At 34.1% G+C, this 125343-nt stretch overlaps 8 protein-coding genes and 2 long non-coding RNA genes across 14 annotated transcripts in view; 3 read left to right on the top strand and 7 right to left on the bottom strand.

The window, feature by feature from the left end:
* Nucleotides 1–6716: 6716 nt before the first annotated feature.
* On the bottom strand, nt 6717–9869 carry LOC126717374 (uncharacterized). Its single transcript, XR_007652540.1, has 2 exons — nt 9489–9869; nt 6717–6926 (listed from the first exon to the last, which is right to left on the bottom strand). It is a non-coding gene; the product is annotated as an uncharacterized LOC126717374 (long non-coding RNA).
* A 5945-nt stretch (nt 9870–15814) lies between these two features.
* Nucleotides 15815–27692, top strand: LOC126717372 (peptide-N(4)-(N-acetyl-beta-glucosaminyl)asparagine amidase). Its single transcript, XM_050419048.1, has 17 exons — nt 15815–16088; nt 16174–16227; nt 16317–16505; nt 16615–16713; nt 18043–18129; nt 19659–19741; nt 22650–22763; nt 23661–23715; nt 23797–23883; nt 24487–24542; nt 24650–24709; nt 24824–24914; nt 25069–25821; nt 25937–25997; nt 26592–26694; nt 27052–27186; nt 27264–27692. Exons 1-17 carry the CDS (start codon nt 16011–16013, stop codon nt 27346–27348), a joined length of 2190 nt encoding a protein of 729 aa, XP_050275005.1. The 5' UTR covers nt 15815–16010; the 3' UTR covers nt 27349–27692.
* Nucleotides 27427–30467, bottom strand: LOC126717373 (uncharacterized). The gene is made up of 2 exons (XR_007652539.1): nt 28066–30467; nt 27427–27991 (listed from the first exon to the last, which is right to left on the bottom strand). It is a non-coding gene; the product is annotated as an uncharacterized LOC126717373 (long non-coding RNA).
* Nucleotides 30468–31067: 600 nt separating this feature from the next.
* LOC126717371 (probable ribose-5-phosphate isomerase 3, chloroplastic) lies at nt 31068–33108 on the bottom strand. Its single transcript, XM_050419047.1, has 2 exons — nt 32606–33108; nt 31068–31823 (listed from the first exon to the last, which is right to left on the bottom strand). Exons 1-2 carry the CDS (start codon nt 32961–32963, stop codon nt 31321–31323), a joined length of 861 nt encoding a protein of 286 aa, XP_050275004.1. The 5' UTR covers nt 32964–33108; the 3' UTR covers nt 31068–31320.
* Nucleotides 33109–35051: 1943 nt separating this feature from the next.
* Nucleotides 35052–46254, top strand: LOC126717370 (PITH domain-containing protein At3g04780). Its single transcript, XM_050419046.1, has 8 exons — nt 35052–35215; nt 35909–35995; nt 36417–36540; nt 44344–44392; nt 44477–44534; nt 44677–44723; nt 44831–44908; nt 45865–46254. Exons 1-8 carry the CDS (start codon nt 35177–35179, stop codon nt 45917–45919), a joined length of 537 nt encoding a protein of 178 aa, XP_050275003.1. The 5' UTR covers nt 35052–35176; the 3' UTR covers nt 45920–46254.
* Nucleotides 46255–52165: 5911 nt separating this feature from the next.
* On the bottom strand, nt 52166–56006 carry LOC126717369 (uncharacterized). Its single transcript, XM_050419045.1, has 6 exons — nt 55835–56006; nt 55511–55663; nt 54556–54639; nt 54336–54461; nt 54019–54099; nt 52166–52594 (listed from the first exon to the last, which is right to left on the bottom strand). Exons 1-6 carry the CDS (start codon nt 55926–55928, stop codon nt 52518–52520), a joined length of 615 nt encoding a protein of 204 aa, XP_050275002.1. The 5' UTR covers nt 55929–56006; the 3' UTR covers nt 52166–52517.
* Nucleotides 56007–72247: 16241 nt separating this feature from the next.
* LOC126720051 (protein IQ-DOMAIN 19-like) lies at nt 72248–74687 on the top strand. The gene is made up of 4 exons (XM_050422523.1): nt 72248–72935; nt 73127–73365; nt 73722–74246; nt 74343–74687. The coding sequence occupies exons 1-2, from the start codon at nt 72396–72398 to the stop codon at nt 73148–73150; spliced, it is 564 nt and encodes a 187-aa protein (XP_050278480.1). The 5' UTR covers nt 72248–72395; the 3' UTR covers nt 73151–73365; nt 73722–74246; nt 74343–74687.
* A 2913-nt stretch (nt 74688–77600) lies between these two features.
* Nucleotides 77601–87378, bottom strand: LOC126717368 (serine/threonine-protein kinase Nek2-like). 4 transcript variants are annotated; one of them, XM_050419043.1, is made up of 15 exons: nt 86986–87378; nt 86177–86292; nt 85953–86019; nt 85351–85416; nt 84481–84527; nt 84324–84369; nt 84088–84168; nt 83971–84013; nt 83844–83893; nt 83675–83756; nt 83525–83574; nt 81724–81797; nt 81412–81463; nt 78849–79274; nt 77601–78635 (listed from the first exon to the last, which is right to left on the bottom strand). In XM_050419043.1, the coding sequence occupies exons 2-15, from the start codon at nt 86260–86262 to the stop codon at nt 77940–77942; spliced, it is 1866 nt and encodes a 621-aa protein (XP_050275000.1). In that variant the 5' UTR covers nt 86263–86292; nt 86986–87378; the 3' UTR covers nt 77601–77939. The 4 variants fall into 4 exon arrangements, with proteins under 4 accessions (XP_050275000.1, XP_050275001.1, XP_050274998.1 ...); XM_050419044.1 differs by having other exon boundaries at nt 87045–87378; XM_050419041.1 differs by having other exon boundaries at nt 86177–86325; nt 86986–87376.
* A 16953-nt stretch (nt 87379–104331) lies between these two features.
* On the bottom strand, nt 104332–107022 carry LOC126717367 (trihelix transcription factor GTL2). Its single transcript, XM_050419039.1, has 2 exons — nt 106450–107022; nt 104332–106109 (listed from the first exon to the last, which is right to left on the bottom strand). The coding sequence occupies exons 1-2, from the start codon at nt 106833–106835 to the stop codon at nt 104597–104599; spliced, it is 1899 nt and encodes a 632-aa protein (XP_050274996.1). The 5' UTR covers nt 106836–107022; the 3' UTR covers nt 104332–104596.
* A 17196-nt stretch (nt 107023–124218) lies between these two features.
* The window catches only part of LOC126717364 (multisubstrate pseudouridine synthase 7), a 13355-nt gene continuing 12230 nt past the window's right edge, over nt 124219–125343 (bottom strand). For both annotated transcript variants that reach the window (XM_050419036.1, XM_050419037.1), the window contains 2 exons: nt 125030–125343; nt 124219–124510 (listed from right to left, as the gene is read on the bottom strand). The exon at nt 125030–125343 is cut by the window's right edge and continues 20 nt beyond it. In XM_050419036.1, the coding sequence (XP_050274993.1) occupies nt 124484–124510; nt 125030–125343 (341 nt within the window). In that variant the 3' untranslated portion in view covers nt 124219–124483. The remainder of the gene's footprint in view (nt 124511–125029) is intronic.

The raw sequence follows: 125343 nt of genomic DNA, 5'->3' as shown, positions 1-125343 counted from the left end.
ATCAAATCCATATTCCACCACCTTGTTATTGGGTTAATGAGAAATGAGACCATTGGGAATTGGGGAATGTCATTTGGAGGCTAAATGACCTTGTAGGTGGAAGGGGTTGGTAGCCATTTGTCATCCCAAATGTGGATTAGTTTCTCGTTGCCCGCTCTCCAATGAGTACCCATTCTAATAATATCCAGGCTGCTATGGATGCTTCTCCAAGAGTATGATGGGGAATTACTAAGCTTAGCATTTAGGATATCTCCGGTAGGGAAGTATCTAGATTTGAGAACCCTTGCCACAAGAGAGTTTGGGTTTTGTAGAATTCTCCATGACTGCTTAGCAAGCATTGCTTTGTAAAAAGCTTGAAGATTCCTGAATCCCATTCCTCCGTTTGCTTTCTACTTACACATTGTTTTCCAGCTTACCCAACTCATTTTAGTTTCTTGCTGCTTTTGGCCCCACCAGAAATTTCTCATAATGCTTTCTATTTCTTCGCAAAGACTTTGGGGAAGAAGGAAGCACCCCATAGTGTACGTGGGATTGCTTGTGCTATCGCTTTTATGAGGATTTCTTTCCCCCCCATAGAGAGAAGTTTACCCTTCTAGCCAGCTAGCTTTTGCCCAATCCTCTCCTTAAGAATAGAAAACACTTGCTTCTTCGATCCTCCAATGAAGGATGGGAGGCCCAAGTATCTCGTGTGTCTAAAGTCTTACATAGGGCCTAGGGTAGCAAAAATGTCATCCTTGACTTCTTGATATGTGTTGGGACTAAAGAATATTAAGGATTTCTCCATGTTAATTTTCTGATCCAAGGCTTCCTCATATTTTTGAAGGATGTGCTTCAAAACCCGACATTCCTCAACACTAGCTTTACAGAAGAGAATGCTATCATCCGCAAATAAAAGGTGGGTGACTCTTGGGCAGCCCCTACTAATAGAAATGCCGGTCCAATGCTGGTTACGGGGTACTTCATGAATAAGAGCAGAAAGCCCTTTAGTACAAATGAGAAAGAGAGTTGGGGAGAGAGGATCCCCTTGCTGAAGGCCTTGGGTAGGGGTAATATTCCCACAAGTAACACCATTTATTAAAATAGAATATGACACAGAGGTGATGCATCTCATAACAAGATTTACCCACTTAGAATTGAAACCCAGTTTCTCCATAACTGCCTTAATAAAGCACCACTTGACTCTGTCAAACGCCTTACTCATATCAAGCTTGACCGCCATATAGCCCTCCTTACTTGCATTTTTGTGATTTAGAAAGTGCATTAACTCAAACGCCACAAGAACATTGTTAGTTATTAGCCTGTCAGAAGTGAAAACACTTTGGTTTTCTAAAATAATATGAGAAAGAAGAGCCTTAAATTTATTAGCAATGGTTTTTGATATGAGCTTATACACTACATTGCAGAGGCTTATAGGCCGAAAATCAACCATCTTTTTGGGATTATTAATCTTTGGGATGAGAGCAATGTTGGTTCTGTTAAGACTAGCCACAAACATATTACCATTTAGGACATTTAAAACCATATTAGTAATGCTACATCCCATAATATTCCAATACTTATGATAAAAAATGGCAGACATACCATTAAGGCCGAGTGCTTTTGTTGGGTGAATCTGCTTGAGGGCAGTGGTTACCTACTCTCTTGTGAAATTCTTGTTTAGGCTTTCGTTCATCTCTTCAGTCACCTTTGTGGGAATAGCAGCAGTTATCTCATGTATCAATGTTGGGGAGGCCGTTTTATACATATTCTCAAAGTAATCAATGGCAACTTGAGCTATACTATCTCTTTCATTACACCATTTGCCATGACTATCCCAAATCCCCATTATAGTGTTTTGCTTACGCCACTTAGAGGCTTAGGTGTGAAAATACTTTGTGTTCTTATTGTCTTCCTTAAGCCAGTGTGCCTTGGCCCTTTGACCCCAATAAATCTCCTCATCATCAAGAAGGTCATTAATTTCTCTTCTTAAACTGTTGATTTTGGTACTTAAAGCTCCATCCTTATCTTGAAGAGTCAGAGAGTTCAGCTCATTTCTTTTTGCTTGGATCTTCTTTGGAATCTGCCCAAACACATTAGAGCTCCACTTCGACAACTCCGTGGCATATCTACTGAGATTAGCCATCACCCCCTCTGGAGTGCTAAGATCAATATCCATACCCCAAGAATTTTCAATTATAGATTTGCACTCTGCATTTTTACCCACATTGCCTCGAAGTGGAAACGCTTTGCTCAGGTTTGTCGTTGAATTATAGAAGTAGAAACAAGCAAGGCACTATGATCAGAAGTTGAATCAGGCAAATGATGTACTTGCACACCCCCAAACTTTTCAAACCACTCTAAGTTGGCAAAGGCCTTATCTAACCTTAAATATATTCTATTATCCCCCCCTTGCATATTACTCCAAGTGAAGTCAAAACCACAGTAGCCTAATTTCTTAAAAGCACAATAATCAACCACTTTTCTAAAACCATCCATTTGTTGTTGGGACCGAATAGCTTTCCCGATTTTTCTGTATTAGATAATATCTCATTAAAGTCTCCTAGGCATAACCATGGAAGTTACAATTGATTATTTAGAAAAGCAATGAGGTGCCAAGACTCATATCTTTGGTGTGTCTCCGGATGGCCATAGAAGCCTGTTAGTCTCCACTTGAAACTTTTTTCTGTATCATTGATTACTACGTCTACATGATTCTGAGAATAGCTCTTTATCTCCAAGTCTACCTCCCTAGCCCATAGCAAAGCCACTCCACCTTTCCGGCCTACACAGGGGACAATGAGACCATTAGCTAGACCAAGTCTGCATTTTATTCTTTCCATTTGTCGAATTTTTGCCTTTGTCTCTATTAGAAAAACTACTTTGGGATTCCATCATCGCACCATGTCGTGCAATACTTGTACTGACCGGGGGTTCCCAAGTCCCCAGCAGTTCCAACTTATGGGATTCATGGCTCCTGGTGGTGCTGCCTTGCAGCCACCGCTGATCCTTCCTCAAATTGATTATGAGTTGTATTTGTTACTGTACATTGCTTCTTCTGTGAAACTTCTATCCCTTCTTCTTCAAAAACTAACTTCCCCGCCCTCTTTGAACTAGAACTTAAAAACTAGGCATCTGACTTTAGGCTTTTATTCTTCTCTTTTTCCCTAGCAATTCTTTTCCAGTTTGCCTCTGCCTTTGTTTTCCTTGCTATCTCTTTGCCCGTGGGCTTAGGTGTGCTTCTTTTTTCTTCATTAAGCCCAACATTGCACTTCATTGGACTAGACACTTCCATTTGCTCTTTTTCAGAATGGGCTTGCCGGCCCACTAGAGAGAGTGCATCTTCAAAGCCTTTAATTTCTCCCAAGTCACGTGGGATGCCAATTGAAGGGAAAAAACCCATCTCACGTGACTCTGAATTCCCTGTAGCATTCTATCCCATCTGAACAAGAAAATCACGTGTTGCACCCTGAAAACTGTCACCCACTTTGACGTCATATTGTCTCGTGCTCCCTTCATTTGAATTTTCCGGTAACCTATATCACCGAAGTGATTCTTACCACCGTTGGAGACTAAACCAGCAGAGAATTTAGTTGTAGTGTTTGTATTTTCTTCAATCCTACCCTCGCTACCACCATCTTATTCTCCACTACTAGTTGATTTAGACCTTTCCATTCCCAGCCTTGTATTCCCTTGAGCCTGAAGCCAATCACCATATTGTTTGGGATTTTGTTGGTCTGGAAGTTCCAGACAATGCCTCTCATCGTGTCCCAACTTACCACACTGAAAACAAAAGACAGGGAGCCTTTCATACCTGAAACTAACCCAACATTTTTTCCCTTCAACACTAGCCACTCTGCCCCCTCTCCTTAAGGGTTTGTCCAACTGAAGATCAACTCTGATTCTCATGAATTTGGCTTGTTCGGACTGCCTTGCTTGTCAATCCATTTCAATAAATCTCCCAATGCTATTGGCAAGCTCTCTGCCCACCTCCTCCGACATGAGCTCAAAAGGGAGTCCCCATATTTGAACCCAAAAAGGGGAATGGGTGAACTTGATATTTGTAGCTGAAAGCCCTCTTCTCCATCTGCATAGCAATAGAAAATTGTTGTCAAAGTTCCACGACCCATTTTGTTCAACCCATTTCAGTTGATACTCAGACCCAAATTTGAATTGCAAGACGTTATTTCCCACATCCACAATCTGCAAATCTGAGCCCATCTTCCACGCTAACCTCATCGTGTTCTTCAATGCCCTCTGATTTTGGTTCCTATCGGTCAATAGCCGACCGAAAAGACTAAGGGAATATTCCTCAAGTAAATCTGACTTACATCTTGATTTTATTGAGATTTCCTTTTCTTCCTCTTTAGTGAGATGCAGGTTGAGTAAACCCTCCACCACTGTTTGATCCATGGCAGTGATGGGAGAGAAAAGAGTCGAAACCCTAGGAAAATCCCAGACAGCGAATGAATGGGAGAGAAAACTCAGACAAGAGAAAACAGCTCCTATTGGGGAGAGAGAAAGTTTGACTCCTTTCCAACAACACCACTACTCTTTAGTTTATTTGCCTAATATATGTCATCTTTTGCGCACTAACGGTGCTGTTATAAGAAGCATTTAAATATTTACTACTTTTCATAAGAGTGAGACTTTATTGCCAAAGGCCAAGAGTAATATTCCCACAAAATTTTACATTTTCATAACATTTGAGTGGGTAAATATTTAATAATTTTCATTTAAGCTCAGCGTTAATATATATATATATATATATGTATATATATATATATATTTACCTACCACTTACAATATATTATATCACCATATGTCAAAATTTTGTCTATAAACTTGTGTTCAAAAAAAAATTTGTCTATAAACTTTCTCTATTACCAACAAAGGATTGTTATATGAATTTCTAATCCACGTCAAATTAAGAGTTAATAACTTGAGAAAACAGAGTTTTATTTTGGCAAAGTCACAATAGATAGTTGAGATTTTTTAAAACCATTTTTAATTAAATAAATATACGTTAATCTTGAAAATCATTCACAAAAATAACAAAGTACTGTGACCCTTTTTTTTTTTAATGAAAGTACCGTGACCCTTATTGTGGAGACAAAGAGGACTCACATACATTTGAATTAATGCAGTAAAAAGGTGTTGATAAAATACATTCACTCTCATTAAAAGACGAGACATGTTGTTTGCCTAATTAAAGGTAGGAAAGAAACCAAATCTGACAAAAACTTAGGGTGGTTATCAAAAAACAAAACCTTAGGGTCCGTAGGTGTACTTAATAATATACATTAACTCTCATTAAAAGACAACACATGTTATTTACCTAGTTGACATGGCATGCAATTAAAGGTAGGAAAGAATAGAAAATTGAAGAATAGAAAATTGGGAGGAGATAAAAAAATTGAGAGGATAGGGAAGATCTTAATTTTCTCTCATGGTATTTGGTTGGGGTGGAAAAGTAGAGATATGAAAAACTTTTTTATTTAATTGAGTAGAAAAACAATATGATAAAAAAATATATTAGAAAGGAAAAAAAAACATTGTTTTTTTTATTAAAAAATTGTGTATATATGAGTACTTCATTATTAAAAAAAAAAGTACAAGAACCCAAAACAAGATAATGAAAAAAGGGATAAAGAAAAATAACCTCCAAAACATATTGAAAAAAAAAGAAAAAAGAATCTAATGATAACTATTGAGAAGTTGATAAAAGAAAAAGACCAAAAAAAAAAAAAAGGAAAGAAAAAAATTTTTGTTTCAAAGGGGACAAAATTGTCCAAAATGCAAGTTTTTTCGCCGTGCATTTTCTCTTTATCTTGGGGAGATTACTTTTCGTGGGCCTAGGGAGAAAACACCTAGGCTGGTGGGTCCTATTAATTTTTTCTCCTATTTTATTCTCTAACCAAATACACAAAAATATCATTTTCTTCCCCATTTTCCATCCCTCCTAAAATCACCCCAACCAAATGGGGCCTTAGATACTAACATTCTGTTTTCGGAGAAGGGAAAAGAATGGAATGAAAAAAAACAATCATTTTGAAAAATTCCTTTTATTATCTTGTTTGAGAGTTTTAAAGGAATGAATAAAAAACTTATTATCTTGTTTGAGAGTTTAAGTAATAAGGAATGGAATAAGTAAGAGAGAACACGCATTCCTCCCATTTTCCTCAAAATTGTAAATTTTTCATTCCCCTCAAAATTGAGAGGAATCAGATGGAATGAAATTAGGTTAATTGAAATTTTTACTAAATCCCAAATACCCCTAACTATTTATTCATTTTAAAATAGGGATATAATAGTAATTGTAAGGACGCAATTTGAGTCCTAAGTCCAAAAGGTAAAACAATTTAGGCCCAAAGAGCCCAATACAATGAATTTGTAGAGAGTAGGTTGGAAAACTAGGCTTTAACGAGTTGGATAACAATTATAGGGGATTCCAATGACAATAAAATAAAGATAGACTGGTTTTATTTAAAGAAAATTGTCTCGGCACAATCTGAGGAGATAAGTTCTTGTATATATTGTCACGCCCCAAACCCGATACCTGGATCTATGACTATGACCGGCATGCTAATATCAAGCCTAAACCTGATATTAACAAGAACCAACTTAATTTTTACAAAACTTTTACAAAAGCTTCCCTCTTACTTTTCATCCTTGTTTCCTTACTTAAATGATATAACTTTTCACTTGACATTCAGAGTACCTACACTGTACTCCAAGAATAACATAAACCATCAGTCATTCAATTTCCACACTTTCACATAATACATCTCTTAATACTTTAAGGTACACAACTTTCATTAGATCCTAAAATACACCATACTACAAATCTAAACATCATATTACTAATTTAGGATCTATACATATAAACTAAAACTAGCTCCTTCCAAACTCGACTAAAACTCCCTCTGCTCCAAAATAAAACCTGCTAACTGAAAGAGTGGAAGGAGTGAGCTACATAGCTCAGTAAAGGTAAGATATATAAGAATTTAATAAGGATGCATATAAATCAGATCATTTCATTCTATGAATATTCGAATAAGAGAACAATTTTTCATGCATAGTATTTTATACTATTCATAATAATAACTTATACGCTTTTTATAGGAAAATAATTGTTTTCTCTTTTCTTATCAGAATAATATTACCAAAATTTTTCGGATTTAATTTCTTTCATTTCTTACAAAGTCACCAAATGTAATATTGATTGTTTAAAATCTATATATATGCACTCTCATTACAAAATAATCATTTTAACTTAAATCAGATAATTGGTAACTTTGTCTTAAACTAGAAGCATCTTTAAGAATAACAAAACCTTTCTTCCTAAACTTCTTCTCGTAAAATATTATAATTTTCATAGTCATAAAATTTAACGTTTCATAAAGAATAAATATCTTATAACCTTTTAACATAAACTTGTACTTTCATTAGAAGCTTCATCTTAAACGTAACAAAACTTCAGAAACTCTTATCTTTAAAGAACAACTTTTCTTTTCATCATAAACTTCTTTTTATGAGGGATTTTAACTTTTCATCATGCATTTAAACATTATCATTCTCTCATGATTAATAAAATAATATAGCTGTTCATAACATATTGATTAGTCCATATCTGATAAGTTTGTACAGAGAAGGCCTCATCACATTTAGGTGCCCCCGTGTGCATGATATTGTTCTTTTTGAGAGGCCTGATGGCACATCCCCTCAAGATTTTATTCCTCCCCGCCGTCCGTACACATTAGGGAGAAGGCCTTATTCAGATTAGAGTTACAGGCAACCTCATTTCCTTTACTTTAAATTGTCTAGAGTTACGAGCAGCCCCATTTCTTCTACTTTAAATGGCCAAACAGATAACATTTTCTATGTAAAGCCAGTAATTAACCCCTACTGGTCAAGTTCAAATCATTAGAGGACATAACCCGAAAACCTTTCATACTTATATATCATACTGAAATTTCTTATTTTGCATAAAATTTCATAATAATAGCATTTCCATTCTTTTCTTTAAACGTCATGTTCATGGAAATTAGTAATGACATCAATATGCTTAAATTATATACATAAGGTTTCAAAAGCTCACGAACATATCTTTGTCAGAATAATGATTATATGTTATATCTCTAATCAAAAACCTTTTAATACATAATATACTTTAAATAATCTCATGACTTACCAAAAACCCATATAACTTATCCCTTACCTGAAAGCAGAGGAACTGAGAGCCTACAATCGAAGGAGCTTAGACCTAGGGAACTGGTAATACCTAAACTAAATATCAAAACTTATCACTATCCATTACTTCTTATCATAAACTTACACATTCATCTCAAAACTTATCTCTTATAATCAAGGAAATCCTATTCCCACCTCAACGAGGTTTCCACAAAAATATTATGCACATATCAACAAATAATGTACCAAACTAAAGAAAATCATCATTCTCATATTTATATCATATCTCCAGAAGTGCCAACTTCATTTCAAAATGTGCTTGAGATTAAGGCAATAATGCATGCATAAACATAACTCTTTTAAGCATGATTATGTAATTATATACATTCATATGGTAACATACAACACGTCGGACAAAACAGCTTCATAAATACAATTGTCACATGGTTTAGAACCCCTCCTTTGAGTACTAAATCTCAAAACAAGTTACACAAAATTAATCTATAATTGAGACATACCAAAAGATAAGCATATTAAATAATAACTCAAAACATTCACCCTAACTTTGAAATTAAATCCTCAAAGTCAGGTGTAGCATATGTTGTTCACTGCTCATTTCAGTAGCATATGCCCCATTTGTAAAATACAAATGGGCTATCCATACACATCCAAATGTCATGAAATTTTACAGAATCACTCCCCTGTATGTATAGTATATACCATAAAAATTTCGGAGTCAAAGAATAAAACCATGATTTACTAAAAATCATACAAGAAAACATACTCAAATCTCTCCTGATAGAATTTCATGCAACTTGGAAATTAAACCATTATTTTTATATTGATCCAAATTCTGTGAGACCACTTCCATTACAACCATATGTGTCTTAGATTTCATAGGAAATATCCCTAGCATCCAAATTAATTGTATAAAATTTAATACATAATTTATCATGCTTAAACACAGAATCTGTTATAGAGGCAGCTCTGAAACATTTTCTTGTAAAATCATAAAATGATTGCAAATAGTTTTATTATCATATGTGGATTTTTATACACTCATTAGACATGCTAGAAAACACTTACATACAGTTATTTAACCATTTAGAGCAAAAATACACACAACAAAAATCCAGTAGCAGCATAAAAAATACTCATCCTAACTTTTTCTTACTTCCTTAATCATATAAAATCATTAATTAGTAAAAACCCTAATCTACCTTCAATAAACAATCAACACAATTTCAAAACTTATTAAAACACTATATATATATATATATATATAGACAATAGACTAAAAGAATTATATTTCCCCTTACCCTAGACATGGATTCTTGGAGTGATAGAGCTAGAATCACTTTAGCTTCAAGTTGGGTACAAAATCTTGAGAAGAATTGAAAGAAACATTTTTCCTTGTTGCTGGACTCATAGGTGTGAAAGGGAGAAAAGAGTTGAGAGCTTTTCCTTCTTTTGGTGTTGGACTCATGAGAATGAAAGAGGGAAAGAGTTCTTGATTGTTGTAGTTGCTTTGAAAGAGTCAAATAAGAGATAAAATGGAGACTTATCTTTCTTTTAGTGTGTGTGAACCTGTGGACTCAAGAGAAAGACTCAAGGGAGCTTCCTAGTTCTTTTCTTAAGAGAAAAGAGTGCAAAGTGTTCTAAAATTTCTCATTTGCTCGGACCCGTGGAAAATGAGAGGAAGTGTGTTTCTTGGATGTTTGTCTTGAGAAAAGTCAAGAAAGAAGTAAGGTGGAACTTGGTGATTGCATGGCCAACCAAGTCTTGGTCTTTGGGTTTGTCAACATGCATGAAACTTTGGCATTATGTGTTGAATTCCCATTGGTTGCATGTGGGTGAAATTTCTACTATATTATCTCATGTATCATGCTTAATTAAAAAACCAACTATGTATCTAATAACTTAAACCACTTAATATAGTTTTGTATATACTTAGTATATATACATAATCCAAATATTACTAGTTCTTAGTGCTACATATATTTCTTGAATTTGATTACTAGTTCTTAGTGCTACAGTATTCTTCCCTCAATTCTCTGATCCCCTTCCCTCAGTGTCCTCTTTCTATTTTATACTATCTTCTTTCTTTCATCTCTACCCTCCACATGTAGATTAGATTGCTAGTGTTGATCATTGTCCCATCAGCACCTTTTTCAAATCTTTAGGAGTAGCTGTAAGGCTGAAAATTACTGTTCACGTATCACTTCTACATTAATACAACCAGAGAGTTAGTTGCAGAACATTCAATGCGGTGATAGTAGCTTTCTCTTAGATATTTCATGGTCCTCCTTTGTCCTGTACCTTATGGATGTGTATCCTTACCAGTAGAATCTCCTAGAATGTTGCCCTAGAAGGCAAATCACAGCCTCGAACCTCGGCTTTGATCAGCCGATGAGGCATTTCTCCTCGGATCACTTTTTTGGACTCTTATGACCATACCTCACCTCTTCACTCACTAACACAGACTCCTATGACAATGTTTCTCGGTCCTCGGACTACTCAATGTCCTCGAATTGGGCCCCCAGACCAATGTATACATAGATATATACTACTAGGCCTACCACCTCTATAGTAATGTTATTATAAAATTATTTCATTACATTCCTTTTATATTACTCTCAAACATTGCCACTTACATTCAATTTCTTTCTATTTGTTTATTTTAAAACATCCAAACAAAATTGCTTCATTCCATTTGAATATTTTTTTTTTCCATTCCATTCCATTACTTAATATGTTCCATTTTTTTCCATTCCCTTATAATTTACTCATTCATTCTCATTCTTTTATGAACTCCTAAACGAAGTATAAGGCTTGAATTTTATCATGATGCAGAGATGCATGACCTAAACAAGAGTGCGATAACTCTCTAAATGACAAAGCAAAAGCTAAAACTAGTGACGGAGGAATATCAATTGAGTACAATTCAAACAACCTCCGTGTATTCTTACACTGTTAAGCCAAGAATAGAAGTCACATGATTAGAATGTATTAAGCATGCTTTGCTTTTTCCTTTGGTTTTCTTTGATAGTCCATTAGGTTGGGTGGAAAAGAGAGTGAATGGAAAATAACGGGGAAAAAGGGGAGAAGAAACAACTTTCACTCATTTGGTTAATAGAGATATAACGGGAGAGAAAAGGAAGAGTCAGGGGGTTTTCCACCCAAGCCCACCAATCTTTAACCCCTCAAATTGGAATGAAAACAGAAAAGAAAATGTATTTTGAATTTAAAGAGACATTTCAACTCTCATATTATATATTAGCCTTATCACACGTGCTCTGGACATGCGATGAAACTCTTTTTGTTTTTTGAGTTTAATGTAATTTTTAATTTGAATTTATCTATTGTTAGTGAGATTACACAGGAATGATGGGTTTAATGTATGCTAGTTTTTAGAAAAATATATATCAAGCGTGGGGGAGATACATTCAAATAGAGAGTGCTAAATTTTAGAAAAAAAGTTTATCTGATAGTTTTTTTGTTTTTGAATTTTGTTGAATTACAATTTTAACCCTATTTTTTTTTTTTTAAGAATAATGATTAACTAATTAGATTAGGGGTATTTTTGACATTTTTTGAAATCGTAACTAACTTTCTGAATCCTCTTAATATATACAAACTAGCCTCATCACAAGCTCTTTGCACGTGCAATAAGGCTTTTTTTTTTTTTTTTGAGTTTAATATAATTTTTCAATTTGAATTTATCTATTGTTAGTGAGTTTATATATGAAGGACTTTTTAAGAAACTATTTGAAATGGAGTAAACGGTTGGGTTTAGTTAGATTAACACACCAGTTTGCTATTTGCAACAATGAGTGGCCTAATTTGAGTCAAATTGAAGATAATGCAAGCATTTTTTTTTTTTAAATCATTTTTTTCCGGTTTTTTTTTCATTTTTTATTTTGGTAAAGACACAAAGCAAGTTGTGTGTAATTCATATGAGAAGCTCAGCATTTTAGGATTAGCTTCTAAAAAAAAGATTTCTTTGCATTTAAACAAGTAAAAGAAGATACAATAGGTAATATAATTTATTCATCTCTGTGCAAGACGATTAGACATGTAAAAATGGCTCTCACCAGCTCACCCTTTATTTTAAGGTAAAAAATTCGAAAAAATTTTAGGTAATGACCTCCTTTTTCTTTTCTTTTCTTTTTTTGATAACAGCCTCCTTCATATATATATATATATATATATATATATATTTAAGTATAAATACTTCTTAATTGATTATTGTCTCATTTATTTTTCTTTTAAAATTGATTTTTTTGTTATATATAAATCATTAATATTAGGAGCATTTAAAACATAAGTTTATACTTTTTTTTCTTTTTTAGAAATAGAAAACATAAGTTTATACAAATATATAAGTAAATCTCTTTTTAGCATTTTTTTTTTTTTTGTTTCCAAAAAATAAAGTTATATGCATTTATATAAGATAATCAAGGATACTGAAATACAATAATTCATCTAGTTTGGCCTTCCTTGAGAAAAATTTATGGCTCTGCTTCTAACTAAACATAACTTAAAGATAAGATATAATCGTACTTACTCATACTCAACTGATTAGTTTTTTTTTTTTTTTTTTTAATAATTATTTTAAAAGTTTTAAAAATTTAGGAGTTATATTCAAATTTCTGCCATTTTCATTATCTTTAGTACTTAAATAAAATTACCATGTATTCAAATTTTTTTTTTAATATTACCATCGGTTTCTTCTTCTTCTTCAGACTCATCAAGCTCTCTGCATTTTTTTGTACCTGCGCCTCACATGAAATGATGGGTCTGAAGTGGTTTACTGAATGATCGACGTGAATTTTTTCTTTGAGATTTAGCTCAAAAAATTGAAGACTTTGTCTCAGTGAGTTTGAGGGACAAGTGGGTTTTCTTTGTTTTGGAGGAAAGTTTGTTGTTTTTGATAATTGCTATGGATTTCCCAGTGTGGAAGCCATAGCAATTATCAAAAATAATTGACAAGACATTGTTATATACCAAACTTTGAGCCATCCATGCGTTCTAATTTGTTTTTGATCATCAAAAAATTAGAGGAAAGTTTGTTGTTTTTGATAATCCACTATCTGTGGGAAATCCAAAACTTCTGATTATTTCGATGAGCTTTGGTTGTATCTGTGGGAAATCCAAACCGAACCCAACGTTTTACCTTCATAGCGGTTTGTTTTTACATCATCACCGACCAATAGCTGAGGCTTTAGAAGGATAAAAAAAAAGCTGTATACGTGTGTATATTTGTATTCATACATGCACAGCCAATCATTTTTTGGCTTTTATCTTCACCAATATACTTCGCGACTGTTTTGTACTTTATCAAGTTAAAGAGTGTTTAGCCTTTTAATTACCAAACCAAAAAAAAAAAAAAAACTATGGCTATGGCTCAGCAGCACAGAGAGAGTCACAGTGGAGTCTCAATAGGAGCAAGCAATGGTTTTTTTTTTAGTCCGAGTCTGGTTCGGATAATATCAAAATACTATTCGAAAAATTCGAATAATATTCAAACCCTATAAATTATTTTTTGCTTATGAAAAATCAGGTATTACTCAGAATATTTAGATTGGAAGTGATTAGATATCCATTACCAAATGAACATGACTATCCTTGACTCATAATCAACTAAATAGTAGTATTTTTTTTTTTTTTTAACAAATCAATAAGAGTATTCTTATCAAGAATGCTAAATATTTTAGCATTTACCATTTTAAAATCCTACTTTATCAATTTTAACATACCACTTTACAATCCACCAAACATCAAAACTTCCATTATTTTATCACTTCATTTAAATATTATTTTTTAATTATTTCATTATGTTTTCTTTATTCTTTCTTTTTATGATTTCAAATAACTACCATCAAACAAATATATATAATATATATATTTTTTACAATCTTGCTATAGTGGGCCGCTAGACATAGCAGTCCACTGTAGTTGAATTGCAAAATAAATAAGATTTGAGAGTATTGATGAAGTATGGTTTTTAGTATTTATAGCATTTGTCTTTCTTGATAAGAATACTCTAACCAAATTTTAATAATAAATTTGTCAAAGAATAGCAATTTTCAAAGATGAACGATAGATTTATCAGTAGATTTTATATTATTAAACTAATATTTTTCAAAACTTTATCTCTTATTCAATAAATGGGTGTTTCACACCAAAAAAAACACATGCACATTTTTTTTTTCTTCTATTTGTGATTGAAAAAATTACAAGTTACGATTGGGTTCATATTAACTAGATGTGACACATTTTCCCATGCTAAAAATTACAAGTTGTATTATTACGACCCCTTGTCATAGAATAATGTATTCTATTATTATTATTTTTGGTTAAAATAATGTATACACTACTACATTATCCAAAATCATGGTTTTGAAACCCGGACCGGACCGGCCGGTTGGACCGCAGTAACCGGAAACCGTTCATCATTCCGGTTTTTTAAACTACCAAAACCGGAAATTTTAAATTTTCAGGGAACCTTTCGACCCGCGGTCAAACCGGCCGGTTTTCAAAACCGGACACGGGTCTGACGGTTCCTAAAAAATCACAAAACAAGCATTGCTCAAAATAATCTCCAACATCAGATCTTCCTAGAAAAAGAAAAAAAGGAAAACAAGTAAAAAAAAAAGAAAAAAAAAGAATAGAAGACTATGGAAGAAAGGCTACAAATCTGCTTCTGGCTTCTGCATATGCATCTACATCTACATCTACATCTGCTTCTGCTTCTTCTTTATTTGTTGAAAAATTGTGGAAGGAGACTGCTGTTTGTTTGAAAACTGTGGAAGAAATAACAGAGGTAGAGAGAGGCGGAGGTTGTTGGGAAAGCAAAAAGAATAGAAGACAAAAGTCCATAAGGTTTGAAGTCTGATCATGTGGTGTGCCTTAAGGAAACGTGTAACTCTTATCATGATGCTTGGGGAAATGTGTGAGTGGGGTTGGATTTCTCATGAGATCTCATGAGTCATAAGTTTTTTTTCTTCTCCTTTTATCCAGCACAGCACAGCCAACTTATTAAGGTTTAAGTTTATTATTTTTTAGTTATATTTTTTTAAACTTTTTTTGTTATATTTATTTATTATTTTTTAGATATAATGTTTTAAAATCTTTTAAATAACAAGAAAAAATCTAACAAATATCATATTTATCGTAAATTAAGATATATTTGAATCTCTATAAGTACTAATTTAGTCAATATTACAAAATTTTAAGCATTTATTTTAATTATTTTGTATTAAATATTATTAATTTAATACAATTTAAGTAAGAGAAAATAGTATTTACAAATGACCAAACTTTTTCCTATAAATTTTTATGTAATTTTTCAATTTTTACTAATTTAATATATTTATTTATATTTTAAGTAATTATTAAATTAATTATGACGTCATCACGGTTCGACCCCGGTTCGACCTCGGTTTGACCTTAAAACCCTTGAACCTCTCTCTTTTACGGTTCAATGAACGGTCCGGGTCTGAAAACCTTGTCCAAAATAAGATTAAAGATTATAATATCTCTATTCCTAAGTTCTAACTTCAAATAAATAAATATTCAGCCAAAAAAAAAAAAACTTCAAATAAATAAATAAAAAGAAAATCAATCTCTATGATAGAGAATTTCTTTTGGAAAAAGAAAAAGTGAGAATTTAATTTTCACCTGCGAGCAAGAAAGGTATAGAAAGTACACTACAGTGAAAACAGATTCCTTTCCTTGGTCTCAAAACTCCATCAAATTCCCCTTGTGAATGAAAAAAATTTCCATCAAATTCCACAGCCACAGAGTGACTGAGAAAAAGCGAGAAAGAGAGAGAGAAAATGGTTGCTCGGAAATTCCAGGTCCGCCACAACGACGCTGACTTCGTCGTTGACTACGACACCGACGACGGCTTCGAGGTTCTCCATTTCTCACTCTCTCTCTCTCTAAAAAGGCTCTCAGTTTCTCTCTCTAAAATTGTAAATTGTTGGTTTTTTTTAACAGACTCTCAAGTTCCAGCTCTTCTCTCTCACTTCAGTCGTCCCTGACGACCAAAAGGTCCTCTCTCTCTCTCTCTCTCTCTCTCTCTACGTGTTTGTGTGTGTGTATATATATTCAAGAATTTGTGGTAAATTGTGCTTTTACAGATCATCGCCGTCGATGAAAATCGAGTCTTATCGGACGACTCCGATCTCATTTCGGTTGCCGAGAGACTCCGACTTGTGTCGGTCAACGATGAAGCCAACGAGCAGCCACAACCGCAATCGTCAAGTCACATTGCGGGAAACGCCGCCGCATTGGTAATGTCCGATGAGGAATTAGCTAGAATTTTGCAGGTTCGTCCTCTAATTCAAAAATCTTGATCGAAATTCCACTCTTTTTTTTTTTTTTTTGGTTTTGGAAGTGGTTTTTCTTGAAAATGCTTTTGATTTTGGTGGTTTATAGGCGGAGGAGGAAGCGCTTATGTTGCAGCTGCATTTTGCCGGGGGGAGTACTGAAGATTTCGAGAAGCAAATAAGGCCTTATGTTGATAAAGTTCGCATGGTATGTTGCTTTCTTTATCAATGTATGATGATCACTTCAATTTTCAATTTTTTGTGTTCTTTATCAGCTTGTTTGGTTGCTAAGAAAAAAATGTAGGAGGACAACAATAAAGAAAAAAAAAAGTAGTAATTTAGTGTTTTGAAATTCTGATACACTCTCATTGTTTACTAAGGAGAATTCTGACATTTTGAAACTCTCATTGTTTTGAAACCAAAAGTTCGCATGGTAAATGCTTTCTTTATCAAAGTATGATGATGACGATCACTTCAATTTTCAATTTTTGTGTTCTTTATTAGCTTGTTTGGTTGCTAAGAAAAAATGTAGGACAACAATAAAGAAAAAAAAGTAGTAATTCAGTGTTTTGAAATATTGAAACACTCTCATTGTTTGTTAAAATTCAACTTTCTTGGTAGCCAAGGATAATTCTGACATTTTGGAACCCTCATTGTTTTGAAACGAAAAGTTTGCAAGTTAAGGGCTTTCTTTATCAATGTATGATGATGATGATGATCACTTTAATTTTCAATTTTTGTGTTCTTTATCAGCTTGTTTGGCTGCCATGAAAAAAATGTGGGAGGACAGCGATAGACAAAAAAAAGTTGGAATTCAGTCTTTTGAAATATTGATACTCTCATTGTTTGTTAAAATTCAATAATCTTAGTAACTGAGGAGAAATCTGGCATTTTGAAACTCTTATTGTTTTGAAACCAAAAGTTTGCAAGTTAAACTCTTTCTTTATCAGTGTATGATATGATCACTTCAATTTACAGATTTTTTCTTATTTTCATCATCAGCTTGTTTGGCTGCCAAGAAAAAATGTAGGGGGAGAAAATAAAAAGAATTTGAAGTCTTCAATATTGATAATCTCATTGTTTGATAATTGGTACAACAAAAAATAAAAGACAGTGTTGGTGCCATTATTTTCCAGTTTTTATGAAAATGGGCTATTTGAAAAAATTGTATCTAGAAAAAAAAAGTGGTTTTTTACCTTTTTAGAAAACTTTACTTAAAAAAATGCATTTTTAAACTGCCCTTCCAAAGGGCCACTTAAACATGTTGTTTATTAATATTATTATAATTATTTTTTGGGGTTTGCTTTGTATTTTGTGATTTGTGGCAATTTTTTTGTGAGCCAATGAGAATTTTGACATTTTGAAACTAATTATTCCAAAACCAATATGCCTAAAGTTCTACTTAACCAATTCTGATAGGACTGAAGTGTATTGTTTTTGTTTGAGTTTTATTTATTTATTTATTTATTTTTTGCAACCAGCGGTGTTTTTGAAAAATCAATTTTTTATTGGATATTTATAACTTTTTTTGGTGTAGTATGAGGACCCAGTGTACCAGCAGGCTGCTCGGAAAACAGCCCCTGTTGATGAGCTTGAGGAGAAAGCATTAGTTGCTCTGGCCAGGGTAAGATTAGCTATCTCTTATTTTTGAGATTTAAATGGATGAGTCTATTCTTAGGCACATTGGTATGTCACACCTTTGTAAGATAATAACTTGGTGAGGTCATTGGTTCAAGTCCTTGGACCTCAACTGGTGTGTGAGTGAGTTGCTTACGAATCCTAGAACTTGTAATATATTTTGTCAGTTGTCTGATTAAAAATGGAGGGTGGAGGGGGGTTTTGGGGGGGCCGTGAACATAAAACTTGTCTATATGAATCTTCACCTACTGGTGTGGCATGCCGGGGGTAGAATCCCTTCAAATCCTTTGCCTAGCAAAAATTACTCCTTTTGATTTGTAACGGCCTTACTTAGGCAGCGAACCTTGCCTCAATTGATGCTTTGAAGTAGTTAAATGTGTGTTAAAAATACTTAGTATTCTCAAAAGAAAAAACAGTGGGTTAATCCCATATTGGAAAATGAGTGTGCTTTAAAGAGGTTTAAAGCCTGTGTTGTGTATCCAAGAGTTAGGCCCTTTTGGATATACACCACTGTAAGTTTCTTTAAAAAACCTTCTCCCCTCTCCCCGTGTGTGTGTTAAAAATACTTAGTATTCTAAAAAAAAAAAAAAAACAGTAGTTAAATGTCTGAGAGGTAGAAGTAGCAGTACAAAGGTTTTCTTCTAAGGTGTACTTTACTAAAAACGTTGGAGTAGGTCTTTTGACTCTTTTTTTGCCAACTCTGTCAGTGTATTATTTCAATCAGAACTTGTTGTATGTTGTGTTTCTTGAGCCTTGGACTATTCTGGGCTTGTTGTTTGCATTTTGCAGACCCTTTGGCCTAGTATATGTTATGAGAAAGAATGTATTTGTGGAGCCATTACTAGGGTTTACCTGGCAAATTACCAAGTATGCATTAGAAACATTAAATGAATATGTAATGTGTTATGGAAATTTACTTTTGACCCTACACACTTCCTGAAAAATATATGATGTAGGAAAAACTATGGCATTAATATTGATTTTTTATGTAATTTTCATTATTTTAGGTTTAGTGATATTATTTCCTTGATTTTAGGTGTTTTTTTGGAACTTACCTGCACTATGTAAAACGAAAATTCAATAATATTTTCCAGAGAGGTTTTATTTGTTTATTTACTGGTGGATTCCAAGTTTTCCTTGTGGATTCAAGGGCCCCTTATGGATTTAAAGGTTTCGTTAAGCTAGAATGAGATCTACCCCTTTCACGTTTCCAGTCTGTGTCAGAATAGCAGTATAATTATTTGGCACTGGAGCAATTCTGATTTCTGTGAATTTCACTACTTTCTAACAAGAAGTAGTTTCCAATAGAAATTTCTGTTCTCTGCCTTTTTTTTTTTTTTTTGTTATTATTAATTTATCTGGCTAGGCTTTTCTTGGATGTTTGTATTTGTGATGTTGTTGAAATTACATTATTATTGAGGACTCAATAACAAATGATTCTTTTGCAAATACTGTATTGATCATGAGCAAAATTTTTTTTTTTTAATGTAATTGGTAATTTGGATATGTTTTTAGGAGGGGAACTTTGAACCATCAAAAGTGGAACAAGATCATGCTTTCCTGCTGCAGCTGCTTTTCTGGTTCAAAAAATCCTTTAGGTGTTTTCTCTTACTTTTCTATTTTTGCTCTTGTACTTCCACACAAACATATTGAATACTGCAATTGCATATCATAGTGCAGACAAACACCCCCCACCCCCCCCCCCCCCCCCTCCCACCCAAGAAAAAAATCTGCACATCTCTCAACATGGCAATAACAAGTAGTTGATAGTGCGAATCATGTTTTTCTTTTCTTACAAATATACTTCTTCTATAACTTCAGGATTGCATAGAACTACATATTACAATGGTGTGACATCACACCAGGGTAATTTGGGTAGCTTTGGGAACTCTATCCTACACAAGTAATTTTCTTTGTTAATTTATCTTCAATCGGGAGGGAATAAAATACGAAAAAGAAAAAGAAATGTCATTAGTCTTTTCCATTTTGATGTAATTAATGAATTATGTGGGATCATAGATTTTGCACAAGAATTATGTTAATATTAGTGAACAAAATTTGGTGATGAGAAGAATCTAGAGCTTAGTAGTTCTCCAATAGGAAAAGTGGAGAAGGAAAAGAGTACAGTATGTTAGAAACAAGCAGAAGTCAGATACAGGAAGGTTTCACTAGAACTGAACAAGGGGAAAAGGGTCGGGTGAAGGGATCAATTTCTCATTAGCAGTTGAATATCTACCGACTTTTTCTTTGGCTTGATTTTAATGTCATACTTCTGGTATATTATGAAAATGTTTCCTCCAATAAACTTCAATGATGTATTTCTAGTTTGGTGAAAAGGTGATGAACTAAAAACACACCCACAACTCTTAAACCTTGATTAGCAACAAAAATTTAATGCCAAAATAATTGACCTTTTAGAGAGAACTGAATATGAAGCTGCTATCATGTCCTTAGTTTTGTTAAATTCTTGATCCAGCCCATTGGATTTTGAATGTTTATATATTGATTTGTAACCCCCCCCCCCCCCCCCCCCAACCCCCACCCCACAAAAAAAAAAAAAAAAAAAAAAAAAAAAAAGAAAAAAGAAGAAGAAGAAGAAGAAAAATAGTGCCCAATTTGGTTAATTTGAACCCCTTGGTGTTGTCATCTAAACATGAAGTAGTCACTCATTTTTATATGGTAATTTCTAACTCAATGGGAAGTTAATCAAAGTTTTCAGTCAAATGTATATCTTTTTTACTTTTGATAGAAGTGCGTGTTTTTCTTCCAAAAACTGGTTCTCTTGTAAGTAGTTTTAGATAGGGGAAAATCCCATCAAGTAAAATCCATTTGCAAAAATCCCCTCAAAACTCACAACCCACAATTCATAACTCACATCTTATAAGTCAGAACTCATATTCATTTTGCTATTTCCTCATAACTCATTCTCACCGTGTTTGGCATCCCAAATACAGTTGGCTTTCTCTCTTAAAAAAGCTAATTTAACTCACCGTCCTCTACTGTTTAGTCAGGACGGTAATGTTGTCCTCTACTCTAACTCACCCATGTGACTGTTCCTGTACTTCATTACATCTCAGAACCCAGCAAAGAGCAACAAAAGGGAAGAAGTGAAAGCCACAGCCATCCATTAGGCATGGGATTTTAAAACCAAATCATTTTGTCAATGATTTTCCTGCCAAGTTTCAAAACTCACTGCAAGTTTTTTTTCTTTGTATTTTTTTCAGTATGATTTTCTTACCAAGCTCATATATAGACTTGGCATTCTCCACATTCCACATTCCCTACCTGAACATAACCTGCCAAAAATCAAATTCCGTGAAACCAATTCCAAAACAGGACTTTCATCAAACAACTTACGTACATCACTCATGTTCCCACATGGTTTTTCATCTAAATCAAAGCCCAATTTCTCAACATAAACATCTGAATCAAATAGATTTTGTAGGATTGAGAGAGATGAGAGGCCGAGAGAGATGAGAGAATGAGAAAGATGGAGAAAGTGAAATTTGAGAGAGAGAGAGATTTGCGTTCTCCTGAGATGAGATCAACTAAACAACTGTTGGACTGAGATCAAAAGAGAGACCGAGAGATCAGAGATGAGATCAGGAGAAAATTTTCTGTGAGGTGAATGGTGTGTGTGTGTTTTCTTCTACTGCATATTAGATAGAGATGAAATGAGTTTAGTGCCATCTGACTTGATAGTGATTGGTCAGTTGTGTGGGTCCCAGCAACTTGAATTTTTTTACGAACTTAACTTATTTCTTATAACTTGAAAACTAACAAAACTTGTTTTCAGTTTCCATTGCTATAACTCAATCTTTTGAGTTATAAGATATAAGAATTGAAAACAAAAATGAAACCAAACAAGAGAACCTGAGGTGGGACCCACAAAATTTTAGAATTGAGTGATGAAAATGGCTAAACCAAATACCCCCTTATTATCCAGTTTTAGGGCCTGGTTGTTAGTGAGGATTGTTTGAACAGTTCAGACATTTTTGATGCTTGATGAACTTACCTGAGTTGGTATGGTGGTTTCATTTTGAATATCAAGTTTTATGTGGAGGTTGTTGAAATCAATTTAAAGCTCCTGAATCTTAGGGAAAGTGGTGCATTGCCTGACAGAGTTATGGAATACTCTTAAAAGATTTTTTTAGTGTCAAATTTTGCCAGTTTGGTCACAGGATCAGTTTGTTGAAGTTTAAATCGAAAAAACGTCAGTATGACATGGGTTTTTAAATTTGAGAGGTTTTAGTTGCTTTAGAAGTGGAATTGTAGAGTTCCTTAGAATACATTTATTTATTTTTGATAAGTAGTTCCTTAAAATACATTTATGGAAGTTTATAATCAAGTAATATGTGCAAACTTTGCTTTTGGAAACTTGAAGACCTATAGATAATATTTCATTGTCATGTGTTATGTTTATCACTTTTTTTTTTTTTTTTCTTTTGCAATGCTGACAGGCTGAATCTTGCTTTTGTATGTTTTCCATATGCTTTGGAATCGTAGGTGGGTCAATGTGCCTCCTTGTGATGTTTGTGGTAGTGAAACCATAAATCAAGGCATGGGGCCTCCAGATGATTCAGAAAGTCAATATGGAGCATCTCGAGTTGAGCTATATCGGTATGAATATTAATCTACTTTTTCCTAATATGATTGTTCTGTTCTAGATTTCAATTTTAGTTTTTGTCATATGTGGTTTAATGACTTTCATTGGAACCCACATTATATGTAAGCTATGTTTCTTTTTAATCTATTTCCTAGGACATACCAATAAGCAAATAATTAATGCATTTCTAATATAGAATCGGTAATTATTGATTTTTTTCCTCAATGGGGAGAGGGGGAAGGGATACCATGTCCAGTCTTTCTACTGGGCTACTTGCTATGGAAAGTCTATGATGTAACTTTCTGTATTGTGTAGTTCAACTGACTGGCACATATATGTTACTGTTACTACAGTTAACCATCTTGTTTGTACATAATCATTTTTAAGATGAGTTTAAACCATCCTTTAAACCATCCTTGCATGGTCAAGAATGAGCAAACTTCTTGGCCAAGGCCTGAGTCTCTACTTTTCATTAGAGATTTTTCATGTATCTTTGCTAATTGTGTCACTTATTGTTTGTGACCAATGTTTGACTAAAGATCTCATGTTAGGATCAATTTCCTGCTTCTATTTCCTTAAAAATTCTGCATATAAATTGTAATATTCCTTTTCTTGAAGTTCTTTAAAGCCAGTTTCTTAGTCTGTAATCTATGTATTGGTATATAATCAAGTTAAGTGTTTCTATACCTTGTCTGATTGTCAATTGGAGAACTTGTGACAAGCATTTCATAGATTGACCTGATTGATGTTGGCCATCTTCTACTTTTCTGCTTATGAAAAGCCTTCTAAGTTCAGTGGCAAATAGTTGGGTCTATCAGAAATGGATTTCTGTTATGTCTTTACTTAATTTTATGCTCTTTGCCAATGTCTTACCTGTTGGTCCACTCCATTATCTGTCACTTTTTTCCCAGGTGCAAAATTTGCTCAGGAATTACTCGTTTCCCACGCTATAATGATCCTTTAAAGGTACTTATTAGTTTCCTGACTTGGGGAAGAAGTTTATGCTTTATTTCATAGAATTTTCATTTTCTCCCATCCTATTTGCAGCTTTTGGAAACAAGAAGGGGGCGTTGCGGGGAGTGGGCCAATTGCTTTACGTTTTATTGTCGAGCTTTTGGCTATGAATCACGTCTGGTTAGTCAGTTCTCAGCTTGTTAATAAACTACCAAACATCTTATAATTATTCACACTAAAATTCACACTTCCTTTTGCGTTGAGCAAATCTGTATCAGAGCCTAGGTTTTTTGGAATAATGAATTATATCCAAACAATAGGATATAGGATGGCCCTTAATAAAATGGGATGGAAAATCACAAAGTTCTGCACCTTAGGACCTATGCTATATGGACACCTTAAAATCCTCGAATTACGTGTTGTGCTGAAATGACATGGCTATAATCCTATAAGTGATAAAGCATTGTCTTTCACATCAAACACTTATCTAACAATGTTGTCCAATAGATTCATACCATAATATGGTAACAATAATATGGATACTTGTACAATAATTTTCGCTTAGCATCTCATTTGTTAAATCAAGCTTGGGATATAAGAAGTTCTCTGCTCTTAATTTTTTGAATATAGATCATGTTGGTACCATATAATTTTCAAAGTATTTAGGCTGGTGTTTCTAAGCATTATGACCTTTAATGGAATTTTTAGTTATTAGTTATGTGGAAGTACTTGAGGCTTGAGAGAATAGAAGTTTTCTTGGTACTATAACACTTCATTTTTCAGATATTGGATTTTGGTGATCATGTTTGGACAGAGTGCTTCTCACAGCTTTTAGGAAGGTAGGCTTCATTTACCAATTGCTGCTTTTCAGTTTCTTCTTTTGGAGCATTCAGAAAATATTCACTATTGTGCTAGTGGATGTTTTCTAACAACCATTATTGTGCAGATGGATGCATCTTGATCCTTGTGAAGGAGTATATGACAAACCATTGTTATATGAAAAGGGGTACTTCTAAGTTTTGCCAACCCAAACTTACTTCTTTGCTGTGTTTTCATACCAGACAAGCTCTTATGTCCATTCTTCATTCATATTACATCAGAACCCATGCCTTTCTTGTAGGTGGAATAAGAAATTAAATTATGCAATAGCCATTTCAAAAGATGGGGTCTGTGATGTTACAAAACGCTACACAAGGAAGAAGTGGCATGAGGTAATACTAAAAATAGTATTGTGGCATTTTTCATCATCAAGATTTTCATTAACATTTTTTTTAATAAAATATAAAAATAAAAGATCTTCTTTTAGAAAGAGACACACACTATTAGATTGAATTGTTGATGAGGATGAGTTGTCTAAATTCACAGGTTCTGCCCCGACGAAACATCATTACAGAGCCTGCCTTGTCTGCTCTCCTTGCTACTATAACACAAGAATGTAGAAGAGGCATTAGTTCTCAGGTGCTTTCTGAGCTTGACAAGCGTGACCAGATGGAAAGAGAAGCACTCGAGAGAGATTTACATTCTACAGATGATGCATCAATCTCATTACCTGGAAGACAAAGTGGAGACAAAGAATGGCGCAAGTCTAGACTAGAACTTGGCTCTGATTCTCTAAGTTCTTCTTCTTGCCCGGTTCGTAAATGCGTAGATGAGCATGTTACAAGGATTTACAATGCATTTTGTCCAGTACTTTCTCAGTTTGTTAAGGAAGAAAATCCTAAGATTAAAGCCATTAAAGCACTCGAGTTTTTTAAAAAAATTCTCATGGATCTCAAGAATACCCCTTTTAAAATGAGGAAGGCCTCCATAGATTCAGCATCAAATACTATACAAGCTATCGTGCATCAGTTGCTGCCTTCTTTTGCTGAGTTACTTAATGCTCTCTCTCTGAAGAGTAAGGCAGACCCTGATGGGAGGGTTGACATTTGTCTGGCTGGTGATCCTGTTAAAACCTCTTTGGGATTGCCTGTTGTGTTGGATGCTTTGGATGACATGATCCAGAACCTTAAAAAAATTGACAACTTTGTTGAAGATTCTCTATCATTGCCACTTCTGAAATTAAACAGAATACATTCCGGTTTTGTCCGTGCAAGTGGTGAGGAGCTTCCTGTGGGAATTGTGAGTTCTTTTTTCCCTTGCTTTTGTGTTTCATCTGTTCACTAGTTTTAGAATATACTGCATGTGCACCTCAAATGAATCTCCATGTGACTCCCCCCATCTTCACATATTTCAGGCCACATCAGCATTTGATGGAACTCGCAATTTTAAATGGGAAGAACCTAATGGTGCAAAAGGTACTACATAACAAATAAATATTTCACCCCATTGTTGCATTGGAACTGAGATAAACACAAGCAAAGTGAAAAAAAGGAAGTATAGGATTATGTAAATAATTTCTTTCATGATTTTGAGAAGGAATGCTTAATGCTTCTTACTACTTATGTTCCATCATTTTTGTTCTGCCATCCATCAAGTTACCGTATCTGGCACTGTCATAGTCCCCAAGGATAACTGACCATCACTAAGGTGTCTACATGTCTCTAAATCTTGAGATGAGTTTATGTAATTCTAAGGACTTAAAGAGGCCTTATTTCTATGTTTTAGATACATGACTTAAAAGGTGATAATTGGTTTATGCCACTGCAAAGTGATCAAAAGTTGCTAGCAGCAATATAGATTTTGGATTGAAGCTATACTGGTAACATTAGTAGGGTTCAAAGGTTGATTAATGATTGACTGACCTTGGCCAACGTATAATTCTAGTGATGCGTTGTACGCGCCGGGGGGGGGGGGGGGGGGGGGGTGGGGCTTTTTTTATTGCAGAGAATATGAACAAATTATTGTGTTTACCTGATTAATGGTGTATAGCAAATTATTTGATCTTGTAGGTTGTTGGATTATGTATGAAGTAGCAGATGATAAGATGCACGAACTTGTGGCATATGAGTTAATGTCAGCCAATGATGTACCAGAAAGGGATCCAAGGGATTGGTATGTTCTCTTAGAATATCCAATCACTAATTGATGTCTGATGCATAATTACTGGCTTACATCTGTCTCAGTGCGTGCAACACGGGGCATATCTTTGTGCCCTAGCCTTTGTTTTGTTTTCTATTGTTTTCATTTTGTATTTCAAATGAGTATAGTGAAGCTATTATGAATAGCAGTATGAAAGAGAAAAAACGGCTTCCTTCTGAACTTTCCTTAAGATATTTTAAATTGCTGTTCTTCTTTAATTTTGTCAACTCCATCTTCAACTATAAATTTCCTTGAAGGTCTTTAGTCTTTACCCACTATTTCCATCCAGATTTTGTCAATCATCTAAATCTTTTTTTTTTTCTTATTTAGGGTTGTTGAGGGAAGCAATGATGGTAGATCCAGCTGGCACCTTCTGGATAAACAAACTTCTCAGATGTTTGAAGACCGTTTCCAGCGTAGAACATTTAAGATTACACCAGTAGGGCTTCAATTCAATGTTTTCAGGTAAAAATATTTTCTCAAAATCTGTTCAAACATGTTCATCATCTGGTCCGTCCTTGAATTATTGGCTTGTTTAACAGGTTTAGGTTTTTGGCGGTTCGAGATGTTAAAGAGAATTCACGGCTCCAACTCGGTAGCATTGACCTATATGCAAAAGGCAGTTAATTTGATAGACTGGAATTTGGTATCCCAGTTGGATGATTTTTTATATCTTTCTCGATTGGATGATGCATTGCTTTTATGATCACCTCATTGGAAAGTAAGGAAAACTCCAAGGGAAGTTAATGAAGCATGAAAATGTTCTTCTGATTGGTTGTAATCATTACTTTCATTTCGTCCACAATTTGCAAAGTCTTGTAGAAGATCTAAGCCCTGTGGTCTTAGGTGTGTATGTTAGATGATTATACTGTTTGTTTTTCTCATTATTTGGCCAACACTGAAATACGATAAATGCTTGATTAATGAGTAATACTAAAAAGAAATAAAGGAAACTATGATATTATCCCTCACTGCCGATTGCTGACTGTATCATATACTGTAGAGTCCTGGAATATTGTTGGAGTGACCTGCAACTTCGATTTTTTCTTTTTCTTTTTGAACATCAATGCTTTTGTCTAATAGAAAGTCAAAATTTCCAGCAGATTTTCTTGTTGAGATGTTTCTTGTCATTCTCAGTATTATTCTTGTAAAAGTCTGTGCTTTCACCTCTGTAACATAGGTAGTATTGTCATCAATTTGAGAGGGGCATAGGACTACCATAGGTGACCTAAAATGTGCATTTTGGTGGATTTATGTGAAGTTGATGTTTCTGCAATCAGTAGGCTAAATTAGATGCAGTTGAAATGGCAATGACTTGGGTAGAAGTAGCTGAGTTTCTCTTACTTTGGGTTTCTCAGTTTCCATTTTGATTGGCATTATTATAAGGGAACTTTATAGCAGGTACTTCCTCCATTGTCAACTTTGAAATTTATCTTCACTGAAAACAAAAAAATAAGATGTAATTTAACAATAGCATATGCAGATTGCAGAAGGCCCAAGTGAAAGCGATTGTGAACGCACAAACACTAAAAATTTTTTAACTAAAAGACTGAGCCACAATTCAATTTAACTATCAAGTATCAACCATCCTAAGCACTGACAACAAAGGTCTTCCAATGTTAATTATGGCATATCTAAAAGCCTCACAAGACTCTTTATTTGACATCAGCCTACTCACTCCATTTTCACCTGAAAGTTGACTCTTGATGAACAAAGGCGCTTAACCAATATCCCAGAACATCCACTCCGGGCAACACTAGTCAGGGACTTACAAGCTACAACTAGAGTTATGTGAATTATTAAATAGCAGCTGTATTTAAGAAGACTACTATTTCCATCTGCCCCTGATCTAGACTACATTTACTGATATTTGCTTAGAATTTCCAGGCAAGGATATAAGTCATGTTGACTATATTGCATGAATGAGAACCCCAACTAATGAACTGGACAACAGTTAACACTACAACTTTTAGTTATGATCATTGTTAGTTAAAGTAGAACCACAGCTGAGGCCAACCTTAAAGATGGGGAGTCACCCGAGCATGAACAATTACAAAAGTTCACAACATAGCACAGCAGTTCAGAACATATATAGTCTTCAAGTTCAGAAAATAAAAAATATTTCGAACATATAAAAGGCAGACTGAAAAACAACATATTCCTTCTTTATGTGTTTAGAAATGACAATATATTCCTGAGCAATATATCAGAAGGACCAGTGTCATGCGCAATGACTGAAAAGCATAGAGAGACATGCATGTATGGTTAACAAAGTGAAATCTTGAAAGCAAAGGGGAAAAAACATAACAGAAGCACCACCATTGCAATTCTAATGGTTCAGTTAAGCCATCAATATCAGCATTCTAGACTATTATGCTTGTAAGGAAATTCAGAGTATGCGAGCAAAGATGGTAAAATAAGCAAATGAAGACACAAAGTTACAGCACACATATATTTGTATCAGTGCAATTATGAACTAAATAACCAAGATAAGAGAAGGTTACAAGACAACATACTTATGGGTATCAAGTGCCTGCCATTATTGTAAAGAAAAAACACAAAACATCACGTTGTGGATGTCACCATGAATGAGAAGAAATTTCAATAAGAGATGGAGTTCAACATATACTAAATCTTCTCTTCAGATGCTTTTAATCATGGTAACTGAAGCAGACGTCTTAATGACATCTTAAAATTTTCAAGCAGGAATTCCATCCATTGGCACTTTCTTCACCCATAGTAATTGGTTGGAGACATTTTGGGTTCAAGACCCATTGGGTGCATATGTAACTTACCAATAATAAATAATTTTAAAAAAAAAGATCTACTGTTCTGGCATTTTATTTATTTCATTCTTTTTCTTCTTTGGGAGAGGATAATAGTATGTTAAAACCATAGAGATGACTTTCAGCTCATTAGAATCAGAACTAAAGGTCCAAACTGAGAGAAAAATCTGATAACTAAAATCCGCAAATGCTATAATGTTAGCTCGGCATCTGAAAATGTTTCAACTCAAAACAAGCAAACTGACTAAAAAAATATAGTAAATGCAATGAACCAGAAAATGATAAAGATATGTGACATTAAAATGCCAGAACAGTAGATCTTAAAACAGCCATGTGACGTGAAGAAATTTGAAAGGATATTATGAGAAAAGCTCCTAGAGTGAGTAAAACAGGCTAGTGAAAGATAAGAGGTGGTGGTGCAAGTTTATATCTGTATTAATATTACTCTTGATTCACATACGAGAGAGAGAGAGAGAGAGAGAGAGAGAGAGATTTTGCAGAAGGCATTTTACAGAAAATGGCCTAAACTATCTTAAATCACATTTATTAAAATCTCCATTGCACATACTACACTTTCTTCACTTATCAAAAAAACATAACTACACTGCTTCTTCACTAGTTGCCATTGACTGTGCCCATAATACCTAGTATTCCTGACTGCAAAATGTAAACAATTAGTCAAAAGTTGAAAGAATATCTGATGCCCTTACCAAAGTTGCAATTTACAGAGACACTAATGAAAACCAGAGTTTCTGACAGCTGAATCCTGAAGGAATGTAAGGGTTTCCTGTGTCATTTTTACAAGTTGTTAAATAATGAAGTCGCAACAAAAATGTTAGGTACCAACCAGTGGCCACTGAAGAACCTGCAATCGCCATGTTACTGTTCAAGAACATATCAGATCAGTGTTCTTTGTATCTAACATGCTAACAGTCCAATTTTCTCTTAAACAAACCCCCCCCCCCCCCCCCCCCAAACACCAAAAAAAAGGAAACAAAAACAAATCAACATTTTTAGATTCATTCATGCCCAAGTTCACGTGTATAGTAAGGAACAATATGCAAACAAAAATCCATAAAGATGTAAAGCATTTTGAGGATGGAATAATAACTTCATCTTTATTGGCTAATTTCAAAAGAAATCAAGAAAATCCTATAATATAACTCATTGAAATCGCGAATAATTATTTCACTCATAAAATTTTTTTTTTTTTTTTTATAAGTAATAAGGATATATATTCAAGAACACTGCCTTATGGAAAAAAACATAAGGCAGAGAGAACAATACAGATAGAGCATATTAAGAAAAGAGAAAAAAAGAAAGGGGAAAGACACTAAATGCAAAGGAGAGAGCTAAGGAACATAGGGAGAGAGTCACTAGAGGTGATTCCCCAAGCCCTAGACCAGTCAAACAGGGAGCCACTGAAAGAAGCCAATAATTGTTCATCCGAGCTTTCCAAGTCCTCAAAAGTCCTCCAATTCTGCTCCCTCCAAAGACACCACATTAAGCACAAAGGAGCTAGATTCCAAATAACATATTAAAAGAGAATAGATTCCAAAGTTTAAACCATTAATGCATGCCCCAAAATCACATTAGCATGAAATTTTCCATTAAATAATTTCACTTTATCCCATTCCCCTCATTAAACATTATTCCAATTCTAGTGATACAATTCAAAATGCCCAAGTAATGCAAAAAAGTGCCCGGATTACCCATATAAGAGTGGCAACAATAAGCCCAAAATCATTAAAGTATATATATATTGAACAACAACAGTCACATAAAACCTCAAACAGTCAAAAACCACAAAATCTCACTTATTCTTCACCTCCACCCCATTCTTTCCTGCAATAATCACCGCAGTCGCCATATTCAAAAACAACCCATGTTCCACAACCCCTTCCAATGTCGAAATCTCCTTCCCAGCCGCCAATGCATCTCTTATTGGTGTTTTGAAATACAAGTCCACAATATAATTGGAATTATCTGTCACATATGGTTTCCCACCTTCACTCAACCTCAACTTTGCCTCAACCCCTTCTTCTTTAAACAACTCTTGCAACCTTATCAAGTTATACTTCCAGCAAAACTGCACCACCTCAACCGGCATTGCCAACCCACTTCCTCCTAGTCCCGTCACTAGCTTCGTATCATCTGCAACCACTACAAACTTGGCCGAGGCAGCTTCCACCATTTTCTCTCGCAAAAGTGCTCCTCCGCGGCCTTTCACGAGGTTCAAATCCGGGTCAACCTCGTCAGCCCCATCTATGGCAAGATCAAGGCTAGGGTGGTCGTCAAGAATTGAGAGAGGGATACCTGTTGAGTAATTCAGATAATTAAGTCCCACACCGGATAATAGTCATAAGAACAATTGATTGACATAACATTGTTGTTCTAAAACTAATAACATTAAATTTCCAACCATGTTGTAGTTTCTCTCCATATTATATCAAGTACTCGGCACCAGAAATTCTCCATTAGTGAATGTTATCAAATGTTGTGGTATCTCAACGTATTATATATCAAGTACTCAACACAAAGAATCCTCCATAGTAAATTTCCAACAAAACCAGTTAGCAAAATGTTATCAAATTTCTACAATGCCTTCTGTGGTGCCTTGACATGTTATGCCAACCACAACCCACCAAGAATCCTCAGAACTAAATTTCTAACAATGGCCAGTAAGCAATAGCTATCAAATTTGAACAATGCTGTGGTGCGTCTCAAAATGTTATATCAAGTACTCAACACCAAGAATTCTCAACATTTAAATTTCTAACAAAATACCCAGTTGACCAATCTTATCAAATTTCTACAATGCCATGGTGTCCCAATATGTTATATCAAGCACTCAGCACCAAGAATTCTCATTATTAAAACAATACACCCAGTTGGCTAAAGCTATCAAATTTTAAATCAACTACTCAGCACCAAGAATTCTCAATATCAAATTTCTAACACCACCCAATTGCCACACTTTGTCATCAAATTACCACCAATGCTGTTTGCTACAGTGTCTCAATCCAAACATGTTCATATCAAATAAAGTACTGACACCAAGTAATTCTCACAGTAAAGTATCAAAATTTGAAAAATACCCAGTTGGCGAGCTTGCTCCTCGGTGCGTTTGGAGGTGGGGACACCAACAATGTCAGAGAGCTGACCAGTCTTGAGGAGATGGCCGAGCTTGGCGACGACAAAGGCGGCGGTGGAGCCGGTGCCGAGTCCGAGGACCATGCCGGGCTTCACGTACTCCACAGCCTTGTCTGCAGCCAGCTTCTTGAGGTCATCTTGGGTGAGAACTGGTGCAGAAAAGGCTTTTATGGAGTTGGGTCTGTAGGTGTGGGTGGTGGTGCGCAGGTTTAGGGGCTTAGAGGTGCGTAGGATAAGTGGGGTGGTGGAGGTGTGGTGGTGGTGTAGAGAGGAGAGGGAGAGAGACAAGGAAGAGGAGGCCATTTTTGTTGGTTTTTTGTATTTGGGTGGAGAGTGAGAGACTTTGAGAGAAAAAGATACAGAAATTTGTGAGTGTTTGTGTTTTGGTTCTCTTCTTGTTCTATCTATGAATTCTGTGTGTCTCTCATTTTGGTTAGTTGGCTTTGGGATGTGGGTATTGTTTTTTGTATTGTGGGGTTTGGTGGGTATTTTTTTGGAAGAGATACTATGAAAGAGACTTTTTGTTGGGTAGGTAAAGTCATAGGTGGTCTTGGTGATGAGGATCATTTGGTGCAGATTGGATCTAGGGGATTTCTTTCCTTTTCTTACTTTTTATTATTAATAATAATAATAATAATAATAAATAAAGGCTTTCACAGTTTATATTTATTTATCTACTTCTCTCTTTCTTAATTGTTTTCTAATGCTGCCCCTTTTGCTGCTACCTAATGGCAGTTATGCTAACCCCATTTATGCTTTCTCCATTTGAGTATTTGCTGTTACCTGTCGTTCAATTTCAAACACCTTAATCCTTTTACTATGAGAGTCTGTGACCCACAACAACTTTGAGAATTTAGTGTTTGTTTATAAAATGTAAAAAATTAAATAAAATATGTAACTCATGTCATGTGAGATTTACAAATAGTAGAAAAAACTAAGTAGATGATTTACATGGGATTTGCAAAATAGTAAGAAACATCGCAATAATATTATAAGTGCATCCCAAATGTGCACTTAATGTAAGCCCATGTGGTTGGGGCTTCTTTGAACTTGTAGGAACATTTATTGAAAACTTTTTTGAATGTGTTTAGTTTGATTGATTGATTTATTTATTTTTATGTTTTAGGGGTAAATTATAAATTGCATCATCTAAATTTGTTCAAAATTCAATTCAGTTTTGTCACTTCTAATTTATTAATTTTAGTCCCATAACTTCCATTTGTTTTCAATGTAGTCTTTCTATTCACTTCCAATAAAATGATTGTTGTAAGGACTGAAATGGGATTAGGCCCAAAATAGGATTGGGTTCTAGCCCAAGTGGCCCAAACAATAAATTTGTAGTGCGTGGATGAAAGAACTAGATCTACTTCAGAAGGAAAACGATTAAATTTGGTAATTTAAGATTGTTAGACACATGTAACATGGGAAAATCTCTCCTCCGAGTAATTCGAGGGATTCATATTATATTGTACTTGTTAAACAATAAAATCATACAAGAGTTCATAGTCTTCTTTTTTCAATTCCTTGGTTTTTTCTCATTTTCTCTTTTAGTACATCTTTCCATGCTATATACCCCAGTCTTGGTGTCATCCCTACCATACACGTGTAGAATAGATTTGGGGAACTTCTTCCTGTCCCATCCAGCACTTTCCAGAATCATCAACTAGTAGCTGTAAGACTGCTTGATCACTGTTCAGGCGTCACTTCCACATTAATGCGGCCAGAGAGTTGGTTGGGAGTCATTTAATGCGGAGGTAGCAGCTTTTTGAAGATATTTGTTGCCCTTCTCCTTTCTTATCCCTTGTCCGATGTCTAACTCTTAGTGATGATGTAACTTCGAAGTAAATCCATGATGATATGACGCTCGTACTGACTTCGGACACTTGTTGCTGAGATGACTTTTATCCTCGGACGCTCATTGGACTTATCTCATATTATCTCTACTCCTCTCTTCACTACGTTCCCCTTATAATCTTATTTGGACCTCCTCGGATGGTTTAACGTCCTCGGATTGGATCATAGGCCCAGTTAGCACTGCCTTAACAGTATCTCATGATTAATTGGCCCCCACAATTGTTATTAAAAGTTTTAAAATAACTTAGTTTTAGTATTCTTAAATTTTTGAAATAGTTTTAGATGAAAATACTACATTAAATAAAAATAAAATTTATAATATTGAATGAATTAATTAAAAGTTGCATGATCAAATTGTAATTAAAACAAAATTGGATGATGCAATTCAACTAATTGGGCTTGTTTTTCACAGCTATTCTGAGACTTGGTTTGGGTTGCAAAAAACCACAAAACACAGTCCAACCCAATTACCCAACTCAACAAAAATACCAAAAATTAACAAACGATGTCGTTCAGAGGTTTTCATATATTCTTTTTCTTTTCTTTATAAAAGGTTTTCATATATTCTTTTTGCCTCTTGGATTCGTTTATACATAATCTTCTGTCCTTCTCATTCTTTTCAGACTCTCTCTCTCTTTTTCTCTCATACAATCAGAGAAGCCATGTCTGGGGAATCAGCCAGTGCAATTCACAGAAACCAAGTACGTTTTCTGGGTTCTCAAATTTTCCATTTTTTTTTTTTTTTAAATTTTCCTTTGTTTGTTTGCTCTGAAACCCTGAGAAAATCAATGGAAAAACCCATTTTAAAATCTGTGAACTGGGTTTTTTTAATAAAGAAATAATCTTTCTTCTTTGTGGTTAAAAACCCACTTTCAATTTTTTTTTTTTTTTTTTTTTTTTTTTTTTTAATTTTTAAAAAAAATCTTTTTACCAATATCTTTTGGCGACCAAATTAGAGAGGACAATGTAAGAGTTAACATCTTAGTTCCAATTTTTCTTAATTTTTGATTGGTTTCTGGGAAAAGTTTGGTATCTGAGAAACGTGTTTTGGATGCTTTGAAAGCTCAGTTTCCAATATACCAGTTTCTTTTTTTAGCTTGAAGATTCAGAAAGTGGGTCTCTTTAGTTTATAAACCCAGCTTTAAGAATTAAGATTTGCAATTTTCTTTTCCTTCACCATAGTTTTTGTCAACAAACTGAAGGGTTTGAACTTAGTTTTCCTTTTAATTGTTTGGTTGCTTGGAAAGAGTGGGAAACTGAATTGAAAAACTTGGAATCTAAGAGCTGGGTATTTGAGCATGGAAACCCAGTTGAAATTTTTGTAGTTTCTAGGTAACCAATCTGGGTTAGGTTCAAAGTGCTAATTCTGATATTGCAATTTTTGGTAATGGCAGGTTGATTTAGTGGACTTCATAGACTGGTCTGGGGTTGAATGCCTCAACCAAAGCACTAGCCACTCTGTTCCCAATGCACTTAAACAGGTAATTATTCAGAGTTTAAGACTCTTTTCTTCTCTTTTAAACATTGGTATTCTTGATTTACTTAGCATCATTGAAATTGAGTAAAATGTTTTACTCTTTGTGTGGAAGATTATGAGTTTAAAAGGTAAACAATTCGGGAGGCGTTTATTTGTAAATTCATACTGCTGATAGTTGTTATTCCTTTTGGCATGGATGCTTATAAATTTGATGGGAAAGAATTAGATTAAGTTCATTTTATCATCTGGCTGTTTAAGTGCAAAAGGGTTTTTTGAGAGCGACATAGTTACATTACGCTTGGTGACTATAAACTTATGTCTGTGAAATCTTATTTGTTTATTTTCCCTTTTGTATTTCTTCTTAGTAGCTGAACAGTGGTTGGAAGGTAATACAGTAATAGTTGGTATGTTTCTTTATGGATTAGGGTTACAGAGAAGATGATGGATTGAATCTGGAGAGTGATGCCGATGAGCAGCTTTTGATTTATATACCTTTCACCCAAGTTATTAAACTGCATTCTATTCTGATTAAAGGATCTGAAGAGGAAGGTACTCATCAATTTAATTTTTTTGAATATGTACATGTGTACATTTATTATACATGCACTCTTACTAATAAAGGTGGAGCTTTATGTACATTGGATGTCTTCGTAAAGAACGCCTAAAAGAAGCTTAATCAATAAAATCTAAAACAGAACATGCATCAGTGTGATCAAACATTCGAGCCCGCTGAAACAATCTTCTTTCAATCAATGATTCAGGGGAGCTTTATGCACATAGGGTGTCTACCTGAAGAACCCCTAAAAGAAGCTTAATCAGTAAACTCTAAACCAGAACATGTGTTAGTGTGATCAAACATTTGAGCACACTGATTTACTGAAGCAATCTTCTTTCAATCAATGATTTCAACCTAACATCGTTAAATGCTCTTCCAATTCTTTCTCTCCAAACTACCCATTAATCAAAGGGGGATCATATTTCAAATTAAGCTCCTATGCTGATCAGACAAATCCTCCGCCCACCTAGTTCTTTTAGAACCCTTTTAGGCATTACCCAACGTGCCCCAGTCATAGAGAAATCAAAGGATTGGAGTTCATAGGCCACCACACAATGGAGTAATAGATAATTCTGTCTCTCCATCCCCTAGGAATATTCATAATTTTTTATAGTCAAATTGCAATAGTGCCAATGGTCTTTGGCTTACATATGTATTAGTTAGATTACATTTAAAAGGAAAGGCCAAACTACCTTCTTCTTTTTTTTTTTTTTGATAAGTAATAAGAATTATATTAATCTTGAAGAAAAAACGAAAACAGCAAATACAAGGTGTTCATGATGGTGAACACAAAAAGCAGCAAACAAAAACAACAGAATTAAGAAAAGCAACTTAAGGGGCACTTCTAAGGGAAGTAAGAAACTCCAGAGTAGAAGAACAGTTTGAGGAACCCTCGCTCCTAGCCCATTCAAATAGAGTACTTTGGCTGAGAGTTTGTAACTGGTCAAGCGATTTATCTATGGCCTCAAAAGAGTGCTTGTTTCTTTCCATCCAAACAACCCACATCAAACAGCCAGGAACCATATTCCATATGTCCGAAAAAAATTTCCCTAACCAATTACTCCAACAAAACACCAAACTCTCCACTAAACCTGGCATGACCCATTGAATCCCAAAAACTTGTAACATTTGCACCCACAAAGAATAAGCTTAGGACAGTGAATGAGAAGATGGTCCACAGATTCCGCAGAATAGCAGCACATACAGCACCTATTCGCCAAAGGGAGGCCCCGAAGCATCAGATTATCCAAGGTAAGTATCTGACCATGGGCTGCGGTCCACAAGAAGAAATCCACCCTTTAGGAACCTTGACTTTCCAAATCCCCTTCCAAGGGAAGCTAGAGAGAGATGTACCCCTGATCTTATTATAAAAAGACCGAATATCGAACTTACCATTCCCATTAAGACACCAATGGGTTCTATCACACCCAATGCCTCTTGGAATCCAAGACTGAATGAAATTTAGGAAAGAGAAAGCAGCTTCTAATTCCCTCTCATGAAAATTCCTATAAAATCTCAAGTTCCAAAATCTATTACTCCCATCCTCCTGATGACCCAACAAATCAAAAATGCAGGCTTCCTTGTCATTTGAACACGCATATAACTAAGGATAGAGCATTTTAAGTGAGGTATCCCCAACCTACCTATCATGCCAAAAAAGAATGCGGGAGCCATCACCCACCACAAGAGCCAAATGTTTGGAGAGCCTCTCCCAACCGTCATTAATACCACGCCAAAGACCATACCCATGGGCCCTTTTGCATTCTTTAGTATTTCACCCCCTTTGACCCTCTCCATATTTGGTGGCAATAACCCTCCACCAAAGATGAGTTCCTTCTTGGCCAAACCTCCATAACCATTTCCCTAATAGGGCTTGGTTGAAGTGAACTAACTTCCTAACCCCCAAACCTAGGGATGGCAATTTTGCCCCGCCCCGCTTGACCCGCCCCTCCCCGTGCGGGTTTTCCCCACCCCGCAAAGGTGGTGGGGCGGGGATGGGGCGAGATTTTAGACCCGCACCACGAGGCGGGGCGGGGATGGGTTTACACTTTTTATCCCCACCCCGCCCCATCCCCGCCCCGCCCTGCATTAATAAGGGTTAAAAGGTAATTTTTTCATACCCTAAAACCCTACTATTTAAACAAAAATATTATCATCTTATTTTATTTAAGTGGAGATTCTTTTTGAAGAACTGGGCAATTTTTATTTTGTTATGTATTAGGAGTTTGGATTATTTTATTGTGTCATACTATGAGATTTTTGTTGTGATATTATCTTGTTAAATATTTAGATAATATTATTTAGTATTTGCTAAAAATTAGTTTGATTCGATAGAATAAATTTATTTATAATTTCAAGTATATTTTTATTATTGAAACATGTCATTTTATTTGAAAAAATGGTAATAGTTGTGGGGAAAATTAATAAGAAATAAAGTTTTACGGTGTAGGGCGGGGCTTCGTGGGTCTTCGCGGGGCCCTAAGGGGCGGGGATGGGGCAAGAAAAATCCATGCGGGGCGGGGGCGAAGATCCCATCCTTCGGCCCCGCCCCGCCCCATTGCCATCCCTACCCAAACCACCCGTCTCTAGAGGTGAACACACCTTCTCCCAAGCCACCAAAGAATGTTTAAAACACTCCTCCGAAGACCCCCACAAAAAATTCCTCCGAATACGCTCCAATTTTTCAGCCACAACTACAGGGATGGTAAATAAGGATGGGTAGTATGTAGGAAGACTAGAGAGGGTACTCTTCAAGAGTGTAAGTCTACCACCCTTAGACAAATATAGACACTTCCAACCAGACAGCTTCTTCTCCATCTTCTCCAAAATAGGATTCCAAATGGATGCAGTTTTGTATGGGGTGCCCAAAGGCATTCTCAAATATTTCATAGGCAGGCTACCCACCTACAAAGAAGAATGTCAGCCAAAGCATCTATATTACCAACCTCCCCCACCGGGACAATCTCACTCTTCCCACATTTACCTTCAAACTAGTAAAAGCTTGGAAGCAAGACAAAGCCAGTCTAATGGACAACAACTGGTCTCTAGAAGCATCACAGAACAAAATAGTATTGTCTGCAAACAGCAAATGTGAAATGCGAACCCCAATAGAGTTAACTAGTCCCACATGAAAACCACGAAGCAGGCCACTATCCTTAGTTTTCTTCAGAATCCGAGATAAAACTTCCATAATCAAAAGGAAAAGAAGAGGGGATAAAGGATCACCTTGTCTCAACCCACGAGAACTTCCAAAAAAGCTTACCGGGGATCCATTCACAAGAACTGAGAAGCGAATAGTAGAAATGCAAGCCTTAATCCACTCCCTCCACTTCAATCCAAAGCCCATCCTGTTCTACAAATAAAGTAAGGCATCCCAATTAACATGATCGTAGGTTTTTTCTATATCCAATTTACAAACTACACCTGGGGAATGACACTTCAATCTATTGTCAAGGCACTCATTCGCAATTAACATTGAGTCCAAAATTTGTCTTCCACCAACAAAGGAATTTTGAGTCTCCGAGATCAGACTGTCTAACACCACTCTCAACCTATTCACCAACACCTTAGACAGCAACTTGTAAACATTGCCCACCTAGCTAGTAGGCCAAAAATCCTTTATATTGACAGCATTAGATTTCTTAGGAATTAAAGAGAGAAAAGAAGCATTTAGAGACCTTTCAAAAACTAAATACTTGTGAAAATGCTTGAATACAGCCATAACATCAGCCTCTATATATTTGAGGGAAATTTAATGATTTTCAAGCATATATTTAATAATTAAATAAGAAAGTTAATAAAATAAAATAATAACCATGAAAAAATTAAAATTTATGATTAATTTTTGAAGTAAAGTTGAATATCTTTGAAGGATTTTAATTATAATTTTTTTTTTTTTTTTTTATTCCTTGTAAGAGATGGATAATTTAATTAAGTAGAATAAAATTGTGTTAAGTTGTTTTTATTAAATAAATAAAAAAATTGCTAAGGGGTTGGACAGCATGGTTCTTGCCACCGGTTCGTGTGGTCCAACCCCAGTTTTAGAGGTTCACGGAATTAACAAAAAATCCGGCTCTTTATGCTTAAAAAACTGGTTTTCATCTTGGTTCTCGGTTTTCATGGTCCGACCTCCCTGTCCGGTCTGGTTCTGAAAACCTTGCTTTTGAGAAATCCCTCTCAAGGGACAACCTATCATCCTCCCCAATACAAGCAAAATCCAACCCATCTACAGTTGGACACCACGTGTCTGTCTCTGTATAAAGTTCATGATAAAATTGGACCACCTGAGAACGTACAACAAATTCATCCTCATATAAAACACCATCAACCTCAATGTTGCTAATATGATTAGCTCTTCTATGAGAATTTGCTAATCTATGAAAGAAGCGTGTATTGTTATCTCTTTCCTTCACAAACAGAGCACGAGACTTTTGTTTCCAGAAAGTCTCTTTCGAGGAAGAGCTTGTTCCTCATGCGAAAGGCCTAGAATATCTTCCTTGGCATCCAAACCCAATAATTCAGACAGCAAACTCTTCTTCTTAAAAGCCAAATCACCAAATTCCTCCTTATTCCACTTCTCCAGGTCTTCTTTAAGAGCCTTTAATTTCTGAGCCAATACAAAGCTTGGAGAACCCGTAAAGCAATAACTGTTCCACCACTGTTGAACCTTCTCAACAAAACCCTCAACCCTTAACCACATGTTCTCAAACTTAAAAGCACAGCGCCCCCTACCCACACCACCAGTTTCCACCAAAAGCGGACAATGATCAGAAATAACATGAGAAAGCACTCTCTGGGACACATTTCCAAAGTGGTCCTCCCAATCTGCAGAGACCAAAGTCCTGTCAATACGGGACATAGACTTCGGTTCAGAGTCCCTAAACCAAGTGAAAGAAGCCCCATCTAATGGTAAATCCACTAGGAAATTATTCTCTATGAAATCCGAAAAAGCAAACATGGCTGGGTTGAAAGAGTCACAGCCAAGCCTCTTGCAAGGATATCTAATAACGTTGAAATCACCAAATAAAAACCAAGCCTTGTTCCATTGAGTTCGCACCCTTCATAACTCCTCCCACAAAGCAGCCCTATGTAGGTCTGCGTTTGGACCATAAATGCCAGTGCAAACTCATTCAAAACCATCCAAAACACCCCTAAGAAGTACACTAGCCGAGAACTAACCAACCAACACATCAATTTTCTCAACCACCCGCTATCCCAAAGCAGCAAAACCCCCCCAGATGTTTGAACTGCATAGAGGACAGCCCAATCAGTGAAAGGACTACCCGATAAGCTACGCAAGACAGCAGAATTTATCGAAGAAAGCTTAGTTTCCTGGAGACAGACTATATCACACCTCCATTCCCTAAGGAGATTCTTACAAACCTCCCTCTTTCGAGGATTATTCAAACCCTTAACATTCCAAGAAAGGAGTCTTAAAATCATTTATAACTGCCAATAGCCCTAAAACAGTTCGACGAACCTCTATAACGAGAAGAGATCCCATCGTAATTTTCTATGGATACTAGACCCCGAAGTTCTCTAAGACCTTTTTGACTAGGTTTAATAGGTCTTTGAACACACCCCTCGTTTATGACCTCAAGACATTCTTGTTCCAGTAGACAAAATAAAGCCAGACATTGAGCTTCATGTTGTACAATAGGAAAACCCACCATTTTGCAAAAACTTCTCATCATTGTGGACACCCATTTAGATTGTTCACCCTCTTCATCAACCCTGGTCAACACCTTATCCTTCACTACCTTAGGATCCCACCAAGATAGCGGTACACACTTCAGAGGACCACTCTCTTGCTCCCCACTACCAGAAACACTAGATTCCGCTCCACTTTGCTCCCATGGAAGAAGCAAAAGCCCCGACCCCCCATTGTGCAACCCATCTACAATCTCAACACCTGAAGATATCATACCTGTTTGGGAGGCACCACCATCGTTCACCTCGTGATGGGACTCTATAAAAACATCCTCCACTTCCTCCTCAGACTAAGGTTCCCCCTCCCTATCCAAGTTGGACAAGAGAGAAAAATGATTTGAGTCTTCCCACTAAGGACCTTGAGCCGGATTCGACCCTGAGCCCACAAATTCAAGATACCCAGGGTGTCGCGACTCCACCGTTGTTGTCGGAGCGATGATATCGCCTTCCCTATCGGGGTGCGAAGCCATTGGGTTGGAGGCGAGAAGCTCCGTAGCTTGATCAGGACTGGACATCGGCGATTTAACTCCCGTTGGAGCCTTGGGCATCACCGATACCACTGTTGACTCCATCGATAGCCTTGAACTCTTGCCCACTACACTCTCCCTCTGATCGCTATGCACACACGCCCAAACCAACAGGATAAGAAACCTCCACATGGGCCTTACCTCTCGGGTCAACTAAATGGGCTTTGTCATGCACAGAAACGTTTTTTAAAATAACAGGCCCACTTTTATTGGACTTGTGAGAAGTATTTGGGTTCATCCAAGAAACCACTCGTTTTCCCCCATCTTATTTAGACACCCTTAGCGCCAAGTTGTTAGTAGTCAACTTAAAAATAAACTCATGCGTGGGTTTGCTATTTATATTAGATACTGTAATGACAGTTTCACCCTTCACGCGTGGGTAATGACAGAAAAGTAATGGTTATTATATTCATGTACTTTCTTTTAATTCTTCATCTTGTAATTTTCTTCTTCATCTTGATGTGGTGTCTGTGGAGGGAGAGGAACAGCCAGAGTTTCGAAGATACAGAGAGAACTATGCTTCATCTCAAATTATTTTTTCTTGGAACTTTGCTAGTTTGGATGTCAGTTTTTCATTGTCAGTCTTTATGTTCTATTATTGATTTGATAGATTTATGTAATTTGCGTGAATGATTGTATGGTCCCCAGTTGTATACTTTTTGCATACTTGGGCGACTATTATCTATAAAATTTCCATTACTTATCCCAAAAAAAAAAACTCCTTCTGGGCCCTTCTTTTAGTATTATGTATTATTACTTTTGTAACTTGTACATCTACAAGCTCTGATGCATCTAATCAGATGAACCCTATTACTTTTTATGAAGTAATTTGCTCTCCCCTTATAAACTAGAAACTTTTATATCAAAATGAGATGTGAAAGCCACCCCACATGGCCCAGTTATCCCAATTTTCTTCTAGATTTGATGACATAGTTTGTGTTCTCAAAATTTTTCTGGGAACAAATCTTTGATTTTTAATAAAATAATAAATATAAAAGAAGCCAGTCAGCTTGCAACCTTTGTATTTTACTTTTGCTTAAAAAAAAAAATCAAAAGGAGTAGTAGGATCAGTTTCTATTAGGAAATTTAGATATTAGAAGGTTTACATCTTGGCCTTTAGATATTAATGGGCAATGGGGGTACTCTATAATCTGGCTTGAATACAGAATACTGCTTGGGGTGATGAATATCAGAATATTTCATATGTTCAGCCTTAAGATCACATTACTTTTGTTTTCCTCCAAAAATGATTTATCTGCACCTTTGCCAAGGATGTTATTCTATGACTACTTATTTAAATCAAAATATGTTATTTCTGAGCTGAAAGTTTATCTGATGAGGTTCCATTGATATGGTTATTGTCATGCTGCCACTTTTTATTCCCTTGCATAGTTTTCCCAACAGCATGCTGTCCTTATTTATCTCAGCATTTTCTTAGTCAATTTTGAGTGAATTCATTATCTTCAGATATATGTATCCTGCATAGACTTTGAACTCTACATTATCCCACTCGTTGGCTTTTGTTATATTTAGTTTTCTAACATTACCAATATTTTCCAGGTCCTAAAACAGTGAAACTTTATTCAAATAAGGAGCACATGGGCTTCAGGTATGGTTTGAGGATAGTTACTATTATATTTAGTGACCAACAATGTAAATAACTCATGATTGTACTTCATGATGATAATGGCAGCAATGTCAATGACTTCCCTCCAAGTGACACAGTTGTTCTGTCCCCAGACAATATCAAGGTTGGTTTTGGTCTAGGCTTTTATGGCAAGGGTTTTTCCCGTTCATGAAAATATGTGTTCAAGATACTTTGACAAAATAATATTAGAATGCTTGATGTACAGTTGGGTGTTCCATTTATACTTTATTGGTATACTTTTGCAGGGCAAGCCAGTGCTTCTGAAGTATGTCAAATTTCAAAATGTTCGTAGGTATGTTATCTCTTGGGTTTGATTTGCTCCTTTTTAAAATTTATTTTTAATAATTTTGCTTTTGTAGTAAAAGTTAACAATTGATCCATCTTAATAATTTGGATCAGCTTGACAATTTTTATTGAGGACAATCAATCTGGTTCTGACATCACAAAAGTTCAAAAGATTGCCCTTTTTGGATCAACGTAAGTTTTTAACCAGCTATGTTTATTTTCCCCTTCAGATCCATTTTCTTCAGTTGCTTTAAAACCACTTGCTCTTCTCTAAAGGAAATTATAATGTTCAGATTCCTTTTGATAATAAAGAAAGTAATGTTCAATACTAAGATAAATTGTTGTAAATTTATAATTTAATTATCTAGTCAGTTTTTGGTCCACCACCCAATTAAAAGAAAAATAAAAAAGAGAGCTAGTTATACTTAAGTTACATGGAGTGTTTATGCCTGTATTTGTATGCTTTTGGGTGTGTTTGTTTCAATTAATATTGAAGGGCATATTAGAGAATTATCCATTAAAGAAAAGGGGGGCAGGGTTGTTTCCTTCACATATGTGCTATTGCATTTGACTGACAAATAATGGCAATATGGTCAAAAGTTAAATTTGCAATTTGTATTGTCTAAGACTGATGATCTGATCAGACCAAGCCAAATGTCTGACAGATTCATAGAGCAACTGTTATAAACTATCATAAAATGTTTTGGTGGATTAGAATGCATTCTCCCTGACTTTCTATCGCTGGTTAATCTTTTGATATCTCTGAGCAGGGTTTCACCCATTATTCCCTACAGTTTATTTTAGTTTAGTTCTTCTCTAAGCAACTTAGTTGGGAGGTATCCGTGTCTTTTCTACAGAATAAACAGTAACACATGTAACGATTTTGTATTCTCTTTATTTCTTGTCAAATGTCACATTTCTTTATCACATATTCTTACTTTAACTCAGCATTTGAAACAGAGCAAACATTTTAGTACTCAGTTTTCTTAGAATCTAACCTATTATGTGATTTAGAATTTATTGACACCATTTTAATATTGGTTATTACATGGTCAGGTGTTAATGATATATTTTTTTCCTTTTCATGTCACAAAGTGTCCGCGATATATATATCAAATGAATTTGGTAATATTTCTTTTGTAATGCAGGGTGGAGACAACAGACATGAAGGGTTTGAAGAAGATTGAGGATCATCAGCACTGACCCAAAAAGAAAAAATATAAAAGGGGTTGGATATATGTGTTCGATCACTAGGACACATGTACAAGCTTCTCATTTTTCTTTTAAATTTTTTTATAGGTTTTACAACATAGACAGCTTCATGCATGAAAAGTTATATGGCTTTCTGTGTCAATCTCATGTCCTAGACTTCTGACATACCTTTATCTGTGTGGTAGTGGTAATTTGATGGATTAATGACTTGGGCTTACATTTAAATCCCGTTGAGGTATGTGTTTATGGATTGCCTTGAAACTTTATCTTGGAAACAAAGTTGCCAACTGCATGAAATTGGGATCAAATTTTTTATTTTGATATGATTTTCTGTCTTGCTTGAGATGTGTGGCTGCATTAGGTGTGTTGTCTTCCATTCAATACTTGATTGAAGTGCCACAGGCTGTGCTACTACCTTTCTGTACTGACATCTGGAATAATTCTTAATGATTTTTCCATAAAAGTAGTTTCTATATTCCTTGTCCTGTAATTTCAACCACTGCCTAGTTGCCTTGAATAATTTAAACTATGAACTTGTATAAAATTTTATTGGAAAGTTTGATCAGAACTTTTTCTTAATAGCTGGGTCTTATTATCTTCTCAGTAGAGTTGGCTTGATTTTCCAACTAAATAGTGCGTCTTCAGTAATGTAAGGAAACAAAACAATCACATGTAACATTTGATTCTCAGTGCATTCTGTACGACACACCAGTCAATAGGTAGATATTGACTGTTCTGAGTTGGATAAAGATAAACTAACCTTTTATAGAAGAATCCTAGAGAGTCAAAGCAATGATGCACTGAATGAAGATGTCTTTAAGCATATCACATCTTTCACGTTGAAACCTGGAGCTGAATGAGCCAAGATCTCTATCCAATGCTTGAAGTCCTAGTTACGGGACTTGAGGGTAATGTTTGCAGAGGGTTGTAGACACTCAAAAGGTGTAATAATATACTTGAAATCAATTATGATGTAGCCTTTTTCTTCCTTCATTTTGGCTGGACAACTTAATTGGTATAAGTGGAGATTAAATCTCAGATTTTTTATTTGATGACAAAAGACTTTACAATTGACTAAATTGGTGATCACAATCTTTAGTCATCATTTTATAAGAGGTTTTAGAACAAATCCCCATATAATAGTGTAAATAATGAGACTTATGGTTCATTTGGTTTGAGGGGAAGTAGAGGGAGCAGGGTAGTGGAACAAATTAAAATTGGGAATTTCATGAATAACAATTTAAATGATTTTTTTTCATTTATTTTAAATAAATTTATATTTATATTATAAGTAGCTATTTTATATTTTTAAATATACAAACATCACATGTATTATATATAAATTTGGAAAATTTTATCTATACTTATTTCTAAACATATCTCATTTATATACATGAGGATGAGGTTACAAACTAGTTTGTTTTGTACAATTTTTCACTCTAAAATTTAGAGAGACGTGCACACCCAAACTGGTTGACCAATTCATCCATTCAGATGACTTCCCTCAAAAGAAAGACTATGATAAAAAATATATATATATATAATAAAATTAAGTAGGTTCAGACCATTAAAATAAGTCACATGCTTACTTGCAAGTTTCAGCATGATCCCCCACCTAAAATAAACCAAGTGGACAAAAAAAAAAATTTCGTGTTAAAATCAGTGCCTCAGAAGAAGACATTTTGGATTAAAATTTAGGCCTAATCTGATTTTGACCTCTTTGTCTATGAAAAAATTGTATATACAAGAGTTCCTTTCAACAATCTAATTACCGTTTACTTATTCTTACTTACGATTTGACATTTGACATTTGACAAAGGGTGTTCAGTCGCTTTTGATGTTCTAGAAGTTCTAGATTGGAGTCGGTTGCGAAACATGATTTTAGTGTTTCTTTTTTTTTTTTTTTTAATTCCCCCCATCCCACACCCCCCCCCCCCCCCCCCCCCCCCAAAAAAGAAAAGAAAAAAAGAAAAGAAAGTTTCGTCTTAAAAGCCAGTCCCTTAAGGGGGAAAAAGTTGAAAAAAAGACTAAAAGAGAATAACGAAATTTCTGATAAGTTATAGAACTTGTTGCTTCAATTTTAATTAATGACTTTGAATTAATGATTTATGTCTTACATTGAAATCTCAAATTGAGGAATCTTATATTGGAAAATTGTCTCAAATTCTTATTTTAATTTAAAAAGTTCATTGGATTTTCTTGTTGGTGTGGAAGGAAAGGTTTTTTTTTTTTTTTTTTTTTTTTGTTAAATAAATAATTGGTATTTTATGTCAAAGAAGTAATGTACTCATTCGCTAAGAAATAAGGATTGAAGTCCTATAAATAGGATTTGATGGCTTTCGCACAAGAGTCATTCCTATGGTATAATTAGGCATGAAACTAAGAGAGATAAAAATTGATTGGCTAAATTATAAATTACACTGCTAAAATTTGAGGTATTTGTATTTTATATTGTGAAGATTCAAAATTTGAATTTTATATGTTGAAGTTCTATTCTATTTGCATTAGTAGTTCTTCCATCCATATTTTCCATTAAGTGCCACATAAGCTTGCCTCGCATATTTAGTTTATCCAATAAAAAAAGATGTCACGTCATTTTTATTTTGCCTTGTCATTTTAAATTATTTAAATTTTTTTAGGCTACAAAAATGATGTGACATCATTTTATTGGACAAACAAAATACGCATGACAAGTTTACGTGACATTTAACCAAATTTATGAATGAAGAGGCTACTAATGCAAACAGAATAAAACTTCATGGGATAAAATCCAAATTTTAAAACTTCACGGTATAAAATCCAAACACCTCCAAATTTTAAGAGTGTAGTTTACAATTTAGTGAAATTGATTTTTTGCTTGAGAGGTAGCACAAGAAAAGAGACAATAAAGCTTGGATTTTCTCTGCATGTTTTTGTAGAGCTCACAAATGAAGAAGAGTTTGTGAGTGCAGTGTGTGCGACTGAGCAAAGAAAAATAATGGATTTTTTTTCTTTAGCAGTGAAGTGAAACATAAATAAGGGAAGTTAAGTTTGGGTTTTCTTTAGGAGAGATTTTAGGAGAAATTATTAAGTCTTCTAGGAGGACTGCTGATGTGATCTTCCCAACCAATAAGATAATGTCATTTATGTAAATGCGTGAGTGAATTTCCTAATCAGCATAAGGAATAAAAAATAAAAATTACCAAGTGATGTCACATTTGCCTAAATAAAATCATTTTATTGGTTGGGAGGTCAAGGAGGACCACGTCAGTCACGTCAGCAATCCTCCTGGTGGACCTAATAATTTCTCAGATTTTAGATGCTACAATCATGGAGAGTCCTCTAAAGAGGAGACATTATTGTATTTAGAGTGGATCACGACCAACCAAATCAAGATTCTCTTTGGTTTTGGGTATGAACTAAAAATTTCAAACCATTCTACATAGCCTCCATTTGGATACCAATGAAAAATGAAAATTATTTCACCATTCAGCTTATTTTTGGTACTATTCATAGGCCCCACTACACTTTTTGGTACTATTCATAGGCTCTATTGTACTATTTCAGCTAACTTTTACTTTTATCTACAGTACTTTCAACAATAAGTTTTTAGTTACAGCAAAATAAACGATATCCAAACAGACCATTAATGCCTTGTTTTGTAACCACATCCAATGGTTTTGATTGTACTTCTAAAGTAGATAATTTTGTAAAGATTTTTGTACAGAATTTATTACACAATTTTAGTCAAAAGTAACTTTTTCCTTGATACATGAATCTTTTTATTTTCATAAATCATAATTAGCTTAATTCTAAAGGTCAAATCTCAAGGTAATAGTAAGTGCTGCTATAATGCCCCACATATCTTTATTTGAAGTTATTTTATATATATATATATACACACACACATAATCAATGGGCCATAATTACTTTTGTTAGTAATTGCAGCCTATTACCCCACTAAGCCCACATCTTTGATGCATTAAATATAGGGTAGAGGAAGAGATAAATTAGAGTTTCATCACTAAGAAGGTTAGGAGCTGTATTTTTTCCTTGGAGTTTAAAACACATACAATTGAAGAGGCAAACAAATTGTTCAAGATATGATTTCTCACTATTAGAGACAAAAATTAAAATGGTTTCCATGATTATTCCATATGAACGCATGAATAGGTGATAAGCCTTTAGAAGTTTTGTGTCTTACAATTTTAGTAATGTCATTTGGATAGGGCCAATATATAGATTCAAAAATTCTTGTTTCTATTCTATTAAGTGATTTTTTTCACGAAATCCCTGAATGCTCATAACAGTGCAATGAATAGAGATTTTTTATATAGAAATATATAAAAGGATTTAGTCTCAAAAGTTCCTGGAGTTAACACAACCTTGGAGTAGTGCTGAATTCTTGACTCTTATTGTAATCTATAATATTGTTTCAAGTTTCAAAAATTTTAGTCAATACATGCTATAGGTTGCTAAGTCCTACGGGTAGAGATTTTCCATGGATACTATAAATATATATTTGGATCTTATAGAGTATTTCAGGGTGGCCTAGAATATCAATTGTGGTTATAGAAATTTGTTTGAACTCTAGTAGTACATATTAGTTTTGGGGAAATATTGTTGAGGTGGGACTTTGATAAGGAATATTAAATTCCTTAATTCAATGGTATATACAAAAGTAGTTTTCATACCTGATTTTTGTAGGACAGTAGGAAACAAAAGGTTTGTAAGGATTAGATTTCATGCTTACTGATTAAAGCATTCTTTTGTTTAGAACTTACAGAAGATTAAAGTGTTCAGCCATGTTCAAATGTATTAGTAAGAGAGGTAAATAATTATGCATAATATGCACAAATTCTATCCTTTAGGTTCTTAGATGTCAAAGGTTTTCAAAAGTTATGTTTTTAAATTTACGTTTTCTAAAGTTTATTGAAAGTATTTTTTCATCATTGAAAGAGAAACTTCGACTTTTAAATAGTGTTTTAAAGAGAAACTTCAAATTTTAAATAACGTTTTGAATGGTCAAATCTTATTTAAAAGATGATTTCTAAACTAAAATATTTTCCGGAAAGAATTGTGTTTCAATGTCAGTTTTCTAAAAAGATTCTTGTTCTATAAATTGTTTAAAAACCAAGTGATTTTCAAAGTCATATTCCTTTTCTTTTCTTTTTCTTTTTTTCCAAACGGTATTTAAAACATTTCTTTTAGCAAATTGAGCTTTCAGACTTAAGAATTATAAAATATTTATATAAACTCCTCAGTTCTTATTCACTCCCTAAGAGAGTCAAGCATCTTTTCATTTATGTTCAATTTGATATTATGATCTTCGATATGCCTTTGTATTTGGAATAATTGTTAATATCAAATAAATTATTCTATTTTGTATAAACTTTGATTTTGTGATATGTGACTCAAAATAAGTGTTTTTAGAATTTATCAGATATATGTGTAAGCCACCTCACAAGGTTGTATGTGAGAATAAGTGTTGATCCCTCACCAGCAGAAGTTAGATGTTAGTATCCGCTCACAGGATTGTATGTGAGAATATGTGATATGTGTATATGTGACATTGTGCTCTGATCAATTATTTGTATGTGTTTTTGAATGATTTTAAGATTTGATTACTTATGTATTAAGTGGTTCATTATATATTTTGGAAAACCATATTGGATATCATTGAGTGAATTTGTGAAATCAAAATACTTATGCTTTGTTTGACTCTATTTTGTTGTATATTGTATATAATTGCTTACCAGATGTGTGGCTCACCCCATCATTACAATTTTCAGATTAAAGTTTAGTTGGAAAACAGAACCTTTGGATCACTTCGTAAGGTGCAAGGTAGAGCATGCGAGTTTTTAGGCGACTTCAATAATGCTTGAAGCCTTATAGGATTTTTTTTTTGTTATTTTTATTTCGCTTAAGATTTTTCAGCATTTGGAGATTATTTCTAAATTGTGGATTTTAGATATTGTAAGTAGTTTATTAAGAGCATTGTTTATTTGGGAGTTTTATTTAATCTTTGGATTATTTATGTTTATTGAGTTATGTAAGATCAGTAAGTTGTCATGCATCTAAATTCATATTCCAGGGATTTGGGTCTTGATAGTTGCAATAACAATTGATTGGTTATTTTTTAGGAATAATTATTATATTATGGATCATAAAGTATCAAACGTGCCCTAAGTGCCTGTACATTTAGTTTGGCTTTTTTTTTTTTTTTCTTCTTAATTTTAGCAAAAAAAAAAAGTAGAATAAGCTAAGTTCCAATAAATATATAAATAAATGATGATGTATGCACATCAGTGTTTAATAGACAAAACAACTACAAATAATCCTAATTTTTATTCTACTGTCTTCTATACAGCAGCCATTCACCACCCATGACTGTGTTTCAGACTTATTAATACAAACTTTGTACATAAAAATGCAGGAGAAAAATGAAAACAACAATGCTCCGTATGATTCAGACAAAAACAAAAGCTCCAAATGAATTTGTATACGTATATGTGTATGTCAAATATCTCGTACTATATGTGATGATGGAACTAGAAGCCGTATAGGAGAGACAAGCTTGCTAGATCTTCATGTAATACTATGCAACCTACTACTTCCAGAAGACCAGACCCACTGACACCATCAATAGAGTCATCCAATGGAAATTTCCTGGCAGAAATGAGTTTGCTGGAAACAAAAATAAAGGAGATCAACATCAGATTTGTGACTTTTTAGTCACTTAATGCAATTTTTCTTTTTACAACAATAATAAAGTTTTAATCTCAAAATTTTGAGATCAACGATAAATCCTCATCAAATTAGTCAAGATTATGTCTGCAATATTTCCATTTTACATGTACATAATTTGATTATGATATCAAGAGATAGCACATAATGGTTTAGAGTACACATCTCATAAAGTAAAAGTCTTTTGTTCAAATTTTCTATTTGTCCTCCTTTTGAGAACTTAAAAAAAAAACACTTAAAAAAATAATCTTGCTCATTATGTATTTAGTCATGATCTAGGAGCAATAATTCTTGTTTGAAATGGTTTGGCCTAAAGTGATATTGTTAAATTTTAAGATGTGGGCATTCATAAAAAATTAAAATGTGAGAAGGACAATTATATTGGAAGATTTTGTTTTGGCATTTTTTTTTTTATATAAAAAAGTTTGAAACAATCTCACACAGAAAGAAGAAAAAATGAGGTTCTAATAGATATAGTATACCACAAACTCCACACAAAAGCCATAATAATTAAACATAGATTGAGCTAATTTTGACTTTACATTATTGTCTATATTATCATCATAACATAATTAACCAATTGGTAGGTGTTAATTTGAACACAACAATACAAGATGCACTCAAGTCAACAGTGTAGACGTTTGAGCTTATGTAACAATTGCTTGCCCAGAAAAGCAAAAAATCTTATGTAACAATTCGGTATGTGACATCTGTCCTTTGAACAATTCTTTAAATCCGGCCAAGACTTGCAAAAACTTAGGGAATATTCTTTTGACAAAATTTAGTAACTCTTCAAACTTCCTTTACATCTTTTTATTAGATGTGAATTTTAACAAATTCTTGCATTTTCTTATTATACTCCATGTTTGCAAAATTTCAAGAAAATCAAAGATTAATAACTATATTATCTTCTCAAAAAGAAAAAAAAAAGGTTATATCATCAATCATTTAAATTTCAAAATTTTTTAATCTTAAATTATGTATAAAAAATATGTTTATAGATCGAATAGTAATTAATATATTGATTTGAACGAAATTTGACATGCAGATTAAGAACACAGAGAACATGCAGATTTTTAAAATATATAACCATGTTAATTTTTTAATAAGAGTTTAAAGAATTTCTTTCCAAACTATTTAAAAAAAAAAAAAAAAAAAAAAAAAAACTTTGTTCATAATAATATAATAAATCAAGACCCTATGAAATCTTCAATTCCTAGAAAATAATATTATCCACATAGATTTGTTAATTTCTACCATGTTCAAAAAAAATGAAAAAAAAAATCCTTAAAAAAAAGGAGCCAGAACCCGAGACTGAAAAATAAATATCAAGAAGAAATGCTTTGCACGTTCAATATTCTCACCTTGACTAGTCCCACTTCCACCTGAAGAAGTACTATTTGAAACTTTAATCCCAAGCGATGCACAATCAGATCCAAGTGTACCTTAATATACAAAATTCCAAAGCTCCAGTCAGTATTTTACTATTTTTCATATATATTGCATGATCATCATTATAATATTAATTAAATAATCAAATGCACTACTTCTCATTAAGTTTTGGAATAAAAATGATAGTTAAAAACTTTTTTTATTCTTCTTATACAAATTAACACAACAGGTTCAGGTTTTTCAAGAATAAATTTAAAAAAAAAAAAAAAAAAGAGGTTCAGGTTTTTACATTCACTGTAGCATGGGAAGACTGATATGTTGAGAAGATTATAAGAACCCGACTGGCATGTACAGAGATGTCTATATGTCTGGTTCCGGGTACATGACCCTAGTCCACAATAGGACCAGTAGCAAGCTATAAAAATAAATAAATAAGAAAATATTTATAAATTAGTCCAAAGGTAGAGAAATTGATTAAGATTTAATCAAAATTATTATATTGTAATTACGGTCAAAGGCAGATAGGTTGTATGGATTCGTTTTTTCTGGAACTGGAGGAGGGGTTGGCTGGCACCCAGAGTATTTCAAAGTACCTGCACAAACAAGAAATTTAAAAGAGTTAAAAGGCATGCATGAAAATTTGACTTATTTTGTTAATTAAAATCACAGATTTTTTATTTTTTTCTAATTAATAATATTCAACTATACAAATATTGGACCATATGTCTATCTGTTCATTTATGGTGCCAAACTATTGTGGACAATGATGTTTTTTGTGCAGCTTTAGTTGAATTTCCTTGTTCATGGTGGGTGAAAAAGTCAACCAGTTCTTCTCCCCCAACTTTGTTCACGGTATATGAGATTGATTCACTAGGATGATCAGTATCCAAAGAGGAATAGAAGAGAAAATACCTTTGAGTCTGGGTTTCAAAGTACCAATGGTTCATAATAATTTTATTTTTTTAATAATTCGATAATTATAATTTATAATAATGGAAAAAGAAATATTCGAACCTTAGTTCTTCTAATAAATGAGAATAGAGACAATATTTATATAAGTCATTTAATTTTATAAAGACTTGATTACATTTTATAGCATCGCTCTCTGTAAGTTCTATGGCCTAAGGAATTTTTTTTTTTTTTTTTTTTTTTTCTTTTTTCCTTACAACAATTTGGGTTTGGCCAAATATTACTCACTCTTATGCCGTTGACTATTTTTCTTTATCCGCCCCAGAATTAAGACTCCTCACATACTCATGCACTCAGTGCATGAGAAGGTACCATCCAAACTAATGATTGGGGCCATTCTTAATTTCTTATATGCACCTAAGTTGTATAGTACTCTATCAAGCAAAGGTAACTCAGAAAATAATAATAATAATAAAGAGTATTTCTTGTGGGAGAGGTTTATAGTATACAATCATAAATAATTTATTTTTAAAAAATGAAGAAAAAAGAACTTACAATTAGGTATCACACAGGGAAGAAATGCGAGATCCGCATAACCATCATCATTACGCTTCCAACCTTGATCGCATTGACAGTGGAAACCAAGTGGGTAACTTAGATCTGCTACGCAAGTTCCCTTTCCACATTCCACTTCTTCACACACCCTTGCTGCAATTCAAACCCAAAAAAAAAAAAAAAAACATTATTGAGTGTTTCTGGGGTTTATTTAATGATCTTTTTGAGTAAGAAGATCAAAGCGTACGCTTATATGTAACGTGTTCATGTGTATATGACACCCAAAACAATCAGCTCAAAGTACAAAGAAGAGGGTGGAAATACCTAAGAAAGGATCAGTATTATTTGCTCCTAGTGCAGACATGGGAAGCAGTACCACAAGCACAGCTAGAAAAGCCACTAACTTAGAGGAAGCCATTTCTTTCACCGAGAGAGAGAGAGAGAGAGAGAGAGGTTTTGAAAGAGAAGGTGAGGGCTGAAGAGATGTGATCCCATATCATTGTGGCTATATAAAGACCTCAGAATTTGAAGTTTTCTTCGTAGAAGCTTCTGTGAAATGGTGACTTTTTTGGTCATATTCATAGTTTTTTTTGCTAAACTGGTCATATTCATAGTTAGGGATCGTTTGTAGTCTATTGATTATACCTTGTTTTACAATCTATATCATTCCTGCCCAATAAATAATCTATGTTGATTTATCTTGTTTAGTTGACTAAATATATTTTCTAAATGGATTTGGTAGAAATATTTCTATCTTTCAAATCACATAAACTTGATGAGCATAATTAACAAGGATTTCTAAATGCATGCAACGTATAGTAATCTCTAAGTTCTCTTATTACCTTACCAAAATATATTGTTCCCTCAATACTAAAATATTAATGTTATTTGTTGTCATATCATATGGTATACGCTGAAAGGTTTAATTTAGTTACCTCTATAAAAAATTTAAAAAAAAAAAAAAAAAAAAAAACCAATTTGATTGAATAATTTTTGGGATTTTTTTTGGCACATTTACATAAGCTTTTGCAATTTGAACTAATATTATATTGAGAACCATTCGACAACGTGTATTTCATTTTTTTTTTCGTTAAGCGAAGTTTGGGCTTCAAGTTTCCTTTTGGGTTTGGTAGTGAAATGACTTCGCGTGTGAAGGTTTAGTCAGCTGCAAAAGAGATAGCGGTCCAAGTCCTCCTTATTTTTTGATCACAAAGTCTGCCGTATCTTGCTGAATAATTTATTCTAAAAATATCATACATTTAAAATGGACAAAGTTTGACTACAAACTGTATTACTTCTACTAAAAAGATTAACGAGATTACATATTTTAAAAATCTAACTATCTTTTACAATTAGTTAATTATCCTGGATTTTCTAAAAATTTGCAAGTATAAAAGATATAAAAACAAAATATAATATAATAGTAGATTTGTTAAAATTCACATTTAATAAAAAAAAAATATATTGAGTGGAGTTGTAGTTTTTTACTGCAACCAAATTTGTTATCAAACTTTGTCCCTTGAAAATTATATGTGTGTATATTTTAATTAAAATCATCTTTTAAACTAATGAGTTTACATTATTATATAAAATCGTGTTATAAAAGTATAATTTCTTTATTCTACCAAACTTAAAATTGTATCTAATTAAAAACACGGTTTTAGAAGTGCATGACATTCTTAAACGACTTCAACACTTTATATTGTTTGTTACTAAGTTTTTTTTTTTTTTTTTTTTTTTTGAGAAGATTTTTTGCTACTAAGTTAATTACTTCCTGATATTTTATAAAATATAAAATAAGTTAATTACTATAATAATAATAATAATCAGGCAAAAGTCTCAGTTTGCTCCTAACAAAACGTGAAGAGACATGCATGCATATTCATTTTTGCCCAAATACACTAAAATATTGGTGGCGTTAACCCCATCCAGATCGTTTGTAAAGTCAGGGATGAACTACAAGAGTACAGGTGTATAATAGCTTGTCCAGCACTTTAGGATTCTCTTTCTTCTTCTTTGTGTTACATAGGTTGATTCTACGTTAAATCAAAGTTAGATTTATATTTTGGATTAAATTGTAATTTACACCCTAAAAGTCTCAAATAAATGATTTAAATTTTGTCTCACTAAAATTTCAAAAATTCGATCCGTACCCCCCTAATGTTACCCAACATTTGGGGAAAAAAAAAAAATCCTTCCATGGCTATACCCGTTAACAAGTTGGCTAGTTTTAACACTAATATTACAGTTGTTTTGAGCCCATTAAAGCCTCGTCCAATTAAAATATAGTTATTTAAAATACACACCTATAAATAAATAAAAATTAGCATTTATCAAAAAAGAGAAGGAAAAAAAAAACCCCAAAAAAAAAAATTCATTCTCTCTCATTTTACTCGTGCAGCAATGTTAAGAGAGTGAAGTATGAATTATGCAACAGCAAATGACAATAGAATGGGGTGAATCGGCTCCATTGTGAAAAGAGGTTGAATTCAACTAGAAATGAGGTTTGTTTATTTATATTTTGAGCTTGAATTGGTGCTAGCTAGGTTGTTGTGGTTTGGTTTTTAAGGTATTTTCATGGTTGAAACTCATTTATTGATTTTAGAGGATGAGAGTATGTTCAACCATGTGAGATTCATGGAGATAAGCCTTTTTGTTTTTGTTTTTTGTTTTTTTTTTTTTTTTAATATGAGTTTTAGGTATGTGAACAAAATACTTGTTCGATTTTCTTGGAACATGAGATAAACAATTTTTTTTTTTTTTACAAGAAAATAAAATAAAATGTTGAATTATTTTTTTATTGATTGGGACAAAATGACATGGTGTACATTAAAACTACATCGTTTTGGGATGAGTTAGCATTTGATGGAGAACTCATCAACGGATATGAATAGAAGGATATACTTCCCAACGATAGGTAATTTTTGGGTTATGAATAAAAAAATTAATATTTTAAGAGGAAAATTCAACATTACCCCAAATTTCAAAAGTGCAAATTTCAATTTAGACTAATTTTTGCTTATATTGTAATTTTTTTTATTACATATTTCTCTAGACCAAAATGATGGTATAGGCCATGAACCTCATAGCCTAGTGGCATTGTGCTTTCTGTTATGAGAAAAACTAGGGTTTGAATCATCTTCCCTATTATCGTAACTATCAAATTATATATATATATATATATATATATATATAAATGATGATATAGGATCCTCAGTGATAGTCTAAGTATATCCACATGGTATATATGAGTACAAAATCTTGAAAGCATAATTGAATTATGTAAACTCTACATATTTCAAATAAGTCAAACTTTTAGAAGGGATATTATTGAAACTTACCCAAAAAAAAACCAAAATATAATACTATCTAAAAATAAAAATAAAAACAAACTAGTAATTTATGGAGAAATTACATAATTCTTATGGTTGACCATGTCACTTGTCTACCATTCTACTAAAAAACTCTCACATATTTAAATTTGTTAAGTCAACTGATGATAAGAAATTTTTTGTTAGATTATCCTAGCAATTTTAAACAAGTGAGTCTTTTAATAAAATGATAAACAAATAGCGTGGTCTATCATGAGGATTGTATAATTTTTCTAATTTATGAAAGACTCGTAAGGTTGTCGATAAGAGACTTGATTCAAATTTTACCCTTATTAAAATGAACCTCATTTGGTGTTTTGGCTTGAAACTTAAAAAAAAAAAAAAAAAAAAAAAAAGGCCTTCTTTAGGGATTGAGCTTAATTAATAGTACAATAAAGCATATTTAAGTATGATTGAAAAGAAAAATATTATGATAATTATGGGATCCTTACCCTAAAATATGAAAATATACCATAGAATTCTTTTTATAAAAAAAAAAAAAAAATTACATAAATATAGGTAAGGTTCAAGTTATACATGATATAACTTTAAAAATTGTTACCTTACTCAATATATTTTTTATTAGATATGAATTTTGAAAAATTTCTTCTTATATCAATATTGTTTGCAAAATTTCAATATATATGATCAGAAATCACTAACTTTCTTATCCATAAATTTCAAGTTTTGGTTTTTCGTTTTTAAACTACGCATAAAAGATGACTTAATAAATTGAATAGTAAATAATATCTAATTGACACAAGATTCAATATGTGTGTTAAGAACAAATAAAGCATGCAATCTAAAGAGGGAATTTTCAATATATTATATCAGCAAAAAGTATTACCATGGTATAGTACTGTATTACTTAGTTGTTAGTATTTTTTTTCCATGAATAATATTGTGTGTGTGTATATATATATATATATATATATATAAACACAAACTATAATTTATATTTAAAAAATTATTAATGGATTAAATTATTATTTTATTTGTAGAAACTTCTATAAATATTAAATGATCATTAGAAAGGTTTTCAAGTGCTAACTGCTAAGCAAGTTCTCTATAAGAATATAATGAACGGCATAAACTAAAGAGACGGCAAATATATTTTTTTCCAAATTAGGTGAATCTTTGATTTGTCTAAAATTTGAACACTGTTCAATAATTATAGAGACGGCAAAGCATAATTTATTTGCCGGTGTGCTACCGAACTCCTTTTTTGGAGAAAATCTAGAAAGAAACTGATGATAGAAGAGTGCCGATTAAGGTCTTCTTTAGGATTCAAAAGTCAAAATTGTACAAAAGTGGTGAATTGAACAATAGCCTCAAAACAAAGAAATTTGTAGAAATAAGAAAATTAATTTTGTGGTGAAAGAATAAGTCAAGACAGACAGATACATTACATATATAAAAATATATATATATATATATATATATATATATATATAAGGAGTGAAAGAGTAACAAAGCGTAAACAAAAGAAAAAAAAATGAAATGCGTGACTTTCACATGTAGCTTTCATTTCTCTTTTTTTTATGTTCTTATATTTTTTTGGTGAAGTACTTTGTGGGGTTAAGACCAATCCAGTATGCTGATAAGAAAGACTCTTAAGAAGCTTCTATTTGGAAGTAAATTTTAGATTTCTCAAGTCGTTGACAAATGGCTCTTTATCTTTTACACTTATAGTTTTAAGAAAACCAAAGGGTTCTTTTTCAATACACTATTGAAACTACACATCCTCTTGGAGACATTATAATTTCTATACCGAGGATCTCCCCTTAACGAATCCTCTGATTCCTTCTTATTTTTAATTGGATGTGCGATTCATGACTTTTATTTATTTATTTAAATGTCACATATGATATATCTTACATTTAAATAAAAATTAATGGATTTAATTGGAGGAGATATTATTCCAAAAAGATATTATCAACTTGCACTCAAAGTTAATGTACATTTTAAATTAAAAAAATTTTACTTAAGAGTTAAAGACCATAAACTTTTTAAACCATTTCAATTCATGACCTGAATGAATCACAACTCACAATTAACTCAAATCTATAACGTCTACTTTTGATGATAACTTTTTATCATCAAACCAAGACACCAATCAGTTTTTGGTGTAGGCGATGATTGAACCTAGATCTCTTATTCAACTATAAAAAATTTTACTAGTTGAATTAACTGGAACCACACTCTAATATTATTTAAAAATAATCATTTAATTTTTTCAGTTTTCACTGCAAAAGTATTTAATAGTAATAAAATTAATATTATAGAAGTTCATATCCAAATCATGTCTTATTATTAAACTATATAATAAACATTGTGCCTTGCTACCGGCTGTGATTGCACCAAAGCGTTCAAACATCCTCTCTCTCTCTCTCTCTCTCTCTCTCTCTCTTTATCTTTCTCCCTATATCATGTAGCACAGTATAAATACACTAAAAATAATAAACATAGCTACTCTAAATGAAACTCTATAGTAAATATTTCAGTTTAAGAATACTAATCTGATTAAAATTTCATCACCAAGAGTTTCTAGCTATTTTTCAACCAAAAAATCATTATTTAATTTATATTCTTTTAATAATCCACTATAATTTTTTTAATAATAAACTTGATCTTGCATAATGTGCATTCGTCATATAACTTAATCTTTTTTTCTTTTTATTATGTAATTTTAATATTGTTGATTTTTTGCCATTGTCTTATATATACACTGTACAACATGTTTTTTTTGCCATTGGACACACCATAAGTGTGTTAATAGTATAGACATAATTTGTTCTAAGTAAAACGTTATCTAAAATTTTTTGAGGAGTTTAAAATATTATCGTTATTCAAATTCAAGTAAAGTTATCTCAACTGGTAAAGTTTCTGATAACTAAGTTTAATCCCCACCTACACCAAATTAAAGTCGATTGGTGTCTTAGTCCGATAATAAAGAGCTATTATCAAGAGCAAACGTCATAGATTGAAACTCTAAAAAAAATGTAAAATAAATGTAATTTTTTTTATTATATATATTTAGTATTTAGTATTTACTACCTATCTTATATTGTTCAGTTTCAATTATATTATCATATAAATTTTTTAGTTTAGCATAATTCTAGCTCTTTCTAAACTTTCCTATCATGGACTCATGGTCATGACCGATTTCAAACCTGCCTGTGTCGACATAGCTAGGTCTATAATTACTTTCTTGGCGGAGCTATAGTCTTTTTCTTTTTCTTTTTTTTTTTTTGGTTGAAAAAAAATATACATAAATAAGTAATTATAAATACATAAATAAGTGAACTCTTTTCGATTAAAAGCAAAGACATGCACAAATAAATACATAAATAAGTGAACTCTTTTCCAACTTCTAGAATTACTGTTTCGTTTGATTCATTGAAAGTTGTTTGTTGTGATTGTCTTACCTTTTTCTTTTTCTTTTTCATTTTTTTTATTTTTTATTTTTTATTTTGAGGATGAGTGATTGTCTTACCTTGAAGCTTCGTTTCAATAATGCATTCCCATGCACCACGTGTTGGATATATATTACTGTCATATGGCTTAGCTTATTCAATTGCCATCACAGTCAGTCATTAATTGTTGTCAATAATCAAAGTGGGTGTGCCATATGGCCATAATGGGAAGATGAAAGATCGATCCTAAAGTCAAACACGACAATGTTTTTAGCCAACTTGATATAATTGCTACATTTCTTTTGAAAACGAAACATAATTTTTATAATACTAATAAATGAGCTAAATCAAAATACAAAGTCTCCATAGCAGGAAGAGAAGAATCCTCTATCCAAAATACATCAAAAGAAATATGTTTAGCATAGGGGGCTAGAGTATGAGCCACAAAGTTGGCATCACGTCAAATGCTAATTAAATATGGAGAACTAATAGAAACTGACAATGAGCACCTAGATGCACATACTCATTAAATGTAGTTGAAATTATACCAAAATGGTACTGTCAGAAAATATGAAAGATGAGAAAGATGCATACGAGGATGAATTATGCTTGTACCATAACTTACCCATATGGCGAGTTGTGAATGGTAGAAGGGTGTCTCCACATGAGTGACTTGTGTCACTTCTCTACCATTCACAACTCCCGTGCCACTTTATGTGGCACTAACATAGCTCTATCAGGATAAGGAATAAATTATGATTGATGCTCTTGTAGAGTGACTCGCAATGATGATGAGATCAAGAGAATCTTGATCTAGCTAATTTAAGGATATCAACTAATAGAGGCCACATGAGCGTGTGATGAGTCAGGATATTCTAACGGCGTTGAGGGTGCTCTTCAGAATTTTTTTTTTTCTTATAATGAGGAGTTTAGTGCGACAAGGAGGGAGGCATGGAAGATAAGATAAAATGAAGTATGTGGAAGACTTGGCGAAAACACATGGTGCAAAGCGCTTGCACTATATATGTAAACAATAGACTAGTGCATGTATCTACAAATAGGAGCTGCAGAAAAAGAGGCTCAACAATGTATATATATATTTTCCATAAACCCTGAAGCATGACTCTAAACCATGCAATAATACCATACATATAGCATAACATTAGTGGCTAAATAAACCCCTAGGTACATCTGTGGGGATCACAAATTGTTTTTGCATCTTTTCAGCACACAAACCAAGTAATCCACCAATTTCTTATGAAGTCATCCCGATCGACCTCTTCACCTTTAGATAATGCTTCTCCCCGGCCAGCAACTTCCACATCCTTGCACCATTAGTTCCCTACCAATAAAGGTAGACCGTAGACCAATTATGCTTTTTTTTTTTTTTTTTTTTTTTTTTTTTTGGGTGCGAAAGTAACTGAGTACTGTCTTGGTATTGTGAGGAAATAAATAAACATATATGTTTTTAAAATTATGAGAAGAGAAGAAAATATGTGATGGTTGGTAGGATTTGTTTGGCTTTTAGTACCATGTTAAAATATAATTAAAAAATAATAATAATGTAGACTAACAAAGCAAAAGGTTTGACTTGATGGCTTACATCGACATACCTATATCTTTATTATTAAACTCCATATATTATAATGAATCCATTGCGGGTATTTATGGTAGGCTAATTCTAAAAATACAAGGTTACAACACTTACAATTCAAGTAGGACCATGATTGGGCCTTGGGCCTTAATATCTTTAATAATGGCTTTACTAAAATTTGACAATTCTAATGTTACTGTTAATGATATTGGGTCAAAGGTATATTTTTATAAGCGGGTGATGTGAGAAGGATGGAACTATATACAGTAAAGATGCCTGGTGAATCTGAACATAGTTCTAGGCTTCTAGCCAAAGGTCCAGATATCTACCAAAAGAAGAAAAAACTTTCAGCATAACCAAGGCTAACCAAGAAGGTTGACCAAAGGTGCTCTGATGGTTAAGTTAATATAAGGGAATTGATTATGTAAAATAACCAGGAAACAGTAGCTAAAGATGGAATACCTTGGTCAGTAGGGGGATGTGTTGTTTATAGAGTAATGAGGGCTTGGTTGGCTGAGAAGTGAGTGCGACTCAAGACAAGGGCTCACCAAACTACAAGTGTGAGGGGATTGGTTTAATTAGGCCCACGACTGAAGAATTCCTAGCAGTTGGAAACCCTTTGAGAGGATCCAAGGGGTCTTCTACTGAGCTCGGCCCGAAATCCGCTTTAGGTTGGTGTGTCAATAGCATATTTCTATGCGGGCCTAGTTCATGGTTTCTCTTAACTATATGGTTCGAATCATTTTTTATTTTATTTCATGGATACCATGATAACTCTAGGAGGATCTCCAACAACTATTCTATCCCTTTTATCCCCCTAAATTCACCTAGCTTTTCTCCAAAACTCTTTTCCAACTTGCTAAATAGAATCTAATTATTATATAAAAAAGCATAATGGCAAAGTCAAATGTGGCTAGCCATTGTTACATTAACAACATATTTCTCATTATTTTATATGTTCTTCTATCTATCACACACACTCAAGCAAGAAACGAGAAGAATATTTAAATGGAATAGAGAGTTGGTTTAGGAGTATTGTATTTGAAAAGTGAAAATAGATTTGAAGAATTTTTCAGAGATGCATGTTCCAAGCTTGTCATTTGCAATTGTGCATCCATTTTTTGTTATTATCTTTGGAGAGAAAGAGAGAGATGACACATACTATCAATACGTTTGAAAGTTTAAAGTGAAAGGAGAATAATGAGTAGGGAGAAGACAATGACAGGAGAGGATTCCTCTTATTTGGATGTTTTAAAAATTAAGCAAGAGAAAGGGAAATAAATATGCCTCCTATTTGTGCATGTTTAAAAAATTAAGTAAGGGGGGAAGAGAGAAGGGGAATGGTCATATAAACAACTAGCCTCTGAGCACATGCTCAGAGATTTTTTTATATTTTTGGATAAAGGTTAATAATTTGATTCTATTATAATTTTGAAATATTTTTTTTCAAACAAATAAAAATAATAAACTTTAGAGATAAGCAGTAATTATAATTTCTTTTTTGAACAGAAAAAAAAAATCATAAATTTTAAGAATTCTCTTTTTGAATTTAAAATGAAATTTATTATTTGATATTTATGACCCTATTTCTAAATAAAATTATCCTTCATTAATGAGATATTTTTTAACCATATAAAAATCCAGTTAAAAGAAGGGAATCATCTTATATATAGTATAGATTATAATTAGTATTAGCAAATTTTGAATAAATAGATATAAATTGACATTATAAAGACAAATTGACACTTTAAATTTTATTAATATACGGGCAACCCTCCCCTCCGCATCCCAATTCCCCCACTTAGGTTAATAAATTGAAGGGTTTAGAAGGGAAAGATACCCTCCAAATCACCTCAAACCTTTCTCCCTCCTTTAAAATCTTCCAAATAAGGTTCATTAAACTTTCCTCATCATTTTTCCTTTAATCCCCTATCCTCTCCCTCCATCCAAATGCATTGTATACAATTTTACATTTCTTTCCTAGCATGAATCGTGTTCGATTGTGCAAGATTGGAACAACCTTAAGCTAGGCAAGTTGTTTCCATGAACCCATGCAAAATTTACAAAAATAATATTATTTTAATTATTATTATTTAAATTGGCATCGTTTTGAAATTTTTGAGAATTTAAACCTTTTTTCTTTTTTCTCTCACACAATTTTTAAGTATTGAAATCTTGTTTTTAAAACACAATTAAAAAAATATTGGATATTTAAATAACTTTGAAATAGTGTCAAAATACTTAGTATTCTAAAAATAAAAATTAATTTTAAATATATAATACTTTATAAATTTTACCCAGAAGCCCAACTTAAAGATATTCTATTCAACCCAGAAAGTCTTCTCCTGGCCACATGAGTAGCACATGGCCCTATAGTTTCTCTCACCCCTGATTAAATTCCAAATTTTCTTGAAAAATGTGCCCAAAATGGCCTATGCCACGCATGATGCGGCAAGCCTTGTACCAAACCAGAGCAATTTGTAGCTTATTTTTCCTTATCTTTTCCCTCCATCAAAACATATGGTACACAATCTGACATTTCTTTCCTTGCATGTATCGCGGTTCGATCATGCAAGATTGGGACAGCCTTAAGCAGGGACGGACATAGCTTAGGGCTCCCCCAAGATTTTTGAAAAATTATAAATAGTATATATATCTCTACAAATTTTTTAAAATTTGCCCCTGAAATTTATATTCTTGCCCCTCCCCCCTAAAAAGGTTTACATAATAGTGACCCATAAAACCCAAAAATATTATCTGGCATCCCTTCTGTCCAAGTGCCCAAAAACATTAAAAATAGATAAAAAAACCTTTAGACTAACCAACATATCAAAAAAATAATTCATATATCTAGAATTCTAGATAACAAGAAAAACCATTAGACAAAGCAAAAATACCAACTAAAAAAATAAAAAATCCGGTCAATAACAAAAATAAAATACTAACAAGACAATTACAAATCACAAATCCATACCAAAATAAATTTCAAAACCCCTTTCCACCAAAAAATAAATTTCAATACCCCATTGAATTTTTTCCCAATTTTTCTCCTAGTCAAGAGGTCTCTATCTCACTCAACTCTCATCCCTTCCTCCACGGCTTCACTCCACAAACACCCAATCACCGTCTCTACCATTGAACACTCCACACACCCTTTATTGTTCTAGCAGCTTGGGTTGGTGTCTCCAACTCGTCAGTTCGTTCCACTGTCCAAACTCACACACGAATTGAAATCGGCTAAGGCATGCTCTCTCTCTCTCTCTCTCTCTCTGATTGTTGTGGAGTGTATTATTTTGTTTTATTAAGTTGTCTTTTGTTTTTTCTTTTTAACATAAGTTGTGGCATTTTTTTTCTATTGCTAAAATGATAGTAAAAAAGTTTATTTCTGACTCTTGTTAAATTGATGGAAAATTATTTATTTATTTATTCAAACAACTTGCCCAATTTATTTTTTCAAAATTGCAACATTTGAAAAGAATCTCACCTCTTAGATATTTCACCAATAGATCTCACCGTTTTTTTTTTTTTTTTTTTGCTAAACATTAATGCTTCATCGTTAATTAGCCATTATTTTGTGGTTGTATAAATTTAGTAGTTGACATGGGTTTAAATTTTGACCTATTGTTATTGATAGAATATAGCATTATCAAGAATTGTGTATAGAATAATTTGAATAGAACAAATAAATTGATCTAAAATTTTTAATGTGTAAAGAATAAAGTCAAATATTTATGCATTTATAATATTAATTAAATGCTTATAATATTTATGATGTCTTTGATTCAATTCGATCATCGATCGGTATATCTTGGTCAGACCAAAAAACATAAAACAACTCTCTTTTTTGGTTCTTTATCCAATTTGATTTTAAAAACCATGATAAATCTCTTTAATAAATATAGTTTGAAAATTATGGAAAAATCAACTACAATATTTAAATTTTTTCAAAAGAAAAAAAATTACAAATGCCTACTTCTAAGTTCTAACCTAATTTTAAAAAATCCTTAGACACAAAACTTTGGCCCCTTAGTTCGAATTCTAGTTTTGTCCCTAACCTTAAGTTAGGAAAAATGTACCCATGAACCCAAGCAAAATTTACAAAAAAAAAAAAAATTATTTAATAAAAATTATTTAAATTGGCATTGATTTGAAATTTTTTGAAATCTATTTTTTTTTTTCCTTTTTTTAAATTGTGTTTTAGAAACATGATCTTTAAGTTGAAATTGTGATTTCAAAACAAAATTTCATTTAAAATTTTTTGTCGAACTCTTGTTTTGAAAGCTCAAATTTTAAGTGTTGAAATCATATTTTTAAAACACAACTAAAAAATAATTAATACCATGTCAACTTAATTATATATATATATATATATATATTGTGGGGCCTGAAATTCGAAATCCCAGCCCACTTCACATTAAAGGCCCAAGGCCCAAGCCGAGGAGCTCTACTGCCGAGGACGTATGATGAAAGCCCCTTAATGGCCCAAGAATGTGGCCGAGGACGATCTCACGCTCAACACCTCACAAAGCGTCTGAAGAAAAGGACAAACTCAGTACAAGAGCAGTACAAACGAGAAAGCTGCCAACACCATAATGTGGAGCCCAGCGCCTGACAAGCCCATACTCCATACCATGCTATCCAGCTTTTCCCAACCACTCTGACGTATGGATTGATAGGACGAGTAGTCACCCCAAATAAGGAGAAACTGACACGTAGATGAAGAAGGGGAAGTGAATACTAGTATAAAAGGGAAAAGAGAGCTAAAAAGAGGAGGGGGAGGCCCCGAAAAAAGGAGGAGAAAAAGGAGGAAGAATGGTGAGAATATAATACTCCTCGGACTAATTCCGATGAGTCAAACCTTTCGAACTACATCGATGTAAGGCTCAGCTATACAATCCAAACCTATCTCTGTATGAGTTCTCATGAAAGCAGGACCAAACCAATGCCCAGCGCCCAAGGGCAGGCCTTTCCAAACCCACTCTCTACAAATCATATTGTTCGGGCTCTTTACATACGAGCCCAAAATCATCTTTGGGCCGTTAAAAATCGTGTCCTTACATATATATATATATATATATATTTATACAAGATAAAAATTCTACTCTAACCTAATTTAAGTGTATATGTGTGTGAAGCTCTCTCTTGAAGATTTGAACCTTGGCTCTTAGCCCCCCATACCCCATACCCCACAAACACTTATACTAATTAATATTAAAAATAGGATCACGTTAACGGATGTCCTTAACCCTCTTTTAGGAAGAGGGAATGGAATGGAATGGAATGGAAATTGTAGGGATGGTAGGCCTAGGAATGCACATCTACATATATATTGGGCTAGGGGCCCAATCCGAGGACATGAATAGTCATAAGGGGCGGCCTGACACCAGGGGCAACGGTCTGGACTACTCCATTGATGTGGATAAGTATCCAGAAAGAACAGGATAGAGGGAGGTCATGAAATATCTCAAGGGAAAGCTGCTACCACCGCATTAAATGCTCTGCAACTAACTTTCTGACTGCATTAATGTGTAGAAGATCCCTGAATAATTCTGCACTAGCTGCCCCAACGCACAAAGGGGCTAAAAGGGTGTCCGATGGGATAAACACTCAAGTAGTGACTTGGTTGATCAACAAGTGGAGGGCCAAGATCATCTAAAGAGAACTATATAATGGAAGAGACCCTCCATGGAAGGGGGGGATCGAGAATTAGAGAGAAAATTACTGTAGCAATCAAAAACTGAGCTTGTAATCAATCTTGAGAGAAATATATAAGAACTGATCTCCTTGGACTATGCCGATAGCGGTTTTCTTTAGTTTAAACTTGTCTATCTTCATTCTCTTGTCCTCAAGATCTACTTTCCTTATTGTCTGATTCACTAAAACCCAGTTTTCCAACCCACTCTCTACAAATTCATTGTTTTAGGTTATTTGGGACTAAGTCCATCCATCTTTTGGGTTAGGGACTCAAATCTAGTCCTTATAAAAATAAATGAAAAGAATAATTTTATAATATTCTTCTCTTCCCTTATTTGAGAGTTTTAATGGAGGGAATAGAAAGTCAATTCCCTTATTTGGAAGTTTAAGTGAGATGGAATGGAATAAGTAGGAGGGAACACACATTCCTCTCTATTTCTTTAAAACCTCAAATTTGCATTCCCCCTAAAATTGGGAGTAATGGAAATGAATGAAATTAGATTTGATGAATTTTTTACTAAAACTTCCAAAATACCCCTATATATTCAACCCTTCATTTTAAAAGAGGGGTCTAATAGTAATATTGTTATAAAATTATTCCATGTCATTCCCTCTATGTTACTTCCAAACAAAATTAGTTACATTCTATTCATTTCCATTCCTTTATTTTAAGACATCCAATCAAGGTTACTTAATTTTATTTCATTCCATTCTTTTCCATTTATTTCCCTCACTTAAATACATTTCATTCCCTTATGAACTCCCAAACGAAATCTTAAGAAAATTGTTAATAAATTATAATAGGAAAATTTTAATACCACTTTCATGGAAATTTTAAAAAGTTATCAACAATATTTATTATTTTATCATTCTCCTAATAAAATGTTTTCTAAAAATAGCTCCTAAATCAATATCCTTAGGACATTGATTAACATTTCCCTTAAAAATAATGATCAAGTTAATATGTGCCCTAAGACATACATTAATCATTCATTTTAAAAAAGTTTTTATTGATAATTAAAAAACTCTAAAAAAAATTAATCATTTTTTTATTTTTACATAAAAAATTTTATAAAATAATTTACTAACGGGGCATACGTTAGGAAAACCCAAAATATAATATTTAATACATTTTACCCATGAGGCCATGACTATAAGATATTCTATCCAACCTAGGAAGTCTCCCTTTGAGCACATGAGTAGCGCGTGGCCCTATGAATTCTGTCACTCCTGTCTAAATTCCCTGTTTTCTTGAAAAATGTACCAAATTGGCCTATACCATGCACGAATCATGATGCGGCAAGCCTCGCACCAAAGCGAGCAATTTGTAGCTTTTTTTTTTTTATATATAGATTATAGACAGCTTTTTTTTTGTTTTTTTGCTGGTAATTTGTTATTGCGAGAACTCGAACTCCCGAGTAAGTGGACACAGAAGGTATCGGGTACCACTCAGGCAACTAAACTGGTGGTGTATAGACAGCTTTATTTGTTGAAGTTAAAAGGTGTGACAAGAATAGAAATTTGACTAGTTCCCTCAAATTGTATAAAGTGCTGTCTAGTAGTCATTGCCCTTTTTGTTGCTAATATGCTGTCTTGTAGTCTTTGTCTTTCTAGTTCCAGTTGGTATCATAACCATAATAAAACTATTATTCCATGCCAATTCCTAGGGTTACTCGGAATATTTTATGTTAACGTATACACGTGTGTTTGAGTGATTAGATCCCACCTCAAGTTATAATTACAAGACTTAGTAATTGATATGATATTGTTAAGCTGAAATCCATAAAGTTTATTCTCACCATAACGTGGGTGACACTGATAACTTGAATAAATGCACTAGGACAATTTGAAGTAAAGTCATTGTATATCTCACTATTTCATCACTTTTTTCATTGTATAAACACTCCTCATCCAAATATAACAATTTCTCTACAGTGATTGAATCCCAAAAATGTACCAAGTGGCCTTCTGTCTGTGTTATTTGTTGTATCAAATGCTATTATATCACCAAATCTCTAGTCAATGATCATCCTTATATCAGCCCAGAAGGTAATAATATTCAACCCCTCACTATCCAACTGAACAAACATAAAAATATGAAGGATTTTCCTTTAATTGATGATTAAAATATCTTTTCAAGCTAGCAACTCGTATCTTTCGTAAATAGTTCTTGTAATCTTTCTTGGTAAAACCAAGGATATCATATCTACCGACGCCTCTTGGCACTCGGGTAAAGCCTCATAAGGAAACAAGAACTCAAACAGTTAATGTGGTGATTAATAATTAATAACTTCAACTGCACTCAAAAATATTTACAACCCTTGGTGCCCATATAAGGCCTTCAAAAGGAACAGAACTTCAGCAACTTACGTGATAATTAATCATTTCAAGATAAAGATGTAGACCTTGAGAACAAACAAATATTGAGGAAGTCCACTAATCATTCCAAGACTTGCAATTAAAGGATATACGACCCTAGGCATGATTGAGACCTCAACATATTTATATTTGAGCAGTTGACAAAGCTCCATGTAGAGAAAAGTATCTTCTACATGAGTCTTCTTGAGAGTGGCAAATGGCTTAATCATAAAAAGGTTTGGCAGGCCACGACCTATAAAGAATAACATAACAAACGAATCCATTAGAGAAAGAGTCGTGTTAAACAGGCTTCTATAATATAGTATAACCATGTAAGTCAACAAGCTTGCAAATTATGTAACGAGGAGATTAGCAAAGTACTATATACATCTATGTGTGTTTATCACTCCCTTATTCTTTAGCAGCTGGGGACTTTAGACCTAATCACACAGATGGGAAAAGCAGGCAGATGGATTAGAAACATTTTGGTGGGCAAAAGGGTGGACAAATACAATGATGAAACTTCTTTTCCTATTGAGTGTTTGAATACCAAATCAAGGAGCCAACCAGGGATCTCTAAAGTGAAGCAAAGATGGCCTTTGGGAAAGGCAGCTAACAAAGAGGCATCCCAAAAATTTTCTATATCACTTGACTCTATTGACACTAACAAATTGGAGAAATGCAAGAAGAATGATCTTTCTTTTTCTGCTGAGTGCATGGCTACCAAATCAAGGAGTCAACCAGGAACACCTAGAATGAAGAGAAGATGGAGTTTGGGAAAAGTAGCAGCTAACAACCATAAAGTTTCTAAGTCACTTGACTCAATTGACACCATCAAACTTCCAATGCAGGCCATGGCAGAAGATGAGGGTCGGCAAAATCATGCCAATGCAGAATCTGTGGTACAGCAGAATTGGGCCATGGCAATGGCAGTTAAAGATGCTGAGAATGCAGCTGCTACAAAGATTCAAGCTGTCTTTCGCTCTTATTTGGTATGAGCTTCCACCCATAATCTTTATCTTTTCAATTCTAACAACATTTCCAGCGCATAAAAGCTCAAGTTAATCCTAATGTTGGCTTGACATCATAAATAAAATTTATACCGTCCATGCTGAAATAACTTACTGAATATAAAAATGGGAATTGCTATGTTCGTTTTCATGATCTGCCTATGTTGTTTCAGGCAAGGAGAGCACTGCAAGCTTAAAGGGACTTGTCAAGTTACAGGCACTAGTTAAGGGTCATCTTGTAAGGAAACAAACAAGTGCTATTATGCGGCGCATGCATGCAATGATGGCTATTCAAGTTAGAGCTCGAGTTCAGAGAATCCAGATGGCAGAGGAAGCACATCCTGCTGTCAAAAGGCAACCGCCCATTCACAGGAATTTCACTCAGGACAATGGATCCAGAAGAATGCATAAAGTGAGTCTTATTTTGTGTGCAGTTTTAGCATTTTTCCCATGACATGTTACTTCATAAATCAAAGAGGAAAGGTTTAAAAAAAGAATAATGTCTACTATTCCTTCTGGTTTTCTGGCAAGACTAGGGATAAGAAAACACAACCAAACAAGGATGGAAATTTTTATGGCTTTGCATACAAGAGTTTATTTGTTTGGAATTAAAAAGAAAAAAATCCTTCTAGGTCCCAATTTCATTTTCTTCTAAGCAAACTAAACAAATGCTAAGCTCCAGGGAAGCTCATTACCTGCTGCCCTGTAACAGAAGGCTATGATCTGAAATTTTCAGTCACTGTTTCTCATATGGCCTTCTTTGTGTAGGAAAAATTCGATAAGAATCTCAATGAAATTTGGGGAGTTTCAAAGAGCAAAAGTGGCTATCTGAATCTTTCACAAAGTGAGAGGATAGAACAGGGTTTCACAACATATTATTCTGGACATCATTCAATCTCAAAGTGAGAAGATCCATATGGGGACCCAACACAAGCCTCTTTCACTTTTCAACAAGCTGATTTTATAGGTCATGTGTCACATGACTATCCATTCTTACCAAGTTACATGGCTAACACAGAATCTTCAAGGGCTAAAGCCAGGTCACAGAGTGAACCAAAGCAACGCCCAAATGGGAGAACGAGGCAGAAAAGTAAGCAAATGGAGTTGACAGATGGAATGAGTGTCCCAGTAAATTATCAATTTCAACACTCATCTTCACACTTGAAACACAATGGCCATGACCCCTGGTTTATCAAGCTCTACCAGTCAATGAGATCATCAAACAGAAAGTTTGATTCAACGAGCACAACGAGCAGTCATTCCAACCACTAACAATATCTTGATGCATATGATGTAAGAAATCATCTAGGGCTTTGCTAAATTCTATTGACTTCAACTTGTTTTCTTTTTTTTTTCATTTTGTCTAATTTCTTTCATTAATGAATGCAGCCCCATATGACTCTGTTCTAGCCATTGATCATCATATGGAAGACAAATGATTCAAGCTTCAACTACAGAATGATTAGGCTGCAATATAAATGAAAGGAGGAGACATTGGATTATGCCAGTCATAAGAAAACTACAAAGGAGCATGGAATTTAATCCTTATACTAATTTTCATTCATTTTTTTTCTTGACTGCTCGCATTTGATCGTGTTCCTGTCATACAATGAAGAACCTAAAAAACTACAAGTATATGTACAGGCTCAAGTGAATTTCAAGAAACAAAAATTGATTGAAATGGATCTCTTTCTTACAAAAAGAAACTATAGAGGCATTTGGTTTGTCAAAACCAAATCACTTGTCATCAGAGATTGTGTAACAAGATCATATATATCTCTTCAGCCACAGACACTGCCATCATTTCCCTCCTTGTTAGTAACTTATTATCTTACATTCGTTTATTCTTTTAGCATTCTCTTGTCTCTGCATTGCCTCCAACTTAAATCAAGTAACTAGCATCTAGACATTAGGTGAAAGACCACAAATATGCAGGTTCATGCTTTCACTAATATATAATCAAATTATGCCAACATTATGAAAGAGTGAGTTCATTAGCACCACAAGTTTGCTGCCTCATATAAAAGGAAAATTTCAAGTTCTATCTGATCTGACACCTAAAAACCTAATTTGAGATTTCCACCAGTACATCACACTAGGTTGAACCAGTCTTGAAGTAAACAGCAATATGATTATCTTTTTTTGCTAACAATACGATTATCACTTATACGAACATTCACCTTCAAACCACCAGCAGAAATATCTGCAGAAACTTCACATAAAAGCTTTGAACTTCTCTAGCAGTTAGCATGCCATAAAATACCGCACTTAGCCCTTTTTTTAATATAAGTTGTTAAATTACCAATTATCCCAAAAGCTTAAACTATTAGGAAATGATGAATTTAATCACTTAACCATAAGTTTAACACTCCCCCTCACTTGTGGGCCTAAGCTTCCCTTATTTAACATTTTAAATGGGAGGTAGAGCGAAGACAGGAATCGAACTCAAAATCTCCTACTCTAATACCATGTTAAATTACCGATTGTCCCAAAAGTTTAAACTATTAGAAAATGATAAATTTAATCACTTAACCATAAGTCTAACATAGGTAATAAGAAATTTCAATAAAGCAAAAAAATCATACAAAGGGAACCAGTGGAGTATACTGGACATGTACCCAAAGGTTCCTTAATCGAGATCACAAACTTTGATGTGAATCTCTCTTCAGGTAGCTCCTGGTCCTCAAACGTCCTGAGATTCCTCTAGCTCCATACATGGCAACATTGAAATAATCCTTTCACCATTTTAGGCATCACCCACTTCATTCCAAAGGCAATAAATATAAAATTCCACAACTCTGTAGCTACTAGAATATGCAATAGCAGATGATCCAGAATTTCTTCACTATTCTTACACATGATACACCTATTCACCATCACCATTCCTCTTTTCATTAGATTACCACTAGCAATACTCTTTTGATGGGATTATCCAGCGTAAGAATTTTCCCCCAGGCTGCAGTCCACACAAAGAAAGATATCTTAATAGGAGTTTTTGTCCTCCATGCTGGCTTCCAAGGAAAATATAGAAACACCACCTTTCAGCACCTCATAAGAAGTAAGAACACTGAAACAACCATATTATTCTATATCCAGCTTACCATGTCTTCCACACGAACTTAACCGAGTACAACAGTTCTATAGAGTTTACAAACATTTTCATCTCCTAATCCTGAGCAGGCCTCACAAAAAAATAGGATTCCAATGAACTCCACCATTACATCCTGCCATGCAATCACCCACCATAACATCTTTATGGTCGCTAACTAAAATAGTTCAGAGGACAAAATGACAAAGATGCTGGGTTCCTACCAGCACACGAAGTATCATTCCAAAATCTTATCCACCTTGCATTTCCAACACTATATTTAACAAATTACAGAAACGAGTCCCACCTGGCTCTAATCACCTTCTTAAACCAAAAACCACATGAGTGGCACACAGTAAGCGAAGATCAATTCCACACACCATTCCCAATATTTTAACCTCACCAATCTCCTCCATAACTTGCCAGTCTCTTGAGTAAATCTTCATAGCCATATCCCCAATAAGGCCTGGTTAGAGCACACTAAATATGAGCAGAGTTAGTGCCATTAAGCTGAATTAAACTGTACCTAGGTTATTTTCTTTTATTCAATCCAAGGCCCTAAACAACTCAAATTCAGATCATTTCAATTTTGAATGCATACCTAGTGTAGTAATAAGATATCCAAGACATTATCAGGGGATCCCAGATTTGTACATATATCTATATGCATAAATATTTATACGTGTGTTTACATACTTATGTGCATGTGTGTACGCAAACATTTGCAAGAATCTGTTGTCCTATAAAAATGGTAAATCCAAATCAGATATCCTAATAGAATCTGATATGTTATGTCTGATCTTAAAGTCAAATCTTTGCCTAGGAAAAATTATGGGGGAAAAAAATGAATGCATCTGCTATAAGCCTACAATGAGTACTAGGACATGTTTTCCTCCAAATTATTATCACATAAATCACAATAAAGTTTACTTATACCCTAGGTCATCTCCCTTTATTTTATAAGGGAAAAAAATAAACAGTTAGTTGTCTTTATTTACTTTGACCTGTGTTGTTTTGTGAGGTGAACACAGTTGCCTCTCACTTCCACTCAGTCAGGTGCTATATTTGTAGAAGAAAGATAGGTATAGGTTGTCTTTTTAGTTTCTCTTTTTTCCTGCTTCCTTAACCTAACGCACTTGCAATTCTTGAGGAAAAGGCCTGATATGACCATGGTGCGTAAATAGTGCTTTTCAACATCTCTAAAAATGGGTACATTTCTTTGGGGCCAAACTCAATCATCCAAAAATAAAATAAAATGGCTGCATTTTGGCTCAAAGCAAACTAGGTTTTGAATATTGAATAATTACATTACGCTCTATACAGGATCTGATTGGTAAAACCATGCCCCCTAGAAGATTAATAACAGAAACATAAAGATTGGCTCTGATTCTGCACAGAGATCTTACCCTCTGCTAGTATTGTGCAGCATACCACTGAAAGTCTTGGCTAAGCTAGCCATACACCAGGCATAAATGACCAGTTGAACCAATAGAAAGTACCTGAATGTTCGTCAACCACAAGAAAGAAATTTTGGACCATAACAACAGAAAAGAAGAAAATAATAAACAAGCAAGAAAAATACATCTTCATGAATCTTTAGGACATTGTGCCAGTACAAAGCCATTGATATGGTGGAATTGAAACAATACAGTAAGAAACGTTTGTACATATCAGAATACTTCTGTTACCTCATCTAATTTGTTAAGCTACAATACAAATCCATGACACATGATACCTAATTACCATCTCAATGAAAGTCTTAAACTTGAAACATTGATGAATATGGAAGAGGCATGAAAATCTATCAAAAACCTATGATATCAGAATCTGCCTAAGCTCCTAGTGCCTCTATACGTCAAACAAAATAGAGCCGACTCTATAAATTGTTAGAGCTAGATTTATAGTACATGTGGCAGCATTTCATTAATAACATCTTCCTGCTTGAGATTATTCTCCTTGATGCTCTTAGTCAACCAGATAGCAGTTTCCCTAGGGGATACCTTCCCAGGCCCAAATGGCTTCAGCAACACCCCAAGCTCATCATACCTTTCCTGTTGCAGCAACCTTGCACTAAATTCAAGCAAACCTTCCAAGGCTTCTGCTCTTTGCTGGTATGATGATGTGTCAAACCGGCGTTGGCGAGAATCTGATGAAGTACGGCTTGACGCCCCAGCAGTTGCATTTTGATCAGAGCATTCATCACTTCCATCCTTTCCATCTGCTTGAAACAGACTGCGTTGAATTCCCTGCCATGCATCAGGGAAACTGGGCTTGGCAGAAGCTCTATCTGTCTCTATTGTACATTTGTCCTTGGTGATGGAATGATCATTGTACTGCGGGGACCCAGAGGAGCCTTGTGCCGAGGTTGTTGAAGTTTTACGGACAGGAAAGAACGGGTCTTCATAAGAGGCTAAAGGGAATTCCACCATCCTGTCAATACGAGGGGAATTGACAGAAACATCTGGAGATTTTAAACAGTGAAGGATTCCAATATTGGGCCTGCAAGGAGACTGTTGACTTGCACCTCTTGTTGACAATGGCAAAGATGCTCTTCGAGCTGTTGTGATAGTTCTTGGAGTGTATGAAACAGGAAACTGCAAAAATGAAATTCAAGAACTCAAACTTCTAACACAAGTAAATATTGCAAAAGAAAATTTCCAACATGCACTATAAAAGTCACCCACTGAAAAGTGATTATTCAAGTTTGAGCTTGTTGGTTGGAGAAACTTACATGCGACCATCATCCAATGTATGTGCACACACACACACACACACACACACACACACAGACTTCTAATAAATCTTACCGATTCACTTCTTTTAGGAGGGCCACCAGCTGTTGCTGTAGTACGTCTTGAAGATTTAGAAATATCTGAAGCTTTGGCAACAACTGTCTTAGAAATGGCTGTCTCTTCGATGATGCCTCGAACAGACAGCTCTTGTAATCTTTGAGTCAGATAACTTGGGTTGTCATGAATTTCTAAAGTAGAGCACAGAGAATCTTGCTCAGCTCCAGATATGCTTGGATTCAAAGTCCTATCATTGCTGAATGAACGGCGCTTTTCCCTGTAAGTAGAATACGGAACATCTTTTGGCTCCGAAAATCTGGTTTTCTTCATGTAAGTGGTTTCAGGCCACTGGGCAGGTAAACTACCTCTTCGGGGGCCGTTGATCTTAAGGTGAATCTTAAGAACATAAGCCTGAAGGTGGGAATGCCTAAGTAGGGCTGCGGCCTGCCATAACAAATACACTTCATATGAGAGGAAAATCCTCAGTGCCTCTAAACACAGTATGAATGAATAAATTCAAGAAACAGCATACTACCAAAATTTCTCAACAAGTGTTGGGCATAATGCGATCACAGGAGTCTTGCCATCATAAAACTGAATGGAAGATTTCTAGGCTCATTTGTATATCCTTTCTAAAAATACTTCAATGGCAAAGGTCATGACACATTTTGGATATCCTTTTTGAAATACTTCGAACTAGCAGGAAAAGTAACTTTCCTTTTTTATTTTTTCAACTTATTTTATTTTCTTGCTGCAAAGTGGGACTAAGAAAACGCTTCAGCAAACAGCTAAGCAATGACATTTTTGGTAAAGAAGCGAGAGAGAATGTGCAGAAATGAGGGTGACCTAAATAACAACATTGGTCACGGGCAAAAGGGTGATTGCTGCGCCAATCTATTAAACATTAATTAATTTGAAAATGAATTAATAGATTATAACCTCTTAGTAAAATATTAATAAATTAAATTTTCATTCATCTTTTGATGCCAAGAGGTTGTTTATTTCAAGTTTTCAACCCAATATAATATGAGTTCATTTTGAGTTTGAATAAAGTTTGACACAATATATTAATTATCAAATACTTTTCAAGTAAAAAGTAAATCTAAACTAATTATAGGATTTAGAATTTTAATGAATTATAGTTGTGTATTGAAAATGAAATTTTATTAATATTAGCTTTCAGTAATATTGTATAATTAATTAGAGAAGAAAAAAATAAGGTTGATGGTATAATTTCATATTTTATATTAATTTTTTTACAGCTAATTTCTTATTATACTACTATCAGTTTCTAATTGCAATTTTTTTTTTTTTTTTTTTAAAGATTTGATCACCTAATCCATTATGATTCAATTTTTCAACATACTTCAGTAAGATATGATCACTAAGGAGTAAGGAGATATGGGAACTCAAACATGAACTATAACAAAAGAGAAAGTATCCAGAGAATGTAAAATAAATGCTTCGTTTGTTCCAACGAAAAACGTTTTCTGAGAAACACTTTATGAAAAGTGACTTGTTTTCCTGTGTTTGATTGCAATCTTGAAAATGGCCATACAAAATTTTTTGATTGTTGGTTTGCACAGAAAAATCATTAATATGCTTTGTAATTCCAAACAATTGCAGAACAAAAACTTTACTTCACAAAAGTAGATCCAAATGGGAAAACATTTCCTATTTTTTACGCCATTGGGGATGCTTAATGAAAAAAAAAAAATATTTAGAATCTGCATGAAAAATTATGTGGGAAAACGACTGGATGGAGAAAGAAAGTCATTTGGAAAAAGTCAACAATCAATCTATGTAGAGAGAAAGGGGATGAAGAGAGATAAGTTAGTAATGAGTTTTTTGTGGTGTGCAGTGTATTTGTGCAAGTCTATTGAATATGTTACGTAAAAGTGAAAAACGTTTTCCACAACTCCACTCTATGGACTTTTTTTCCACCGAAACAAACAAAGCATTAACACAATACAGGATGTGAGACCCAATTTTTATGATATAACTTATTTTATATTAGATATGAAACACAATGATTTTCCAGCTAACTTTTAATTTTGATACACATAGTAATGACATCCCACATGCCAAGATTATTACTATCACGCAGCCCACCGATTAGAGCAACACTGCCACTGCCTACAACACCTCTACCATCAAAAGACCATCTCTCTACCAACACGGCTTGCCTCCACCATCTAGGGCATCACATTTGACATATCCACTACGGCTATAAATATTTAACACGGTGACATGCCGCCACCAAGGAGATATAGGGCGATGGGGCAACAGCAATATGGGCTAGCATTTAATGAAAATTTACTTGAATTGTCCCCAAAATCCTTCAAGGTTTTTCATTAGTTCAGCATAAAGGCAATTTAAGTGGCATCCCTCAACCAACATGTGGCAGATTTTAGTGAACATGCTAAATATAGCATTAATGACTAAGAAAATGAAGTATAGAATGACTAAATCTTTTGTACACTTTGTAAATCATTGGCTATGTGGGCCAGTTATCCTATATTAATATAGATATATTTCACATATTTGTATAAGATGTAGATCAAAGAATAATTATACATACACTTGGTCTAATTTCTGGGTTTTTCCGCAGCATGCTTTTAACAAGACCTCGACTGAAAACAGAAATAAGCGATATGGTTAGAACAACAGCACTCACCAACTAAAAGCTAAGATACATATACAAATAAAAATTTATTTTTAACTTTACAAGTGAACCTTAGGAAATTATTGGTAATCACAACCTAGCTCATTTCCAAATGCATATCTTGGATGTCTTTAGGTAGTAGATTTTGTAATAAACCAAGCAGAAAGGTAAGATGAGGACTGGCATGAACAGCCAAAAAATTTATACAAAGAAAAGCATAGGACTTACAATGCACCAGAATATTTTGTCGGAAGTGGAGAAACTATAGACTTATTTATTTTGTTGATCAGTGCTTGCATGTCCTGCTCAATAAAAAGAAAGTAAACTTTAAAATAATGAAAAACAACAATTGCTATACATGCAGGAGAAAGCGTAAAAGAAGGAAGCCATGCAGTGTTAACCATGGTGAAAACGATATCTGATAAAAGAAAGGTACAGGGGAACCTTTATAGGTTTTTATTGAATAAATGGAATCTTCATAAACTTGGGAGACCAAATCCAGACCATATAAACTCACACACACAGAGGCAGGGAGCAACATGACAATGCATTACAGAAATGAATTTTAAAGATTTTTTTTTTTTTTGGTATAAGTTCTGCCAAAGTTTACTTACAAACAACATCCTAAATATCTCAAACTAATTTCATAACAAATCTATATAAAAAAACTCTATATTTAAAATATCTAGAGAGAATGAGTGTGCATGCATTGCATGTGTTTATTACATTCATATCCCTCTTTTTTTTTCTTTTTTTGGGTAACCACTGAATGCATTAAGGATCTGGAGATAACAGTTCAAGTCCTGTCTGAAAAATTAAAATACAAATAGGGAATAGTATAATTAGCAGGCAGACAAACTACAAGTCCAGTTGTTGAGCGCATCCCATTTTTGCTAGAGCATCAGCGCAAATATTGGTTTCCTTGTAAATATGCTAAACTCAATGGTGTTTGATCCACATCAGAAACCACCTCCACTCATTCACGATGGACCTAAGAAAGAAATTATGAAATTTTAAAAGAGTTCAATAATTGAACCACTGTAAAAGCATCAAGCTCAACATCTAAATGAGTAATCACAATCCCGCAATGCCCACAGCCCAGCTTTGGCACTCCTCATAATTCCAATGGACCAAGGGTACCCTTTCATCCGAGATCTGAGGAACTCTCAAGTGAGCGCCCCCACCCCCAAAAAAAAAAAAACCCTGAATTACCCATCAAGGATCTGTCAGAATTTAGCTTGTGCCATTTTATGGTCAGAGAAAGGGGAGGTTAAACAGCTTTGGGTTTCCTTCTCCAAGGAAAAAACTAGATCTCAACAGGGTCAAACTTGGATGAAGGATCCTTAAAGTCCAATTTATTTCTAAACAACCTGGGAGACCAGACGCCCAAAGGAAAGACAATTTGCCAAGGGATAGACTGCATGCCATACGTAATACTAGAGCAATAGACATTTAACCAATGTTCCATGAAAGGAAAAAAGAGTGGATGAAATGGCTAGGGATGCCTAGCCAATTCCAGAAAGAATTGGTCACTTGGCATTCCCTAAGGAGTGAATCCAAGGAGGCTTGAAACATGGGGCAAAACAGTAGAAACTTTGGACCTCAGTTCACAAAGTTTCCAGAAGACTATTCTATGCAACATAACCACATGAACTGAACCTTGGAGAAGGATTTTATATTTCAAATCCAAACACATGAGTTTCTACATTCATGCTCAATACCTTAAATATGGCTGTTTTATGTATTAGGCTTAACAAAATTAGATTCTTAGGATCTGACCATTCGCATCTATGGTGATGAAATTTTGAAGATTAAAGTGGCCTACTTACACTTACACATGTACACTATTTTTAGCAAATAAAATAACAAAACATGATGATTGATGCCCACACATTCTGCATGATCGTCCTAGTACAAGTATTTCCTTGAAACTCAGAGAGAAGGAAATGCAGCAATCTACCTTTTTTTTTATTGCTAAATGCAATCTACCTCTATGTATGCCTTAAAATGATAAGGTCCAAAAACTTACAAATGCTTTAAATGCAGGCCTATGAGCAGTCATTTCATACATACAGCATCCTGGATAACAGAATTTCACAATACATAAACACTTTCAGCAAAACAACTATAAAATTAATCAATGCCAAATAACTTTCACACACTCACACAAAATGCTTACCCAAAGACCAAATATCTGACTTTGAACCGTAAGGTATATCAGCAAGAAGCTCAGGACACATATAGCTTGGAGTTCCCACAACCTGATTTACAAGATGAGAATTATCATCAATGATAAATATAATAAATCATTCATAAGTTGACCAATATAAAGATATTGCATTACTTACAGAAGAAGCAAGATCATCTGAGGTCAACATTTTGGCAAGTCCAAAATCACCTGCTCCATCATTGATCTAGTGTTAGCAAAACTATGATCACCTTTGAGAGAACTATAGAAATTATAGAATCACTTACCAAGACGTATGTCTTGATCTTTTGTCAAGAATATATTTGAACACTGGAGGAATCGTGGAAGAGTATCAGTATAAATTAGCATCAGAGTATATGGATGGAGAAAGAAACACCACTAACCTTGACATCACGATGAAGAATATGATTCATGTGCAAGTAGTCGAGTGCCATCAGAAGTTGAACAAGCCACTTACAGAGCTTCTGATAAAAGTATCTTTAATAATCAGATGCAAAGACTCTGAGAATGATAAACTACTTAAGCACATGATAGTTGAATACTGTGCAAGGAATGTAAAATCAACTTTTGCAGCAAAAGGATAAAGAAAACAAAAACAAAAAACAAAATAAATAAAAACCTCTTCAGAGAAAAGAAGACCATTAGCTTTCTTTATAGCTTCTGCCCTGTACCACACAGGAAAAAGTAGTATGGGTGATCTGAAGTTATACAATTCCTTAAGACAAAGAAAAATCTTCCATTTCTCAAATCCTACTTCAACAAGAAAGAAAACTCACATGTCACCTCCTTCACAATAACCAATAACAATGCAGACATAGCAACCCTGAGGGCAAAGGCATCAATATGAACCAATGTTAGGCTATAGCAAGTTAGTGAGGTTGCTATATTTGATTAGCAAAAACACACAAATTGGGAGAAAGACACAAATTTAGAAACAAAAGTAATAATAATAATAAATTTTAAATGAGGTCATATGTCCTAGAGAACCAATTGTGCAACAATAGAGTACTCCATGTGGGATCAAAGGTGTTCACCACTGACTTGACACCATGCATCAAAGCTGTACACAAGGCCATCAAAAATCTCGAATGATTTTCTTGATTTTAGACCATGTCCAACCCCATCCATAGATGGCTACTGATTTTGAATCAAATTTGTGGAATGATTATTTATGAAAAAGGAAACTTGTTTGAACAATTCACATTGCTGACTCAACTCAACTCAGCTAACGATGGCCTTACTCCAGTTATGGTTGAAAATGAATCAATGATGAAAACCAACACGAGAAGTATCTCACAAACTTGTAATTCAAGAATATCCTTAATGTCCAAGAAGCTCAGCAAGAGAGCAATCTAAAACCTAAGAATTAAGACATATTTTGCAATTTCATATAGTTTGGTACATTCTATATAAATTTATAATTTTCAAAAGAAACATTTTAACAAGCACCAACAGCAGAGAATCTGGACACATTTCGGCTTTAGGGGAAGAAGAAAAACAAAAGCTCCATCAAACCAATCAGGCAGCAGAAAAATGGAAATAGTATACCAATTCAGAACAAACACAAATACGAAAGATATATATAGATACATATATATTTTTTTGGATAAGTAAATAGGCAATCTATAATTACAGGAACAACATACCTTCTCTACCCAGGAATCCTTGTAATCCACAATAAAGGGATTTCGTAGTTTAGAAATAAGCTCCATCTACAGAAAACCAAGAAAAGGGTCAAATCCAGAAAGTCACATAAATCCAATATAATTCAACAAAAAAGGTTCAAATGTAGCCCAATTAGCTACCATATTTTCTACTACAATCCAGTCCAGCATACGTGTTTTGCTAAGTAATTTGAAAAGAAAAGAAGGCAGGAGGAGGCCCGTAAACTAAGTCCAAAACCCACTGCATAGTCCATACTATCCATCATGTTTTTTTAGTATGTAATGCACAAATGTATCATCCATTTCAAGGTCTAAAAAATCTTAAATTCATCTACTGCCTCATGTGCAGCAGCTGTTAACATATTTTAAAAACTCAGTCAACTATGTTCACCATTTCTCACAAGATATACAAAGCACAGAACTTTTCCTTTTCTTTCTTTTCCTAATTTTTGTTTTCATGAAGTCCCTTCGTATGTTGGTCCTCAAGAACCTCAAACAAAAATATTCAGGACTAATGTGGCATAAACATATAAAGAGAACATATGTGGAAAATTTAACCATGCCAACAAGAATGGAGAACCAACCTCCTGGTGTGCAGATCTACGAGACCTATCAGTCTGACGGGCAAGACGAATCTTTTTCAACACATACCTTAATGTATCAACACAAAAAAGAAAAGAAGCCAAATTAGAACTCAAAGCACAATCAGAAATAACCATTATACTATACATCAATAAATTCTCAATGCTCTTAAATAAACACAGACACAAAAAAAAAAAAAACCAAGAGTGTGATTTTTCATTCTCACTTCTTCTTCTCATGCTTATGCCTCACAAGAAGAGCAGCACCAAAAGCTCCTTTACCAATTTGCTCCAGAATCTCGTATTGCTCCATGTGAGTGATAGCCTCTATATTCCTCTTCTTCTGGGCATATGCCAAAACACTTCAAAATTCCCACTACATATTCACAACACCATGGATCATGCTTCAAAAGATGATTCTTGGAATGTACTGAAGTTTGAAAGTGAAATGAATGCAGCAAAGTAAAAACAAAGGAAAGCTACACTAATCTGCCAAGTTACTCAATAATCCCATATGCTTATAAAGTAAAATTCTTTCTTCTTTTTTTCCTTTTTTCTTGTGAAACAAATAACCGCATTGTAACAAATAAAATACTTCTCACTTTAAAGAGATAATGTAAGAAATTAAAGAGACCCTTCAAAACCAAAATCAGTTATTTCTTTTTAAAAAAAAATACAAAGCAAAAGATTTAACTTTTAAAGCTCGCTATGAAACCACATTGGTCAAAGATATCATTTGACGAAATAGTGAAATGAATAAATACTCAATAAAGTTTGAATTTTTGTGTAAAAACCAACCCAGTAAGCCAAAGGGTCTCAAATATTTATTCCAAAAAAATAACTAGATAGTTTACATTCTAACATTTTCTCAGAAACCAAACACTGTCTACATCATGAAAAAGGTAAAATATCTAGATAGAGAAGCAATCTCAGACCACAAACTCCTCAGAAACCCAAACAAAGATCCAATGTGTACACAGAATGCATCACACGCACACACACACACATACACACACATAAATACGTACATACATACATGTATACAAGAAAAGGGTGAGTGAATCTGTGAGTAAAACCCAGAAATGGTAAATGCACCTTGAAAGGGAATGTGGGGTGTGGGGAGGAGATAAAAGTGGATCAGAGAGGAGAGATCACAATGAGAGCGGAAGAGACAAAGAGAAAAAGAAGGAGAAGCAGCAGAGTTCGAGGCACCACATTGGAAGAAGCCAGAGCAAGTTGAAGAAGAAGACGACAGAGTTGCAAGACAGGTACTAGCTCAAGAAACAACAGTGGAGGAAGTCGCACTGCCTCTTTCGCCATTCCCTTTCTACACACAAACTGACAAACTTAAAGAGAGAGATTACATTGCTTTTTTTAATGATAATAATAAAAAAAAGAGAAATATTATAAAACTACAATGTATAGAGGTTTTTTCTTTTTCTTTTGGTAGACACAATATGTATAAGTTTAACAAATATTTATATTTTAGCAAAAGAAAAGAGAGAAAAAGACAGAGAGAGTGATGGGTCAAAATGGGAATGATGTGTAATGTTGTGATTCAGTTGTGAAGAAGAGAGAGAGAGAGAGAGAGAGAGAGAGAGAGGAGTGGGTTATATATGCTTTTCAGTTTCTGTGTTGTGAAAAGGAGTGAAAATGAGATTGTTGGATTGTGGGGGGGGTCGATAGGGAATACTTGAAGAATCTAGAGTCAAGAACTACTGGTGCATCTTCTTGTACATGCCTACATGGATACTAGTTAAAGTCTGCAGAAAAGAGAGAAATTAGTGCAAGGTGGTCTCTTCTAGTACAATTGTCAGCTTTTATGTGGGGTTTTACATAATTTCCTCTCTTCTTTTTTTTTTTTTTTTCTTATTTATATTCTTAGTATTTTAGATATGTGCCTTTCTCTTTTCCTCTTTTTCGGTTGTGTTGTTTGAATGACACTTTATTTTCCCCCTTCTTTTCATATTCTTATATGGAGAATGTTAACCAGCACCGCTTGGTGCTGGTTAAGGCAGAAAAAAACAAAAAATATTTGGCAGAAAAAAAAAAAAATATCCTAAAATAATACCTGTAAACTGAAAAAGTAACATAAATTGATAAAGAAGACAATTTTTTTCAGAAAAAGGTGTGCTTAACAGGTACCGTGCGGTGCCTGTTAACACAACCCTTCTTATATTTTAGATAATTAAAGGTTGTTTAAACAATCAACTGTTCCTAATAAAAAAAGTTCATTAAAAAAAAACCTGACCTGATCCGCCCATCCAATTGGAATCAATGGATTCATTTTGGTCAATTTCAATCAGGACTTAAGGTTAGTATTGAATTTCACATTTGTAACTAGTTAAGTTAGGTTTAGATTAAGGCAGGACTCAACTGTTGAATTTGATTAACCAATTATGTCTCATTGTTGAAAGTCAAATCTAACAAGTCTCATCCTCTACTACTACCACCATTGGACACCAAATTGTGATCATTAGAAATGCCTTGTGGTGCCTAGCTCTCTCTCTCTCTCTTTCAATGTTGTTTAGTTAGTTGTTGCCCTTATTGTGGTCATTGTTATCAACAACAAGTAGACTCGATAAAAACAAAATGATTCCAATCGACAGTTCAAGAAGGATGTGAGTTTGATCCATTTCGAATGTTATCAATTTAAAGCTTTGAAACCCAATTTGATCAAATCAAAAATGGCTTGTTCATGTTCAAAATCCAAATGCTACACCAATTGGCCAAAAGTAAGTGTGTTCACAACTGATTCGAGACCAACCCATTTAGTTGATTTTGCACCAATCTAGCCACCACAAAGAGATTCCGATAGTGACTAGGGTGGCTTAGATTTTTTTACTTCAACCGATACAGTGGCTAGTTGCCATTTCAAAATTCTGACAACTACACCACACCACACACCACCATCAACTTAGGTATTTTCATATATACACACACACACTTCTCTCTCAACCCACAACCCATATCTACTCACACCACAAACCTGTTTAAACTTCTCTCTCTCTCTCTCTCATCCTTATTTGCTCTAATTGCAACTAGACTTGCTCTCTTTAGGTTCTAGTTGTGGGTTTCAAAACTAGGTTATGGGTTTCAAAATTTGATCAACTGTACTAACAAGGAAAAAAAAAAAAAAAAAAAGCCTCCAATGTTGCTAGAAAGCCAACATCAGCAACATGATAACGATTCCAATTCTAAGAACATCAATCTTAGCAGTGCGACTAAAAAATCACCCCAAAACTGACCACACTGAACCGTGTTCTCTCCTAGTTAAAAGGGTAAAGATCATTGGCAATTAAGGGGGTGTTTGGTAGGGGTATTTAAACAACAGTTTTCGTTGTTTAAATAATACAACACCTATTTCCATAACACTTTTTTATCAACATGTATTTTCATAACACTTAAACAACATTACTAGAATAACATTACCAAATGGACTCTTAAGTGTTTCTGTTATTTGTTATCGTATCATCCCTTTCATTTGCTTATATAAATATGTAATGCAATTTCTTTTATTTTATTTTTTATACCAATAATTAATGTCAAAAGTTTTGAAACTCTGTGGTGTAGATGTGTAGTTGAGTTCTTTCAAAGAATTTAGCTTCAATATCTTTTTCCTTGCTTTTTGTTAGATATATTTACTAATGTTGTCAAATTTAATTGGTATTGAGGGTTATAAATCAAACCCAACTGGCAACTGCTTGATATTGTCTTGAAAGGGTTGTTTAAATCACTTTTTTTTTTATAGGAATGGTTGTTTAAATAACCTAATATAACTTAACCCGAAAGACAACAAACTAGGCTTGATGAACATGCTACTTGGCTCTCCTTGACACTAACTTTCAAAGAAACCAAGCTTACATGAGGTCAACTTTCAATCAAATTCGTTTTAAGTGCTTGTTCGAGAATATGTAAAACAAACAAACCAAGTTTAAGCAACCTAATGCTAAACTCAACTTGACTGTCATATTTTGACTACTGATTTAGCATGCCTAATATTTTGACTATTGATTTAATATTAGTCCCCTATAAATTACATCTCATTATCAAAATAGTTGGCTTTTTCATATTAAGACAAACTACTTTGTAATTTATAGATACGTTCCCTTTTTTGCTTGCTATTTTTATTTTCATTTTTTTTTGAGAAGATGCTTTCTAACTATTTTCAGAGAAAATAAAGAGAAGAAAATTAAATTTATAAAAGTGGGTCTAACTGTCAGAAAAACCTAAAAATTACACCAAGTATGTAGTAGTATATAGATGTTAGGAATTGGCTCGAGATAGCTCGGATCCAAATGAAAATACATTGTATATGAAGGGGTCTAGAATTATTTATCCAATGGACCCAATAAACTACTATAATTTATCGTATTTATCTACTACTATATACTACCAAAAATAATAATTAATTTTTTTTTGGCCAAGCTGCATTGAGTGTGGATGAAAAAAGACCAAACAAGAGAAACAAAATGGACCCCGGACCATCTCCCCATGACCCCCCTGATTTGCAACCAACTGTCCCCCAATCACGAGGCTCATCATCTGGTGCTATTTTGTTCACTTGAAATGACCAATATACCCTTCATATTTGCCAAAATTGTGGAGCATTAATATGGTCTTAAGTCTTAACCAGTACAAAATAATATGAGTAATGCTACAATCATAAACTATTTTATAATATTTTTACAAATTGTTGTTGTGGCCAACTTCTTACTGGTTCTCATTTGGACCTACTAATAATATCACTTTTTTATCTACCAATAATCACTCACCACATTAGCCGTTTGTAAAAAATTTTGTAAAAAAAGTTTGTATTTCTAAAATTTTCCAAATAATATACTAGTCGTAAACCCACATGATATATGAAAAAATATAATTATTTTGTAATTATGATAGAGAACTCAAAAACACAATACCAAAACATATTAACCCAAAATAGAGTTATAAAAAAAATTCATTAACTTAAAATAGAGTTGCAAAAAAGAATAAAAAATATGTGAGAGAGAGAGAGAGAGAGAATAATCAATTTTCATGAGAGAATGTGAGAGTGAATAACAAGTTTATAGAAAATAAGATAAGAAGGAAAAAAAATTAAAAATAAAAGATATGGTAATAAATACCAAATTATTCAAGTCATGCTTTGTAACATTTTTTTGTGAGGGAAAAATATGTCTAGAATGAGATAGAAAATGACTAATTTATAGTAAGAGGAAGAGAATAAAAAGTGCCAAAAAAAATAATGGAAGATAAAAGGATAGAGGAAGTGTGACATTAAGGTAGAGAGTAGTAGGGAGATGAAAAGATAAAATGGAAAAGTTGGAGAAACATAACAATAAGTTGAAAAATTAATAAGAGAAAGTAAAGTTAAAAATAAGGTAGAGAGGGTTGAAAATAGGTGAATGATGTGGTACAATGAGAGATTAGCAAAATTAATATAGATTAGAGAAATCAGAGAAGACAGTCTTATACTCGAAACTAAAATCAATCACTCTTGATAAGATGCACTTGTGATTGCACCAAAACTTGATCTTTGGAGAAAATAATATAGTATTTTTTTTTTTTCATTTCTAAATGAGAAAATGTATGAGAGATCAGCTAAATATAAATTTCTTATCTTAGTGTGACAATAATAGCATTTTACATATTAGATTTAGTAAGTCATAGCTATCCCAACTCCATTAGAGTGTTGATGAGCACTAAAACAGTGTTACACCAACGCTTCTCATTGTCGAAGTCAAACCCATAGCCCACAAATACAATTATGATTGGTGTACTTGTATTAACATTTTTTTTTTTTTTTTTTTGCATAAAGTATTATTAACTTTAGATATACAAATTTTTGACATATTTGTGAGAAAAAAATTTATGAAATATATTATGAGTAGACTGTTAAATTTATTGTTTAACAAAAGCTCGTTGCAGCTATTTTGTGGACGTGCTGTGTCGTCTGAGTCTGTATTCTGTAGGTCCCGCAGAAGATAGGCTGTTGGCCAAGTGAATTATTGCACCCCACTAATAGGCTAAGCGCGTGCCTCAACCGCATTAGAATTTAGAAGAATATGATATCCTAGTATTAATTTCAAATGAGTAATAAAAAAGAAAAAGGCTTTGATTTTTTTTGTCCTCACTAGCTATGTAGCGTGGCTTTGATTTTCTCTCTCTTTTAAGACTTTGATGCAGTTCAGCCTGGGAGAGACATGCAAAGAATGTTAAATCATTTTGAAGAAAAATGAAAAAGTTGAAAATCATGATTCATGACTGCCTTAACTCATGGGGAAACACTTTGGCAAAGTCAAAAAAGTGAATCAAGGACAAGGAAAAACTTTGAAAAACTATAGCTTGATGCCTTGATCCCGCTTCATATAAAGCCCAAAGATCATTATGTCAACCATTTTTTTTTGTACAAAGAGATCAATTGAATTTTAGTTTATGGCCATTCATGAAAGATTTGCCTAGTGGATTAATGGCTTGATTAGTTTGGTATCCTTAATTAATACCAATTTCATTCTCACCTGTTCATGATGAGGATGATGATTAACTTTTTTTGTTTAGCCGAATGCCAACATCATAGCTTTTTTCTTATTTTCTTTTTGACCTTTTGGCATGTGTATCATGATTTGTTCATTAGCAAGAAGGTTCATGTAGACATTCTAGTACTCACTAACCACCTTTCTTTCCAAATAATGATTGATATAGCACCGTCTTAGAATGAATCTACAAGCATGTGCACACAATTTCACAACTTGTTAATTTGTGCAATTGTAAATGTTCGATATTTTCTGCTCACTAGTGACTTGTGTAACCCACCACTTTCAGTCGATCATTCACAATCACACAAGTCAATAAGTTGTGAAATTGAATTTAGAAGTGATTGTGTTTTGGAATATTTTTGTCAATTTTATGAAATTGCAAGAATCTATTTTAGTTGCTCTTTGAGCAAAAAAAATTTCACGTTCTCAAGGAAAATGCTAGCAACTTATATTTTTTGTAGAACTTTGATTGTTTGCACACAGGGATGGAGCTAGATATGGACTTGGGGGCCAATGCCTCCCAATTTTTTTTTTTTTTAAATATTAGTATATTAATAGGTACTAATTTTAGCAATTTTGTTCAATAAAATTACACTTTGCCCCCCTTAACAATGTCATCAATTCTTTTAGGATTAATGTTATAGCCACAAACTTTTCTATAACATTTTTACAAACTGTTAAGGTAGAAAATTCTTATTGGTTCACACACTTACATTATTTTTTACTTACTAATAACCACTTACTACATTAGCATTTTGTAAAAAAAAAAAATTAACTTTAGTATTTTCTACTTTTTAAATGGCATAAAAAAATTAATAGATTAAGTATCCGTTTAGATACACGTCCACGTTTTCAACTCTAGTGTGTTTTTTTTTTTTTTCAGCCGTAGTTGTTGACCAATTCTCCCATGAACAGTGCACCCATGCACTGTTCATAAGACCCACAAATTTCACTTTTTAGCAACTTTTTCATTAAAAATGAATCTCACGACACTATTTACATATTTAAAAATTATTTTGCTATAGTGTTTTCAGTTTTCAATTTCATTAAAATAAGTTCTATCCAAACGAACCCTAAATCTAAAACAAAATTTACAAACCCAAAAAAATTAGCCTAATAATAAAAATTATCAATTGTATAACTAAAAAAAATTAAATCCAATCAGTCTATTTTACCCGAAACAAACCACTTGTCTTTTTTAAAAGTTTTAAACAAAATAATTATTTCCCTATCCACCATGCACGCAACAAAGACCCCAAAAAAAAAAAAATAAATAAAATAAATAAAAATCTTTCGGTGGTTAGTCAAAAGCTGAAGCAGCCGCAACAAGCAGCAGAACTGCCCCTCCTGACTCCAAGTCTCGAGCCGTCCCTTTTTTCACATTATGGTCTAACTGAAGAATGGTTTGATGATATGAATGAGAAATACAGGAAATCCGTGGTACTTCTGCCATTTGCATTAAGGTAGACACGTTCTTGGTTGTTCAACAGTTCAGCTTTTCAACTAACGGTGATTGATGAAAGCACCCATCATCATAAAGTGGATCAGCTGCCATGCTTTATTCCCTGCGGTGTAAATACATGTACGACTAGTACTCAGGGTGGTTCCAAACGATAAGATGTGGCATTGATTAAACGAAAGATAGCAAAGAAAGATTGGAAGAGGCGATTGCCATGATTACTTGGTAGCTTGCCATTACTGCCATTATCACTTGGTATCTTACTGTTGTTGGCCCATGCTAGCTTAATGTAATGGACTTCCTATATAATCGGAAGTGTATCGAGTTAATGTATCTTATTTCACATCTTTGATACAGTTGTGTTGTTTGATGATGTGTTGCAACCTTTGAGAAATGATACAACTCTTCAAAGAGCCATGACTATTGGCAAATAAGGAAAATATTGCATACTTATCATTGCTGGCCATTTCTAAACATCAAATCCTCTCAATCAATATTGGCATATATGATCGATTCCTTTATAGGACCGGTACCATCCTTATTAAGACCAACGATATAAACATCTCTATCCATAGATGTATCATTTCTCAAACCTTGTCAAACAACTTAGTTCTTCCCATATTTTCCTTCATTCTTCTTCGTACTTTAATTAGTGAAAGCATCTTTTATATGATAACAGTCCAATGACAAGCACACTAGTCTAGTCTTGGGTTCGTTTGTATGTCATGAGTCTAACTTATTTTGATTAGTTTGATTCAAATAAATTAGTTTGAATTATGATGAATCAGATTAATTAGATCAAGATGAGTTATGATTTGTTTTATTGATAAATTAAAGGAAGTTGCAGTTTACTTTTAGCTTATTGAAAATTCATATATAAATTTAGATGTAGACAATGAATAAAGACCATCATAAGGCGGAGTTTACCAGCAATTATATGCCAATTTTCTTATAACCCTATAGTGCACTTCAATTGAGGGAACAAAGCACTTCTTAAGAACACCAGAAATGCAGGAAAGTTTCTTTGTCACAAGTTGAAGTAGATTCGGTGTTTTATGGCGATGTTACATTGTTACTACCACTAAATGTATACACCTAGCTTTTAAACCTAATAAAAAGGTGCAAAGGCATCCAAAACCTTTTCCTTTAATTCAATTTTCATGGAAAAAATTAATGAATTGGTGCAAACTATCATGAGACTCAAAGCAAGATATCGTGCAAAAGTACATTTTTCTTTAGGTGAAATGTATTGTTCTATTAAATAGCCACACAATTGCACAACTACTACTTAAAAAAGTTATCACTCGTGAAGTGTACATGAAACCTGAACTTTTATTAGTTTGCTTAGGTCTATTGCAACAACTTGGAGCATGGGAGATGAGGCAGGATTTAATATGCAACCAAGGGATAAGAAAGTAGGTAAGAAGATTCCATTCACTACAAAGAACTTAGATTTGTTTCGACCCATTTTTCTCAAAATAAGTCAAAATAACCCTCAAAATACATGTTAAAGAAGAAAAAAAAAGGGTGGGCTTGCCCAGATGAGTTTTGGCCCTTGAGGCAACATTCTTCAACCCACCCCTTGATGAAGGTATCCCCAAATTGAGGCAACCTTTTCAACTCTCACTAACCCTCGAAAAAAGACCACCACCCAAGAAAAAAGACCAGAAAACAAAAACCCTCACAATTTCGTTCTAGGATATTAAGACTAAGAGTACTTAGGTCCTCCCTCTCTAAAGGTTCCAAGGTTCCATTGGCAAGGGTTCTCTCTCTCTCATGTTTTTAGTTCATCAAAGATAGGATTTTAGTTCTCTTTACTACCATATTTTTGTGACTTTTTTTTTTCTCTTCTTTATGGCAGGTACTAACTTGAGTTCAGCAAGAAAATGAAATCATTGAGTAGAGAAAAAAAAAAAAAAAAAACTCAATTTAAAATAATGAATTAAAAAAAATTCTTCTAGAAACCCTTTGATGGAGAACACAAGTTTTTTAATGCTAAACTAGCTAGGGACCTCTTTAATTTAACATTGACTCTCTATATATATACTCATTCCACTCTCTATATTTATACTCATTCCATCAAGGAGTATGTATCTTCACCAAAAAAAAACCGTTTATTTACCAAATAATGTTATAAGTGTTTGCTCACCTAAAAAAAAAACTCATAATAGCAGAGGTCTTTATCTATCACTCTTATTATTTATATAAATAAAATAAATTTTAATAAATAATAATTAAAATAAATTGTGTATGGGCCGCACTAAATCTTCTAATTGAGATAATCTTACATTTGGGACTATTGTGGACTTGGTGATACATGGTCTTTTGTTATTTGGTTTTAATGTATTTAATTTATCATGTTATAATTTTGGAACTAATGTGGTCTTTTGATGTATATGTAATTATGGTACACATTGAAATTGATTTGGATAAATTATCTATCTATCTATATATCTATCTATCTATCTATATATCTATATATATATATATATATATATATATGTAAGGACCAGATTTGGATCCCTGGCCCAAGAGATGGATGGACTCAAGTCCAAAAAGCTCAAAACAATGAATTTGTAGAGAGTGAATTGGAAAACTAGGCTAAAATGAGTTGGACAACAAATAAAGTGAGTTCGAATGATAAGAAAATGAAGATAAATAAGTTTAAACTACAGAAAATCATCATCGGCATTGTCTGAGGAGATCAATTCTTATATATTGCTTTCAAGTTTGATTACAAATTTAGTTTCTAATTGCTACAGTGTTTCTCTCTTGAGTTCTCGATCCCTCTCGCTCATTGTTCTCTTCTTCTTTTATACTACCATTTTTATCTTTACCCTTCATGTGTAGATCAAATGGTTAGTGTTGATACTTGTCTCATCAGCACCTTCCTAAAGTCTTTGTGTAGTAGCTATAAGGTTGAAAACCACTGTTCAAGTATCACTTCCATATTAATGCGGTTAGAGAGTTAGCTACAGAGCATTTAATGCGATGGTAACAGCTTTCCCTTGAAATATTTCATGGCCTTCCTTTGTCTTGTTCCTTCAGGATACTTATACGTATCAATAGAATCGTCCAGGATGTTGCTCTTGGTGTCAAACCATACCTTTTGACCTCGGCCTTGCTTAGTCAAGGAAGTATTCATCCTCAAATTACCGTCTTCTTAGTTGATCGTGATTAGCCTTCAACTATTCACTTACCAATATGGACTCTTATAAAGGCTTTTATCCATTCTCAAACTATTTAATGTCCTCGGATTAAGCCCCTGGCCCAATATACTTTACAGATACGTACCTCTGGGCCTATCACCCCTACAATCAATATATATAGAGTGTTTTAGAATATTTTTTACTGACATGAGATATGGTCATGAAGAAAAAAAAAAAAAAAAAAAAAAAAAAAAAATTAATTTGAGGGTTTGAAGGTTTGGCAACCATTGAAACAAAATTAAAGGATATGTTTCGAAGATTAATAACCCTCTAAGTACTTTAATTGAGCTTAATTTGCATCTAAATTTTGACCATTTTTGAGATATTTATCAAGAGTTTTTTTTTTCAACAGCTAGTAACCCTTGATAAAAATGAAACACTTATTTCAATAGTAGAAAGACAGTTGAAACCTTTTTTTTTTTTTTTCAACGCAACGGTTTTCAAAAATAACTTTACAACAATTTTCATAACATATTTTACAATTGTGACAAGTTCTTAATTGTAATTGATAAATAATAAATGATACTCTATTAGTGATTGATCAATTTGAAAATCAATAACTTGCCAACTTAATAATTTTGAAAATTATTATGGCTAGCTATAGTACTACTCAAAACAATATGCTCTAGATATTAGAGGTATCAACCATTTCTTCAGTAACCATTATTTGATTTTATTATTAGTACGATGTTTTTCATCTAACTTTCCAAGGTATCAACCATATTATTATAAGAATATTTTGTTACGTACAAACCATGAAACCGAGTTTTAGCACGGTATATCTGTGATAAAATATGATTTCCAGCTGGTATACAACTCCTCCTTAAATGAGGAAAAACAAAAACCAGTGCAATATCAGTATGAGAGAGAGAGAGAGAGAGAGAGAGAGAGAGAAAAGTCAGATGAGAAAAGCTTATTTGCTGGCAACTAAAGCTTATTTCTTATCATATTTCCTTATTTGTAATATGCATATTTGCTGGCACCTAAAGCTTACATGGTGGGATCGATGTTACATATACATATAACATACCCTACAAAGTTAAGAAGAAGAAAAAAAAGCGAAGGAAGAGAGAACACACAAAGTGCTGCCCATATTCACATGTCTGTCAACTTCATAATTCTGATCCAGTTGGCTATTACAAAGATTCACAAGTACTATAGGCCTAGCTAAGCTAGGCCTGCTTGAGATATTTTATGGTGATACTTCAATTCATAGGTGAAGGTCCAAGTTGGAATACTAAAATTCTATGATTAAGATGGTCTATTATGGTAACCTTGCTTCTCAATAGTCTTGTGGGTCAGTGTAGCAGTGTCTAGTCTATTCAAATGAGAATTTAGATTCTGAATCCTGTAGTAATCTGCTCCCATTTGTTGTGAACAGGAAAAATAAAAATTATGGTCTTCCTGCTCATTAGGAAAGTGGCAAAGCATACTTAGAATATAAAGAAATGGGATGCATCATAGAGAGTTATTGTACAAATTGGCTATGGTCTTATAATACCATTTCCTTCATGTGATGCAGGTCCAATATTCGAATCATATATATGGATCCTGCTAAATTTTATGAATGATAGTGTAGAATATGATAATTAACTTTAGATGAAACAAATTATTTGTTTATTTGATTGGGATTAAAACATTTTTTTTCTTATACAAGATAGAAAATTTATTTTAACATAATCTAATTAAATGTATATGTGTGTGAAGTTTCTTCTTGAAAACTTGTATCCTGACCCTTGCTCCCTCCACCCCACAAAAATTTTGTATTTGCGAAATGACCATTACGCCAATGGTGCGTGATGGTAATTGGGATTAAAACTTAGTTGAATTGAGTTGTATCATTGGATGAAGGTATTGCTTTGTTATTAGTTATAAGTGTTGTAATATAAGTAGTGCTAACAGCCTTATTTAGTTTCTAATTTTATTTTATTTGGTTTGCAATAAAATCCCACCATACATGGTAGATCAAATGACTTTAGCCATATATGTTACTGCCTCATGAATGAAAATATGAAATATACTACAATTCAATTTTTAATACTTCTATCGCAATATATATATTTCTCCTCAAAAGCTTACAGATATCAAAGAAATTCTAACTTAATTATGATGCTAAATCATGAAACTTGGGTTCAAAAAATGACAACTACAAAATAGAAAAAGGAATAGAAGAAATGTTGTACAAAACGAAGCCTAGTGGGACATTGAGCATATTCCAACTGAAAAGCTTCTTTGAATCCCTGACTAGTCAAATGCTGTAGACAACGTGCCAGAGTCTCAATAGACCATACATATGAAAGGGAAAAGAGAGGTTTGGTATTACTTTCTTTGCTACGTGGTTGACATGTTGGGGTGGATATGTGAATTGTGAAGAGGCATTAGGCACTATTGTACATACACAGGGACACTGAAACTGATAAGTGAGGTTGGCTGACATGTTGAGTACCAGAGATGGAAGAATTGGCATATGAGATTGGAGAGTCGTGAGGCATATTTCTCTCTCACTTATATCCATATATGGAAGAACAAAACTAAGTTCTACACTTCTGTTTGCAATAATTGATGCAAATATGGAATGGCATTCTCTTTTCTTTTCTTTTCTTTTTTTTTTTTTTTTTTTTTTTTGAGCAAAGTAAAACACATAGCAATCTGTACAGTTCATTTTGTTTTGAAAATTGATCAACTAAATATAATGAATAGTTGTGATTTGAACTATGCAGATCGATCACTTACACTAAAACTGTGAGCTGTTTTCATACAAGTGGTGTTGGTATTGCATTCATATCTTAGCTTTGATGAATTGAGGGTGTGCTAGGGAGCACAATCGGGCTCGATTTGACACAGCATCACAATGCCCAACAAGTAATAACATTATCCAATTGATAGTCACAACATTGACTAAGATGCAAGTACTTGTCGACTATTAAGCAACACTTGTATAAAAAAGCACATGCATGCCTGAATCTTGCTAATTAAAGTGATAAATAGTTAAAGTGTGGACAAGTTACATTTGAAATTCTATCATTTGCAAGGTGTAACAAAAATAAAAAATAAAAAATGAATAATAGATAAACTCTTACTTATATTAAATCATACACTGTTCATTCTCACTTAAATAAAACAAAGTTTAATTTATTACTTTTTGAAAATTCAGAATTTAATCTATCACTTTTGAAATTTTATGATTTAATTCGTTACAATACTAATTTATAGGATTTAAAATATAGTTTTCCCTAAGGTCTTTGAGAATTTGAGAAGAAACAAAAATAGGGAAGCTAATATGAAAAATGACATAAAATAGAGTGATCTTGTAAGAATAGACCAACTGGGTATTGGGCTTTCCAACCTTTAAGTGTCTCATTTAGGGCCCACCATTTAGATTGAAAACTTGTTGGGCCTAGCCCTCAACCTCAACTTTATAGAATTAGTTTTACTTTCTTTTCTTTTTTTTGAGAAACAGAATTAGCTTTACTTAATGTTTTTTTTTTTTTTTTTTTTTTTTTTTTTTTTTTTTTTTAAATGTTTCTTCGCTGGAGTGGATTGCACCAATAAGTCGGTGTTGTAGTTCAACATGGTTACACTTACACATGGGTGACGTGCAAGAAGCCTCGATAGAAAGCTACTGCCTCCAAAAAAATAATAATTTATTATAGCCTACATTTATGACCATGTACTTAGAAGATAAAAACAGATACACAATATTAGCCGAAAAGCTAAATTTTTTAATTTAATTTTGTATTTTTGTTTCGGTGCACATCTTACGTAACCCTTAGCCCAATACCTCCCCAGTCCCCCCAAAGGCCCAACTCATCAAAATCTCTCACACTCAATTGAAATCAAAGCAAATCTAATGCATGTGAAACCTAAAGAAGATGGATAAGCCTTCACACCTCACTTTAGCTCGTGCAAAAATTTTTTGTCTATTTTATTATAAGTACATACTTTTTTTTTTTTTTTTTTTTATATATATACTCACTTTTCAAAACATTTTATATTAGATTATCTATTTTTACAATATATTTCATTAAAATATCAATTTTCTTGATTTTTAAAAATTGTTTATCTTTCTTCACACATAACAACCACTATTCACTCTTTTTCTTTATCCTCCAAAAATGTAAAGAAAGAATAAAGCTATGTTTGGTAACAGTTTTTGTTTTCTATTTTTAAAAATTTGTTTTTGGGAATATGAAGAAAAAACAATTTTCTTGTATTTTTTAAATCAAAAACATGTTTAGTTGGTTGAAATTTAAAATATAGTTTTTTGAAGAAAAAAATAGAAAATACTAAAATAAGTTGTTACTACGATTTGAACTCTAATGCTAACTCATTAAATGAGACAGATTCATTAAATTAAATGTGTATTTTCATTGGTTTTTGAAAATTAGAAACTGAAAATGGCTTTTTGCATGTTTTCAGTTTCCTTCACAAATTGAGTTTTGAGAACAATTTTTGTTTTCTATCTATTTTGGGTTGCCAAACAAGTTTTTTAGTCTCAAAAATAGAAAATTATTTTGGAAACAGAAAATAAGAGGAAAAAACAATTACCAAACATACCCTAAATAACTAAATACAAAATAAATAATGTCAGTATAAATTTACATGGTTACTTTAGCAAACTTGTAAATTTACACAATTACACATAGACTGATGTGGATCATTTTTAACCAAAACTTAGTAAATTCTACACATTTTTCTATTATACACAAATTGATGAGTGCTCCTATGCTACTATGTAAGAGCATTTGCATGAGTCTGCCTAAAATTTTCTAATCAATTTTTTTTTTTTTAAACCTACTTTTTTTTTTTTTACATGGCAATTTTTCAGAAACACCTACATCATATTATCTATTTTACACACTATTCTATTTAAATAATAGTTTTTCTTTAATTTTTTATTATTGTCCTTATCTCTCTATCTTTTTTATTTTCTCCTTATCTCTTTAATCTCTCAAACTCGTATTCTTAAATCAAACATCTCTCTCTCTCTCTCTCTCTCTCTCTCTCTCTCTCTCTCTCTCTCTCTCTCTCTCTCTCTCTCTCTCTCTCTCTCTCTCAAAAGCATCGATCTCCTTCGCAAGCACCAATCCACCGATTCATTTTCGTTGACCCACAAACGCTGATCTCCACCATTGATCCATCAATCCATTTCTGTTGACCCACAAACTCTAATCTCCGCCACCAATCCATAAGCCATCAACACTAATCCATCGATCCACAAGCCACCAGCATCGATCTGTATGTATTGGTATGTCAAGTTCACAATAACGCTATCCCTCTTTGTTGGTTTGTTCGTGTGGGTGTGTTTGAGTGTAACAGAGGAAAAAGAAGATAAGGGAGGAGAGAAGAAGTAGTCTAAGTTTGTTTTGTAAAGGAAGAAGAGAGAAAGAAAAATAAAAAGTAGCGAAATTGTGAAATTAATAAAATAATAAAATATAAAATTACAGTAATAATTTACATGATTACTATAGCAAATGTGTAAATATACACATTTTTAGAATGATAGTAGCTTTGAATCGATTGGAGGGAGTTCTAACGATCATAGCATACGTAGGCAAAGCACTCCAATCCAATTTTTGGGCGTGAAAAGTTATAGAGCTTAAATGTGTAAATTTCTCATTTTTTTGTATTTTATATACAAGGTTTGATGGGATGCTTTAACTATATGGAGAATAATGGTTATGCTAGGACTACTGAATTGGGCATAACTTTGTACCTTGGTCAGTCACAACTTTACTCAATTTATAGTATTAAAAAATTCTTGTGTCACACCAAAAACCACAAAAATTACTCCTAAGCATTACCTGAAGAACAACTAATATCTGCCACATCATATGTACGTAGAATCTAAACATTATGACATCATGTAGTCACGTGTCCTCCTAACCTAATTCAAGGTCAAACTACTCCTTGTCAAACTTTTACCCAGACCTCAATGTAAATTCCCACATGTAAAAAAAACAAAGGGTAAAGTCAAATAGTAGATATATCATCATATGAATATCATCATGAGAACTCTCATCAACAAGTTGACATTCCAGGTGTCCAAAAAGAGACCGTTTGATTATTAGGCCCCACAGATGCACGTGCACCTAGTTACTATTTCTGGACACATGTACACAGAGATGTGCAGACCATCACATGTGAAGCTGATGTGTAGCAGTGGATCAACGGTGCCCCACACTGCAAAGCAAGGCGAAGGCTTTTTGTTTTTTTGTTTATAACAAAAAATAATTTAAAAAAAAAAAGAGAGGTGGGACCCACAAGAAGACTCAGAGTCAGAGGGGACACATTGTTTGTTGCTACTAGGAGACAAAAGCTTCATTTGGAGGCATTCACTGTATAGAACTAAGGTCCCACCCTGGCTTCCAGTGGGGGCATGTGGTAGGACCCACATACCCTAAACAAACACATTATTTCAATGCTATTGTGTTGTCATTGTGTTGCATAGTTGCTTGTACGTTGTAGTGTTGTGCCGTGGTGGTAATACAAACAAACAAAAAGAGAGAGAGAAAAAAAAAAAGGCTCATGACTTGATCTCCATCTGTGCGTATCTCTACTCTAACTTCTATTATTTATTATTCTCCTTCATTTGAAAATTCTTTTTTTTTTTATAATAAAAGAAGAAAGAAAGAAAATAGTGCTATAGAGCAATAATGATGCAAAGATTTGAAATGATGTGTTCCATAAAAATTTAAGGATTTGGAATGGAAAGGAATCATAATTATCAATGTCAATTTTTGTTATCAAATAGACTTTTTATGAACAAATTTGTACCCTTTAATTTCAACCCCCCTCCAATTTGTATTTCCTCATTTACAAATCAATAATTATAAAAGAAAATTTTAAATAAATATATATATTCTTTCTTTCTATCAAATACTCAACCAAGCACATTATAAATTGAACATATCAAATAAAAAATGAAAATTGCAATAGCAGTAGCAATCACCAAAGAATTGTATATTTTGTCAAACTCTTAGTAGTCAGTAGTTAGTGAAGCAACCATACAAGCTCTCCTTTTCTTAGCTGAAAGGATTCTTAGAATTCTTCCATCTTTGTTTTATGTTATTTGGTAACAGCAGAGGATGGGATATAAAGAATGTTCTTCCACAAACAGTAAAAAAAAATTATATTGAAAAGAAATTTAATAGCATAAATAGAACTTATAAAAATGAGACTAGGTACCTAGAGGGGTCATAGACTCGAAACTTTTTTCTTACTCAAACTGTCGGTGCCCATTAATATATACAAACTTAGGCTTATGTCCTACATAAAACTTTCTTGAAAACAAAATGCTGAAAAGACAAAAAAGAAGTACTGCTAATTTCCTTCTCAAAAAAAAAAAAAAAGTACTGCTAATTTGTTTATAATTGAAACAAAAAATCTACCGCTTATTAATATTATTATCATTTAATTAAAAATACAATAACACACAATGCATAATTAGAATTCAAATTCAAAAGATGGTACTTGAGCATTAATTTTTTCACCTTCAGCAACATGCATAGTTGAATTACTAGACACACCTCGAGAAGAATTATCAATGTGGCCGACTTCCGGTAAAGCTGAGTGGTTTTCAGGTTCAATCAAGCGGTTTTCAGGCCCTTCGGAAGGTGCTACAAGTGTTCCTTGATTGTACAAAGTACTTAACTGATGAAAATAAGGGCATGTCCTAGAATCAACAGACCTCTTCTTGTTAACATCCTTGGTTTTCCTAAAGTACTTATTAATGTTCTCCCATTTCTCTTTGCACCTCTTTGCACTTCTTTTGTAACCCAATTCTAACATCCCTTGTGAGATTCTCTCCCATAGAGGAGCCTTGGTTCCTTCCTTGTCCTCACCATTACTATGGAGACTGCATCTCAGGTTTATAAGAGCCAAAACTTCATCTCTTGGCCATCTCCTTCCAAGGTCATCTCTGGCATTGGTTATAGGGTTTGGGGAGGCTTTCTGTGTGGAAATTGAAGTGGGTGTCAATGAATTGTTTTGGGTATTGAGGGAATTAGGGTCTTGGGAAGCTATGGCAAGAGTAGATGAGGTGGGTACCATTGGAGTGGTTGGAGAAAGTGTTGAAGTAGGGTTTTGAGGTGCTAGGGTTTTGGAAATAATTAGAGTGGGTGTAATTGAGTCCCCTTGGGAGGAACGAGAGCAAGAATTTTGATGAACTTGAGTTATTGTAGATGAAGGGAGTGCTTCGACTGAGTTTTGGTTATTAACATCACAAGTAGGATTAGGGTTTTGTGCTTCAATTGAGGAAGATGAAGAGGGAGTATGTGAATTTGAACTCTTTGGTACCTTAAGAGAATTCTGTACATGTCTCTCTTCAAAGCAAATTGCAAAAGCACTTGATGTGAATTGCTTCAAGAACTCTATGATTGTAGCCTGTCTATCACCAGCAATAGCTTGCTCTTGTGCCATAATTTCAAGCTCCTTATTCATCCTATCCATCTCTTGCTTCTTCCAAGCTTCTTCTTTTGCAACCTTTTCTTCATCTCTCTTCACCATATCTTCAAGAAGCCTGTTATGCATTTCCTCTTGTTGAGCCATCATCTTGCTCACAATTTTCTCACACAAACCTTTGAGCATCTCAAAATTCTTCTGCCTCTTTCTCTTCTTAATATTGCTCTTTGACTTTCCCTCCACAAGATCAGTTTCATTATTCTCATCATGAATTTGCTTTTCATTAACTGTTCCATCTCCTGGTGACTTTACTTCCAAACTCTGCCCCAGCTTGTCTTCTTCTCCTTGTTGATCGCTTGGCTTTTCCACCCTTTGGTTCTTTTCGGCTGACTCAACCTGATGAGGGTTTTGTTCATTATGATATATCACTTCAAGCTCACTTAAAAACCTGTAGTTCTTGCTGTAGTTTATGTTGCTATTGAAATATCTACTTTCCTCTTCAAACTTATCCTTGCATTTCTCAGCACTCCTTCTGAAACCAAGCTCTGCTAACTTCCTGCACCCACCATAAATATAAAACTAACACCACCCCATGTGTAAGACTAGCATTTATTTCCTTTATTTTTACTCTTCAATCAAACATATATACAAACTGCATTCTTTAAAGCCCCCCGGACCAACCCCATAAAACCCGTTTCTTTTTTGTGTGTATAAAATTATGATATGAGTGAATTACTATAGCTATAACCTTATTGATCAAGGATCACCTTTAGCTCAATTCAAATGTATATTAGATTTCCAAGATTTATAAGCAAAACCCTAGTCACCTTATTGCAATTTAAAACAAATAGTCAATATATATATTATATAGAGGAAGCCTTAAAAGAAAGGTATACCTTGAGGCATGTTCCCAAGTGAACTCAGGGAACCAATTCTCCATGCTAGATCTGATTCTCAAAAGTGCAAGCACTTCTTCATTATTCCATACTGGATCCATTGGCTCTGGTATTGATCTATCTCTTTCAATCTCTAAATTCATAGGCACCAAGTTAATTTCTTCTTTCTCTTCATGTTTTTGCGTTGGAGGCTGGTGTTGCAATTGGTGCAAAAGGTTTGGTTGGAGGGGTACTTGGTGAGAAGGGTTGTAAGGATCATAGGGAGGGAAGGTAGTAGGAGGGTGTGAAGAGGCATGGATAGGAAAAGAGAGAGGAGGAGGGAGGGGGAGTGTTGTTCTTGAGGCTGCTATGAATTGGTGAAACTGGTCTGATACTCCATTAAACATTGTGTTTGTGTCTGTGTTTTTCTCTCTTCTTTACCTCTCTCTCTCTCCCTTTGCTAACACTGTAAACTGGAAAATTGCTTGGAACAACACTACAAAAATACCAACCTACCTGGCTCTCTCTCACCAACCTCTCTCTCTCTCTCTCTCTCTCTCATTTATCAAGGACTTTGTCCTGTCATGGAATAGAAAAGATAGCCCACCACACCCTTTTAGAAGAAAGTGAAGACACCTTCAATGATAAGAAATTATTCAATGCAGAGGCTATACATGGTGCAACGAGTTAATCTCATCATCTTTTTGGCTTATTAGAGATATTCAAAATATGAATAATACACATATTAAGTTCCATTTATTAAAAGAATTATTATTATTTTGGATAATCTGATAGTTGGGTATAGTTATTAAACCTTTTTTTTTTGGGTGATAGGGCATAGTTACTAACCTCATTCTTAGTGGTGGTGGGTCATTGGTCGAATAGTTGATAGAATTCAAACATAAATATAATTTTCAAATAAAATTAATCACATTAATTATTAATAGATGCTCCTTACTTAGATTTGTCTTTTTTTTCTTTCTTTTTTCTTTGATTTGTCTACAAACACAAAGAATAAACTATTAGCATCACCAACTTAGTTCTTTTAAACTATTAGTGTTATAAGTCTTGTCTTCCAACTCCCTTTTTCCCCATCTCCTATGTTTTTTGTCTATATCATCTCAAAAAAAAAAAAAAAAAAAAAAAAAAGAAGCTCTTTTAAATCTGTATCTACCCTCATTCCAACCTTTAATTGTTTTATGCATCATGCTATTAACTTGTAATTAATATTGACATGTAAATATCCTTAAAAAGTAAGTAAATAAATGCTAAACATTCAAAATGAAGTTAATCTTAGTGCAACCAACTACTATAATTAAGAATCTCATCTTTAGACCCAAAAAAAGGCTAGTGTGAAATACCATGAATAGAAAATATACCTAATTAAAAAACAGCTTTTGTAACTGGCACATGTAACATGTCACTTGGTATGAAAGATAAATAATTTCAATATGAGAAATTAACAAACAATCAAGTTGCCCTATTTGAATACAAACTATGTTACAAACTTAGGCACAAACCCTCCATATAATTGCTAGAAATTTAACATTGAATATTTCTTTGTGTAAGCCCATTGACTCGATTGGTATAATACATCACTAAACCTAAAAGTTTAAACTTGTGAGTTTAAACCCATCATTATTTGATAAATCACTAAACTTTTATCATTTACAAGTTACAACTCGATTTGAGATGTAATCACTCAATCATTTGTATGATTTGCATAATCTTCATGCAAATTCAATCACATTGGACATCCAATTCTCTCTCATGATTGAGACATATATGATCACGCCCTTAAGATGAGAGTGGGGAAGGGTATGCCAAATGGGCCGGAAAATGATACTTGAAATAGTTTTTTGGTATCATATGGTCTCTTTAGAATCCAATGCAGAAGGTGATGCTGATGATGGTGTAATTAACGGCAATAGGATGGCAGGACACGTGAAAACATGCAGAGACTGGGACCAATTATTTATGGAGTGGGCCTTTTCGCAAGGTACATTGCTACACAGTAACTATAGTACAACGTCATTCGGAGACCTTCCATTTGAGGATTATCTTGTCAAGATCATGTCAAATTATTATTGGTTAATTCACAGTTCACGCTCTCTTTTTTTTTTAAAAAAAATATAAATTAAAGCTCAACAGGAACTAAAATATGAATTTTTGCGGATCTAGTACTTAGCAACATGAACCAAGAGAATATTTCCATTTGGGGACTCAAGTTCTTATGCTAATGTCCCGACCCATTATTGAAAAAGTGTGAAAATTTGATTTGATTCCATTTTTTTCTGAATTATTTGTTTGTTCTTTGCACATTTTTTTTATATGAAGTTTTTTGACTTATTTTCAAGATTTGTTCTAATTTATATTTATTAATCTTCTTCTTTTTACACCCATATATATTGGTGGAAAAGGTTTTGAACTAAGTGTTTTGAAATGAAGAAATGTGATTTCTTCTGTTTGGATTATATATAAGTATAATTTTTTTATAACAAAAGTGGGAAAGTATATATTTTGCACTATTGCTTTGAATCAGCTTGATATATTTATAAGAGATTCAAAATCTTTTGATCAAAGCAGAATGATACTAAGGCTGCGTTTGGTTCGTGTAAAAGCATTTCCGGAAAATAGATATTTTCCGGAAATGCTATTTTCCAGAAAAGAAAATATTTTCATGTGTTTGGTTGCATTTCAAAAGAATTTTCGGAAAATATTTTCTGATGTTTGGTTGTGTTCTTGAAAATATCATAGAAAATACATTTTCTACTTGTTGCTCACATTTTCTCACATTTTCTCGGTTACCAAACGAATACATTCCTCAAATCACAAACAAAGCCCAGAAAAAAATCATCAAATCCGGACAAACGAAGGCGAGATCGCGATCGGTGCGATCTCGATCGGCGCGATCGGTGGGATCGCGATCTCGATCGGCGCGATCGCGATCGGCGAGATCGCGAGATCGCGATCGCGATCGGCGAGATCGCGAGATCGCGATCGCGATCGGAGCTTCGCGCGATCGCGATCGGAGCTCTCGCCGATCGCGATCGAAGCTTCGCGCGATCGCGATCGGAGCTTCGCGCGATCGCGATCGAAGCTTCGCGCGATCGCGATCGAAGCTTCGCGCGATCGCGATCGCGATCGACGCTTCGCGCGATCGCGCGATGCGTCGATCGCGATCACGATTGACGCCGATCGGCGCAGTGTCTGGATCGGTCTCTCTCTCTCTCGCTGCGAACGATCTCTCTCTCTCGCTGCGTTTGGTCTTGTGTTTCAGGTGTTTGTTTTGGCTGAGTGTGTTGCTCTCACAGCTACGGAAATCATTTGAAGGTAAAACAACTCTGTAAAATGATTTCCGGGTCAACAAGTGTAAATTTTGGTCAAACGGAAATGATTTTCCGGAAAATCTATTTTCCGTAGCTGCCAAACGCGTGGATTTTCCGGAAAATAATTTCCGGAAATGATTTTCAGTCCATTCAAACACAGCCTAAAATACTAGTACCATATACATAGTGACACTATTGTATTTTCAATATCATTCACGTGCTTAGGAGGCCTATATTTTGCATGAATTTCTTTATCTAGCACCTTCTAAAGGCTAAGAAATATAGGTACCTATCAAACCGGTTGATACATAGCCTTGGATGATGGGTACAAAAGTGATAATGTGAACCTAGCTAGGACTACAAAAGTGATCATGTAGTCCACCTTATTCCTGAGGCAGCACAGAACCTAGCTAGGAATTGTTTTCTCATCAACTTTTGTACTTTCCACAAGGCTTAAGATTCTTTGGTTTTGCAATTATTAGCTATAGATTGAGGAAGATTAGTCAAAGTGTTTGTGTTAGGATCAAAATAAAATAAGGGGGAAAAAAAAACCTTTGCACTTCCCCCACGAAAGAAAGAAAGAAAGCTTGTGGTTCATGTCTTCATGACCATTTTAGCTTTCTGATGTAAAACTATAGCATGGGTTGGGCTTTGCACAAGGTTCGAACTTGGGCTTGAGTTGGATTCTTAAGCTGACCAAACCCAATAAATTTTTTGGTCAAACTTCTAGAATTTCTCTTGGTAGGTATATCATTGGATCATCTACTTTCAAAGTTGCAATCAACGTTTCTATCTGCCAGTCTAGTATTTTTGATACACTGAAGCCAAGCACGAGCTCCATATTGTGGGGGCAAAATCTTAAATGGTCCAGCAAAATCTTGTCCAAGTTGCTATTAGTTGCAGAAAGTGATGTTGCATATGCTGTAGTTGCTGCAACAGCAGCTCAGTGTTTAAAGTTCATGCTCCTTAGGCCATTTTTCAACTAATATGATTAGCTTCAAAAAGTACATTACTTCTAGGCACATTATTCTTCATATGCTCGTATAAAAGTGGATATCACATTTAAAACAACAATATTCTTTTTCTCTTATATTATTAATGTGAATATCACATAAGCACATATGAAATTTGCAGTGAGATCTATTGATTATAGGATTCCTTTTATGAGTGTTGATTGATTATAAATAAATTCCTTTTATGAGTTTTGGATTAGTTTTAGTTTTATGGTTGGATAAAGTTTAATTACAAAATTAGTTGTAGTCTATTGCTACAATTTTACTCAATATCATTAATATTATTATATATTTTGAAAATCTAACCATTGGATTGTATATTCTTTACGCTCTTAATATACATGTCAAATTTTGTGTTAATCAAATATTATTTATTATATAACCTATAAGACTATATTTTATGCATAATTTTAAACTACAAAAACTTACAATTTAATCAATTTATTGATAATATAGCTATTGATCTTTAATTTTCTAGAAATTTTACAAGTATGAAGGATATAAAAAGATAATGTAATCTAATGATGGATTTGTCAAAATTCATCTCCAATAAAAAGATATTTATTAAGATTGTAACCTTAAGTTACAACTAATTTTATAGTTAAACTTTATCCTTTATGGTTAAAATAAAATATAAAATAAATAAAATAAATCTTTCCAATGGATGAGAGTCTTGGGCTTGAATTGCATTAGGATGTTTGGGTTGGGCTTTTCTTGAACCCAAGCATGATTATAGGTTTTCAACTACAGACAATAGCACACATGGGCTTGGAAGGGATTGGGCTCAATTATCAAATTCAAGTGCATGAGTAAATCTATACATTTCTCGTCCACCATTTTGTTTTGAAGATCTATAGAATTTCAAACCTGCAAATCTCTTTCAGACATATAATCAGACACAAGTAGAATTTAATGCAATTTTCAAAAGAGTTTCTGTTACTATAAAATTTCGTTTAGCTTCCTTATATTAAGCTCATCATTTCTATTTGAAACTAGAAAAGAAAAGGAAAAAAAAAAACTATAAAGTTTATTAGAACAAAAAAGTATCTCATTCCAAGTAGTTTTAATATGTGATTAATTTTATTTTTATCAAAAAACCCATATCAGTTTTGAATTGCTTATATAAAGTCTAGTAATATGTTCTTTTTTTTTTTTCTTTTTTTTTGAGAAACTAGTAATATGTTCTTAAATCATACATTTAGATATATAAATTGTAATTAAAATTTTTTTTGAACATTTTATCTATGAATTGAAACCTTTATATCACAAAATCTTTTTAAAGAAAGAAAAACATAACCTAGTAGGAGTATCTTACAAGATCATGGTCCGCTGGCAAATCTAAATGCAATTACTAAATTTGTCTCTTACATCACATGATTTCACCTAAGATTCCTGTCAAGAGACGTGCAAAATTATTCAATATTTCCAAAGGGAATGTTAAGGTACATCAATCATGTATTAGATGAGAATTGTACTATTAGAGTAGATAATTAGAGTGATTTCGTGAAGTTTGTGAGTAGTTCTTGTTATCCTTATGGGTTAGTTTTTTTTTGGGTCATGTTAGGTGTAAGTAAATTTATTAAATTGATCATTCTTAATAATGATCCAATTCACTGGGAATTTAGGGATGTTGGTAAAGTTTGAATTTTGCTTATTGAATGGCTCACCAAATGCCTGAACTTGAGTTATTTTCTGAGATTTTTTTTTCTTGGTAATTATATGTGATGAATATGTACAATATGTAGACAGCTTTCATGTTAATCTGCTTAATTTTCCGATGATATTTTCCATTTTTTTTAGTCAATTTGTAAATGAAATGTGGGTGGTATGAATGTTACAGTTGAAAATGGATGCAAGTAGAGAAACTAATGTGAAGCAGGAATATTTAGTCAATTTGGTATCAAGTATCAACATGGAGAATTTGGAGCACCTAGGACTTTGTGAAAGAATATTTATTGGAACAATAGAGGAACGTGTTTGATTCTTTCTTTCAATAACACCTGGACGAAGTAGAAATAGGACCACGTTAGCAGACACACTTTCTGCTAGTAACTTTTCTGAAAACTAATTTTTTAAGATTTAATAGCCACTATATGTTGAAGTTAGTATATTCATCCTTTGATGATGAGGCCAATAGCCATATGGTTTACTGGCATTCACCTCTTCTGTGATGTTTAGTTCTAGGCTCAAATTTCCTTGAAGAAACAAAATTGAGTTTTGTTTCCTTGTTTTTGTTTTATTGATGTGTGGATACTAACTTGAATTTTCCACAATTAATGTAATTTTTGTATTGTAGGTGTCTTTTGTGCTTTTGAGCTAAATCTTGTTCTGCTATGAGTCGGAGAGTTGGGCTTGACCCACTATTCTAGCAAAACCTTGCTAAAGAGCCCTTCTATGCACAAGACCAGCACTCCAAAAGAAAGACAATAAACAACAATAAATACATATATATATTAATCTGCAAATATCAGTACGTATTTATAAATTTAAAAGTGAATATCTTATGGCAAAAAGATTAGTCAGAAAAGCAATTAACATAACTAGTGTAGCAGAATATAATATGATGAGTTTTCTGTAGATAGTGAACTAAAGAGAATCCAAACTCTAACTTGGACAACCTTACTATTGGGCCAAACCGTCAAAGTTGTGCATTTCGAGGGAAGGGTCTGGATAGCTACTTTCTATTCCGTTGGGGTTACAAAGAGTGGGTTTGCTGTAAAGGGAGGGAAAAAATTGCCTATTGATGTATTCATTTTCTACTGTGTTCACTCTTTCTTTTTTCTCTCTTATTTCTCTTTTAGCCTTCTATGTTTCTTGCCTTAGTCGTTATCTTGCTTCCATTTATGGCTATTGTTCCTATTTATACTGGGTTAAGCCTATGGGATATCTCTATTTTACCCCTATTACTCACCAACCATTTTTGTCTGCTGTAAACACCTCTTCAAGGCTGCCCACTAACCTACTAGTCATTTGGCCTCCACTATAACTGGGCATGCCCAATACTTTCTCTCTCTTCTACTACTCATTCCATGACAAATCCTTATCCATTTGGTTTTGCTGTGAGCCTTTCTCTCTCATTCCGACCGGTAAAATTTTGGGTTTCTATCTACCAATCTCTCTATAGCATGCATCAAGTGGTCCTAGCCATTTACTACCTATTTTGGGTAAAGATGCCTTCCAGCAGAGCACCTCCCAAAAGAGGCCTTGGCTGGATATCAGAAATATGTCATTTTCCCCCTCCACCAAACCACACCCTCTATAAATCCATTGACCGTGGACCCACCTCCCTTGCATTGGTAGGGTATAGGTTAGTGGTGCTCCGACGATAGCGTGGTTGTCTTATTACTTCCTATTTTTGTTTTCTTTTGTTACCACATTGTTTCTACTGCTGTTATCTAGCCTTATCTAGTCTTGTATCGTTTTGCCCCTGAATTCCCCTTCGCCTATACTCGTCTTTTATGGAGAAAGGTATAGGCTTATTGGACTTGCCCCACTTTTGCCTTTTTTGGGCCTACGGGCCCACCTGTTGCTAGTTTCTGCTAAACTGACCCGTTGGGCCTTATTTCTTTCCCTTCTTTCTTTTGGGCTTTTACAGCCCTTTTTTTTTTTCCATTACTCACTAATCTTTTTTTTTCATTTCTCTTTTGCTTGTTATTGGGCTTTTCTGTTGTTGGGCTCTTTTTATCAAAAATGGGTATCAACATGTATTATGTACCCAAAAATTACATGCACTTGAAAAGTACTATTTTACTTCTTTGATAGTACTAACAGCTAATTTACTTCTCTGGTATTCCTTAAAAAAAAAAAAAAAAAAAAAAAAAATCAATGTTGTTTGGTAGGCTCTAAAGATATTTATAGTTTATGAGACCAATTCCTTGGTCTAAGAAGTCCTTAATCAAGCAGAAGTTTTTTTTTCTTTTTCTTTTTTTTGAGAAACCACCCCAAATGGAGTAGGAAAAATTTTATTACGTAATTTCAGAAAGATGGACATCAGCAATATCTAGCGAAACATCCTCCATCCAGACTTGAAAATTGGATGATAAATTGGCTATTCTAGCAAGTCTATGTGCAACTCTATTACCCTATCTTCTACCCAAAAAACCTCTATTACCCTATCTCCTAGTGAGGTAGAAGATGGAATTCTGGAAAGAGGAGGAAACTGACTTGATATCATTCAATATATGCCCAAAACTAGAGGAGGAGAACTTGTTACTATTAAAAGCCTTAATAACAATATCTGAGTCGCCTTCACAGATTACTTGGGGGAAGTTCAATTTTTGTGCAGAAGCTTTATTGTGTTGCTTGTTTCTTTTTATAATACTTACCTCTAAATAATTCCAAGTTTTATCTTGTTATATTTTGCAGTTATGATAACGAGTTTGAGATCTATATTTTTAATAAATTCGGATTTAGAATAGGTACTCTCAACCCAAATTTTTCTTTTTCCATACTTAAGTAAGTGCATCAAAGAAGAGTAAATGGACTAAAAAGGACCAAAATAGATCAAAGTGGACTGAATTGACCAAAATGGACTAAAGTGGACCTAAATGGACTAAAATGAATCAAAGTGGGCTGAATATACTGAATGGGCCGAATTGGACCAAAGTGAACTGGATGGACTGATGTGAACCAAATAGATCAAAATGAACTAAACTGGACTGAATTGGACCAAATTAAATCCAAGTAGACCGAGCTAGACTGAGACTAAAATGGACCAAAGTGGACCTAATATGATCTTTTAAAAAAAATACAAGTGTATTGGAGCTACATATGCTAGCATAAAACCCGTGCAATGCATTGGTATATATTTAGATCCGACAAAATTCTTTTAATAGTAGGATAATGAATTTTTTTTTTCTTTTCTTTTGGAACTCTTTTAGAAGTAGAACAATAACAATAAACTCTTAACATTAGAATGGTGCAGAAATGCTCAAAAAATACTAAGAATATATATATATATATATATTCAATTTATGCAAAAAAAAACAAGCCAATACTCCAAAACAGAAGATATAAGAGCCAAAACATATCTTAAAAAAAAGTCATATAAATTCTACAAACATCAAATCAGTGTACCCAGAATTGCATTAAAAAAAATGAATGAGTCATTCACTATTTTCTAAATCAATTGCAAATTTGTAATCCCCTATTTTACAAAAATCTCTATTACTATAAAATATATAGGAAATCATGTCACTGGAAAAGAACATGTAGGGACACGATTTCTTTAACGGCCCAAAAATGATGTTGGGCTCATACATGAAAGATCCCTCACAATATGATTTGTAGAGAGTGGGCTTGAAAGGCTTGCCTTTGATCACAGGGCGATGGTCCGGTCCTATTTTTAGAGGAATTCATGTAAAAAATAAGAATTGGATTTGAACATTTAAGCCTTCTAGCATTACACCCTGAGGGATTGGACTCCTCGGACTTTGTCCGAGGATCATTAAGCTCTTCCTCCGGTTGTCCGGCGGTGATTTTTTGCGGTATGCATACTTCTTTAAGTAGTTTACACCCATGGAGTCTTTCTCCTTGAGGTAGGATGAGAGTCCTTGGTTTTTTGTCCAATGTTTCCCCCCCCCCCCCCTTATCCAGATTACTTACTTTCTCTTTTATACTAGCCTACGTTTGCTATCCTTCGTCCACGTGTAGGGTCAACTTTTACGAGACTGATATTTGTCCCGTCAGTCTAATCCCAGAATTGTTGGGGATGGTTGATAAAGCCGAAGAATCCGGCTCTACTGGATGCTGAGTCTTATCTGGGAAGGGTAATGAGGGCAAATTTCCCGAGATATTTTAGATCTCCTATCCAGTCTAGTCCTATACCGTTTTTGCCCCTCTTTTTTGGTGGAATTTTGGGTCTGCCGAGAACCGAACTGTCCTCGGCAACATCTCCGGGCCATTTGGGCTTTATGTTATTGAGCTTGGGCCGTAGCGGTCTTTGGCTTGGACCCTTGGACTTCCCACGAGCAAAGGGACTTGACCCATAAATTACTGGGCCCCACAATAGCCCCTCAAAACTCTGTTGTCCGACTTCTTGGTTGGAGAGGGGGGTTTTGGTAATACCGAGCCTTTATTATGGCTCATTTAATTCAGCCCTTGACTGACGCTGGCGACTCTTCACCTGCCCAGGGAATGTACCGGTCTACAAGATATTCCCCTTAAATTGCGCACGATACGTTTATGCCGTTTGGTTATCCGAAGCGCGTCTTTAATGTCTTCCCTTTACGAGACCTCCCAGATTCAACGGTTTTTGATGGCGTGGGGGGACGAAACGGGCGTATTCATGTTTACAGATTTCCTTGGAGATCTGAACACATTAAGTACTCTCCTCTTCGTCCCCTATATAAAGAGAAAAAACAAGAGTTGTTTCCCTCACAAACGAATCCCTTTAACCCCACCAAAATACCAAAATTTGAAATCCTTAGATTCTTTCCGGAGTTCACTTTTACTCTCCGGCTATACCTTAGCCTGAAATACACTTACCGTAGTAATAAGCAATGAAAAAACCATTCCCCTCCCAGAAACACTATGTTCTAGCGAAACTCGAAATGGCTCGGTCAGGGCAAGGATGGCGGAGACTCAAGATTTGTCTCGCCTTCCTTTTAGCCAAAATCCGAAGCAGGGACTCGTCACGTCGCACTTTCGGCGTGACTGAGCCGAGAAAGCACATCATCAGTACCACCCGCTCTTTCACGAGCATATCTAACATGGCGCCAGCGTGTTAGGAGTCAGGACTGGGGCAGGGACCAAGTGCCCCTGCTTCTTCCTCTCTTCGTTCACTGGCGCCCCCCTTTGCCTCTCTTTCTTCTTCTTTCCACCACCAGATCCATCCTGGTGCTTTTCCTTCTCCCTCTTTTGCTCCTTTCTCTTTCTTTTCATCTCTTCTCTCTTCTTCTCCTCCTTCTTTTACTCATGTCCTCCATCTTCCTCATTCATCTCCTCCATCTTCCTCATTCATCTCCTCCATCCTCTTCTTCCTTGTCCTTCATCCTCTTCTTCCTTCTTCTTCAACTTTTCCTAAAAAATGTTCTTCTCTCAATATGAGCAATACTGAGGCAGAGATTAAAGAGACTTTGAAGACGAGTTTAAAAGACACCTGGCTGTTTACTTATCTGTATTGCGGATATTATCTCTGCTTCGGCAGTTCACTTTTTGTATAGGCTTGTTTAAGCCCTTCTTTGTACATTGTAATAATTTTTTATATTAATAAAAATTGTTGTTATTTTACTTCGCACGTTTTGTTTCTATGTTTTTACAAATTTGCAAGCGCTGCTCGGCATAATAATATAGCATTTGAACCAATGATAACTAAGGCCAAAATGCTTGATAACGAAAAGATATCACTATAACTTTAATAGAATTGTTTGACACAACAATGCTTACCTGTGAATAACGACGCTTACCCAAAACAACGCCAAGATTAGAATTGGATGCTTTATGCGGTGTAGTAAGTAGTCATCCGAGGACATATCACCCGCAAAAATGAACAACCCCCTTAGGCTACCAAATAGTGGGGCGTCTCGCCATCATCCTAACGCCTTCATTGGCCTTAACATTTTACAGTATTTGAGCCGAGGACTTTCCCCATCCGAGTAATTAGCATCTCAATAGGTTTGAGTCCGAGGACCATGCAAGGCCTTGGTTCCGTCCAAAAATTTTTGAGTACTTGGTTTCCCCATAGGCTTAAGTCCGAGGACCAGGTAAAGCCTTGGTTCTGTCCGAAAGGTTTTTGTGTACTTGGTTTCCCCATAGGCTTGAGTCCGAGGACCATGCAAGGCCTTGGTTCCGTCCAAAAATTTTTGAGTACTTGGTTTCCCCATAGGCTGAGTCCGAGGACCATGCAAGGCCTTGGTTCTGTGTACTTGGTTTCCCCATAGGCTTGAGTCCGAGGACCATGCAAGGCCTTGGTTCTGTCCAAAACTTTTTGTGTACTTGGTTTCCCCATAGGCTTGAGTTCGAGGACCATGCAAGGCCTTGGTTCTGTCCAAAACTTTTTGTGTACTTGGTTTCCCCATAAGCTTGAGTCCGAGGACCATGCAAGGCCTTGGTTCTGTCCAAAACTTTTGAGTACTTGGTTTCCCCATAGGCTTGAGTCCGAGGACCATGCAAAGCCTTGGTTCTGTCCAAAACTTTTTGTGTACTTGGTTTCCCCATAGGCTTGAGTCCGAGGACCATGCAAGGCCTTGGTTCTGTCCAAAACTTTTTGTGTACTTGGTTTCCCCATAGGCTTGAGTCCGAGGACCATGCAAGGCCTTGGTTCTGTCCAAAACTTTTTTCTTTTTTTTTTCTTTCCTCAGGTATTTCACAAGGTGTCGAGCAGGAGATTGTCCTTGGAAACGGCTATTCCTTGGCGTGGGCCATAGTCCCTGGGCCCCCCATGCAGAACGGGCCTGGGCCGCGAATTCACTAGGCCCACAAGTTAAGAGATATTTCTGTAGTTTTTGGTCACGCGGTACTTTTTGGCGTCCCAGTGTTCGAGGTGCGCCTTTACGAGGCTCCTTTAATCCCATGGTTGTAGGTGGTGTTGGAAGTTGAGCCAGAGTCATTTTGTCTGTAGCGTTCCTTGGGACGCTGCGAGAATTAAATGCCACCACCTTACCTTTTTGAATAAATAGGAGAGAAAGGTGTTTTACCTTCGCACAAGTCCTTCAGTTTCCTCCCTTAGTATATCATGTCTGAGGCGAGGGTTGAGGAAAAAGAACTCTTTCCGCCACGGAAGCGCCGTGTCCTCCTGAGACTCGAAGTAGTGAGGTACGGGCGCAAGAAGCATAAACTCAAGAGAATACTCCGCTTCGACAGAGGGGAAAGGGTGTTTCTCCCCCTTTTAGTCAAAATCCGAAGCAGGTTCTGTTTATGCCAGAATTTTGGCGTGTCAGAAAAAAGATTCTCCGCCATCAGCGCCTCTGCCCTGTCGCAGGCAAATTTTTGGTGAAAGCTCCTCAACTTCCGGCTCCCTGCACCTTTCCTTCAGCGGTGTAAGGCTCAAGTTGGGTTTCTTTTGCTGCCTGAGTTATGGGCACGTAAAAGCATTGAGGAAGAACTAGGTCTTGGAGCAGTAGCCAACCTCTCCTCTGATCCACTTCCTCGGCTTTATCTTATTCTCTTGTATCTTTCCTTTCAATTATACAGTGAGCTTTAACATAAGCTAATTCCAGCTTTTCATTGTACGCTGTACTATTTCTTTGTTTTAGTAAAAATGAAAATTTATTTACTTGTTTTGAATACTGTTCTTTTGGCAGCACCACTTTGTGAATGGGTGTGCCTCATGTGTGTGTTTCTCCTCAGCAATATTTAGAGCAAAAACCCTTGAAACACAATCCAACTAATTCTAATTTACCGACACTACCAGGCATAATAATAACAATTCATAGTAAGTTAAACTTAGGAAACTAACCGAGATAACGGTTGAACGTTCTGTAATAAGTGCGAAAATATTGTTCGAGAATGATAATCTCGAAATAACCTATCCGAGGAGTTGACTGAGCAGTTGGGACCCTCGATCGCTTTTCAGGCGACATATTGCTTTATATTGCATCAGTTCTTGCAATGTAGTTTTTCGTTATAAGTACTTGGTTTTCCCAGAGGCTTGAGTCCGAGGACCATGCAAGGCCTTGGTTCTGTCCAAAACTTTTGAGTACTTGGTTTCCCCATAGGCTTGAGTCTGAGGACCATGCAAGGCCTTGGTTCTGTCCAAAACTTTTGAGTACTTGGTTTCCCCATAGGCTTGAGTCCGAGGACCATGTAAGGCCTTGGTTCTGTCCAAAACTTTTGAGTACTTGGTTTCCCCATAGGCTTGAGTCCGAGGACCATGCAAGGCCTTGGTTCTGTCCAAAACTTGTAATTTTAAGTAGTTTTTTCTCTGTATTTATTTATTTTTCGAAGGTTAGCCCCTAGACCAGGGCGGGGAGAGTCGGCTTGAGACCTGAAGCTCCTAGAGTTGCCCGCGCCATCGGCACTGCAGGGCGTAGCCCCTAACGGAAGTTTATGTCGGAGCAATAACTGCATATCGCCGAAGATGGAGGAAACTTCGCGGACCTCTGCTAGATATAGCCTTGACTCCACCGCCAGCCGCACCAACACGCTAGCCTTCCCACAGTCGGCGCCAATTGTAGGGACACGATTTCTTTAACGGCCCAAAAATGATGTTGGGCTCATACATGAAAGATCCCTCACAATATGATTTGTAGAGAGTGGGCTTGAAAGGCTTGCCTTTGATCACAGGGCGATGGTCCGGTCCTATTTTTAGAGGAATTCATGTAAAAAATAAGAATTGGATTTGAACATTTAAGCCTTCTAGCATTACACCCTGAGGGATTGGACTCCTCGAACTTTGTCCGAGGATCATTAAGCTCTTCCTCCGGTTGTCCGGCGGTGATTTTTTGCGGTATGCATACTTCTTTAAGTAGTTTACACCCATGGAGTCTTTCTCCTTGAGGTAGGATGAGAGTCCTTGGTTTTTTGTCCAATGTTTCCCCCCCCCCCCCCTTATCCAGATTACTTACTTTCTCTTTTATACTAGCCTACGTTTGCTATCCTTCGTCCACGTGTAGGGTCAACTTTTACGAGATTGATATTTGTCCCGTCAGTCTAATCCCAGAATTGTTGGGGATGGTTGATAAAGCCGAAGAATCCGGCTCTGCTGGATGCTGAGTCTTATCTGGGAAGGGTAATGAGGGCAAATTTCCCGAGATATTTTAGATCTCCTATCCAGTCTGGTCCTATACCGTTTTTGCCCTTCTTTTTTGGTGGAATTTTGGGTCTGCCGAGGACCGAACTGTCCTCGGCAACATCTCCGGGCCATTTGGGCTTTATGTTATTGAGCTTGGGTTGTAGCGGTCTTTGGCTTGGGCCCTTGGACTTCCCACGAGCAAAGGGACTTGACCCATAAATTACTGGGCCCCACAGAACATGAATAGACAAATTAGGTCTGTTTATCAATTGAATATCTCATGACTTCAAACGTTACATATTATTTCTAAATTCCTCAAAGATCTTCCATAGCACCTTTAAATTACAAAATCTTGATTGTGAAAATTTTCCAAAGTTAATGGATACTCTAGTTAATTTCCCAAATTAGAACATTTATATTTTTATCACAACAACCTTACTACCTCTCCCTGAAATTGCTAGCAGATTTTCTAAATTAAAGATCCTTCATTTTTGCCAAAAGCTTCAGGAAATTTCAACTCTTCTACCAAGTATCGTTATCGTATGAGCAAGAAATTATTTTGTTGCATTCACAATCAAGAAAAAAAATTTATTGAGTCAAGTCTTTAAGTTAGAAAGTAGAAACAATTTTGGATTTTTTTTTTTTTTGAAATATATTACTAATGAATTGTAGTTTCTAAAAAATTTTAATTGAAAGCAGTTTGGAGAAATGGTAAGGCTTCTACAAAATATAGCATGTGGATGGACATATCAACGCATTAAGGTTCTGTATCTGAAATGAGCTCTGCTTCTAAAACAAATTTTGATATCAACAAGTTTGGATATAACATTGTAGTGAAAATGAATGTTAATGTACAAAATTAATTTTTATTAGTTTCATCCAATATTTCAATAGTTTTCGTTAAAAGTCCTGTAGCTCAACTAATTGCTACCGTTTAATGTTTCCAATGGACATGTCTAAGATTCAAATCCTCCCACTCCTAACTATTGATGTATCAAAAAAATTATTTTAATAATTTCTCTTTTGTAAAAAATTGTAATCTTTAGCATCTATTTCATAGACAAAATATAAAAACAATAAGAGTGATGTAGTGACTTAATCATACTATATATATTTACAAATTTGAAGATTGCATGATGTAGTGACTGATATAGATAGACATATTTCATACCTACTCAAGAATGCAAATATCGTTTTGATAAAATAAAAATGCAAATATCCTTCAATTATTTTTTTAATTGTGTTATTAAACTTTTATTTTATTTTATTTGTTTGAACTTTGTTTCAATTGTTGCAAAAGCAACTAAATTTGAGTAATAATATCATATTTCAAATCAATTATTTCTCAGATAAATCTTAAAAAATGACATCAAAATTTCATTATACATAAATAATTAATGCACCACTTAAAATAATTAATAAATCAAAATAAATATTACAATATTGGTTCCCATATATATATATATATATATATCTCACTGAAAGAAATTAGTAAATCATAAATATTTAATTTTTGATAGCTTTTGAATCAATTATTGACAAAACAACTAAACCTGAGGAAGTAAGTCATATACAGAAAATTCTTAGATAGTCCAGAACTACAAGATTCTTTTTAAATAAAGATGTGCAAGGTTCAAATCTCTCCCCCTCAACCATCAAATTGTCAAAAAAGAAAGTATGTTTCATTGCTTAGTTCAGTTGTTTTATTTGGATCTTTGATTGCCAATTCCTTCAATCTCTCTCTAAATTAAGGTGACTCATATATATAATTGAGTACTAATTTAATTTGACAGGAAATTAATGTAAAGAAAAATCAAATTTAATTAGATAAAGGATAAAGTTTAGCTACAACTTCCTTTAAAAAAAAAATAATATTTCTATATATTTTGAAAATCTAATAGTTGAATAATATATTATTTATATTTTTATTACACATATCAAATTTTATGTCAACCGAATATTATTTACTATATGATCTATAAGCTTATATTTTATGCATAGTTTTAGATTACAAAAACTTGCAATTTATTGATAATATAGCTATTAATCTTTAATTTTCTAGAAATTTTGCAAGCATGGAGAATATAAGAAGAAAATGTAATCCAATGGTGAATTTGTCAAAATTCACATCAAATAAAAAAATATTAAGTTAAAGTTGTAACTTTAAGTTACAATCAATTTTGTAACTAAACTTTGTCCTTATATAAATTAGTCATTAAATTTTCTGCTAAACTAAATACTTTTAATGGACAAAAGTAGTTACTGATAATGATACTCTAATACCATGATAAAGATACTTTAATACCTCATTAAAGATGATCTGATATTATGTTAACTAAATTGGAGGAGATATAGAAAATATTACAGACGCAAGAGTGTAAAATAGAGGAGGAAACACAAGAACACACGGGGTTACGTGATTCGATCTAACGACCTTCATTTACAGAGAAAACCCTTCATTTACAGAGAAAACCCTTAAATGTGAAGTATAATTCATGTGTTGTACTTCACATTCTTCAAGCCTATTCGTTATTGAGGTCTGTAGATGGATCTTTTCAATGTCCCAAGAGATTCATCAAAGATTAACTCATATTCCATGTCTTTTTCAACTCATATTATTTTAAAATGGCCTACAAAGTTGATGACTAAAGTGATTTATCTAACTATAATAAGAAAAAGGTAGAGTTTTGGTTTTATCCTGAAAATTTTTATTATTATTTAAAGGAATTAGACAGACTCTAGAAAAAATTCCATTATTCTACTCTCAAAGCATATGTTACATTTGGAAAAGGTGCTATAAGGAGGAATCTATTTCTTCAGTTTTGCTATCACAAGTAATCAACAAATGTTGAGTTACAGAAAAAGAGCATTAATATGTTTTATTTAATAGAAAAGCAAAATTTATAATATGTTGTAACTTGTAACAGAGAAGTAAGCCTTCTTTTCTCCTTGGCTTTTTCCTCCCCATCTCAAAGTAAGTACTCCTATAGAGAACCATGCAACCGTCTTGGATGCCCCTAAATTGAGAAGCAATGTGCTCACTAGTTCAATGTTTTATGATATGCAACCTGCAGCAGCAAAAAATAAGTAAATTGATGTGCATATAAACCTGCTACTCAAATTAAATCAGATTGGCATTGGCAATATAGGTTTTGGTCCGAAGAAATTTTTTCTGGAAATAGGTTAGTTCTGGGTCAAAGCTTTCAAATCTGCCTCTAGCTTGGATTGAGCTTTGGATTAGTTATATGTGTCTTCTTTATTGTGTATACTTTATACATCATCAACATTTACATACAATTGTGTGATAGGTTTGGCAAATATTTTTTCAAATATAAGGTCTATACAGGGTAGAATTGATCTTGGTCATTTACAGGCTAGGTTTGGTAGCACAGATCTACACCATAGCATTCCTGAATAGCAATGTTACAAATAGGCTTACTACACTCATGGCTTATGCAAGCTAGCATATCCAACAGATGAGCCCCTTGTTGTGGATTAGGACTATGGCTATTAGAAATTTCTCCTAGATATGGGATAGTAATATTGAGAAGGCATATTGACAGAAGAATTTTCAGTGAAGTACATACAGATGTTGAAGTCTTGAGAAGTTCTCTTATTGCCATTGTTGCATAGCAAGAAGCTGGGAGGGTAAAGCTTAACTTAAGAGCCATCTGGGGTTCCTGAGATTCAACTCTTGGCAAGACTTCTTCTTGCTCACCCTCCACCTCATTATCATCTGTTTCAGTCTTCATGTCATTTTCAAGAATCTCTGATTGTTTTGTGCAATCAAACAGATTGTTTTTGTCATTTCCATTGGCCAGATCCTCTTCTCTGGCCTTCTTCACAGGTTTAGACTTGGCAATTTTCTCTAAATCTGTCTCTACTAATGGAATATTACCAT

Source organism: Quercus robur, chromosome 3 (assembly GCF_932294415.1).
Source record: "Quercus robur chromosome 3, dhQueRobu3.1, whole genome shotgun sequence".
Taxonomy (NCBI): Eukaryota; Viridiplantae; Streptophyta; class Magnoliopsida; order Fagales; family Fagaceae; genus Quercus; species Quercus robur.
The sequence above is the reverse complement of the archived record's forward strand: the minus strand, read 5'-3'. Positions and strand labels throughout refer to the sequence as shown.

Coding starts and splice junctions, on each gene's coding strand:
- LOC126717372 (XM_050419048.1), top strand. CDS start 16,011: ATGGTTGCTCGGAAATTCCAGGTCCGCCACAACGACGCTGACTTCGTC. Junction 19,742..22,649: donor TGGTTCAAAAAATCCTTTAG/GTGTTTTCTCTT, acceptor TTGGAATCGTAG/GTGGGTCAATGTGCCTCCTT. Junction 24,915..25,068: donor CAAGGAAGAAGTGGCATGAG/GTAATACTAAAA, acceptor CTAAATTCACAG/GTTCTGCCCCGACGAAACAT.
- LOC126717371 (XM_050419047.1), bottom strand. CDS start 32,963: ATGGCCTCCTCTTCCTTGTCTCTCTCCCTCTCCTCTCTACACCACCAC. Junction 31,824..32,605: donor GGAGCAAGCTCGCCAACTGG/GTATTTTTCAAA, acceptor ATTACTCAACAG/GTATCCCTCTCTCAATTCTT.
- LOC126717370 (XM_050419046.1), top strand. CDS start 35,177: ATGTCTGGGGAATCAGCCAGTGCAATTCACAGAAACCAA. Junction 35,996..36,416: donor TTCCCAATGCACTTAAACAG/GTAATTATTCAG, acceptor TTTATGGATTAG/GGTTACAGAGAAGATGATGG. Junction 44,535..44,676: donor TGTCCCCAGACAATATCAAG/GTTGGTTTTGGT, acceptor ATACTTTTGCAG/GGCAAGCCAGTGCTTCTGAA.
- LOC126717369 (XM_050419045.1), bottom strand. CDS start 55,928: ATGGCTTCCTCTAAGTTAGTGGCTTTTCTAGCTGTGCTTGTGGTACTG. Junction 55,664..55,834: donor TAATACTGATCCTTTCTTAG/GTATTTCCACCC, acceptor TTTGAATTGCAG/CAAGGGTGTGTGAAGAAGTG. Junction 54,100..54,335: donor CTTCCCATGCTACAGTGAAT/GTAAAAACCTGA, acceptor TTGTATATTAAG/GTACACTTGGATCTGATTGT.
- LOC126720051 (XM_050422523.1), top strand. CDS start 72,396: ATGGGAAAAGCAGGCAGATGGATTAGAAACATTTTGGTGGGCAAAAGG. Junction 72,936..73,126: donor CTGTCTTTCGCTCTTATTTG/GTATGAGCTTCC, acceptor ATGTTGTTTCAG/GCAAGGAGAGCACTGCAAGC.
- LOC126717368 (XM_050419043.1), bottom strand. CDS start 86,262: ATGGAGCAATACGAGATTCTGGAGCAAATTGGTAAAGGAGCTTTTGGT. Junction 81,464..81,723: donor ACAAAATATTCTGGTGCATT/GTAAGTCCTATG, acceptor TTCTGTTTTCAG/TCGAGGTCTTGTTAAAAGCA. Junction 78,636..78,848: donor CTCCTAAAAGAAGTGAATCG/GTAAGATTTATT, acceptor TCATTTTTGCAG/TTTCCTGTTTCATACACTCC.
- LOC126717367 (XM_050419039.1), bottom strand. CDS start 106,835: ATGTTTAATGGAGTATCAGACCAGTTTCACCAATTCATAGCAGCCTCA. Junction 106,110..106,449: donor ACTTGGGAACATGCCTCAAG/GTATACCTTTCT, acceptor TGGTGGGTGCAG/GAAGTTAGCAGAGCTTGGTT.